The 144,179-nt window shown below is 43.4% G+C and overlaps 2 protein-coding genes and 1 pseudogene across 7 annotated transcripts; 2 read left to right on the top strand and 1 right to left on the bottom strand.

Moving 5' to 3' along the window:
- Positions 1-26,409: 26,409 nt before the first annotated feature.
- On the top strand, positions 26,410-26,681 carry LOC114696254 (annotated as a pseudogene).
- A 30,887-nt stretch (positions 26,682-57,568) lies between these two features.
- Positions 57,569-113,205, bottom strand: Fbxo15 (F-box protein 15). 6 transcript variants are annotated; one of them, XM_037197232.1, is made up of 11 exons: positions 112,808-113,205; positions 105,458-105,568; positions 100,648-100,752; positions 97,924-98,166; positions 97,085-97,294; positions 93,924-94,050; positions 90,043-90,125; positions 89,008-89,150; positions 88,695-88,715; positions 63,087-63,211; positions 57,569-57,930 (listed from the first exon to the last, which is right to left on the bottom strand). In XM_037197232.1, the coding sequence occupies exons 1-11, from the start codon at positions 112,981-112,983 to the stop codon at positions 57,661-57,663; spliced, it is 1,614 nt and encodes a 537-aa protein (XP_037053127.1). In that variant the 5' UTR covers positions 112,984-113,205; the 3' UTR covers positions 57,569-57,660. The 6 variants fall into 6 exon arrangements, with proteins under 6 accessions (XP_037053127.1, XP_037053129.1, XP_037053130.1 ...); XM_037197234.1 differs by lacking the exon at positions 112,808-113,205 and adding an exon at positions 112,658-112,800; XM_037197235.1 differs by lacking the exon at positions 112,808-113,205 and adding an exon at positions 111,155-112,638.
- Positions 113,206-113,446: 241 nt separating this feature from the next.
- Positions 113,447-121,030, top strand: Timm21 (translocase of inner mitochondrial membrane 21). The gene is made up of 6 exons (XM_028873869.2): positions 113,447-113,994; positions 116,342-116,404; positions 116,494-116,591; positions 118,544-118,617; positions 118,700-118,805; positions 120,026-121,030. The coding sequence occupies exons 1-6, from the start codon at positions 113,700-113,702 to the stop codon at positions 120,122-120,124; spliced, it is 735 nt and encodes a 244-aa protein (XP_028729702.1). The 5' UTR covers positions 113,447-113,699; the 3' UTR covers positions 120,125-121,030.
- Positions 121,031-144,179: the final 23,149 nt, after the last annotated feature.

Raw genomic sequence — 144,179 nt, 5'->3', positions numbered from 1 at the left:
GTTTCTGGAAGAGCCACGACAACATGCACCATCCCTGTTTCGCACACAGTCTTATCCAAAACGCTGCTTTCCAAAAATACGGCTTAAGACTTTGAGCATGACCACTCCATCTTGACCTTGAGTCTCCAAACTGTCAGCCTAATAAGCTCTTATTGATTTAAAAGTATGGGCATTTTGTTAACAGAGCTGACCGTGTCTTCTCCAGACTACACTGTCACATTCTGTACTCACACCTGGCTGATGGTCACCATCCTCTACCGCCATCCCACTATGCCGTCTCTACGTTCTCTCTCTCATTACCACGTTGTTTCCCACCTCCCACAACCTCTATGGGATTTTCTCCTTCCACAAGCTGACCACTTCTTCTCATCTCCACTGCTATAGCCCAACTCTTCCTGTCATCGTCTTCCTGCACAGAGTCCATGCCCTGTGCAGCAACGGTCACTTTAGTATGACTCGATTGGCTCAGGCAGGACTCGGGAGATGGCTCCAGAGCCGCTAAAACCACGCGGCACGCAAGCTTGACCACCGGAGTTTGACCCTGGGAACTCCTATGAAAGCCAGATATGGTGGTTTACATCTGTATTCTCAACACTCCTGCAGGAAGATGAGAGACACAGACAGGAGAATCAGCTGGAAGCTCGTGGGCCAGCTAGCCCAGAGCACACAGCACAGCAGTAGAAACAGAAAGACCCTGCCTCCGAAACAAAGTGGAAGGAGAGAGCTCACTCCCAGAAAGTTGCCCTCTGATGGCCACGTATTTGCTATGGCATGTGCATGCCAGACTCAAAAGCACAGCAAAACTAATTAATTTTAATAAAGACATAATTGGCTTGGAACCTGCTCTCGTAGTGCTTCCCTTCCAAGCACAGTAACATCTAAACCCACAATGGTTTCCACCACAGAGTAAAAACAATAAATACCTATTGCTGGAATTTGTCAGTGTGAAGAGTTTCAATCCATCCATTAGCTTCTGTCTCCTCCTTACTGATTCTCCCATCAGTTAGCCCTTCATTCTTTCTGCTTCTTTCTCTAGTAGAGTCTTTTCTGCTTGGACATTTTGGTTGGGATATTTTCCCACGGGCTAAGTCCGTTTTTCTCACCCTTCAGGTCTCGGTTCCAGTACTGTGCATTTGGAAAAGGCCCCTGTGACCCCCTAAACCTTTCTTCATTACTGTCCAGTTGATTATTTGATGTGTCCAGCAGCCCTGTATCCCAAACACTGTGAGGAAAGGACCATTCTCTCCCTGTCCACCACTAACTAGATTGTTAGATGTGAACTAAGTCCGACCAACACCTCCCTGAACTCATGAGGGGCCCTCCTCAAATAAAGGGGCAGAGAATGGCAGACTTGGGGGTTGGGCATGAGTATCGGCCTATCCCCCGAAAACTCACCTGTGCTACTTCTGTACTAGAGTCTCAGCTGCACTTTGTCCTCATTCATAACCAAGGCTTCCATGTGATTCTATAATCCTATTCATTTGCTCCAGAATTCTTTACCTGTTTAAATTAGTCAAAATTCCAATCTATATAGTTTGCTACTAAGAACTCTGACCAGCTCATACTCTTCAATGTCTTAAATTTTCGTAGCTATGTATTGTTTTACTAGTTATCTACTAGTTATCTACTAGTTACCTTCTGGGTTCTTATGGGAAGAAAATTTGTCTTACCATTTTACACCAGCAAATAGCAGTTTCTCAATAAAGTGATGGTTTAAGTGACTGATGGAAACAGCTAAGAAACATATTTTATGTACTTCCTGAGAGCCCCTAAGACACCCATGAGGATTTTTTAAGACACTAGCTTATATTTAAATTCTGGAAAAAGCAAGATAACTTTTGAAAGGATCCTTAGGTGGTAAGAAAACCAACGCCAAGACCAAAGCTATATGTCTCTGATTCATCTGTTTGAATTGAGGCCAGAAGTATCTAAAGTGAACTCTAAATCTGGAATCTGGAAGTTATCTAACATTTTTCAAGTACAAACCACTCAACATTTATCTCCCTGTACTGCACTCTGTAAGGAGTCCAGTTGAAGCTGCTTAAAAAGTCCACAGTTGGAGCAGAAAGTTCCATGGTGGCCAAGATCCCACTGATTCATGCTCTCAAGTGAACTCCCTAGTGAAAGATATCAGGGTTGGATCCCAGGAGAGTGGGGCACCCACATGATTATTTAAGAGCACCCTGTATGCACACACCGGACCCCTTTCTCCATCTACCCAGCACAGTATATAACAGTAGCCACCCAGACAACCAGAGGTGGGAAGTAACTGTGCCCTTTCCTGGTAGGTGAAATAACACCTGCTACCTCGAGGAGAGTAGGATCCGAAACTAGCAGACACCAGTGAGGGTCTCCAGTATCCCTTCTGTGATATCACACAGCTCTGTTACAGAAACTACAAGAACCAATCAGCTTTCCACAAGGCCAGACACATGATCAGTACCTAGTAAGAAAGCTCCCTGATTGCAGGACTGAACTGAGCAGGGTGTGTTCAGGTTGTCCTACTTGGGACAGCCTACAGGTAACAGAGTGAGGGACACAGTGTGTGCTGTGGGCGTTTTTCCTCCGAACAGCTCACATCTGAAAACATTCACGAGTGTTTCACAAGCAGTGAATGCTGACCCACTAACACCGGAAGCAAATTTCTGTATTCCTTGGAAATCCTTAGAGCCAGTTTAAGGTCTGGATGTAAAACACACTGCAAGACCTTGAAGGAGGAAGCAGCAGAGGACTGTAGGCATGAAGCAAACTTGTTTGCTCCTGGTTATCACCCTGCCTGAGTCTAGTGAGAGAGAAGACCCCCACACCCCGGGGACATGAAACAAGTTCATTGCTTACAGATGGGCCACAGCAAGGCACAGCAGAAACCTTGCCAGCCAGTCCCCTGAGGTTTAGGAGAGCGTTCCAGAGTAGATGGACTTCACTCTGTATATGTCCCACAATTACTACAGCTGATGGATCTTCAAAGCGGTGACCTCTAGATTTCATGTCCCAGATAGCATGAGCACAAAACTAAAGCATCAGAGGCCATTCTATTTCTATAAAACACTAGAATACAGACCAGCTCGCTGGCCAGCCCCTCCTTAGCCAAGGATGTGACGGCCCCACAGCATTCTCCGGTTATTCCTGGGAAGTATAAGCAAACAGGCAGGGAGAGCCAGGTCAGTTCAAGGTCTCTAAGAGGGACTCTCCTTCAAAGGTAAAGGAAGTGGCATGACAAGAATCTGAGTGGCCCATGTGTTAAGAAGTGTTGTCTCTGACCCATGATCTTTCAGGTACATCCAGTGTGACCTGGCAGGAAACAATTCACCTGGCTCCTGTCTACACCTCATCTTTGGTCCATCCAAAAAAAAAAAAAATGGTAGTGAGAATGAGTGACTCCAAGATCTCATCCAACTCTGAAAGCCAATGACACTCTGTAGTCCTCATTGAAAGTTTCCTCTGTCAAGTCTTCCTCAAGCTGACAAAGTTCTCGAGGAACAGAAGAAAAAATATAAAATAAAACTGCCGGTAAAGTCTCTTACCCTTTTAGGAAGAAAAAAATAACATTTCCAAAAATAAGGTGCTACCTTAAATAGCTATCTGGCTGTCTTATGCATGGCTGGAATTGTCACTTGAGAATAAATGTAAGAGTCAATCAAGGGGCTTCATAAATATTCTGAGCTCCTGCCTCCCACCACCTGGGTAAGGCATTCATTATATGAACAGAAAGCATTACCGTCTCTCCGCCTCTGTGGGAAGATAATTGTAGAGTGCCCGGTTGTGTTAGTTGGAATTAAGGGATGTCGACAACTTAACAACAAATTCTGGCCAAAAAGGATTCTGAGTCTCTTTAGAAGCCATAGTCCAGCTGCAAGGGGAAGTACACTGTCCCAGAGAAGAAGGTACACGCATATACCAGGAGACTGAAGTTGTGGTGCTCTCTGGGTAGCTATTAGCAAGCCAGCCTCCTTGCCCAGTGCATCTGAAGCTTTGTAAGACTTCTCAGGTATGTACTTGAGGAAGCAGAGAACTGAGACTATCATCCTGACTCTACAAAAACCCACTTCGTCAGGTCCTTCCATATACTCCTGCCATGCTGGATTTTACTTACAGGCTCTAAACCCAGAGGAAGATCCAATAATTTCGTCTCAAAGAAGCTTGAGTTACAAGTCAAAGCACTTCCTTTCCCTTCCTCCCCCCCACACCCGCACCCTACCCCCCTGCTATAAAGGCTGCACTAAGCCTGTTTGTTTTTTCCTTCTGATTACTGCCTCAGTTCCTCGAAAGGGCCCAATGGCTCAGCTGTCCATAAGACAATCAAGTACTTCAGAGACACCAGGAAATTCCCATTAGAAGATACATCGAGGAAGAGGGGCGGAATGACCGTAGGACCATGGGCAGTGGAAACAATGTCCTCGAGACAAAACAAGGCGACTGCACACGCGGACTAGCAAACATCACCGCAGTCAGTCTGTACCAGCCGGAGCCACGCCGAATCTCAGCACGGAAAGGGGAGGCAGGCATGCGGCTGCGGGCAACCGACGGGGCTGCCGGGAGAGGGAAAGTCAGCTTCCTTTAAGAATGCTGCCCTCGGTAACCCAGCCATCCCCCGGTGCAAGGCCACACATCCACAAACACAAGGAGCACAACCTGGACGGAACAGACGGAAAATTGTAAAATGCGCTGAAGCTGGGTAGATGGGGAAAGGGGTGGGGCTAGGGTGAGTTGGGGGAAGGGCAAATATGATCAAAACACATAATGTAAAATTCTCAAAGAATCAATAAATAAGTCAATAATTAACGAAAAGTTTAGTAGAAGCATAGATTTCATGTTGTGTCTTAATTGCAATGTAATTTTTTTAAAGTAGAAATAGCTGATCCAGGGGTAATTATCGTAAGTAAAAACAGTGGTCACGGAGCTCAGCCACGGTCCCGGCAGCTGATTTTCCGCCCCGCCGTTCTGAGCTGTGGACACAGCAGAGGCTCCGGGGCCCAAGACAAAGCTCTGGGCGCACTCGCGTAGCCCGTGCTGGGGAAGCCCCGGCTGGGACGTGCGGGACCCTGGCTCCTTCCAGTCTGTGACCTTGTTCTGACGGGGGCAGTACTCAGAGGACAGGGGCAGTACTCAGAGGACAGGGGCAGTACTCAGGACAGGGGCAGTACTCAGAGGACAGGGGCAGTACTCAGGACAGGGGCAGTACTCAGAGGACAGGGACAGTACTCAGAGGACAGGGACAGTACTCAGAGGACAGGGGCAGTACTCAGAGGACAGGGGCAGTACTCAGAGGACAGGGACAGTACTCAGAGGACAGGGGCAGTACTCAGAGGACAGGGGCAGTACTCAGAGGACAGGGACAGTACTCAGAGGACGGGGGCAGTACTCAGAGGACAGGAAGAGTACTCAGAGGACAGGAAGAGTACTCAGAGGACAGGCACAGTACTCAGAGGACAGGGGCAGTACTCAGAGAACAAGGAGAGTACTCAGAGGACAGAAAGAGTACTCAGAGGACAGAAAGAGTACTCAGAGGACAGGGGCAGTACTCAGAGGACAGGGGCAGTACTCAGAGGACAGGGGCAGTACTCAATAATGAAGCTATGATTCAAAAAGAAAGAGAGACAGAGACAGAGACAGAGAGAATGAACAGGTAGGGAATGGTGAGACGAAACTGAGGATCACTAAAATGAGTAGAGGGTGGGGTGGGTGTCATCAGGACTGATGCTTGGCCCCCACCTCTAGAACCATTTGCACCAGGACCCCCACAGCTGCCTGAGTCCGCCTGTAAGATTTGCTTAAGAACCCCAAAGAAATGCCTGCTCCTCTCCGGCAACCTCCACCTCTCAGAATACAACCTGCCACAGCGCCAAGACTTAGAAGTGTGAACTCATGCTATGTCCATTCACACTCTTGGCAAAATGACTGAGCAGTCTAGTTGTGTTGTGCCTGCAGGATTGTGCTAATTCTGCTCCTCATGATACACACAGTCTCCCAAGTGGACCAATGCTGATTGTTAATTGGACCCATCTCTACCCTCCTTTATTACAGCCTGAACTTAACTCAGAAGGGGTTTGACAACTAATGAACTCAGGAACAGTCTTGCCGCTAACAGCTGATGTGGCCCACACAGGGACATGTATGCACTAACGGTGATCACACATCAAGGAAAAGCAGGGCTTTTATGCTTCCTGTCAGAGCTCCAGGACCAGGGTGGGGCTCCCCAGCACTCTGCTACACCCTGCAAAGCATGCCTCTGCAGCAGACAAGGGCTCACCCCATGAACCTCTGTGCTGCTCACATAAAATCCCACTTCCACTGTTTCCGTGACAGGGATTTAACCCAAACGGCAATGATTGAACTTCTTAAGTGTGCAAATCAGTTAGTCAGTGATATTTATTAACCACCCACTCTCAGAAGAAACTATCAGGCACAGTGTTTGCCAAGTAGATGGAACCCACCCAGATGTGAAGATGTACCGTGATATGTTCTGACGAGAACATGTACCATACAACATAAAGCAGCTAAATAACATATTTATCTTTCTTCCATGAGCAATTAAAAGGAAGCCAAGCATGCTGGAAAATGGAGGTCTTAAAATTGGAGGTAATTTATTCAGACTTCCTACTCTCTAAGGATAATAAAAGGTAGTAAATCCTAACTAAGCAGAGTCGGCAGCAGGGAGCCTTTCAGAATTTATTTTGTTCTAGATTAGCAATGATTAAATCATGCAGTGATTCACTTTAAAATACCATGGTTTTCTGCACTGCAGAAACTATGTTTAAAACATTAGTTCTCTCTTTCAGCTTAAAACAAAGCTGTATAATGCTGTCATTTTTTCCCACAATAGTCCTTAGATGTTTCTTCCCTTCCACAGCTGAGAAAGAGATTTCTTGTCCAAAACTCAATTTCCACATCCATAAAAAAGTAAATTTATTCTCTGTTTTAGATGAGAATTTACGTGACTTACCACATTAGGGTATTTGCATAAATTAACCTGGGTCTTGTCCAAGAGTCACCTGCATACATAGCTAGAGCTTTCATTATTAAACCTAGCACAAAAAAGATGGTTGGTATAGCCTTCCTTTCCTGCCCTCCTCCTTATTCTCCTTTTGTCTTTATTTCTCAGAGTTACCATTGTGGTGTCATCCCCCATTTGATGGTCTAAAAGAGTAGACAAAAAGAACAACCAAGCTTGTGGTCAGCTTAGCTCCCCTGAAAGGACTCCAGCCCTGGGTCAAGGTCTGTGAGGGGATGTTTTCTCAATTCTCCCTAGAGGAGTTCATTTTATGTCTGATGCTACTACTCAAAGATCATTTTACAGCAAGCAAGATTTCAAATACAGTCTCTTGATGAATGGTAATGGAATTAAATTTGTTTCAACTTGATAAACATGATGATAAGCAAGTTCAATGCTATAAACTGAAACAATGTCCAAATATGAAACACAGTCCGTATTGTGCATGTGCATTAGACACGAGATGTATTTCTATATGATGCTATCCACACACATTTGAAATCCTTGGCTCTGGCACACACAAGCCTTGGCTGCCACTCATTTTCTCCTCTGGTCCTGTGAGATCTGGCACATGTCTCCCTCCCTCTAAAACTAAATTCAGTTATTTGCCCACTCATGTAACTTCCTCTAACTTATGGCATTAGGAGAGTGACATTCTACTTCCTTGGGAATGGTGAGTTATTTTCATTCACTAGAGTGAGGCAAAAAGACTGAAGCTACAAGCCTATGGCCAGCTCCTCTATGATGGGAGCCTGACACAGTCTCTGTAGTCTCCTTCAGGACAGCCAGGCATCAAGTAGAAGCCTCGCTGCCTTCTGCTTTTTCAGATGCTCTTTTCTGTCTCTTTGCCATTGTTTTCTCTGCTTGATAAATTGGGCCTAAATGAGTGGGAACGGAGGATCCATTTCTCTATCATCCCTTTGTCCTCTCCATCATCCTTCATGCTCACAGGAAGTATGGCTTTCTCTTGCTGTCCCACGGAAAGGTCGTTCATCATGACATTCTTCCTCCTGACCCACGGTCTTTTCTGTCACAAGCAGTTTCAGGCTTCCTTTTCAGCTCCTCACCTCAGCACTGAGGGAGGGAGGGAAGCGGAAGAGCAGAGAACCACAGCCAGGCATATCAACATGTCCTTCCATCTATTTCTCTGTCTTGTTCTGCTGGAAAAAGCCTAAGGATGAAGGGAAAAAGCCTATAGGCAGTAGGTATTTAAATACATCTAGATAGACCCTGTAAACACACATGCACACACACACAGCAACAACAGGCATGAAAGTGTTGCCCTTATTATCCATGTTCAGGTCATCTGCTACCATTTGTGTCACCTCCTTTTTCTTTAGGGTGGGGTCAGTATGACATTCATAGCCCAGTGCAGACACCTATCGGTGTACACTCAATACTACAGTACACAGATTCTGCCTTCCAATATGGCGCCATCACTATTTCCTCGGGAATGATTAATTCTTTTCATTCACTAGAACAAGGATGAAGACTGAAGACACAAGACTCTGGTAGCCCCTCTGTGACAGGAAGCACCTGCCACAGTCTCTGCAGGAGGACATTGTTTAAATTTTTTCAAGATGATCTTGTGACTTAGAGATTGTCTCTAGGGAATGTTTCTTGATAGGACACAGATCTTCATGCAGTCAATGAAAGTATCTCTGAGACCGGAGTCAAGATGTTCCTCTTTCCATCAGCAGAAACCAACAGAATCTGCATAGTAGTGAAGGGGTCAGACTGCGACAAGAGAACACCATTCCACCCCCTTAATTAATATTCTCGTGACATCCTTAATGAAAAGAACGCAAATGTGTATGTCAGAAGCCCATAGAAATACAAAGAGTGTTTTTAAGCTATGCTTTAATTGGGCTGGCAAGAACTCAGTAGCTGAAGGAGCTTGCTACCAGGCCAGATAACCTGAGTTCAGTCTGAGGACCCTGAATGGTAGAAGGAGAATCAACCCCCACAAGTTGTCCTTTGGTCTCTTGTATGTGCACAGAAGATAACAAGAAGAAGAAGAAGAAGAAGAAGAAGAAGAAGAAGAAGAAGAAGAAGAAGAAGAAGAAGAAGAAGAAGAAGAAGAAGAAGAAGAATTAAAATGCAAAACTGTATTTAAATTAATATTCAATAAAGGGTAATTATTTCTTAATTTAGATTATGACTTTTATCACTCTCAAAAAAATTTTGTGGCCTTTTATTATAAAGTCAATGTTGCCAATAGTCAGGCACATGAATTGGCACACTTCAGTCCAACAATGGCAGCTAAGACTCCAGGTCTCCAGTGCAAGTACAGTGGGTATGTGGTAAGGCTGACTCAGCAGAGTCATTGTCCTTGTGCACATCATTGGGACTATCCTGCTGAGGACCAGCTCTGTGCAGAAGAATGAGGTAGGAAGTTTGCAGACCATATGTTAGTCCTCACATTATCTTAAACATATCCTATGTGCAAAGCACACAATGAGAAGAGAATGTTATGAGTCTTGTTCAACCCCGGTGTTTATTAGAAGCCTTTCCAATATCATGCTCCTGATAGTCCTTAGATGTTTCTTTTCATCCAAAATTATCGGTTCAGGACACTAGTCACCATTATAGGCCATCCTGGACTGGGAATTTTATAAAAAAAATAAGTAATGTGTTAGCAGTCCTAGCCTATGATAAGTATAATTTGAGGTCATTTTCATGGAAATTTTTAATAGTAACTCATTATAAAGCCATAATAGCACTCATCCTTTCTGGAAAATGTCATCATTTGGAAACAACCTCTTGTGGTAGGAGAAAAAAATTGCCCTTTGAGACCTAAAGGAATTGAAGCATGGATGGGACTATATTTCCCTCAGGCCAACCTGCAGGTCATTGGCAATGCTTAAACAAGCCACTGCACCCCTCCCCCATTCATCAGATGATGCTGCCCCTTCCCCATCCATCAGATGATGTTGCCCCTTCCCCATCCATCAGAGGATGCTGCCCCTTCCCCATCCATCAGAGGATGCTGCCCCTTCCCCATCCATCAGATGATGCTGCCCCTTCCCCATACATCAGATGATGCTGCCCCTTCCCCATACATCAGATGATGCTGCCCCTTCCCCATACATCAGATGATGCTGCCCCTTCCCCATCCATCAGAGGATGATGCCCCTTCCCCATACATCAGATGATGCTGCCCCTTCCCCATACATCAGAGGATGCTGCCCCTTCCCCATACATCAGAGGATGCTGCCCCTTCCCCGTGTCAGCCTACAGCTCTCTCTCAAAAGAAATGGAGCTTTTACCTACTTCATCTAGTCTTCTTGACAGCGTAGACCTGTAGAATCAATGTTTTAGGGGATAAAGAAGCTTTATAAATTACATCTTAAATAAATTCCAGAATTAAGCAGTGAAAATAGCATTCCTAAAACCACACACTGTTTAACGACGGACCTCAAGTAAAAGCTGGTCCTCTGAGTCCCAGATCAGGGTTCCTTCACACAACAACCCGAATAACTCAAACTGTGTCTTGATCAGCTCAGCTTTATGCAATTACAACTTTTTCTTCCTCTTTAAGTTAGCTCATTAAGTTTCCTCTAAGTGCTCAGACCATCTTGAGCGATGCGAAAAAACTGAATTTTAGATATAGCCTGTCATACTCATAAATGTTGCTAGCCCTGGCTCACTGTTGGCTAAAATGAGGTAGAAAAAAATGATTCCAACTCTTAAAGATCTGGGTGTACCTCAGCAGTAGAGTATGTTCATCTGACTTCTGTCCTGTAGTAGCAACAATACCTATTTCATGGGACTCAAAAACAGTTGTTTCTAAAGCAAAATGCTGTTTCTAAAGTGCTTACCTTAACTATAGATGTGTTCATTCAGTTTGCAAAGGATGTACAGGCTCGCATGTGGGGGTGGGAAAAAATTTGAAAAATAAATAAAAAGAAAGAAATATCTGTAGGAGAAAACCTGGTTCCCTGACTCGGTCTGCATAGACTTAAACACACAGTACTCAGTGTAAGGGGCAAAGCCTTCCTTTCCAGTAAAGATTAATATACAACCAAAGACATTTTTTATCTTTGTGAGCAAAGAAATCTAAGGAAGTTGGGCTACTGAGAGAATAGCATAAGTAAAGTGCCACGCAGTATTACAAAGGTCCAAATAATAACGATTGCACTAGGCGATGCCAACTGTGTATCGAAGCTCTGAGGAAGGATGTCATCCAAGAAAAACCAAGTCGTATTTGGTGAACACTGCTGTGTGGTAGTAGCATTCATCGCCTTATAGACCTGGACTCTATGCCATCTTCAGCTACCAATGGATGATCTGGCAAGTCCTTCCTTTTCCCCGGAGAAATTTACCTGCCTTGTAAGAAATATAACTGCACCAAGCCACTTGTTGATGGGAAACCTCAGCTAGCCACATGAGGAGATTTTGTGGGAACTACAGCTCTGGATCTGGAAGTGAGATCTTAGGACAGATGGTGGCTCCGTCCATCCACCTGCTGAACACTCTCCTAAGAAAAACCCCAGCCAAATCCCACAGGAGTGAGCTGCTTCTTCTGTAACTACCAAAAGGCCAATTTACAAAAATGTAAGGAACAATAAACTGGTTTATGAGCTGTGCTGTGCAAGCATGAAGACCTGAGTTTGGATGCCCAGAGTCTATATAAAAAGCCAAACACGGTGGTGCACGTCTGTTCGCTCATAGCTGGAGTGAAGAGACAGGAAGTTACCTAAAACTTGTTAGTGAGCCTCACCACAACTGTGAGCTACAGGATCAGTGAGAGACCCTCTCATGATGATGATGGTGTGGAAAGCAACTGACAAGGATGCCCAATAACAGCCTCTGGCTTCCACATATGTGGTGCACACAAGCACAAGCACACCTGCATTCATACACACGCACCATGAAAAACAAGTAAAAATAAATAAATACATTGATTTGCTTCATTGCATCAGATTAGGTTTTAGATTTGTTTTAGTTAGGGTTTCTATTGCTGTGATGAAACACTTTGACCAAAAAATAAGTTGGGGAGGAAAGGCTTTATTTGGCTTACACTTTCATGCTATATAGGCCATCACTGAAGGAAGTCAGGACAGGAACTCAAAACAGGGCAGGATCCCAGAAGCAGAAGCTGATGCAGAGGCCATGGGCATGCTGCTTACTGGTTTGCTTCCCCTGGATTGCTCAGCCTGCTTTCTTTCTTTCTTTCTTCCTTCCTTTCTTTCTTTCTTTCTTTTTTTTTTTTACAATACAATTCAGTTCTACATATCAGCCATGGATTCCCTTGTTCTCCCCCCTCCTGCCCCCTCCCCTTCCCCCCAGCCTACCCCCCATTCCCACCTCCTCCAGGGCAAAGCCTCCCCCGAGGACTGAGATCAACCTGGTATACTCAGTCCAGGCAGGTTCAGCCCCCCACTCCCAGGCCGAACCTACTGCATAAGCCCCACAGCCTGCTTTCTTATAGAATCCAGAACCACCAGCCCAAGGATGGCCCCACCCACAGTAGGCTTGAACCTCCCCCATCAATCACTAATTAAGGAAATGTCCTACATCTGGATCTTATGGAGGCGTTTCCTCTCAACTGATGTTCCCTCCTTTCAGACAACTCTAGCTTGTGGGACAAGTTAACGTAAGACTAGCCAAGACTAGATTCCAGGATTTTTCCACTTACTTGAGAGTGTGCTTAAAGGCACTTTAGAAAGCATTTTGTACTCTGCTGTTTTTTGTTCTTGTTTTTGTTTTTACTTAGAAGCACTCTTCATTTTCATTAAATAGTTACATTCTCCTGCAATGTGATTTTTAAGTGGTCAGAGGGTATTTTATCTGGGGTCACCATAATTTATACAGTGATCCCCCATTGCATCCATGTTCTCTGTCACCCATGACACCTATAAGGAACACACCTGTACACATTATGGGTGAAATTATTATGGCCACTCCACATAGTTAAAAGGAACATTTATTTAGTGGGTAACTTACAAAAAAGGGAAAGGTAGGTTGTGGGGTCTGGAGAAGGTGTATTGAAGTCCAGCAATGTTGTCTGGAGCTCTGCTCGGTCAACCTCCACCATCAAGGGTCCAGGAACAGACAGTGCTGGCCCATCCAGGTCTCCGGTCTCCCGGTGCCTCCCTTCACCCAGCCTTGTAGGCGTGACAGTTGCCAAAGCCTCAATGGGGGTTGGAATTTCCAGATCAAAGCTGGAATGGCTACCCACTACAACACATATTTAAGGACTCCACTGGATGAATTCTGAACATGCCATTATCAAGCATTAAATAATTTTGACCAAATCATTCTCAGCAAAAATTGTTCCTATTACCCCCGTATCACCTGCCAATGGGAACTCTATTCTCTACACATAATTAGACAGGATCATGGTTTTTTGGTTTTTTGTTTGTTTGTTTTTTAACTCTCTTCCAATTTTCAAGATGAAAAATGGTTTCTCATCTTGCTTTAATATTTCTCTCATGAATGAACATTAAACCTTTCCTGGGTTGGGAGATACCCAGGCTCCTACCTCACTGAGCTCTGTGGTCTCAGCTGACAAGGTATTCTGGAATACTACCTGACAGTCTGGGCTAAAAGGACGAGGCTGCTACAAAAACTACACAATGGAAAGTGTAATTTTAATATATGGACAACAGGAATGATCTTTATAGTAGAGCCTGAAGAGTCACAATCAATTTTTCTGACAGAAGAATCTCACAATTCATTGACCTAAAGGCACAGGATGGATGCTGGCATTTCCAGAGTGGCCATATCTGCCTCTCACAATTGTTACAAGTATACACAGTAAAGTCTCACCCACTCCTTGAGCAAACCACTAGTGATAAAAATAAATTTCACACTGATAATCGCTAGAGCCATTGTTTTATATTGTAAGCCTTTAGTGACAGCAATATAGGCTCAGATTTCTCTCCTACATTAGTTAATTTTTATCCTCTTAAATTTTATTTATTTTTTGAGTATGTATTGGGGGATGCATGAGCCACAGCATATGTGGGTCCTCGGGTTGCCAGGCTTGAGAACGATCACCTCCACACAGTGAGCAACCCAGCCAGTCAGAACTCTTTAAAACTCCATTAAGGTATCTCTTTATTTTAGTCATTTGAAATATAATAGAGTAGGGCAAATGAAAATTGCTTAAAGTATATTACTACTCAAATTTCCCCTCAAAGTTATTATTTAGGAGAATATTACAAATGTAAGTTTAGAATTAAGTAGCACTTTCCAAATTTCTATTAAGAAGAAAAGCATCGAACCTTGGGCCAAACATCCTCCCATGTTTTTATTTCATTGCCTGAACACTCCCTACATGCTCATTAATATTTTCTCTGGATTTGAACCTCTTCTTTCTGCTAGTTTTTATTTGTGTGCTCAGGACTAGACAATGGGCTAAGCCTTTGAAGACCTGTAATAACCATAGTAGCCCGAGCCAAGTGTTATTGGCCCCACCGGACCCAAGTGAGAATAGAGAGTCAGAGAGGCCAAGGAACATCCCAAGTCATAAGAGACTCTCCTCCAGCCTGGGAACCAAACTCACTCACTCCAGCCAGTTCAAGCAGGCAATGCAGGAAGGTCCCAGGTCTGTATCTTTTTAGTCCCACATCCTTCCTGTGCTCCAGACCCGTGTATCAGCTGACCTCCCCTTAGCCACCTGCCACCCGGTTTCCTGCTCATGGCTAATGGCTGTCAGGATGAAACGTAGGCAGTGTGCACATGCTGCATGCCAGCCCAGGTCCTAAGACCCAACTCTGAACAAGGATCTTAAAATACAGAGATTGTGTCTCCTAGGATTGTCAGAAGTTACACCTATAAAGATTCACCAGCACAGCTGCCCAAACATGAGCTGAACAAGGACAACATTACACATGCCAAAGTGGATGGAGGAAAGCCCACAAGGCCTCAACCCTACCCAAAATACTACAGGCAGCTAAGGAATGCTAAGAGTGGGAGAAACAGTCTTCCCCAGGGAAGAGCACACAGATTGGTTATCCAATACCAAATGTTCAGCCCTGAAAACACACATACAAGTAACACTATACAGACTGAGCAGGCTATATTTATATATTTAGGGATATATACATATGCATATACATGCCATATATGTATGGAACCACAATTAATAAAAAAGGAGATTATGAATTTGAAAGGGAGCAAGAAGGGCTATCTGGGAAGGTTTGGAGGAAACAAAGGGAAGGGGGAGATAAACATAATTGTATAATAATCTCAAAAATAAAGGATATAATTTTGAAACAAGGGAAAAATAGACACAGACTGCATTGTGAGCTTGCATTCTACTGGGGGAGAAAGAAAAACAAGTCCACAAATGCCATCTTTGACAAAAGGGTAAACGGGTATGAAGTGCTAGAGAAGATCGCTGTAAGGTCTCAACTGAAATGTGAAGCTTGATAGAAAATTGGTACCAGTAGGTAGGGCAGCATGCTCCAGGATGATGAAGAAGATAAAGTATGACCAGGGAGACCTTGAGCAAAGGAAAAGCAAGAAGAGAAATGTGGAGTAGAGGTTAGAGAGAGACAGAAATCAGATTAAACTGTCTGGATTCTTCCTCTAAACATCTCCCAAACTATCTCCTCCTGTCCAGCGGGGTTGGGGACACCATGAGAACATGATCCACACGACCAACCAACCTGGGTTCACAGGGCCTGACAGAGACTGAACTGACTATCAGGGAGCCTGTAGGAGTCCGACCTAGGTCCTCTACACATATGTTATGGTTGTATAGCTTGGTGTTCCTCTGAGACTCCTACCCGTTGGAGTGGAAACTGTCTTTGCCTCTTTTGTCTGCTCTTGGGCCCCCTTTCCTCCAACTGGGTTGCCTAGTCCAGCCTAGTACTGTAATTTGTTATGCCAGGTTCAGTTGATATCCCTGAGAGGCCTGTCATTTTCTGAAGGAAAACAGAGAAGTGGATCTGGGAGAGAGGGGAAGTCCCAGGAGGGGAGGAGGTTGAGGGAGGGGGACAGCTGGGCAGAGTGAAGGGAAGGGAAACTGTGGTCAGGATGTAATGTATGAAAGAATAAACTCTCGTGTGTGTGCGTGTGTGTGTGTGTGTGTGTGTGTGTGTGTGTGTGTGTGTGTGTGTGTGTATGCGTGCATGAGCGTGTGCGTGCGTTTGTGCGTGTGTGCGTGCGCGTGTGTGCGTGTGCGTGTGTGCGTGTGCATGTGTGTGTGTGTGTGTGTGTGTGTGTGTGTGTGTGTGTGTGTGTGATGCTGGCAATAGTTTGCCAACTGGCTTCTCTTCCTTGTTCTCATTCTTTCTCCTTCTCCTCACCTTGTCCACTGCTGTTGACCTTTTCTCACACAAATCTGCTCACTTTGCATTCCTGTTAGCAGCTCTTATCTCTAAATTGCTGCTGCTCAAGGCAGGCTAGCTCTTCTGAGCATCCCTCTGGACCTCTGCTCAGAGGGATGTCTTCCCTCAGCACTGAGCTTGTGTGAGGTTTCCCTTTCTCTTTTCCACACAGTTTACCACATCGTCTGCACAGACTTCCCTTCCTCTTCACTCTAAGACTCAAGTCCTTCAGGCAGGTGAGTCATTTTGGCATTCATCACTTCAGGAAAGAAAATGCCTAGAAATTCAGTTCTCAGAAAAGTTGGAGGCGTTGATATGCCAAAGCCACCTTCTTTAGACCAGTGACTCAGAGTTGAGAAGCCCAGTGTCTGTGAGACTGAAGATCAGGCAGAATGATATGAACCTTGGCCTCATCTCTCTAGTGAGCGGAGGTGGTTCCATCCTGTGGAGAAAGTGCCTCAGCTTGACTAAGCCTGGTTGGGCAAAGGGACCTGGACATAATCACTTGATTAATAACCATGGTGGGAAAACATTATTCATAACAATCAGCTTTTTGGTGAATGAGAAGGTTTTTCTATTCCCTTCTGGGTATGTATATATGTTGTTAACCAGTCTAGACACTTCTGTGCTAACTTTATATAACCACACACAGTGGGTTTGCATCCTGGCAGACAAAGCCAAAACAAATACAGCCAAGAGAAGGGGAAAGAATCAACATATTACCTGCAGTACACACATAAAACACAGAAGTTCCTTCCCAATGCTCTCCCTGGACAAAGAAAACACAGATATTTTAGAGAGTTTAGAAACTGTCATAGAAGAAAGTAATTTAGGGGCAGTGAGGGAGCACATCTCTGAGCATGCTCAGTCTAAGAACATAAGGGAAAATGGTAGATACATCTGAGGCATGCTCAATTCGGTTGTGATTGTTTTGACTGCCAATGTGACTGACATAATCAAGAAAAACTCAGAGAGTCTCAAGGAAGTATTGTTAAGACCAGGTTAGCCCGTGGGCATGTGTATGAGGGATTGTCTTGCTTCTATTAATTGATATGAGAATACCCAGTCTGGAAGTACACAACACTATTGCTGGTTTGGGTCTTGAATGTGTAAGAGCAGATAAAATGGGCTAGAGGGAAGCATGTGTGTGTTCTCCCTCTGCTCCTGGGTCTTGTGATGTGACTAGCTGCTTCAAGCTCCTGCCTTGACTTCTCCGCAGTGATGGACTATAAAACCTAGACTTGTAAGCCAAGCAAACCCTTTCCTAAGTTGCTTTATGTCAGGGAATTTGTTACAGCAACAGAAATGGAACTTGACAAGAACCTCATGGAGCACGTTTGAAAGGTTAAGATGGTGGACACAAGAACACTCTGGGCATGTCCAGTTAGTGTGGTAAAGATGAGCTGGCATGCTTGGCTTTTTCCAACATGTTTTGGCTAAGAAAAGGGAAAAATTATTTGAAGGTGTGCCTTACTTGTTGGCCAATACAGGACCACAGCTAGCCATGTCACAAGGCAATCAGCTCAGCTGAATTTCCCTGAGAAATTCTAGATTTACCCTGTGCTCTCCTTGTGAACTCTTCCAATTCAGGCCCCAACTTTCTTAGAGAGTGCAGGTTGCATAAGGCAGGATCAAGTAGCACATTGTAAATGCCCCTCATGATGGTCCAGGAGCATGCAGAGAGCATCCTTTGGTTCCCACACTCAAGATAAGTGGCTTTCCTTCACATGCTCACATGAGGATGCTGTGCTTGACCCCTGCCAGGGGCCTCCACAGTGGCTCCTGCCTATGCCCAGGCTGCTGCAGGACCTGTGCCCAGGCTGCTGCAGGACCTGTGCCCAGGCTGCTGCAGGACTGGGCTGCTTCGGGCACTGGGCCTGATACAATACACTGATGACTTCTCTTCTACTTTCTCTAAGTGCTAGAGTCGGGTTAGCCAAAAGGACAGTGCTGCATTTCAAAGCTGCACAGTCATTCCCCGAAGCAAACTCTTACAAAAACTTTCTTTAAAAGATAAAGGGGCAGTTTTCACTCCCATATAATTTAAAACAGATTGGAGAGAAAAACAGGAAGACGCACATTTTCCAAAGGATGAACATGTCAGAGAAAACAGTGAATCTCATGCCTAGACAGCAGCCTACCCCAGTGCAGTTTCTAATTGTTCTAATAACTCATTTTTACTGGGAGATCAAATCACCATCAAAGGAAATGATATCCTCTTAATGTCTTATTAATAACAGCTATAGTCCTCAGAAATTGATAACGAAGGCAGAATTCAATTGGGTCAGATATATCTTCAACTGTATCATTGGGTGGAAGTGAGCTGCTCACAGAATGTCCATAATTACTGCAATTCGGCTTCTTGTTAAAGTCTGAAATTACATGGCTGACATCCCTTTTGTGACAAAAACACTTTTAAAGGCCAGAAAGTTTTAGACTCTCTGGTGAGAATGCTTTTGATTGGAAGTTTCTTGGACGCAGCTGCAGCAGTTTCGAGGGAAGCTGTGCCTGTGCGTTTTCCTTCTGCCCAGAACATTTCAGGATCTGTTGTTTTGATTGCAACATTGTCCAGCAGGCCAGACTGATGATTAATTTGTGCTATTAAGCTGACTAAATGCTCCTTTCAGATGGTCCTTGAAAATCTACCCTAGGCACAGCCTTGAAAGTGACTTGATTGCAGATCTTGGGTGGCACAGAAGAGCTACGTGGTCCTTCCATTTAAGCAGTATGCACTGATGTCCTGTAAACTACCATGGCTCCTTGAGAACCCAGAAGGAGTTGGGAAAAAAAGCCACACCTGCTGTGTTCCCAGGGGCCATATGAACATGATGAATGGTGGGAAGTCAGTCACTAACCAGGTAAGTAGCAGTCTTGTAAAACAGACTCTGGCATGGCTGATGAGGACAAACACCTTCTTTACCAACACTCCGGCATGGTAAGCTAAGAGGTCAGCTGACCAGCAGTGTGCCAGAGTGGACATGTGACCCAATGTTCTAGTTAGCTTTCTGTTGTTATGATAAACACTGACCAAAACCAACATAGGAGAGGAAAGAGTACAATTTCTCTTACAGGTTACAGTCCATCACCGAGGAAAAACCAAGGACAGGAGCTCAAGACAGGAACCACAGCAGAGACAATGGAGGAACACTGACCACTGCTCCCAAGCTCCTGTTCAACTACCGTCCTATAAGGTCCAGGCCCAATACTGCCTAAGACAAGTACTTCCCACTACGGTCTGGGCCCTCCTACATACAACAGCAATCTAGAAAATGTCCCACGACACAACTAATAAGGGCAATTCGTCAGCTGAGGCTTTCTCCAGGAGACTATGGAAACTTGTTTTCCAGTAACTGCAGCAAATGCTTTTTTTTTTTCCAACACAACCCCTGGCATCTCTAGCACAGAGTGAGCACTGTGAAGAAATGACTGCCTTTCAGATTGCCTTTGTGACTGTTGGGAGGAAGAACAGGGCATAATATCTTGAAATCCCTATAAGGATTATCTGTTTCTCCATCCCAGTTCCTAAACCCATTTTTACTGGTGAAATTCTATGCAAACTAGCATCTGAGTATTTCTAATCTCTCCTTTCTTATGTTTTTAAATAAAGTATCAGTGTTCTTACTGAATTTTTTCTGTTTAGAAAATTATATAACATATTTTGATTATGTTTTCCCCTCTTCCTACTTCTCCCAGATCTGCCCCACCTCCCTACCCACCTAAATTTATGTATGTCTGTCTATCTATCTATCTATCTATCTATCTATCTATCTATCTCAAAATAAAACAGAAAAATTAAAATCAAAACAAAACAAAAAACCAACAAGACAAATATTGCCAAAACAAATCAGAAAGCCCACAAACAACAACACAGAGTTGATTTTGTGTTACCCTGAGCATGGGGCCTGCCCTAAAGTGCAGTTGATATACCCAATTACTCACCCGAAATCTAAGTTTCTTGCTTGTGAGGTGCTGTTCTTGTATTGGGGGTGAACCATTTAGGTGAGGTCTCTGAGCTTCCATTCTAATGGGTGGGGTGAGACTTCAAACGAGTAATCCCATAAACAAACAAATGAATACTCATGAATGCTGGGTACCGGGAAGAAGGGACTGCACCATCCTTATAACCCCTGGCTGTTCTGTGCTTTCCCAGTGTCCTCTGGGCTCCCTTTTCATTTATCTACCTCAAGATGGGGCTTTAAGCAAACTCAGGATTCATTCAAATTAATTTTGCTAAAATGTAAATTTGATCATTTTAAATTATTCTCTTACTTAAAAAATTGGGTTGGGTTCCCATTTTGCATAAAGTGATGCCCAAATAACTTGTTGTTGCTGATGGCCCTACAGAAATTGGCCAGACCCTTTCCATCTCCATCTCCAGTACATCTACCCATTCACTCCCTACACCACCCAATTCCTTTTCAGATTCCACTCCCTAAATTCAGTTTCCCCCTAAATCAACACTCTGGCTCCACTTGATCTTGGCTAATTTGAAAGTCATTGCTAGGGATTGGGCAGATGGCTCAGCAGTTAAGGGCATTGGCTGCTCTTCCAGAGGTCATGAGTTCAATTCCCAGCACCTACATGGTGGCTTGCAACCATCTGTAATGAGATCTGGTGCCCTCTTCTGGCCTGCAGGCATATATGCAGGCAGAATACTGTATACATAAATAAATAATAATAAGTAACTCTTTAAAAATAAATAATAAAATAAACATCTTTGCTTTGGGGGGTTGCAAAGCTAAGGAGAATGCTGCTGGCTTCCCTCTGCTTTGCTGTAGATGATGCCTCAGATTAAAGCCACCTAACTGTTCTGCAAGGTTTCATTTCACTAGCTTGTCCCTGACAATTGCCTTTCAGTTACCTCCCTCTGTCCTCCAAGGTCTTTATCTCTGTCTCTCTTGGTCCTCTGGGAGAGGTAGGCTTTGCCATCTTCTGTTTTCCCAAGAAAAGATAGCTTGGTTACCCTAATAACTACACTAGTAACTACAAATGGGGAAAGGATCCAATAAGACATTAGTCATGCAGCTTTCTCAACAGTACCTTCTTTTTAGATACACAGGACCCACAATATCCAGTGGCGCACAGAATACAGTAGCCCATGTGTCAGAGCAGCAAGCCCCCATGTTTACAATTGTCTTTGAAAAGCCTATCTGCTGTGCCTCCCACAGTTCTGTGCATCAGCCTTGTACTTGCTCCCCTAGGTCCTTGATGGTGACAGACTTCCTACTCATTAGTTTTCTAGTTTTTCAAGTAAATACTTCCCATTGCTCCAACAATTTATTCTCAAGTAATTGTTCCTTCCTTGGATTTCCAGTTACATAATCTTAATATGAGCCCATCACCATAGGGTCTACCTCCCAAGACTGGGTTGGCATGGGTACTGAGTCTTTGGTCAATGTTATCACTCAGTAAACATGAGCTTCTCTTTCCTGGCTGGAAGAACACATTTCTGATAACATGTCTCCCAAAACTCCTTATGGTATTCTTGTGTCTCTGACTCAGGTTATTGTTTTTCAGAATTAAGCCCCATCTTTCCATCTAGATTAGTATTCAGGAGGAAACACTGGTTTGTTCAACTATGTTTTCCCCACAGTCCAGCACAAAAGGATGATCAGTAAATGTTTGCTGAATAGATGAGTTAACAAACAAATGTCTCAGCAAGTAAAGAATAAAGAAAGCCAAAGGTCTTCATGTTCTGTATCTACCACTAATGTCATATTTATCCTAAGTCTTGGGTGAATACATCTATCAGTCCTTGTGGAATCTGATAATGAACCATCACAGAAATGTTTAGAAAGTAAGAGTAAAGCTGGGCAGTGGTAGCTCATGCCTTTAATCCCAACACTTGGGAGGCAGAGCCAAGCGGATCTCTGTGAGTTCCAGGCCACCGTGGTCTACAGAGTGAGATCCAGGACAGGCACCAAAACTACACAGGGAAACTGTGTCTCAAAAAACAAAAAAGAAGAAGAAGAAGAAGGAAGAAAGAAAGAAAGTAAGGGTAATTGCTTCTGATGAGTGATAATTTTGCTCATTCTTAGTAAAACTGTGTGTTGGTTATAATTATGAGCTATAATTATAATTATGAGCTATTTTCTAACAAGAAGTATAGCAGTAATTTTAAAGTTTTCTTCTACTAAAGATTCTGAACATGACTGGTGGTTATCCTACATTATAACCATGGCTATTCTAGCAACAGGGACCCAAGGCTCTCAGTAACACAGGGTTTAAGCATCTGGCCAAGTTTGAGCATAGGAAGCTGGTTAAGTCTTAGGGTATAGAGAAGATATAAGAATGAGGACCACTATCTGCAGCAAATATTTTAAACAGTTCTTTGGTCGTTTAGCTTATGGTAGAGATAGGAACTTGAGATCATATGCACTTGTACCTTCTTAATGAGATTTTTCCATTACATAAGAGTACATGCCACAATTCACATAAAATCAAATGTGAAAGGTCTTAAATCACATATAAAACTAGTATCTTCTAAGTTGCATCAAGAATACAGTTTCTTCCTTTTCCCAGAAATGTCATTCAGATATAGTATAGAATGTGTAGATTATACACACTTCTCTTTGTGGCCAACCTGACGGCTGCTATACAACTGAACTTCACATTGTAGTAAAGGAAATCAAACATAAACCCAGCTAACATGTCATTAATCAGCACTATTCCTTTGTTGATATTTTTATTTGAATTATGTTTATGCACATGTGTAGACAGAATTTTCTCTGTCCTGCCTTGACCAGCAGTCCGGACAAATCTCTCCCACCTGCAGTCCTACAGCTGCTTATAAAATAATCACTCAGAGGCGTATATTAATTACAAACTGTATGGCCTGTGGCTTCAGCTTCTTGCTAGCTAGCTCTTTCATCTTAAATTAACTCATTTCTATAAATCTGTGTGTTGCCATGTGGCTGTGGCGTTACCGGTCTGCTGGCATCCTGTTGCTCCTTCTGTGGCAGGCTGGCGTCTCTTCAACTCCGCCCTTCTTCCCTCTGTATCTCTGCTTGGGCTTCCTGTCTGGCTATAAGTTTTCTTGCCATAGACCAAAAGAGCTTTCTTTATTATCCAATGGGAGCCTCACATATTCATGAGGCACTGACTATATACAGGAGTCATCAGAGTGTCTAGGACAAAGCAAAATTCAGACCCTTCTCACAGGAAGCTTATGATGGAATGAAGAGGCACATTAGTCTCACTAATTACCACTGACACAGGCAGGCCACACAGAGGCACTAGAGAAGTGAGATGATCTATGGGCACAGACAGAGAGGGCACCTGATACCTAAGGACAGCAACAGTGGCTGTGATCCCAAGAGGATGATCAGCGTGTCGGAGGCAAAAGAGCTCCATGAGAAGTAAAATGAGGCAAGCTTCCCACAAGGGCCTGCTCTAAGCATGCACAGGAAGTAGACATGGGGAAAGCCGTGAAATGAAAATTAGAACATTCCCTACCATCTGACAAGGGAAGGCTCTCTACTCTGTGGGAACTCAGGAAGAACAAGCTGGATTGGCACCAGTCACAGCCTCTGGAGGCAGCATCTACAGGATTTTGGCCACTGGTAGCCGAGGCATAAGACCAGGCAGAGACCAGGACAAGCAATCAGAAATAATAATGGAACAAACCAGAAGTATGTATTATGTTGACAGTTGGCAGTATCTGAATGATGATCGTGGTCTCTGATGTCAGAATGAATGGCTCACTTTAAATCACCAGGAGAGTCTTCCCTGTGAGTAGCAGGATTTAGGGGCCTGGCACAGCTGCTCTCTCCTATAATACCGGCACTTGAGAGGCTGAGGCAAGAAGACTTCAGTGAGTTCAAAGCTCACCTGAGCGACCTACTGAGTGCTAGGTCAGCCTAGGCTACAGGGTGAGACTCCGTCTCAAATGACAAACAGAAGACCTCAAATAGGACTCAGCACCATCTGAACTGCCCTTGTCCCTGTGCTGGAAACTGTCTTGACTGACCTCCAGTGATCACGTCTCCAAAGAGTCAGTGCTTCCTGCTCCCCTGCAGAAGCCCAGGGCTGGAGGAGCTCCCAGCACAGCAGCCGTTAACTCACGATGCCGACACCATCGCACAACCAGTTCTGACAAGTAAAGACTGCTCTGTAAGTTGGGGAGAACCCACAACGAACATGATGGCACCGGCCATTAAAAACAGCATCAAGGGCGTTGTTTAAAGAGTAGCATTGGGAGCACAGAGACCAGCCAAAGACCAGGAATGCTACCCAGACAGGATAAAGTGGCTGAGTGGTGTTCAGATATGAGCACCAAGAGGCATTTGTTATTGCTATAAATCTAGAGGCTCAGGCAAACTCATCCAAGAAGAATCGCTGACACCATTGTCAAATCAAATCAGGCCATCGGCACCACATCTGTAAAAGGTCGCTGGGAACAATACGAAGATCAAAAGAGATCTTGCCATGAATGGCCAGATGGCTCAGTGGTTGAGGAAACTGGTTGCCCTTCCAGAGGACCTGAGTTTGATTCCTAGAACCCACATGGTCTCTCAAAAGTTTCTGTAATATCAGCCCCCACGGGATCCCATGCACTCTTCTGGCCTCCACAGGCACTGTCCCATATGGTACATAGACATATATGCTGTCAAAAGACCCACATTTATAAACTAAAAATAAAGGTTAACTTAAAAAGAGAGAAAGAGAGATAACCAATAATAAATTACACAATTCTGATAGGCATGTCAGGGTTTGGTATGAAATTCCCTCAACATTTCTATAAGTTTGGGCCTTTATATGATTTTTTAAAAGTTAAGAAAATGTCTCTAGAATTCTACAGGAATGATTTTTACATTCCTGTCAAGAGGTCAGTCAGCATTAAGTGCTGGGTCCTCCCATGGTCTCATGCCAGATGCCACAGAGACTAAAGAGCAAGGCCTAGAAGCTGAAAACAAAGATTGTTTGGGTGCTAAGGACTACATGTCCCACACTCCACCTGGTCATCCCATTCTGCCAGGCTCCCTGTGTCCCATAAGGTTTTGTTTTCTCCATCCCTCTTCCCCCTCATCAGTGGTTTGGCTGTTAGAATGATGGCATCTGGCTGAGGAAAACACAGCTACGGTGAGCTAAGGATTTGAAGGCTCTGGTTCTGAGCCCTTGGCTGGAGACATGAAGGTCCTCTTCTGTGTTATGAAGTGGTTCTGGCAAAGGCTCTTTCCAGCAAAAGAATATTGGTGACCCCACAGTCAGGTGTTGGTGGTGGGTGGCACATTCCATGTCTGTTACCTTCTGTCTCTAACATACTCATAGTTCTAGGTGGGTGGCACCATTAAAATGTGTAGGCCTGAATATTTTTTGCAAGAGTTCATCCGTAGTGTACCCCACTGTCCCATTTGAAGGCACAAACTCTTATGAGCTATCTTTGTAAAGCAGAAATTGATGTATACTATATACTATAACTAGTCTTTAAGACATAAATTACTTAATAATTTGACAAATTTTAGTTTTGTTTTTAGTTTAGTTAGATACATTTTATTGAAACTCTCAAAGACATGGAAGTCTGCAGTACAGGAAGTAGATGAAACTACACAGGTGGGTAGGAAGGCAACTGGACAGGACACTAACTGGCTTCTCTCATCACCACACAATTGAAAACCAGTAACACTAGGACTTTTGGATTGAATTACATCCACCCCTGTTAAGGTTGTAATCGGAAGGGTTGCTAAGGGCTCATGTTCTGAACACTACTTCTCTTGCTAGGGATGATATTTCAGGAGACTGTGGAACCTTTAGGATGCGGGACTTGACTGACAAAGTAGAACACTAGGGGTGGACCTTTGCAAGTTCTACCTGGCCTCTAGTTCCAGATTTATTCTCTGCTTTCTGGTCAACCTCCCCCACTGCATCATGCCAATGAACTCAGCTGCTCAGCTGTGCCTTTCCGCCATGACAGACCACAACTGTAAGCCTGAAGCTGCTCCTTGCAAGTATTGTTGCCACAACAAAGCAAAGCTAACTAATACAATCAACAAAATATGTTCAATTCTTAACTCCCAAAACCTTCTTTAGAAATAGCGTCTTTGGGAAGAAGCAGTGAGAACGACCCCTGGATGGACCAAACCCGTGCACCATACTGCTGCATCCCCGTGTTCAGCGCCCATGTCCCCCGCCGCCATGCCCAAAAGAAAGGCTGAACAGGATACTAAAGGAGATAAGGCCAAGGTGAAGGACGAGATACAGAGAAGATCTGCAAGGTTGTCTGCTAAACCTGCTCTTCCAAAGCCAGAACCCAAGCCTAAAAAAGCCCCTGCAAGGAAGGGGGAGAAGTCCCCAAGGGGAAGAAGGGGAAGGCCGATGCCGGGAAGGATGCGAATAATCCTGCAGAAAATGGAGACGCCATAACAGACCAGGCACAGAAAGCTGACAGTGCTGGAGATGCCAAGTGAAACGTGCATTTTTGTGTACTTCTGGTGACTGCACAGTTTGAAATACTATTTTTTACCAAGTTTTACAGAAATGCAGAATTTTGTTTTACTTTTTTTTTTGGTAAGCTATGTTGTTAGGACACAGAACACTTCATTGTTTTTTAGGGGAAGGAACCTGTGTCACAAACAAAATGTCTCCCAAGCTGGACTGATGGTGGCTGATGTGGGAAAACATCTTTCCATGATAATTTTGAAAGACTCCTCTTGGCTCTCAGGAGAGACGTCCTGCTTTTGACATACGTGACCACCATGGCACAAAATGCCTTGTGTGTGGAGAAACTCTAAATTCATTTTCATACCCTCCTCCCCTGCACCAACAACATAGACATAACTCCTTTAAACCCAGAGACCTGTTGGAACCTGACCCCCAAAACTGGTTTTGCCGGTCTATCAGGCAATCTGGACTTTGCAGTGGAATTGTTGTGTCCCCAAAAGAGCAGCGGTTCCTTTTATAAAAGATGGTGGATCTCCATGATGATCCTGCCGTGTTCACTTCATTTCCTGAAAGTCAGGGTCGGCTTGTGAAAAGTCGTTAAACAACATCCTCAGTGTGAACTGACAGCCCTCACTCTAAGCTCTCCCCCTTTTCAAAGCATCGAATGAAGACTCATTGGGTTTTATAGTGGCTTTCTGATTTTGGCAGTCTATACAAGAAGGGAGTTTGGAAGTTCTTGTATACGGTTAATGACTGTCTGCCCATGTCCTGCCTGAGAAACCATGATTGTTTATGGAAAGTATCTTTAATAAAGCTGGGTATAGTTTGGCTTATGATAAAAAGAAAAAGAAATAGGGTCTTTGGCACTAGGAATATAGCTCATTGGTAGAGTGCTTCTTTGGCATGCTCAGACCCTAAATCCAATCCTCAACACTAAAAAGGAAAGGAGGTAAGAAAGGAAGGAAAGGAGGAGGGAAAGAGGGGAGGGATGGGAGAAAAAGAAATGGAGTCTTCATAGGCCATCAGGTTAGAGTGAAACCACATTAGAATAGGGTGGACTCTAATTCAACATGGCCATGTCTTTAAGAAAAGGGAAACATTGGATACAGACACAGAGATTACCAACTGAAGATGACAGCAGAGAACGAAGTATGCTTCTACACCCCAGGGAATGCCAAAGATTGTTAGCAACCATCCGGAGCTGAAGGGAGGCCTGGAGCCATGTCATCTTAGCAGCCTCCCAGGGAGTCCATCTTTTGCACACCAGGACCTTGGATTTCTGATCTTCAGAACTGTGACAGAACAAATGTCTGTTGTTCTAATCTCCTCAGCCAGGGAGCTCTTTGTCACAGCAGCTGGGAGAAACTCAGACAGGAAGATCACGCTTTGTTTTCTTGCAGGCTGTGATAAAACAAAACAAAAACAAACAAACACAGAACAACTGATGTCCTTATAAGAAGGGGGTTAATCTGGACCCAAATGGAGAGAACATATATGAAAACACAGGCAGAGGCTGGAATGACAGATCCACAGAGAGGCCACAGGCTGCTGGGAACTGCCAGAAAAGGTGGGAGGTGTAGCAGGAATCTTAAAGAGTTTTATTAATAAAATCAAACCCGAGGCCAGTTATTGGGGTGAATGCTGGAAGATCAGAGAAGCAGAACAAGCCACAGCTATCTCACCTTGCCAGTTCCTTAGCTGGTCCTGTTTCCTCAGGTTGGAAGCCTCTGAGTCCTCATCCAGAATGAATCTCAGCTGAACTGTGTTGCTCCAAAGTCTGAAAGCTTAACCAGTCAAATGCTTAATCAGGCCAAAATGCTTAACCAGCCAAATGCTTCTAGTTTCTGGTCCTCACGCCTTATATACCTTTCTGCTTTCTACCATCACTCCCTAGGATTAAAGGCTTGCTTCCTGGGATTAAAGGCATGAGTCACCATGCCTGGCTGTTTCCAATGTGGCCTTGAACTCACAGAAATCCCAGATGGATTTCTGCCTCTAGAATGCTAGGATTAAAGGTGTGTGCTATCACTGCCTAACTAGTGGCTTTTCTGTTCTCTGACCCCAGATAAGTTTATTAAGGTACACAATATTTTGGGGAACACAATACCACCACATTTCCTCTCTTTTTGTCTAAAATTAAAGAAAGCTTATAACTAATACAAGAAAAACTATCCAATAAGTATATACAATATATACAGCCAAAAATGACATTAATGATGTCTAGTCCATTAACATTTGACAGATTCAGATAAAAACTCCATTTTATATATATAAGCAATGTCCAGTCCAGTAACATCTGATAAACTCAGACCAAAAAATTTTCATTACTTATCTTATTTAAAACAAGTAGTTCCTTTTTAAAAGTAGATTCCATAATCTCCCTTTTTATCTTATCATATCCATATTCTCTCTTTTTTCTTTTCATAATATTCAGTAGTCTACCTTTTGTCATTTTTATATCTTCCCTTTTTTCTTCAGTGTAGATTCAATGATCTACCTACTTATCCTATTATTTCTTTATCATTTTTCTCAGAGTAGATTCAATGATCTATCTCATATCTATAGGGAGGAGCCATCCTGAGAGCTGTCAATGGGAGCACAGCCTTGCTGACACGGTGATTTTAGACTCCTGACCTTAATGCTCCTCTGGCAACCTGGCACCTACAACTCCATTACTGAATCCCTAGAAAATGTGACTCCCCTGGAGCAAAGTGCCGGCAACCAAAATTCAGAAATATCTTTAAATGATTATAAAATTTGATTAAGTTCTACTTTCCCCCAAATGCAAGGTTGGTTTAACATCCAAAAAAAATCAAATACTTTAATAGATTACATTGATATAATAATATTCCAAAGAAAAATTACCTGAGAGATACAAAAACAGCATTTGACAGAATCCCAAATTCATTTATGTTTTTTTTTTGGGGGGGGGGTGTTTCGAGACAGGGTTTCTCTGTGTAGCTTTGGAGCCTGTCCTGGAGCTCGATCTGTAGCCCTCAAACTCTGGCCTTAAACTCACAGAGATCCACCTGCCTCTGTCTCCCCAGTGTTGGAATTAAAGCATGTGCCACCGCCACCGCCCAGCTTCATTCATAATTTCTAAGAAAAAGAAATTATCAAATAGGAAATAGGAATAGAAATAGGAAACCAGCATGGTGTGACACATCTGTAATCCCAGCATTTGGAAGACAGAGGTGGAATGATCAGTTCAAATCTGAGGTATCCTGGTCTACATAGCAAGTTCCAGGCAAGTCTGGGTTATATGGCAACACTACATCTCAAAACAACAACAACAACAAAAAAAAAAAAAAAAACAGAAGGGAATGCCCTCAACCTGACAAAGGACATCTATAAAAATCCAGTAACATAATAACAAAACAGCAAATGCTTCGTTCCCTCCCAGTGGGAAGACCAGAAATGTCTGTTCAATATTGAGGTGAATGGCCCTAGCCAGTGCAATAGGAGATGCACGAAACTAAGGATGAGGAGAAGCAGGAAACAGGAGAAAGGGAGAGTGGGAAACAAAAGAGGACTAGACAGAAGAATCATCCAGCTCGGAAACAACGTGAACTATGTTATGATATCAGGTGTCCTGCGTGAATAAGTCTATAAAAGTCATGGAGCACACAATCAGCACACAAATTATATGTTTTAGTAACAATTTAAAAAAAAAAAACTCCATTCACAAAGCACCCAAAATGAAATAAAGTTAGCAAAATATTATTCTGAAGCTATTTTAAAATTCCCAACAGAAATTAAAATAGCATAAATAAATGAAGGCACTTCATGTTCAAAGATTGAAATATCTAATATTGTCAGGATGGTATTGTCCCTATACTAATAAGTAAATTAACCCTAAACCATACTGAAACGCCAAAATAAATTTTGGGGGGGTGGGAGGGGATGGGGGGGGGAAATCTGCAAACTAGTACTCAAGTTCTTATAAAAGTACAAAAGAGTAGCAAAAAGCAATTTTGACCCAGAATAAAGTCAGAGGACTTACACTTTCTGATTTCAGTGTTCACTATAAAACTGCATTAATCAAGAGAGTGGCATTGGCACAGGATAGGCATATAAATCAGTGGAATAGAATTAAGGGTCCAGAAATAAACTCTTATGTAACAATCAGCTTAATTTTGACAAAGGTGCCAAGATAATTAATAGAGATGAAAAAGAGTCCTCTCAACAATCGGGGCTGAGGTAATCAGATACAAATATGCAAAACAGTGGCAAGAAAGATCTTAGACCCTCACTACACACCACACCCCATAGTTAATGCAAATAGTTCATAGAGCTAAATGGAAGAGATTAATCCATGAAGACTCTAGAAGGAAACACTGGAAAATATCTTCTGACCTTGAGGTGAGCAACGAATTCTTGGCAACTGTACCAAAAGCCTGACCCAAAGAGTAGTCGCAGCTTTTTAAACACAAGGATGAAAGGAGAAAGCTTTGAAGAGATCATTTAATGAAAGGAAACCTAAGTGGGGGGAACAGCCTAAAGACACAAGGGCAGAGTCAATGACACAGATAAGAAGACTAGAAAGCATCATCCCAACCCAAACCTGTTTACTTACAAAAGAAGAGAAAAACATCCAGAACAATTGGTGGTTTTTGTTTTTGTTTTTGTTTTTCAAAAATTAGAAGCTAAAAATGAGAAGAAAAATAGACTAGAAGGGCAGGATTGTGTGTGTGTGCATGTGTGTGTGTGTGTGTGTGTGTGTGTGTGTGTGTGTGCATGTGTGTGTGTGCATGTATGTGTGTGTGTGTGTGTGTGTGTGTGTGTGTGTGTGCATGTATGTGAAGAACACCAGGGTCTGAAAAGGGAGATATAACAACAGATATCAAAGAAATGCAAAGAATTATGAGGACATACTTTAAAAACCTTTACTCCATGTTGAAACAGAAATACAAAACCAAAGTGACTCGCTGAGTGTCTGGAAAAACACTTTGTGTGAGTGCAGGAGCTCCTCCCTCACCAGCCAACAGCTCCAGCCCTCTTCTGTGTCAATATATCAACCTGCAGGTCCTAAATGCAGAACAGACTCACCCATCAAGGTGTGTAGAGCAGCCAAGGTGTCTGCACTGTGGAGCAGGAAGATACAGCTGTTCATGGATGAGATTCCAGTGCGGAAGATATCCCAGGGAAGACACTGACTATGAAGACTGTGTATGCCTGTCTTGCCAACAGCTGCATATGGCTAATAGTTACCAGTGTGGCTCAGTCAGCCCTGCCCTGACTTCCACCTGTCTCCTTACACATGCACACACACAATGAGTTATGCACTCAGTGAAGGTATTCTTATAGGCATGTGTCTATGTGCTGCTTTGAACCCACAATTCAAATGGGATTGGTTGACTTGAAACTTCACATCATGTTCACTTTTAACCTTAAACATCTATGCAATCATGTTGAGGGAAGGTCCTAATGTTACTTCAGTACCACAAAGTTTATTTCTATACTTGAGTTCTTAAGTACCAAAAGTGGGGATGGTTTAAATGGTGTAGTACACATATATGTGCATATCATTTTATAGCCTTGGAAAACTGACTAGAGACCTTGTGAAGAAATGTACATGTTATATATTTCTGCTACCTGAATTCTCCTGGGTAATTTGATGGAATATTTTAAGTTTCAGTAAATCAAACAGTAAACAGACTTCCTCTCAAAACATACACACACACACACACACACACACACACACACACACACACACACTTTACTGAATTGGAAAATACAAAAGAAATGGATAGTTTTTTCGATACATATCACTTAGCAAAGTTAAGCCAATATGAGATAGCAATATAAACAGACCTATGACCTCTAATGAAATAAAAGCAGTAATTGTAAGTGCCCCCCCCCACAAAAGGCCAGGGCCAGATGGTTGTAATAATGAATTCTACCAGACTTTCAAAAAAGAGTTAATGCCAATACTCCTCAAATTATTCCACAAAATTGAAGCAGAAGGAACATGCCCAGTTCATTTTATGAAGCCATTGTTATCCTGATACCCAAACCACATAAAGACCCAACAAAGAAAGAGAATTTCAGACAAATTTTCCTTATGAATATAGACGCCAAAATTCTCAGTAAAATGCTTGCAAACCAAATCCAAGAACATATCAAAAGAATCATCCACTGTATGGCAGGAATGAGACATCTACAAGCGGCACATTACAGTGCTGCTGTGTGGTGGATTTAGCCTTTACTAGTATAAAAAAAAAAAAAAAAAGAGGTTTCTGGGCTACACTCTGCTTAGATAAAATCATAGACCCACAATGGCTCCCAGAGCTGGTGGTAAATGTACCACCGCCATGTTGGGAAGCTGAGGTGGGTAGCTGAGGTGGGTAGAGCCAGCAGCCACAGCGCCATTTCAGTCTTACAAATGCTGCAGTTCAAAGCAATAGATTCACAATAAGACAGATTCAGATGTAATAGTTTACAATGTGCATAAAACATACAGAGGCTTGAAAGAGACAAAAAAGGTGATATATACAGTTATATAAACAAATACATGGTTTTAAAAAATAAAGTCTTTAAAGAGACAGTAAAATTAATGTAAAAAAATAAGCCACATAAAGATGAATATTACACAGAGAATCTGGATTGTGTTGTCTTTGGGATTTTTAATTGCAGAAAAACATTTGATGGTAAAAGATACTGAGTTAAACCAATATGTATATTTTAAAGGTACCTTGACTTCAAAATTTGGATGTAAGGATATGTTGCTTTGGAAAAGAGGCTCTGCTTTTGTTTCCACAGAAAGCAAGAGGCCATGAATTTGTTGCAGATTAAGATACATCAGGTTTGACCAGCCAAGACCCCCTGAAAGGTCTCTGATGACACCATGGCCCAGATGATCCAACATCCAGAACCGTTTCAAGGCAACTGGGCTCAGACAATACACCCTTACGGACTACTCCACAATCCTAAAATTTTCTTTGTGTCCCCATAAGATACAGCACCCTCCTCCAACAGGAAGTAGTAAGAGAAGCTACGCCCAAAATCCCAAATGTACCAAGCTGGCTTTGGAGATGTGTAAAAGTTAAAACCTTCCTTTAAAAAAAAAAAGAAAGAAAGAAAAGGGGAAGTGCTGTGGGATGGTCTGTATGTCAAATGTGTTGCTCTGATTGGTCAATAAATAAAACACTGATTGGCCAGTATCCAGGCAGGAAGTATAGGTGGGACTAACAGAGAGGAGAATTGAGGGAACAGGAAGGCAGAGGGGAGACTGCAGCTGCCTCCAGGACAAGGAAGATTTAAGGTACCAGTAAGACAGGAGCAACATGGCAAAGTATAGATTAATAGAAATGGGCTGAATATAAGAGTAAGAGCTCGACAATGATAGGCCTGAGCTAACGGCCAAGCAGTTTAAATAATATAAGCATCTGTATGTTTATTTTATAAGTGGGCTAAGGGACTGCAGGGGCTTGGTGGGACCCAGAGAGAAAATTCTCATGCTACAATCCTCAGAGAAGCTTCCTCCTGCAGCAGATGGGAACAAATACAGAGACCCACAGCCGTATATGATGTAGAGAATGAGAAGCCTTGGAACACTCAGCCCTAAATGGGCTGTCTCCATCAAATCCCTCCCCTCGGGGCTCAGTAAACCCTATGAAAAAGGAGAAAGGAAGATTGTAAGAGCCAGAGGGCATGGAAGACACCAAGAAAACAAAGCCCTCTGAATCAACAGAATCATTGTACATATGAACTCAAAGAGACTGAGGCAGCAGGCACTGGGCCTGCAAGGGTCTGTACCAGACAGAGTCCTGGAGCTGAAAGGAGAAGTGGACACATGTCCCCATCCAAGAAGGAAGCTATCTCCACTTGATAACCACTTGCAAATGGAGATTTTGCTTTCACCAAGAGAGCTTTCACTGGGACAGCACACTGCTCTTAAAGGCAGTCCGCTTGCCCAGTAGGAAACAAGCTAAAGGGTGTCTCTGGAGGTTCCCCATCTTATAATGGCAGGGCTTCTTTCCCTGCATTTTTAAAAAACTTTATCTTATATTTTTACATTGCTTTTATTTGATTATTTATTTCCCTCCTTTTCCCTTTTATGTCCTTTGCATACATATTATGGCTTCCACTTTAGTGTTTTTATGGGATTTCTGAGGGTGTGAATGAGTGGGTCTCTGGTCCCTTATATTTATCTGTTTTGACCTATCCCAATGTGTCAATTCTTGTTTTATCTTAGTTTAATTTAATTTTATTATCATTTCTTATAAGCCTGTTTGAGAGAGAGAAAGGTGGTAGATCAGGATGGGAAGGGAGGTGGGGAGGAACTGGAGGAGTAGAGGGAGGAGGAACCACAATCAGGATATATTACATGAGAAAAAATCTGTTTTCAATAAAAGGGGAAAAAAGAACACCAGTGTCAATTTTGTGCTAATAAATGTAATAGCTGAGAAAATCGATGGGTCACTGTAGAAATATAAAATGCCAGGACAGGTCATGATAAGGAGAAGAGGCCAGCATATGTGCTTGGAGTTTCCTGAAACCTGGCATGGCAGGGACATAGTAGCTTTGATGACTACTTCAACTTTTGTTTTCTTGCCATTGAAATTTTGTTTTAGTTTATGGTTTTTGTGGCAGGTTATTTTGTGATCCCAAAATAACCCAATAATTCAATATTATCCCAATCAACATTCCAGAGGGTTTTTGAAGGATTCCTCAGCCTCATATACTCAGAATGAAAAGCTCCCACCGTGTAGCCAAATACTTAACATTTAAAAATTAAGATCAAACAGAGCTACCTCACTTTCCAGATCTAAGGCCACCTACAGAGCTGCAGAGCAAGGCAACTCCAGTGCAGAGACACACACGTTCCCAAGAGACAGTGGAAAGAGGTCACAAATCTGCCTGTTATTTTACAAGGAAAACACACAATAAAACAGACTTTTAAAAATAAACTATTGATAGGAAAACTCAATATATTCATAGTTGGATTCATATTTTATACCCCATGAAAATGAATGACCTAGCACATAAACAGTGAAACTTGACGGCTAATGGAAGTGAATTATGCACATCCTGTCATGGGGCTGGAAAGAGGGCTCAGTGGGTAGAGAGGCTTGTCGTGCAAAAGCAACTAAATTCAATCCCAATCCTACATAAAGGAGGAAAGGCGAGAACTGACTCCAAAGTCATTCTTTGACCTCCCAATGTGTGCCAAGGCTCAGTGAAGACCCACAGTGACCCTAACAATACTCTTTTCAAAAATCCTCTTATGGTCTAAATAAAGAGGAGGGAAATTTGAGTTTTAAAAACATAAACCATTGGGGAAAGCTGACAGATGAGAGTTAGCAGAACAGTATCCAGAACACAGCAAGAGCTCCTAAAAAAGAGGATACACCAAGGGTATGCAGTGAAAAACAGACTCCAAATGTGTAAATGGGTGTACAGTTCATCTGTCACAAGTAACCAAAATAAATGCATCACCTGACAACTATCAAAAGTACAAGTGCATGTCATCCATTGATGGGAAAGTAGGAAGGGTAGCCATGGAGTATGGAATGCAAGCCAATACAAGTCAGTGAACGGCTTTCTAGCCCTAAGACTTCTCTGACTCTGTGTTTCAGTGGAATGGAGTTCCTTCTGCCCTATGTACCAGGCTCACATAGAGCCTCTCTGCCCATCTTTAGCAAGCATCCTTTACCTTGACCTCCATGGTGGACACAGCATCTGCAGCCATCCTGCCTTCCAGCAAGGCAGCAGGCCCTCCCTGCCCTCAGCAGTCTCCCCAATCTGAGGTCTTCTCACATCACACCAAGACCACATCCCTGTAGGTCTGCAGGTTCAGGTCTGAATCTCTGCCCCATTGTATGTGTTTCTTCCTCTTTCCCAAGCCTGCTGGCCGGTACCCAGGGCTGTGCACTCCTCCAAAGCTCAGGAAGGGTTCGTCAAAACACCCAAATGAACTGAGAAAACAAAAGCAAACAAATCTTTTCATGGTGACTTATTTAAAGTCAGAGGATGGAGGCTGTCAGGAGAGTTTTTATGTGTGTTATAGTAGAACGTTTAGGTTTAAAGAGCAGGTTTCTCTTCTGTGTGCTATCCCCAGTCTCCCAAGGGCATGATTCAGCTGGGTACAGAGACAAACAAATAAGGAAACAGAAACACGACAATTCTTATAGCACCTTCTTTCCAGGCCTCTGCACCCACATTCCTAGGTCCACTCTGCCTTTCACATGTCAGCCTTACTATAAATAATAATACACCAACGTGTTGGTGATAAACATAGTACAATAATAACCGAATTTGCTTGTCATTTGTCATGGGCAGGTGCCACTTTTTTGATACAGTAATCTTGTGAGGGATCTACTGTCACTCTACAGATGACATTTTTCAAATGAGAAAAGTGAGGGCCTGAGAATTACATCCCACATGCAAGATGACTCAATTAATGGGTGGCAGAGCACGGGATGGATATGGAGTTGGTCCCATGCCAAAAGTCAATGCTCTTACCTGTGGTACCAAGCCTGCCCCATGATGAAGGTCAGAAGCAAAGAAATGGACACCAGATCTGAAAGATGATCTCAAAAGGAGACAAGAAGTGCTCACCCATTTAAAGAACCGGGTATCTATCATGACTTTTTTCTTTATTGTATTTTATTTGCATTGCTACGCTAAAACCTCAAAATAAAGTTACTGTTAAAATAGTAAATTTTCTAAAAAATGTAGGAAGAAGGTATCTTGGTTGTGACACTGAGCTACCTTTCCTGATCCAACAACGTGCATTTTTCTCTCACTCTTGGCACCCACAGAACTGTCTTCCCAACTCTCTATTTTCATTCTCTTGTCTCCTGAAAAGAAACAGGAAGTCTTAAAGAAATGGGAAATCTTAAAGAAACAGGAAGTCTTGCATCAAATTATGACGGTCAGGACACTCTAAACACAGGCACATAAATAGCAGTTGCAAAGTATGTATATTTTAGGAAATGTCTCTTGAAAACATGCCCCTATATTTCTAGAATGCCAACTACACCGCACAGTGACAGAGGCAGTTAGAGCACTCTACAGGATCAGTTGTCTGTTCTTTACCTGCCCCTTGTAAATCCTGTGCCCATCTTTCTGTCTGTACCCCAAGACATAAGTGGCTGGTGGGCCATTTCCAATTTACATAACCAGGACAATGTGTAGAAAAATGCAGAACACAAAATACAAGCCCATGGCACTATTGCTGCCTTCTAATACAGCTGAGGAAATGGAGTAAACATGCAGGTATGTGTTCTCACTGTGCTCCACCGCAGAAGCACAGACATGCATCCGAACAGACTCACAGCCAGCAGCCAGCAAGTCACAAGTCCTCCTAGATCCCTTTGGCACACCGACCTGGCCTCAAATTCATTCTGATGTATTAAGTTCCACCCAGAAGACAGGAACACACAGATGGTAGGTGTCACCCATGCTCAGGCACATGCCCCTCAGCTGGCCATACAATAGTCAGGCAGGTACCGTCTTCACTCTGTAAGTGAAGAATTAGGGGGTGGGAGGAGCAAGGAGGTGGGGTCTGTGGGTGGTATGTAGAGTGAATAGGAAATTTCTTAATAAAAAAATGAAAAAAAAAAAAAAGAATTGGGGGTTAGAGAAATCAAATGTCCTGAGTTACATTCTAGCAGATGACCTGGCCACGATTAGAACTTGAACTCATCTAGCCTCAAAAGGTCTGTTTTCTGTTTAATCCTGCCATCCCAACGCTTTATAAAGGGCAGTGCCTAAGACATTCTGTCTCAAAACAACTCCTTCAATCTGTCCAGTGGACAGATCACACAGAGGTCAAAGGTAAAGGACAGTTTCCACTGGGTGTTAAGCTCTTCAGTTAGTGTCGATTTCGTCAGAATTCTACCCGGCCATGATTTCTACCTCACACCTATGCCTGGCCAGATCCCGAGGAACTGGCTCTTCTCGTGCTCACTATCTTGCAGGGCCCGGAAAACAGAAACAAATGGTAGCAATCCTTCTTCTGTTATCAGTACAAATGCAATAAGGGACTCGGGCTGTAAGGCCAAATCCTTCATTTACAAAACGTTTGTATTGTCTCCAAGGCACTTAGCCATGGGAGACAGCATTTTATTTATTCCTTGCAGGTTCTTTAGGCTTTCTGATTCACGATGATTAGAACTCCAAGGATGAATCAAAAGAATAAAATGCAGACACAGGACAGCAAGGCTGCAAACCAAGAGCCGCAGTACCATCCTTCACTCTCTAAGACATCTGTTTGCTTTTCAGATATTAAATACCAATTACCTCCTTGACCTACATAAAGCAGAAGAATGCTAAGGAGTTTCCCAGGCACAGTAAACTAGGCTGTGGTACATTCATAAATAAAGTCATTAACAGGGCTGTTAATGAGCAGAGCGATTAAGAACTCGTAGTGCTCATACAGAGAACCCAAGTTCAAATTCCAGGGCCCACATCAGACAACTTGCAACTGCCTGTAACTCCAGCTACCGAGGATCTGACGCCTTCTTCTGGCTTCTGTGGGCACTGTACTTGTGCACAAATCTACAGTCTCTTCCTCCTCTGTCCCTCTCCCCTCTCACACACACACACATCATTTTTTAATATATTTCAAATAAAACATGTTAAAATTATTGTTAAAAATTGTTAAAACAAGTCACACTAAACAAACTTGGGTTGTAGTAGCATACCAAAGACAGATTTCCACAGTTTTTTGTCACTAAGTAAATAACATTTTAATAGGTATATACCACAGTTTGTCAGTGCTCCAGAAGGAAGTGGGAAACCCACAGGGCTGCTCTGCCCCAATGAATCAGCAGCTGCTGGAATAGAAAGTGCTAGAAACTAGTTGGTGTTTCTAACTCTGCAGCCGTACGAACTCATAATTCTCTTTTCTCCATTGCCTGGAACATATCCAGAGGATCTAAGTCAGTGTCTCAGTCAGGGTTTCTATTGCTGCAATAAAACACAACCAAAAAGCAAGTTGGGGAAGAAAATATTTATTCTGTTTACACTTCCGCATTGCTGTTCATCACTGAAGGAAGTCAGGACAGGAACTCAAACAGGGCAGGATCCTGGAGGCAGGAACTGAGGCAGAGGCCATGGAGGGGAGCTGCTTACTGGCTTGCTCCCCATGGCTTGTTCAGCCTACTTTCTTATAGAACCCAGGACCACCAGCCCAGGGATGGCACCTCCCACTATGGGCTGGGCCCTCCCCTTTGATCACTAAATGAGAAAATGCCTTACAGCTGGATCTCATGAAGGCATTTCCTCAACTGAGGCTCCTTCCTCTCTGATGACTCTAGCTTGTGTCAAGTTGACACAAAACCAGCCAGCACAGTCAGCATATACTACATATATCCCATTTCACCATAACGTTTTCATACATGTACACAAGGTAAATATGATTTCTTACCTCATATTACCCACACTTTTTCTCCCACTAATTCCCACTGGTCTCTGTTCCATTTACTAATGACTAGGACCATTTCTATGTCCTCTTTTATGTTTCATAAATGAGATCAATTGACATTTGTCTTTTTCATCCCAGATTATTTCACTTAACACAGTGATTCTAGTTCCATTTATTTTTCTTCAAGTGGCATAGTTTTGGTCTTCTTCCTGACTGACTAGTACTCCTATCATTGTGCATACATACTACATTCACCTGATGGTAGATATTATGAGAAATTTGAGTTTAGAACTGGATAACCTATTGGTGGGGGAGGCACTTGTCACTGGAGAAAACTGATAACCCCTCTTCTTACAGAGAATTTACCAGAGATGACCACTCAGACACAGTTCGTCTAAAAGAGCCACAGAGGATACGCAGAATGCAAATTTGAGCACGTAGCTTGACTTCAAGAGATGCTGACCCTGGAGGAATTTGAATTTCTACCCAGTAGCTTCTTTACACTTTTTTTTTTTTTTAAAGACAGAGTCTCACTCTGTAGCCCTAGCTATCCTGGAACTAGCTCTGTAGTCCAGGTTGGCCTCAAACCCGGAGAGCTACCTGCCTCCTCATCCTGAGTGCTGGGATTAAAGGCTTGCACCACTACCCTGAAAAACTGAAGTTCTGTGTCACTTAACCCTTTGGTGGAAGAGTGCTTTTCTTCTGTTTTCCACGATGCCTGGGCTGATTTCACATCATGAGTCTTATGAATGGGGCTCTGCATAGCGCGGCAGTGGATACGGACAGGCGGGGGGCAGGCAGTGTACTGACTTAGATCCTTTTGGTGTATTTGCAGGATCGGTAGATCTCAAGCATTTGGTCGTTCTGCTTTTCGCCTCTGAGAACTTCCCTGTTGATTTTCACAGGACTGCACAGCTGAGGTTCCCACCCGCAATGTGTTCTGGCTTTTTCCCCTAGCATCCTCACTGGCATTTGAAACGTTTTCCTAATGATGTCCTTTCCGGCAGTAGTGAGGAGTTTTTATTTTCATTTTCCTGATGGCTGAGGATATCGAGCCTTTTCTTATGTCTCTATCGGCATAAACAGTTCATCTTCTGTGAAGTAGCGGCTCGTTCCACTTGCTCTGGCTTTCTGAAACTTAGTTCCCACTCCTATTAGCTTGCCGCTACGCCTCCCCGTGTCTGGAGCTCTGACTGGTTAGCTTCCTTGATATATGCCCCTGAAAGAACTGACCCACACTTTATAACATCTGTCATTACTTTCCCATCACGTGAAACTGAGTGTCTGACTTGGTCTTCCACTACTTAGCTAACATCATTGAAAGAAACAGCTCTTACCTCCAAGGGATAGAAGGCATGGTTTATTATGGAACATATATGAGTGGCCAGGGCCTGGGATCATAAATTTAGGTCTCCCTAAATACAATGTTCTAGAATTTTTGAAAGCTGTTTCATGAAATGTTATAGTTTTACATAACAAAGAAAGTCATAATTACGTCAAATTTAAAATACTTTTGGTGAGAATATCAGAGACTGTTTGGGAATCTGAGGACGCTTTTCAGTCAGACGCTAGCTGATGATATTCTTAGCTTTGGGGTTGGTAAAAGTTAGTGGTCCACTAAGGAAATACACTTCAAAGGGTTTTTATCTATTCGTCACAGGATATTAGTCCCGATACTCCTGGGCAAGGAATGGCTGGCTGTTCAGGAGGCTAAAGTGAGCCTGAGATAAGGTAAATAGCCTCTGGACCTGTAACATCCCAGCCTCTCCACATCACTGAAGCTCTATCAGCCAGTCATTCTCGGCAGACACAGCTGCTTTCCAGGAATTGGTTGTTGCTTTACCTTCCTTATGTGGCTGTGCTTTCGATTACTGTCAGCCAACTGCTCAGGCGGTAGCCCGGGGAACTCTGTTCCCCCAGACAACGGCTCTGCTGCTGCCACTAAAGGTAGTTCTAACTACATCTCTATCGTTCTAGTAAAACTCGAGATTCGAAGGCTAGGGTGAAAACCTGGGAGCCCAGAGAGTTAGAGCAGCACCTGGCTGACTTTCTGTTTGTGCTGGCGTCCCAGGAAGCCCCGTCCTTCCACACCTCCCCAACTAAAATCAGACGAAGCTCCTCCCAGTTACTTCCTGTCAACCAGCTGCTAACCCCGCCTCTCCGAGCCCACGTTAATTTTATTTAATTAACACAAATGCAACACATCTTTATATAGTTAACAAATGCAGCATGAACAAATGTAACACATATTTGCCTGGTTAAACAAACATTTGGTCTGCACACTAACCAGTTCTCCAAGCCTGCACTCCAGAATCAGACGTGAGGCAAGGATGTTGACTGCTAATCCATAGAGTCGGACAGAAGTCAAGATGGTTTCCTACCTCTGTACCACAGCCAGCGCTGGGAACAAGAGGGAACTCTGCCAGGGAGACAGTGGGCATCTCAGCCCTCAGCACCTGTGCTGCTTTAAAGCCAGTGTTTAGTTTTCTTGGTCTTCCTTTCTACCTTCCCTCTCTCCCTCCCTCCCTTTCCTTCCATCTCAGCCTCTACTCTGCCACACTGTGTCTGTACATGCTCTATTTTGGAGCATGTTCTATCCCTCCACTCTCCACTGTGTGAATTCCCCTTATGGGTTTTGTTCTTTTCTAAGTACCATCTTTTCGCTACTGAAACTACAGTCTGTGCTTTGGGAGACTTACCTTCTGTGTGTCCTCAGCCCCTGCCCCTGCTTTCTACATCTACAAACTATACCAATCTCCCACTGTTCTCTCTCCAAACTCTCCTATAGATGTATGCATATGAGCCCTTCTGTTTGCTACTGAAATGTGTCTTCTTGCTGTTATCCACTTAGGAAATTAGGAGTTCTCCAGCTACTTCTGTTCCATCCCCCAGAGACACGCATGATAGATGGGTATACCATGTCTACCAACTACACCACAGAACAAACAAATATTTTATAAACATTATTGTCTCTCTTTGTGTCCATCTACATAAGAATTTCACTGGCCCATACTTACTGTGATTCTTAGTTTTTTGTCAACTTGATACAAGCTAAGGTCATCTTGGGAGAGGGAACTTTAATTGAGAAAATGCCTCCATCAGGCAGGCACATAGGCAAGAGATTAATGACTGATATGGAAGAGCCAGCCCACTGTAGTCCTGGGTTGCATAAAAAGGTAAAATGAGCAAGCCATGAGGAGCAAGCCGGTAAGCAGCACCCCTCTGCGGCTGCTGCTTTGGTTCTGGCCTCCAGGTTCCTGCCTTGGCATCCATCAGTGGACAGTGACCAGGATATGTAAGCCAAATAAGCCCTTTCCTTTCCAAGTTGTTGCATTTGGTCAGTGTGCTTTATCATGGCAAGGGAAAACAAAGGAGAATGCTTTCAAATGGTGTTGCCAAACTGCACATTTCATACATTTTCAAATTTGTTAGAAAATGTAAAAAATGTTTTGTAAGGTGGATGTACCAATGTGTACTCAGATGGTTGCAGCAGCTGATGAGCAACACATCCCAATTGGCACTTGGAATCCTCAGGATTTCACATTTTTTTTTTCCAACTGGAGAATGCAGAACTGACTTGCCCTGGTTTCATGTGAACTTCCTTGAAGACCCGTGAGTGATGGTTGTCTTCGTGTTTCTGTCCACTCATGCTTCTTTCCCTGTAACTTGTTGTTCATATATTTTCTCATATTCCTACATTTCTGGTCTTTGGCTTATAGGTTTGAAGGATTTTGTGCTTTGAAAATATATTCTGAGTAACAAGCGTTTACCAACTGCATGCCTTTTAGTTACCTCCCAACATTTGTTTAGGCAGGCACCTTTTTGCATGAAAATGCTCATTTTGGTCTACAGGTTTCCCCATGGCTTGTTTTATTTTCCTGTTTGTTCTGGTTGTTTTTCTACCTTGAAAATCCCTATATTTAAATGAGACATTTTCCAGTATCTTGTTCCCATGTTTGTAGGCTTCCTTGTGTGTCAGTCTATGGAATTGTACATTTTTTTCCCTCTCATGCAAAGTAGGAACTACAATGTTAATATTTTACTTATGGAGATCCAGAAGCATTAATGGAATGAGCCATCATTTCCCATCCATTTGATGATGTCATTCTGCCATAGTTGTTTTTGTTATGCATGCTTTTGATTTCAGGCTCTCTAGATTAGAATGAAAAGCATGTCTTTACCCCATGTGCTCACTTGCTTAGTATTCTGAAGACCAGATGCTGCACTGTTTTGGTCACCGCTGGATCCTAGGAACATCTAGTATCTGCAACAAAAATTTTGACAACATACTTAGGAAGATAACTTTTCCCAATGGAGACATGTGGATTAAGCTGTTTTCACCACACCCTAATATTCTATAATAGATTGTAGATATGAAATATATAAGGAAAATAAAATGATTTCATTTTCTTTTAAGCAGGAGTCATTTATCAATATGTGACTTTATATTTGTCATGCCACTTAGCTGCATCCCAGTTTCATTTTAAATGATGACATGGTCTCAATTTATCATCATCCTGCATTTTAAACTGTACATCACATACAAATAAAAACCGTCATGCTCACAAGTCAGTATGTGACTACCACTTTCTCTTTTCACTTCTCACAAGACACATATATTATCCAAGTATTTATCTCTCCTTCCCCATTTCACTTGGCTGTTGGGAGGCGAACGAAATTGTAATTCTACAAATGATAGACATGGTGATTGATCATTTATGAGATTCACAGATGGACAGAAGAGGGCCAGTGTTTGTTAGTGGACTCCTTTCCCGTTACACAGATGCGCCCAGCCTCTGGCTGAGGAATTAGCTAAAGCTTCAGCCACAGAATGAAACTGTTAACAGCTCTGGACATACACAGCTGTAAAGAGTTCTATGGGTGGAGACATGGGCACACTTCTAGTTTTCATTTGCCTCTAAAAATAACTTGCCTAATCACATACACAAAGACTTTTCTAATGGATATTCACTGCTTAATTATTTGAGTCAAGTTAGGAAATGATGTATAATTGCATTCACTTCAACAAATGCAGTCAGCTAGACATTTGTTGACGTTCTGGTATGTAGAAGATGACATCAGTTTATTACCATAACTTCTTTCCCTGAGCAAGCTTTAATGAAGTATGAAGATTTATCAATTCAATGTGTCTTCTTGGTGGGCTTTATTTAGCATGCCAATATAGTCAGCACGATTATCTTCTTCCACATGACATCTATAAAGGTCATTCTGGAGTGAACTACAAAGTTAGATGCAAGATAAAACCTCTCTCTCTCTCTCTCTCTCTCTCTCTCTCTCTCTCTCTCTCTCTCTCTTTCTCTCTCTGTATGTCTGTATGTATGTATGTCTCTCTCTCTCTCTCTCTCTCTCTCACACACACACACACACACACACACACACACAACTTCAAGCTCAGAGAGCTGTAGCAAACATTACCCTCTCTGCAGCCATGATAATCCTAACTTTATGAAATTTAGTATTTTCAGCTATGTCCTCATCTACACATCTTCCTCATCTACACATCTAAAGCCTTCTTTCAACACTCTCTAGCTGCTGAGGAGGAAGAGCGACATCATAGCCATCTGCAGCTGCTTACTGATTTTATATATATTTATAAAGTTACTGATTTTATGTATGTGTGTGTGTATATGCATATATCATATTTCCAATCCCCAGACAGACATAAGTAATATCCTTTCACATGCAATACAGCAAGTGAAGAAAAAAGTTAGGACCCTCTCTTTTATTCATGAGAGGTATCTATTTCCTCCTTAAAAGTTGTCCAGTAACTTTAATTGGGGGGTCTAAACTCTTAAGAAACTTCCTTGAGTTTTCCATATGGGTGGTGGAAATGGGGAACCTGCTACTCAATTTGGATAGGCACTCTCGTGGAGTGTGCTAGAGTAGATGATATCCTGAGGCAGATCCCAATTTCTACCTACTGACTACTCAGTAAATGTTTGCTAAATTGTCTGGGAACATGACAAGGAGTCTGAGTGTAAATATCTCTCTTCACAGACAGTTTCAGTTTCTCCTGCACTTCTGTCCCCTGTCCTCTAGTGGCCATCTGAAGGACATCCACCAGCTTCAGCAGAGATTTCTACTCCCCTTACTGAGGGATTTCTCATACTGTACACTGCACCCACGGGACTGTACGAACACAGTGATCTACCTCAGGGAGAGTTCCTGGTGATCTTTATGACTCAGAATGACTCAGAACTCTCATGGGCTACTTTCCCAGGACATTAACCCTGCTGCTGTTTCTGAAGGAAGGAAAGGGAGCAGGTGTACCAGAGTACAGCACATCTTGATGCATTCAGAGTATCATGATGTGTTTGTCATCCCAAGGGGCCAAAGCCACACTCCCATAACCTCCATGCAGATGTTCTGCAGCGGCAGCCTCGTCCTGAGCAGTAGTGCTGGTACAGACAGGCACTTGGATGTCGTCACTCCTGCATCTCCCAGAGGAGCTACATATGGTGTGAGGGTCCCCATTACATTCAGGGGTACCTGGTCACCTTTTCAGATAGCATTCTTCACTGGTCAGCATCAAAGCGCAGGACAGACATCACTCTTGTTGTCACGAATTGTGGAGGAACCTGTCCCCACTTTTTCCCCAGGGTACTCTTGCAGAGAGAAGGATAAGAGATATTAGGTAGACAGATAGAGGGGAGAGAAATCAATATCCTCCAAGCCTCTCCTGTCTCTTCTAAATGGCCTTTTATAAGAAGGCCAATGGGTGGAGCAAAAGACCTCCCTCTAGCACAGCTAAGTGCAGAGGTTCCAATCACCTGGTAACCACACACATGCTCAAGCAGTCCTCTAATGCAGTCCTGCTGGGTAAAGCAAGCTCAGATCTTACCAGGAAACCTTTGTGGACCTCCACAATGAATTATCATTTCTGTACACAGCAGCCAAGCACGTTCCATTTTCCCAATTGTGAAGCAGTATAGTTCCTGCCAAGCACTAAAAGATACATTGGCTGCTCAGGTCTGCCCATGCAGAGATCTCATCATCTCTGACTGGGCTGTATATGTCTTGAACACAGGGAGGGCTCAGAACATTGTCAATACATACACATAATGCCATGTGCCAGAGCTTTGTGAGTGAATGAGTGAGTGAATGAGTGAGTGAGTGAGTGCGAACCTCTTTGGCAGATTTAGCAACACAGCTCTTTCTGCTAGCTGAACTTCTCAGTGGGGTTGGATAAACATCATCCGGTAGATCCAAGGCAGACACAGGAAGGAAGTCTCTCTGCCTCAAGAGTAGTTATCACTGCCTTCTAGTCTGACATGTAAAGCTGACATTCAGGGGGATATCATGTACGCAATCAATGGGCACCTCCTGAGTACATCTCATGAGCAAAAAGAACCATGCTGTGCTTTGGAAAAAGCCTTCTGATGGAAACGAATGCTTGGCTGCCTCTCATACACCTTTTGGGCCTCACCACTCATCCAGGCTCTCAGCATGTACTGCCAATGCTCTCATGTCTTCAGGTAAATGACTAAACTATTCTGCTTGGAATAAGTCAAGAACACAGCCAGCTCCTGCCTCCTCTACCTAGGTCCTGTCTGCCAGACAGTATCTTCACTCAACAAAGGATAGTACCACACTGTGGACTTTGGCTATGCCAGTGGCTGGGGCTCCTGGGAGTACGACACAGGTATAACAGGACTTCAGTGCTCTGGTTCCAAATGTTTGGGGCCATGGAGTGGCCTTCCTCAAGAGGAGTCCTGTTTTATCTTGCTTGTTTATGACTTAGCTGCTAAATATTCTCCCTCTCTCTCTCTCTTGCTGTGGGATGGTCTGTATGTCAAATGCTCTGACTGGTCAATAAATAAAACACTGATTGGCCAGTGGCCAGGCAGGAAGTATAGGCGGGACTAACAGAGAGGAGAATTGAGAAAACAGAAAGGCAGGGGGAGACACTGCCAGCTGCCGCCATGACAAACAGCATGTGAAGATGCCGGTAAGCCACGAGCCACGTGGCAAGGTATAGATTTATAGAAATGGATTAATTTAAGATATAAGAACAGTTAGCAAGAAGCCTGCCACGGCCATACAGTTTGTAAGCAATATAAGTTTTTGTGTTTACTTGGTTGGGTCTGAGCGGCTGTGGGACTGGCGGGTGACAGACATTTGTCCTGACTATGGGCCAGGCAGGAAAACTCTAGTTACAATTTCTCTCTCTCTCTCTCTCTCTCTCTCTCTCTCTCTCTCTCTCTCTCTCTCTCTCTCTCTCTCTCTCTCTCTTAGTCTTCTATTCTGGTTCCTATTCTTGGGAGTTGAACAAAATGATAAACCATCTCCCCAGAGATGCCTAAGTAGCCATTCTGCATCAGCCCATAAGCCTCCCCTGAGTTTTCTCAGGAAGCAGTCTCAGGAGCAGACAAAACGGAACTGCCCACCTGAGTGGGGGGTAGGAGCTGAGGGTTACTTGAACTTCTTGCCTGCAGTTGCAAAGAGTGAGCCAGAGCAAGGAACAGTGTGGGCTGTGAGGCAGGTGTGGCCTTTTGCTGTCCAACTTTTGCTCTGAAACCCAGGCTACTTTCTGGACCCCCCAGCCCCCAAATGCACTCACTCATGGGGGCCACTTCAAACTGTCCTCAAAGGTTTAAGGAACAATCATTATCACTCCCAAACCAAGGATAGTGGTATCTGGCTCTCGTTTTAAGGGTGGTAATTTCTACAGCCCCCCCCCAACACCTATCCAGTCTGTGTCCCAGGTGAACTTTTGGCAGGTTCAGTGGTTGCTCATAAGATCAGGAGCTAGACATGTGGGAAGCCATTATTCCTCCCACGATCCCACTAGGCAAGCACTTCTGTAACCCCTAAGATAGTAATAAACTGGGACATGGAAAAGCTAAGTCACCCTCTTAAGGACACAGGGCCAATGAACGGCAGAGCCTGGCTTGCCCAGACCAACAGCATCGGCATTTAAGCTCAAAGCCAGGCTTTAAGACACAAAACCTAATGGCCAAGCCTTAGCTCAGAAGACGAAACCTTTGGCATCTGTCCAAAAACATGTTCTGTCCCATTCTTACAGGCCTGAACAACATGAAGTTTACATGTCTGAGGTCATGTTAAAGGCAGAAATGTTATGCCTTGAGGCATTTCACATGCGAGCTCAAACCAATGCTGCTGTGAACTTTAGAGGGAAAAAAGGCATGGTGAACTACAAAAATTCAATCTCTGAACATGATTTCTCCAAATTATGACCCTGGACTGCTGCAGAGAAAATACCAGCTTTTTGTACAGAAATCGCCAGTGGGCCTTCGCTGCTGGCAACTCTGAACAAGTGTTTATGGCAACCATGGAAATGTCCTATTTAAACACTGCTATTAGATGGTGTGGACCATGTGAGACATGCATTCATTAAGGGTGTGAAGTACCAAAGACCATCAAAAAACAACAAAATAATTTCACAAACATATCAAAAGTATCTAAGTGAATAACACCACCACAAGGCTGTTAGAATAGCTGGATCCATTTGAGCAAAGAAAAGGAAGACTCAGGGCCCTGGAGGGTCCAGCCTGCACCACATTCACAGTTTTACCTGCCCACTCACCAACTCTGACACTTCCCTGATCTCTTCCCATCTCTACCCCATAGACCCCATCTCTCTTTGTTTCTGTGATTCTCACCTCCTCTTTCTGCATCTCTCTGTTACATCTCTTTCTCTCCCATTGGCATCTCTAACATTGTCTCCCATGCTCTAGAACTCACTCATGCTCTGACATAAACTGTTGAGCTCAGTCACCTAGTCTAGTGAACACTGAAAGAGATGATTTTGCCCATGTTCTTCCAATTGTCCTCCTTCTGCTTTTCTTCCTACTTAGACAAGCTCAATTAAAAATAACACCCATATCCCAAGACTCCTTTAAGGTATGCACTCACACACCTCACCAGCTTACACATACCACCCCTAGTCTGCTGCACAAGGTGTATTCGGTTTCACTTTCAGGGCCATTGGCTCCTTTAGAAAAGATCAGTTTCCTTCCTGTGGTTCTGAGCGAGCACTGTGATACATAAGCAAGAACTTGTCCTTCAGACATAGGTTATCAGCTGCAACCCTAGGGGAAGGTAAGTGCCAGTGCCCAGAGCTGGTGCTGAATTCAGTGACAAAGGGAACGTGTCCATCTACACAATGATTTCACCCTTTGCCAGGGCAGCCAGGGCAATGCTAAGTATGTGTTCAAGAAGACAGATTCCACTCCTAATAAAGAACCCAATGTTGAGTCCTCACAGAAAATAATGAGTGAATTTCACACCCACAGACAGGTGGAGAAATTCTGCCTATGCCTAGAAAAACTCTCTCTCTCTCCTCTCTCTCTCCCTCCTCCCTCCCTCCCTCCCTTTCCCCCTCTGTGTGTGTGTATTCCATAAGTTATGTTCCTCTAGAGAACCCTGACTCACACCCCCTAATTTATAGAACCCATAAAGAATAACCACAAAGGCAAATACTCACATAAACCCAGGGACTGCATAGGTCACCTGCTCCAATAGTGGGGCTGTTCATGGACTTCTAATGCCACTGTGGAAGGTTTTTTACCTTGACCCTGCATGAAATATGTTTCCGTATCCAGGGACTTCTGCCTACAAAAGAGCTTTGAGGAAAATGTTCCTGCAGTTGTCGCTGTGCTCTCTTGAGCTCTTTGGGAAGAGCAAACACTGCTCCTGGCAGGTCAGCATTGCAAGGGTCATGACTGCAGGAGGTGGAGGAAGCAGCAAACAGAGCCCTTAGTTAGTGCAGCCGCTCTGGAGCCTCCTCAGACCCCAGTTCTCCTGAATGGCCATCCACCACTTAAGGAGAACCAGTAACAGGGGAAATCAGCAACTAAATGGCGGGATGGTGGCCAACAGAGTGCCATTACAGAAAGGCAGTGTCTTGTTACAGGAAAACAGGGAGGTGTGGTTTGTAGATGGATATACAGATTATCACCGGAGACCTTACTCCATGACAACCATAATTCTTGCCTAAATGCAGAAAGATCTGCTTGTCCCAGAAAAGCACAAGAGCCAGGGAACTAAGGACTCCTGGAATTTGTGTTCTATGTGAACAAATCCAACAGTTCTTACTGTAGGCCCCACAGTCCAATCATAGCAGAATTTAGCTATCAAGTTAATACAGCCATGAACTAAATGTCTGGTTTTAAATATTTTATCACATTATAGTCCATTAATAGAATTACAAGTAAAAGACATTCATAATTGTATGACATAACAAATCCAATTGCATTTATTTGGTTATTATTCTGTCTAGCCTGTTATTGAAAAATATGCAATTTTTATTTAGCTTAAAGCATACTACACTTAAGAAGTACTTGGCATTTGAAATAAACAGAAGGGTTCAGTAATTCTTAACCCTGCCATTTCAATCCTGAGAATGTTTAGACTATTTATCAATAAAACATCTTTCTCAGAATCATAGCAACATTAAATACCATTAAACCAACAAAATTCTTTGACCTGGTTCCTAGACCATACAAGTAAATAGCTTGTAATATAATATACATAAGATGTGTATCATATATAAAATATACATATATGTAATATGTATTACAATTATACATATAAAATGTAAATTTTTTAATACATATTTGGTTAATTTATTTGATCTCTATCCATTTCACCAATTAATATTTTGCACTGAGCATGTTCTTAAGGAACCATTATTTTTCCAGGTCTCATATTCCTATATGAAGTTTTACTTACTCAGTGGCTAAATGTCACTAAAGAGGACCACAGAAAACATTGTGGGGGATAGGAGAGGCAAATTGCTCTGCTGTTTTCACAGGCTATGGCTTTCCTTCACTGCGGGGTTCTGAAGGGGATGCACAGAGTTGAACAGCTGCTTCGTGGTGCCTGGGAACCTGCCTCAGGTTCCCCTTTGCAAGCTGAGGCGGTACCAGGTGGAATTAGAAATCTTTATACATCTGCAGTGGGGAAATGTGACTGCTGATTCATGGTTTCTGAAAGTTCCTGAGAGGCAGATGTTAGTTCTAAGTTGGCCCAATGTGAAGAGAAATATTCCAGCAAGAGCCGTCGGAAGAGCTGTTCTGCGTGTGTACTTATCAAGCACTTATCCACGGAGCCATCTCCCTAGCCCTCCCACACATAAAAACATGGGTGTTCACTTTTCTCAGGAAACCTATCTGGCAGCTCTTGGGATCTTCCTGGCCAACCAGGAAGCTTCCAGTTCAGTGGAGATCTTGTCTGAAAAATAAAGTCAGAAGGCAACAGGAGAGGATATGCAACATCATCCTCTGGCCTCTGCGTGTGCACAGGCACACAGACCTGCACATTCTCATGCACTTTGTAAATATACAATGCACAGAGAGAGACAGAGACAGAAAGCGAAAGAGACAGAGAGAGGAGAGAGGAGGGAGGGAGGGAGGGAGGGAGGGAGGGAGGGAGGGAGGGAGGGAGGGAGGGGAGAGAGAGAGGAGGGAAAGAGGAGGGAAAGAGGAGGGAAAGAGGAGGGAAGGAGACGGAGTTGGGGTGGGGGGAATGCTGAGTGTGTCCTCTCAGAGAATCTGGTACATAAGAATATTGTCCTGCTATCTTCTTTCCTTTGAACACTTGAAATGGGATCTGTCTTCAAATCTGTGAGTAGAGAAGTTGTTATACTAACAGACCTCTAGGACTTATTCATCTTGCATAATTGAAACTTTATACTCTTGAATAGCAAGTTCCCACCTCTGCCTCCATGCAGCTCTAGGCAATCATCATTCTAATGTTTCTATGAGTTCTTTTATATTTCACAAGTAAAATAATACAGTAGAGAACTTGTCCATCTATGTCTTATCACTTAGCATAATGTCTTCTAGGTTCATCCATGTATTTTTCAAGGCTCAAAAATATTTCACCGCGCACATGCACGTGTATGTGTGTGTGTGTGTGTGTGTGTGTGTGTGTGTGTGTGTGTGTGTGTATCTTAATCCAGGACCAGGAAGGCTAATTTCATATCGTAGCTAAGAATTGTGCTGCAGTGAACGTTGAGTGTGACGTCCCTTCAATATCCTGGTTTCAATTCCTCTGAATAAGTAGTTGAAAAAAGGACTGCTGTAATATGTTAGTTTTGTTTCTAAAAAATCTTAGAAATTTCAATGCTGTTTTTCCTAGTGGCTGCATAATTTCATATTCCTACTGATAGCATTCTAACTCCTGCACATCCCTACCAACACTTGTATCTTGTTCTTTTGATGGTATCCACCCTAGAAGTCCAGGGGCTACTTTGCTGTGTTTTGGATTTACATTTCCTAGCCATCAAGCCCAAAGGATCCCCATCTCTGCCCCTCCCCCAGCTCTGGAGCTATGGGCTTACACCATGACACTCAACAGCTTTTACATGGACGCCATGACTTCTACAACGGCTCTAGAGTCTGAGCTCAGGTTTTCACGTTTGGGCAGCAAGCACTTGACCAGGAGCTTTGATCATCTTTTATTCAGGCCACTTGTTCTTTCACTGCAGAGATGGAGGCTGGCCACACTGTCATCTTCTTACTTTGCTTTACACACTTGGGTCTATAACAGACCTGGAACGTGCCCTTGGGCATGGCATGAAGCAGGTGTTTTAAAGCCATGAATCTATCTGTTTAAAAAGTATCAGGGAAATTTATTAAGGTAAATTGAGGAAATACACTCACGAATACAGAATGGAGTAGACAGCTGAAGACATCCTCTGGTCCGACCTGGAGCGATTCCACTCACAGGCAAGAACAGGGAGAAGAGGCATGCGAACCTTCTCCCTAGGCAGAGCAAAGACCACTGGAGTGTTTCTCCTTCCAGATATTGCCACAACTAACTGTTTGGGCGGGAGCTCCACCTCAGTCCCTGACACCCTGGCAGTATATGCCCAAAGAGTCTGGAGTGTTCTGGTGGAAGATCCCCCTAACTCCCCTCGCCATCTCTTTCCCCAAACCCGCCCCTTCAAAGCCCGCCAAACACAGCTCCTCCCCCAGAGAGGCTCAAGACCACTCCCACAGGGTATTTAAGCTGCATCCCAGAAAACAGACACATGGTTTTCTGGTCTCTCATCCAGTCTCCTCTCTGGGGGGTCTGGAGAATCATCCGGGAATGCTTTACCCATTAAACCTGGGCTTTTTCTAATTCGGTCTGATTTGGATTGCTGCGTAGGCAGAGGGGCTCATCAGGGTGCGAAAAAACATCACTAATCCCATGCCATCTATTTAAAAGTAACTCACCTTTGCCACAAGCGTCTGTGTCCTTTCTGAGTTCAGCTGTTTGCACTTCTCTTACCTAAAGGGAAACGTGGAATTCAGAAAGTCCCTCCTCCACCCTCCCCCAAGCTGTTACCTGGTACTTATTCATAGACTTGGGTGTTCTCAGTTCTGTGTTAGTGGACATCAGTTTTACTTGGGTGTTCTCAGTTCTGTTAGTGGACATCAGTTTTACTTGGGTATTCTCAGTTCTGTTAGTGGACATCAGTTTTACTTGGTTGTTCTCAGTTCTGTGTTAGTGGACATCAGTTTTACTTGGGTGTTCTCAGTTCTGTGTTAGTGGACATCAGTTTTACTTGGGTATTCTCAGTTCTGTGTTAGTGGACATCAGTTTTACTTGGGTATTCTCAGTTCTGTTAGTGGACATCAGTTTTGTACAACACAATTCTTTTGACAAGTTTAGTACTGAACTAGCTTTATGACACTTTCAGCACTCTGCCACATCCCTATGTACTCAGGGTTCCTTGCATGGTCCATGTTCATGATAGATCTTTGGTCCCCAGCACCAGAGCAGACAGGAAGTATGGTTTAGTGATCAGACCTAGGCTTCAGGACCAGGGAGATCCCAGCTCTCACCAGATGTGCTCTTCTCCTCTGGTTATTTAAGTTTCCAGCTCAGCAACTTGTGGTGAAATATCATTACTATGCCATCTACCCGTAAGGTTTAGGGAGAGCTTTAAAGCTGTAATTCTACTCCATAGTGCCTGGCACTCAATAAGCTCTCAATTATTAAAACAGAAAGCTACTATTATTCCATGGTGAAATTTTCACTTCCTCCCAGCCAGTCTTGTCAGTGAGAAATCACCTGTGTTTTATCTTACTTCTGAGAGCACTTTTCATAATTAGATTCAGAGATGAGTGTATCTCATTTCACTATGGCAAGCACATATGTCAATGAGTAAACACACGCTGGCCTTTGGGAAAATTCAGAGTCCTTTTCATAATCAGCTAGAAACCAGAAGGTAAAGCAAACAGTGAGCAAGGCCCTGGATGGATGGGCCAAGGACCTGACCTCACCATGCAACGCTCTAGGCTGACCCCACAGGCATCTCTCCAGCATCTGCACATCCCCTGCCCGTGCACTCTCCTCTACCCGTGACTTCCAGAAAGGAAGGGGCGCTGTGCTGCCCAGCTGCAATCTGGGCCTGAGACCAATTGCTGACTGACCCAGGGCCTGCTCATTTGCAGCCTGCCTTCAGCCTGTTTTGCCCCTGACCAGCCTAGTCTTGGCTCTGTGCTTCAGCTATTGTGGACACATGGGGTCCACTACTCAGGGCTCTGCTGTTACATTCTTCTGGACAGCTCATTTCCTAGGTACCCTACTGCTTGCCCTTCTGGCCTCTGGCCTGACCCTTCTAGTATCCTGCTGGGTAGTGCCTATGGCCTCTGCAGCTCACACCTATCCAACAGCAATCTCAGTCATGTCTACTACAGCTAAAAAGTCCAAGTGATATTCCTCAAAGTCATGGGAAACCCAAGAAGGCTCTCCAGGCTGAAGACCAAATAATGTTTCCCAATACCCAAATGCACTGTTGTCTCCAGACCAGCTTGTTGAAGGAACAATTCCTTTACAGGCATCAGGGAAATACTTTGTAGACTTCTCCATTTAAGCACTTTGCTTCTTGAGCATTTGTAATTATCAGGTTTATAAGCAGACCTTATTAAAAATAAGAGACAACTATCAGGTTGCTTATATAAATCTCTTGGCAAAAGGTCATCAGACCTTTGACCGGATTTTAAGTCGGACAATATTTTGCAACTGAGCACACTTTAAACACCTTTTATCCCCCACTAGGGATAGATATACTATTCTGGTGTGTAACTCAAAGTTGTTTTCTTTGCCAACTGAATAATTAAGAGTTTGCACCTGTTTCTTTTCTTGAATTGATTCAACTTAATGAGCCCTGCTTTGTGGAGCTGTTTTCCGAGATGCCCCACCGTAATCAATCCTATTGCTTTGCAAACAAAGGGCTTTCTTCCTGACAAAGGAGTATGATTATGAAATGCCTTTTTCCGTGTACATGAAAACTTAATTTCAATACATATAATAATCACATGGTGTCTTAGCACATTTGTCGCTATAACAAAATACCCAAGACTGGGTAATATATAAGAAAAGACTAATTTGCTCAGAGGTTCTAGTCAGCATGGAGATGGTCCCACACCATATCCTGACATCAAAGAGGGCATCATATGATAAGACCAAGCAAGTGTGCCAGAGAGCTCATTGGCTAAATAGAGGCAGAAAGAATACTAGAGGAAAAACATACTCTTTTATTATATTCCTATGAATATATTCACATGTAATAGTCATATGTAAAAACAAATATATCCCATATACAATGTAGCAAACAAAGCAAAATGCCCAAGGGTTAAGTTGGGTCTGTCTGAACATGCTGATCCCTTCCCAGCCCAGGGAGACCAGGTTTGGGTTTCTCTCTCCCCAGACAGTAGCCACAGCAAACGTTGGATGATCTCTGGACCCTGAGTCCAGGGCTGTGCACGACAATGTCTCATGAAGGGAGTGTCTCCAATACTCGGTAATGCTCAGCTGACACCCAGGCAGGGCACTGCCCCAGTGCCATGGTGTGGCAAGCTGATCGTAGCTGTTTCCTCAGCATAGCGCTGGTCAGCCACTAACAGCAAAGAGCAAAGCTCTAGTGAGGAAACCATGGTCAAGGCGAGCAGCCAGAGTGAACCCAAGTCACTAAGACAGAGGACAGGAGAGAGAGACAGGAGGCAGAGTGCAAGTGTTAGCTTTTATTGTTAACTTTTCTTTTTTTTTTTTTTTGGATCTGAGGATCGAACCCAGGGCCTTGCGCTTGCCTAGCAAGCACTTTACCACTGAGCTAAATCCCCAAGCATGTTGTTCACTTTTCATCTTGGAATAATCACATATGTTTTTAAGTTGCAAAAGTATGGCAGAGATTCCCTATTTGCCCTTCACTCAGCTCCTCTAGATGCTGCTTCATGGAATTTGGTACCGGAACCAGGAAGTGGTACTGGTAACACTATGTCTAGTCTACAGTCCCTCTTCCACTCCCACAGCTGCCCCTTAGGCATCGCCTAGCCTGAGCCCCAATCTGAGGTCACACTTGCTCTTTCCTGTTATTGCACACACTTACACAAACCACACAACCATATGTTTAGGAAGACTTCCAAGTATTCTGTTTCTTCTTGTCTTACATGAATCTTTACCTGGGGCATGTGCTATTGAAATTTTAATCTTCCAAACACTAACTTTACTCACAAACCATAGTTTCTAATGGAAAATAAGAAGGCACTAGACAGCCTGTCACGGATACAATTTAACTTTTAATAAGAACAAAGTTGTAAAAAAAACAAACAGCTTACTAGTAACAAGACTTTCCCACCTACTGCTAAACCTCAGTATTTTGTCCCAAACCAGTGGTTTATTTTTGCTACGCTGAGGTACAGGGCCAGGCTGATGAGAAAGTACTCTTCCGTCTCTTCGATCCACACCAGCTCTGCATGCACTCCTCCTTCAGTGTCCATGTAGTCCACACAGTAAGTGTGCCCCAGGAAGTTGGGACCGTCAGAGGGGTAGGCGGCAGATCTCATGCACACTGGAGAACTCACACACCAAAAGGGCTTCCTGTGCTCATCCAGAAGGGTCACATCCACTACAGAGCACCTCTGTAATTAAGATTAACAAGTGTCAGGATAAAATGCTCATTTTCACAGGAATTGTGACTCTGTAAAACCGACTGGAAATGCTGCTTGTGGCATCCAACTCCAAAGTCCTCTCATACACACCACGGGACCTACTTTTTATCTAAAACCCAGCTAGTGCTTACTAGCCTTCCTCAGCAGACGACCTCATCCATGTGTGTGCACAAAGCTGTCAGTGTGGGCAAGTTAGTGCCGGAGCCTGTCTAAAGGCAATGGTCTGCAGAAAATGAGAGGCCTGTGCCACTGCTTCCAAGAGGATGGCACCCTGCCCTGGACAGCAGCTTCTCAATGCTCCAGCAGACTGTTGCCTTCCGCTCTCCTGACCTGTTTCCTTGAGGCTCTGAACATCGGCCTCAGGTTTCTTTTCTTCATTGTCCACCATCTTCTGTTCACACCGTGACTGGTACTAGGCTCCCCATCCACCCGTGTCTCCCTCTCATTCTCTCTTTCAAGTCTCACCATCTCCTCAGAGACCCCCACTGCTAGTGGACCAAGGACAGCCTCCTAGGATCCACTCCTCACCTCAGTTACTCATCCCCACACTCTGACTCCAGACACTGCGCCTCCCGTGAGTGCGGCACTTCCAGAACCAGCACTTGTCTCTTCACCCTCCTACTTACTCAGCTACTCCTGGTTCCCAGCCCGTCACCAGATGACAGGTTCACCAGAATTTTGTCACTGTGATGCACTACTAGTGCATCCTGAATTACACGCTGTGAGGCACAACTATGTGTTAAAAGAAATTACACACAGCACTATCTTAGTAAATTCTGTGTAGGTAACATACACGTAACATATAACACATGTGTGTTTGTGTGTGAGAAAAGGTTTGGGAAGAATCATGGCCCATGACCCCTAACCTACCAGTTCTCTAACTCTCCTTGGGCCTCCTCACCTCAATCACGTCCATTTCACTGTTCTTCACTGGATGATCTCTTCCTCAATGCTTTATCTCATCTGGCTCCAGATCGACTAAAACCCAGCTGTGCCTGAGTCAAAGTGTCTCATGTGTGTCTGGATCTGATTGCCCAGCACAGCAGCAGAGCCACAGATGGGTATCCCCAGGTAGCCATGGTCACACTCAGAATTCTGTCTTTTGAGTCTACTATGCATTACACAGCCTTTCTTCTCCCAGAACTGGCATACTGCACCCTCTCCTCTGAACCTCTGTACCCTACTCACAGGGTGCCCCTGCACATCATGTCCTCTTGCCAGAGAGATGTGAGAAGAGCACCTTCCTATCTTACACACAACTATGTCCACATCACCTCCTTATGCACATCTGTGTTCAGTGTGCTTTTAGCAGTGGTTGGGATGGTCCACCAACAAGGAGGTAGCCTCTTGACACAAGTGAGCACTATCTCTCTTTCATCAGCTTTTAACGTTCAGACATGTTCAAATGACCCTGGGAAGAGGGGACCAGGAGGAGGGAGGAGGGAAGAGGACAAATGGACAGACACACAGAGAGAAACAAAACTCCCAGAGCCTTGGCGCCCCTTGCTCTCTCTCTCTTTGCAGACAAATCTATCTTCCCTCTGTCCAAAGCCTTACCTCCTGCTCACACTTCAACCCACTCTGACCCACCTCCTCCTAAGGTCTCCAAACACAGTGAACATCTGTTCAGTCTCCACCTGGGCAGGCTGAGCACTGCTTATCATTCTTGGTTTCAAATACCACCTTCCCAGCACTTCCAGAACCACCCATGGCTTCCCCAGGCCTACTACTAGAGGTCCCCACGGCTTGACGAAGCACTGGTTTTATTATATATAATCACTCTCTCTCTAGATGGAATCGGTCTACATCCACAACTCACAATAATCAAGGTGTCCATGGTTTCCAAAGTCTACCTCCAAGCTGAACCTCTTTCAGATTCAAGAATTAAATATACAAGTTTTTGCTCAACAACTTGGATGGCCCAAAGGTCAATCAAGTTTGGTGTAATTTATTCAAACCCATGATCATCCCAGTAAAACTGCACCTAGCTTGGGTGCTGTGGTGGCATCACTGGCCATCAGCTGTCTGGTTTGGTGCCACCCGACTTTCTCTTGCCCTGACCATCCACCTGCAACCCACCACTAACCCTGCCTGGTCTCGATTAAATGCAAACTGATGCCAAGCTTTACTACAGAATTCTAAGCCTGGGCTCTGTCTGGAAGAAAAAAAAAAAAAGATAATTTGTAGTCACATATACCTATTAAAAATAGAAATAAAAGAAACTTTTTTGCTTGCGAATTGTAGACACAGCCTTCTAATGTATAAAACACCCCCTGGGTAAATGCTGATGAAGTGTCACCTAAATCTGGTTCTGTTAAAAGAACAAAACAATGATTTGTTATGCTGCTTTCTTTGAAGTGACATGTGAGCTTGACAGAGGTCTCTGATGGTCTGGGCTTCATGGCTCCCCTGAGAAAGTACTGGTTTACTAGAGCTCAGGAATGCAGGGAGCTAACACTTGCTGGCTTGGTGACGATGCAGTGGGGAGCATCCCGAGCCAGGTCAGGAGCTCACACATCTCTGTGTCGGATGTTCAACTTGTAGGTCGTAGATCAGTTTTCCTCTTTATAAGAAGATGGTGGTAGAAACAAGTTACAGATGAGTGCAGTGACTAAATGTCATGTGACCCGCACAAGACCATGCACTGTGCTTCCTGTGCAGTGTGTGCACAACCAGGTCTGTGTCGAGTTGCCTGAGGGGTTCAGTATCATTCTCGGTGACATACTCCCTAATCTGTCTGTCTCTATTCCTGTCAGAATCTCTCATTTATAGATTTCTTTTGACAATCCTTTCCTTATGTCTTCTTTTGGTTTTTCCTTTATGCCTTGTCATCTTATACATTAGAAAGTTATATCTACAATTCCCAGGCCGAAGAGATTATCTTTTATTTCTATTTTTTTTTTTTTTTTTTTGGTTTTTTTGAGACAGGGTTTCTCTGTGTAGCTTTGCGCCTTTCCTGGAGCTCACTTGGTAGTCCAGGCTGGCCTCGAACTCACAGAGATCTGCCTGCCTCTGCCTCCCAAGTGCTGGGATTAAAGGTGTGCACCACCACGCCCGGCTCTTATTTCTATTTTTAATAGTCGTATGTGACTAAGAATTACCTTATTTTTCAGGCAGAGCCTTCCTCTGTAGCCCAGGCTAGCCTGTACTGGCTGTTACACCCACCTTAGTCCTCCAGTGTGAGGTAAAGGCGTGAACAAGCACACCCAGCCAAAGCCTTTTTGTCCTTTACATCCTTCCTTTAAACAAACACAACAAGGAAATCAAATCCCCTAAAGTCAACTTCTTAAACTGCATTTTTACTGTTCACTGTGCTTAGCGTGGTCAGATTCCTGGAGGGAAATCCCTGAGCTATACAGCACACACGGAACACGGTGTCCCTCACTTGGATACTGTCTTTGGGAACTCCAAGGATAAATTAGCCATAACACATAATACTGGCTCCAAACATAAGTGGTATATCTACATCCACCCAACCTCCAACTCAGGAGACAACAAACTCTTCCCTGTGAGAAAAGGTATCATTGGAGAAACTGTCCAGGGCCATCCACCACTACTTCAAAGACTCAGAATCCCGCCTCTAGGAACAGTGCCCTGAGCTTGCTGGAGGGCCAGGTTCTGCAGCTGTTAGTGCAGCCTCTGTGAGGAATGCTGTGGGAGTCCCCAGCAGACTTGCTGTTAGAGGACTCTTAGGGTTGAGTCTTCCTTACATGCAGTTCCAGGGGAGGCTTTGGTTTCAATCCCAGAGCTAGGATAAAGCTGTCTCAGTAGAATGACCATACTTCCCTTTTTAACCCCGGAGAACTAAACACCTGCTTTAATCTTGTTGTGAAGAGAAAATGGAATTAAATAACTTTAAAATTACTCTGACCCTTTAAGCTTGCCATATTTATATTCTGCCTTTCTTGGTCCTCAAGATCTATTTTTAACATTAATATATTATTTTAATGTGTTTTTACGTCATGGCCATTTCAGTCTTTCACAGAAAAACAAAAGGTCACATCTGTACTCAAATACATGAAACAATAATCTTTTATATGTGACACACACACAATTTATACCAAGGTTTAACATGTGCTCACAGATAAACAGGATAAATAACAAATCCCAGATGGTCTTGGTCAGTGTCATTACCGTTCTGCCCAGATGTCTACCAAAGTGCAAAATGAGTGCAGTGCAGAGGCTGTCTGCAGTCACAGCCAACCTGTGACTCCCAGATTCCACTCACACCATTCAGTAAAGAGAACCAGGAGGAACCATGGGCACACAGTCACACAAGAGAATGGAACCATGGGAGATCTCTAATTTCTTCCCCCTCTTCCTGACAATCCCCAACACTAACCCAACTCTCCCCACCATTTGGTTACTTTTATTTAGCTGCTCAAGATCCTGGAAACTAGCACAGGAACTCGAAACTGCATAGCCTTCAAAAGGGTGAAAATGTTTCCAGCAACTGCTACTTGCCCGGCCAACCTTCAGCTCCTTCTTCTCTCCACTGGACAGACTGACTGAGTGTGTAGGGAATAGAGGGTACAGTCAAAGCTATTCAAACACAGCTACAGTCCACCTACCCATTCTACTCCTATACACTCCATGGACAGCAAAGATATTTGTGGTGGTTAGAATGAGAATGGCCCCCAGAGGCTCCTATGTTTGAAAGTTTGGTCCCCAGTTAATAGAACTGGTTGGGAAGGATTAGGAGGTGTGGCCTTGTTGGAGGAGACATGAACTGGGGGTAGGCATTAAGGTTTCAAAAGCCTACACCAGACCTAGTGTCTCTGTCTGTCTCTCTCCGCCTGTGGATCAGGATGTAAGCTCTCAGCTACTGTACCAGTGCCACGCCTGTCTGCTTCCCACCACGATGATCATGAACCAACCCTCTAAAACCAGACAAGCCCCCCGTCAAATGCTTCTGAGCTGCCTTGGTCATGGTGTCTCTTCACAGCAATAGAACAGTAACTAATACAAAACATTAAATAAATACTTGATGACGATCTCATCCTGCTAAAAGAATTCACAAATCTATAGAAACAAGAATACTTTTAAGGGAGGTTTATATATACATAACAACAGACTTTTTTATTACACATAAGTTACTTGAAGAAAAAAATAACTTTTGTTTTTACCTCAATAAAGCCATCAAAAACATTAGTTCTCCATGCAAGGCCAACTTTTCCAATAAGGGGTAGGTGTTCTCTGTTGTTTTTTAAACTTATCGCCATGAACTTCACATATCCATTCTCAATGCATCCTGAAATGATTTAAGGTTAGTTTAATTGCTGCATTTCAATGTGAGGCAAAAAAAAAAAAAAAAAAAGTCTTTAGGCTGGCTACTCCTGAGGTATGCCTTGTTCTGTGACGTTCTACTCACTAAGGACATGTGCACTGGAGAACAGCTCACTCTATCATGAGGCCTGAGCAGTAAACCTAGAGCTCAGAGACTGGAGACACAGCTCACTCTATCATGAGGCCTGAGCAGTAAACCTAGAGAGCTCAGAGACTGGAGAAGAGATGTGGGTTCTAAGGAAACGGCCAAAGGTGAGTCAGAAGATGGCTGAGGAAATACACGCATGGTCACTGACGAGAAGACAAAGGCTCAGCCTCACTGTGTCAGCTGGCTTTCCATCACAGAAGACACTTACAAGGAAGGACGGCTTACTATGACTCAGTTTTGAATGTTTCTGTCTATGCAGGCTGACCCCAATGCTTTTGGATGTGTAATAAATGTACATTATAGAGTACATGTAGAGTAAGCTGAGGTCCCTCTAGACCCTTTAAGGGCATGCCCCCAATGATCTGAAGTCCCCCCCAAACAGGAACCACTTCTGATAGGGTCCACTACCTCTCAATAATGCCAAGCTGAAAACCATGACTTTTAAAACACATGGGCCCTTGGAAGAAGGGTCATAACAGATCAAGGCCACATTACTTGGTCATGCCATCAGTCATGGAAATGGAAAAGGACAAACACTAACAAGCTTAAGGAAAGAGATTCAAATTATGTCAAAGAAAGAAAATCAAATGGGATCAAGAAATGAGGAAGGACTAAAGAGCAGGTGAACAAGGAGGGAAAGGAAGAAACCCATTGCAGAAACCTATCTTTGCATATGCTCTTAAGCAAGCAAAGTCCTGCACACGTTTACCAAAATCTGAGCCCAGTCTCTACATTATACACCCCTCTTCTACCTGGCTCACAGGGCATACTAGCAACTTTGTCACCACCATGAAGGAGTGCATGTGTTCAGCTTCTTGTGACAACCAGTGCCTGCAACACTGCCCTGCTCCTATGAACACACATCTCGAGTTATTTAACACACCATGAAGTGACATCAAGCACAGTAATACTACAGTATCCTCACTTGTACATGATGACTTCAGAGATAGACATGTGCATAAAGCGGAGGTGTGACTCACTGGGCAAAGCAGAAGGAAAACATGGAAGGTTGCACTTAGGTTATCTCATGGTGACGCAGTTCATAGAAGACAGTGTAATACCGTGAGACCCCTTGGTTCTGAGTTATGTACGTATGCACACACACTCCGATCACTAAGCTTGGCAGTCTAGTTGTTTGCCATGTACATACTCTGCACACATCCCCCTCTCTAAACAATGTACCTAGTAACCTCAGAACACCCTCAGCATGGCTACCCATACTCCCATCTCTGAATCACCCTGTATTTCCCCACCCCTGGTAACAATCACATTTTAGACAGTTTCTTTTCAAGTGTATTCCCGATGTATCCAAGAATAAAGACTAAAAAGACCAATCCAGCCTGAACTGCTTTTTAGATTCAGGTACAATACGAAAAATTTATGTCCTTTGTCCTTCTAGGCTGAACTCCCTACTTATTGTATGGGAAAATGAATACATGACCTATCAACAAAATAGAGAACTATCTTCACCACCCCCCTTGTCTTAGATGGGGTTTCTATTGCTGTGAAGAGACACTATGACCACAGAAACTCTTAAAAAGGAAAACATTCCATTGGGGCTGGCTTACAGATTCAGAGGTTTAGTCCATTATCATGATGGCCGGAAACATGGCAGCACACAGGCAGACATGATGCTGGAGGAGCCGAGAGCGCTACATCTGGATCATCAGGCAGCAGGAAGAGAGACACTGGGTCTGGCATGAGCTTCTGAGACCTCAAAGCCCACCCTAGTGACACACTTCCTCCAGCAAGGCCACACCTACTCCAACAAGGCCACACCTCCCGATAGTCCACTCCCTGGTAGCCAAGCATTCAAATCTATGAGCTTATGTGGGCCAGTCCTATTCAAACCACCCACCACACCCCTTAATAGCCAAACTCTTCCTCCTCTTGGAAACCATTGAAGGAACCTTCAAACAGTTACTAATCAATACACAAGAACAAACTACTGACATCTACAACTGTGTGGATAAAGCCTGAGTCCTATACTGAGCAGAAGAATCAGAGTACAGGGAAAGTCCAGAAGCACAGAGACAAACTGTGATACTATTTATGTGATGTACTAAATGTGAAACCAATCTGTGGTGGGAAAAACGGACCATCCCTATGAGAGTCTGCGACAGAAAGACAAAGCACAAACAAAAGTCCACTGTTGGCATCTGTGTCCACCTCGCCCTGGGGCCTTCTGCCACGTATTAGCCACACTTCCCACACGGCTGTGACTCTGGTGGGCCCCAACAATTTAGTCCTTCAGAACTTCAACATTAGTCTGTATGGATGTCAGCAATCTACCCTCACCTTTCCTCTTCTAGACCTCTACTGCACTCTGCCATTTCATTACATGCAATGGTTTATGCATGCTGAGATCTGTTTTATCAAAAACAATACTCTGGAAATAAAAGGCCATGTCCTTCTGTGGCCTATTAACAACATACTGATGACACCATTTTCAGCTATGATCAGGGTTCATTTCTATTTCAGAAATAAATGTAACATAGAAAAGGTGGAATGTAAAGAACATGGGGAGGATAGGTTGATTGGTAATTGATTTTTCTAATGCACAAGGAAGAGGGAAAGGGATAAAGAAGATTAGAACGGACTGAGACAGGAATCACCAGAGTCACCTAAAGAGATAAGCCCAGTAAAGGGAACCGGACTCAAGATTCCACTGGGGCAGGAATGGTCTCTCCTGGTCCTCCCTGTTCCCCAGGCCAAACTGACACAGGTGAGGCTCTACTAGGGAGGTAAGAAGAGCACAACCTCTACTCTCTCCATCTGGTTGGCATGGTGACAACAGTGTCAGCAAAACCTACTGAAGTCTTGAGTCATCAGGTGGTCTCTACATAAAAGGATGCATACACAAGCAGCAGGACTGTTCCTGACCCTGGTTAAAGAGAATAACAGATGTTCTTAGACTCTGAAACTTTACCATGGGCTAACTGGGCAGTCTGGAGCTTGCTCTTTTAAATTACTATGTTTTCAGGTCCAGCAGGCACTTCCCTAAGTCTCAGTTCTATCTTCCACAGCTTTGCACCAATCAGTTCAGTCCACCCGAGTATAGTTTACTTTCTAGACAAGTTGGAAGAAAATACAGGGATCCTTTTGGAGGAGGTTTCTCTACAGCCTGCTCTGTTCTTGCTTAGGATACTCTTACATTCCCTACAGCAACAAGACAAGATGGCGGGGCACTGGGTAAGAGAAGAGACACCTCGCTGTCAAGTATCCTCTTCATGTGGCTTCACACTGACTCGGGTGAGTTCATGGCACAGCCAACCCCAAGAAGATACAATGAGACTCTCAGAAGTGAAAAAGGACCTCAGACTCAAGACCCAACGGTCAGGGAGGAGAGCTAACTAAGAAGGGAGCTGACCTCGAAGAATTAAAACAGGCCAAGCGATGGGCTGTCATGGCACACGCTGTCTAGACATGTCCTGTCCCACGCTGGACATCAAGGGCCACATCAAGTCAAAGCACCTGGAACTAAGATGTACCTCTGAACTCTTCAACACTATGAAGTGGATTGTTAGGCTGTGGTAGGTTCTGACTTTTAGAGCATTGAATAGAAATTTAAAAATAAAAAAATGATCTGACACAGAATTCGGGTTTTTTTTTTCTTCTAAAATAATTTTTGACATGGAAAGCACAGACGAATTTGTAAATAGAAGAGGAGTTGATAGGGAAGCATATTTGAGATGATGAAAGAGACAAGAGACAAACGGCTAAATAAAGGTCTCGAGCAGGCAGGAGTGGATATATTTAGAAACTGTAAAGTCCATTTTGGAAAGAAGTGGGACAGCTTTCCCTCTGAACTAGGAAAAAGCAGGACTGAAAAGAGCTGTGACGAGTGAAGAGGTGACAGCCGGGAGCACAGGGAGCAGGGCAGGAGGGCCTGGGAGTCAGGGATGCAAGGTGTGGGTCGTTATGAAAAGCTACAAAGCACAGGGGCCATTAAGTAACTGCCTGGAAGACCTCTAAGTAGCAAGAAGGGACAACTGAAGTGTGACCATCCTGCGTAAGAGGCTGACTCCAAGTCAGAGCCACAAAGGTGGTCAATGCTGCAGAGGGAAGCACGGACGGCGAGGAAGGAAAGGGTCTCTGCATGCCACACAGAGTGAAGATGGGAAGGGTGTCACTGGACTGCGTACTCAAGAAAAGTAAGCCAGAAAAGACCAAAGAGCCAGAAAGAGAGGAGACCCGGATAATTTATTAGGAGTACAGAAAGAGGGACCACGGACAGTTAAGACACTTACAATCCAAGAAGAGGCCCTAAACTCGATATCCTAGAGATCGAAGATCTCAGGGTGCGCAAGTAAACTCACACCAAGGGAAAATTAGAAAACTTATCATTTACATTTGTTGCACTTATGTTCCCCAAATTACTTGGTTTATATAAGAGATTCTATTTCCATAATTCCCTTACAAAATATCTTACTATCTAAGACATCTTACTTAAACAAATCTCCTTGACAACAAATATACTTCAAAGAATTCAAATCACCAGCAAAGGTGAATGAAGAGCTGAGGTTAAATCTGGAGCAGCAGCCAGAGCAGCTGAAACAGGCCTCATCAAGGACAGCTCATCTCCCGCCTCACCTGTGCGCCATGAGGACTTCATGGAGTGCGGCCTGTGTAGTCCCAAAGGCCTGGGCTTCTAATGCCCTGCTGTGACCATTGGTGATTTTTCACCAGGCCCCACAAACTACACAGCTGTACTCCACAGTTAGGTAAGCTCTGATACAAGCAGCGGTCGCTTGCAATGCTTACTTCTCAGTCACTAGAGTACAGAACACGAAAAATGTAGTACATACTCCTAATGAAGATGCCACAGTGCAGTATCTGCTCTAAGTCTCTAAATAATCACCACCCAGAAAGGACAACACTGCTCCTTCCCATGACTCACGTGTCATGATAAATGCTTACAGAGTACAACCTGACCTAGAAACACAGCAAGCAATTAATATCAGGGACAGAGGGAATGAAAAAGCCACCTATTTTTAGAATCACAGCCACAAAAATAAGATAAAACAATATATGCACAAGATCTAGAAAGGACAACACTTCAAAAGAACTCACTTTCAGCTGTTGTAGACTGTAATCTTGGCACAAGGAAAAAAGAGAATCTGTAACTTGATAACCTCTGAATTCTCTGAAGTTGTCTGCAGTGTCTTACAGATTAAGCCCAAATACTCAGCGCAGTCAAGATCTGAACAGGAAGCATGGCACAAAAACATGCAGGTGCAGGACCAACATAACAAGTAGAAAAGGGAAACATTACCCCAAGGAGCTTAGTCATGCCAGCAACAGGAAGCAAAGCATTCCTGGGGAGGGAAAGCACAGCATCAACATAAAAAAATGTTCTCTGCTAAAGTGGTGCCAACCTGACTGCATCTGGAATGAAGTAAATGCATATAAAGAAGCGGGCACTCCTGTGGAGGGTCAGCTTATCTGAAGCAGGATGACCCACCCCAAAACCAGATAAAAGGACAAGGAAAAGGAAACTGCTTTTGGCCTGCTCGCCCTCACTTCTGCAGACAAGAGAACCACTATTCCAGTGGCTCTCAACCGTGGAAGTCCAATGACCCTTTCACAGAAGTCACCTAAGGTCTGTTGAAAAACAGATATTTACATTACCATTCATAACAGTAGCAAAATTACAGTTATGAAGTAGCAACAAAAATAATTTTATGGTTAGGAGGTCACCACAAGATGAGGATTAAAGGGCCACAGCATTAGGAAGGTTGAAAACCACTGATCTATTCTGTTGCTATGGCATTACTTTACCCATATGGGAACCAATTTCTCCAGGACTCCAACGCAGACTGAGGACCAACAGCTCCCCCAGGAAACTTCCAGGCCTTCTGCTCCAGCAATTGCTGAAACACTCAGCTTTCTGGTCTGAACTATGGATTCTTGGCCTCTCCAGTGTGAAACAGCCACTGCTGGAGTACCTGGACTGCGTCTGTAAACTAATCTAACGAACCCCTTTTGATGTGTTTATCTATGTATTCTACCCATTCTGATCCTTTTGAGAACCCTAACACATTGTACAGCAAAATCTAAATAAACAAAGAAATGGGCCAAAACTCTAAATAAAAATCAAGTATATCTGAGCTGGGAATATACATACTGTTCCACTCAGTAGTGCAATGCTTGCCTTGTATGACCAAGGTCCCGGATTCAATCTTAATAAAACCTTAATTCCTTCTAGATTAATGCACAAATTCAACAGGACTCTGATAAAATCCCATAAGATATTTGGTACTCTAGCCAAGTGAATACATGTAAAATAAATATTTATATAAATATAAAAAGCATAAATAGGTAACAATAAATCACTAGTTTCTTAAACTAGGGTAGAAGACATTCATTTTCATAGCAAAATAAGTAAGTCTGAACTATCTGCTTCCCTACTGGAGGCAATCACCCTGAGAGAAAAGGGTAAGAACTGAAGAGAAGTAATTAACCTATAGGAAATAAGGTGAGTGTATGTCTGATTTCAGAAAGTAGGATGTTCTATATAAAACAATTTTAGAAGAAATGTTTTAAAACCACATCTAATTGAAAAGTTTTGAGATATCTATATGTACAAAATTAAAACGTAAAAGACAAAATGGAAGAACTATCTGGAACAAGTAGACAAAATGGAAGAACTATTTGGAACCAGTATATGCACACAAATCATAACATTTAAAATAACGGAACTACACATAGAAGTGAATACCACTGGGACAGAAACATGAAAATAAATCACATAATAGCACCTCCTTCTAGCCCTTGCAATGACTGTCTTCTCGTGGGCTCTGCTGTCCACGTGTGCACAGTGGTAAACTGTTGACATGAACAGTAAGAAGTGGTGGTGAAGCTGGATCTCAAGAGGGTAAGAGGGCACCTACCCCTCAAAGAGTGCAGTGTGGTCACTGTGGTGACCACGAACCTCTGGTTAAACTGACACACCATTGTTATCTCTGGAATGATTAGAGATTTTTCAAAATAACACTGGTGACAACCATGCTCCAATGATGAGAAATGAAGGCCTAAACGCCCAATTGGGAGACTGGGCCAATAAATCAGGATAAACCTAACAGTGGAATTTCATACAACCTTTCAAAGTCAAATTTTTCTAAAACTAGAAAATGCTCACGATGCAGTGTCAAGGAAAAACAGAGAACAATATTTTCCAAATAATTTCTACAAAGAAAGTAATATGAATTTGAAAAATGGACCTAATTATGAACAATAGTTGTCTTTGGGGATTTTATTTATTTTTTTTGTAAATATCTACAGATTTTGAAATCTTGTAATAAAAAGACCTTCTGGTTTCTAGTTTAGCATGAGTATTGAAAGACACCATTCTGCCCTAAGAACAAGTAAGTCTGAACAAACTAAAAAATAACTATTGCTAGATGAACAGGGAAAATGGACTCACAGAGCAAAACCACTGTCCCTACAACTTGACAACAAACAGGAGAACTCAGGAAGGTCCAAGCTCTTAATCCTGCTCAGAAACCTGAGCAGTAACAAACCTAAGTCCACTCCAAAGGACTCTATCACGGGCAAGTACAGATTGTAATCTGTAGGAGCCAACAACAAAAACTATCTCCCAGCAAGAAAACAACCAACGTTTTAACATAGCCCAATCTGTCCAGGGAGTGGGAAAATTCAACTACAGCCTCCTCTAGCAGCCTAAGTAGTTCAGAGAAGAACTAAGAAGCGCCGACGACGAAATACACAGTATAGAGTCACAGCCCACTAAAGGACTGGAGAAACACACATAAACATACCGATCCCATTACTAAGGGCCCATTTTCTACAGTTCCTTTGATCCAATGGACTCTGGCCGGTTAGGTGGGAGGGGCGTTAATGGAGGAGGTATTAGGTATTGATAAAGATGCAGCAGTCCTCAGTGTGTAATTACTGAACACAACAGCACAAACTCTGTAAGCAAGCAGAACTGCACGGAGGGATATCTACTGATGGAAATGGAGACTTCTCCACCTTTCCATCAGAAGTCGACAGACGTAGACAGCAGACAATCAGTAAGGACATAGTTAAACACAAAATTAGCATTAACTGCCTAAGTATAATGGGCATCTGCAGTCTGCCTTATCTAACAACTGTGGAGTACATATTTTTCTCAAGTTCACATAGAACACTCATCAAGAAATATTGCACTATTGACCATAAAATCATAAAACAAAGGACTCCAAATGATATGGTATCTTCCTCTAAATTACAAAGGACTTTAGGGAAAAAAAGGGACAATAAAGTCAGCTGGAAATTTTCAACATGTCATTGTGATTAAACAAACTTCTATTTATTTAACACAAAGATCCCATAATACATAGAGATTTTAAAATATTTTAAATTAAATGATATAAATATATTTACTTTTCTCAATGTCCTGACAAAATACCTAACAGAAACAAGCTATAAAAGAAGAAAGATTCATTTTGGCTCCTGATTTAATGATTTTAATGAATTTAAGGATTTCCGTGATCAACATGAAAGGTCGGTACAAAGTGGATAAGGACAGTTCACAGCACAGCAAGGAAGCCGAGGAAGGGCACCGCCTGCCTGCACCATGCTGGCCTCCTCCTCCTCCTCCCCTTCATCCTACCCAGGCCTCCAGCATGTGATAGTGTCACCCACACAGTTCTCTGGAAAAGCCCTTAAAGACAGACCTAAAGACAGGCCTCACGTCCATGGTGATTCTGAATACCGCCAGGCCGACAATGAAGATCAATCCTCACAACAACTGACCAAAGTGTGTGAGATGAGATCAAAGTAGTGCTTTGAGTAGAATTTACAGCACTAGACATACATACTAGAAAAGCAAGAACTACCTGGAGACAATTTCAGTTTCTACAAACTAGAAAGCCACGAAAGACTGAATTAATTCTAAAATAAGCAGCAGAAAAGAAATAATAAAAATTAGAATAAAAATCAGTGAAATCACTAGAGGAAAATCAAAGAAACCAAAGGAAGTTCTTAAAAAATAAAATCAATATATCTAGCCAAACTAAGAAAATAAGAGTGATATAAATTACATAATTGTCAGAAATAAAAAAATGGGACATCAGTAAAAATTTGAAGAAACATGAAAGAGCAGTAAAGGAATACAATGAACAAATTTGATAACCTAGGTTTCAATTCCATGAAAAACATCATCTGCCACCGTTTAGATGAGAAGATAATCTGACCAGGCCTATCACTATCCAAGGAACTGAGCCCATTATTAACAATCTTCCAAAAAGGAAAACATAGGATCAAGTTATTTCACTGGAAAATATGTAAGAAATGATACCAATTTCCTAAACTCTCTTCCAGAAGATATAAGCAGAGTGAAAACTTCTAATGTGTTCTATGAACAAATAAAAACACATAATACCACCTGTTCAGGACTAAAGAAAAACCCTGAATAAACTATGACAAGAAAGGAACTTCTTAACTGATAAAGAAGAGGTATTTTAAAAGTTACAGTTAACAACACAGTCATAGGGAAAACTCAAGCTTCCCCACCTAGATCTGAGAAAGGGAAGGATGTCTCTTCTCATTGCTGCCCGGCAGGACTGTGCTGGAAGTCTCGGATAACGCAATAAGACAAGGACTGGAAATATAAAATGACTGGTCTTCTATCAGTACACCTACCAACGAATATCTGAAACAATGAATTTGTAAAGAAAATGGGTTTATTTTGACTATCATTTTGAAGGTTTCAGTTCATCATCAGTCAGCCCTCTGCTTTAGTGCCATGGAAAGGAAGCTCATCGGAACAGCAGCACACAGTACAGCAAGAACACTCACTCACCTCATGACCAGAAGTGACAAGGAGACAGGCTACCACCCTACAACACCAGGGCATACCTACAGTGAACGCAAGACCCCCATTGGGCCCCCTCCTAAAGTTTACAGCGTTTCTCTACAGCAACAGCCAAATCAAGTTCTTAACACATGGGGACTACAGGAAACATTCCTGATCCAAACTGCAGTAAAGGGTACCCTAACTGCAAAGAAAAAAAGTAAGAAGTTTGTTCACAGATGGTATGATTATCAATGTAGAAGATGCAAAACACTCAGAACTGACAACCTTCCAGCATGAAGGAAGCTTCTGGCTCAGTTCCAGCTTGATCTCTCTACTTCTTGCAATCAAGATGCTTTATCTACTTCTGGTGGGCAATTAAGAGGAGTCACTTAAGTCTGTTTTTTCTTTTTTTGGGGGGTGAGGCTGGGCCCTACCTAAAATTTGGCAATTTCCTTAAAAAGTAAACATATTCTTAACACATGACCTAGTTATTATGTTTCTTACTGTTAACTCAAATACGTTGAGTTAAAAATATGCCTATACAGAACCCTGCATACACATATTTATAATAATTTTAATCAAAATTCACCAAACTTAAAAATAGACATGATGTCCTTCAGTAGATTAATGAAAAAGCTAGCACATCTAAACAGTACTAATGAAGGATGAGCTATCACACTAAGACCCAAGCGACAGGAAACCCATAGCCATTTTGTAAGACAATAGAGCCATTTCTTTCATTTTTATTGATAACTCTTGTTCTCTGACAACTCCATACACGTATATAGTGGATTGTTTGTTCTCACCACCACCCTTCCTGTGTCTCCCTCTCCAATCCTGTCTCTTCCTTCTCCTTATAGGGTCCTTTCCCATACCCCCATCTTTTTGTTTTGTGACCCACTGAGTTTAACCAGGACCAGACATGTCACTAGATTTGTATATATCCATTAGAGCCTGCTGAGCTCAGCAATGGATAGACAACTGGAACAATGACTATCCTCATCCAGAATCCATCAGTAGCCAGCAGTTCAGCATGGAAGGGTAGGGCCTCATAAGCTCCTCACCAAAGTCCACAACTGTCTGTTAACCAACAGTGTAGTACAGGTCCAGTACAAGCAACCACAGCTGCTCTCAGACATTTATAGTAGCTGTCACATCCCAAAGGTAGTACCTCTCAGGGCTTCTCTTTATCTTCCGGCTCAATGTCAGCCTCAGAGACAAAGTATAAAAGTCCTCTTTAGGGTAGTCAACTGTCACTTGTTCTAAGCACCCTGAGCAGGTACAAACCTCTGCACTCACCACTGTTCACTACTAAGAGAAGCTTTTCTGATGAAAGGTAACAGTAGTAATTATCTGAGTATAAACACAGATACTTAGAACGTAGTTTAGTGCTATATCAATTTATCTAAACAAGAGCCTATGATCTCCGTAGGCATGTGTCTTTGACTACAGGGTTCATAGTACCAGGTATGTATTTCCTCCTATGGAACGGACCTCAAATACAATAAAGAGCTGTTGGCTACCCACATAAGTCATGCCATTATTGCATGAGTAGGCACATCTTGCCTTGCATGTTGGCGTTACAGCTTACAGGATCACTGATGCCTTATATGTGCCAGCAGCCTGAGCGGAACCTTCCAGCACGGGAGGAAGCTTCCAGCTCAGTTCTAGCTTGATTTCTCTACTTCTTGCAACCAAGATGTCTGATCTAGTTCTGGAGGCCAATTAAGAGGAATCACTTAAATCTGTTTTTGGTTTTGTTTGTTTGTTTGTTTGTTTTATGGGTGGGGGAAGACTGGGGCCTACCTAAAATTTGGCAATTTCCTTTAAAAGTAAACATACTCTTAACACATGACCTAGTAACTGTTCTCCTTACTGTCTACTCAAATATGCTGAGTTGAAAATATGTCTATATAGAACCATGCATGCATATATTATAGTAATTTTAATCAAAATTCACCAAACTTAAAAATAGACATGATGTTCTTCAGTAAATTAATGAAAAAGATAGCACATCTAAACAGTACTAATAAAGGATGAGCTATCAAACTAAGAAAAATAGAAAAAAAAAACCTTGCATGTTACTAACTAGAAGTCAATCTGAAGAATATGCATTTCATGTTTCCATCTGTGTGACATTCTGTGTGAAATCTGTGAAGAAAACACAAACTATGGAGACAGTACAAAGATGAGTGATTGCCAGACATTGAGGAAAGGTGAGGAGCAAAAGGCAGAACACAGAAGACTTTTAAGGTAATAAAACAACTCTGTACAACACTGAACAGCAGATACACACCATTAAAATTTGCCCAAACCCATAAAACACATAACAAAAGTGACTCTCCTGTAAACTATGGTCTTTAGACTATAACAGCATGTTGCCATGTGGTCATCAGGTGTAACTAATGTTCTTCTCTAGCGAGGCATATTAAAGGGGGAGGCAGAGGTATCAGTATGGGATAGTTTTGTATCACCTTCCTCTCGGTTTTGCTATGAACCTAAAAGCGCTCTATAAAGTAAAGCATACTTCCTTAAAAGTCAAAGGCTAGGAGCATCAACTTTGCTATTAAAATCACTTCTCTGCTTCATTCTAACTACTCCTCTCAATACTGAAAAAAGACTACAATATACCATGCTGGGCAAAACCTTTTTCTTTCTGCTTCTGAAAATGGGTAATAATTAGCTTGATACTAAGATCAAATAAGTATACATTCCTTTATCGTCTGCATTGCTGATCAGGCCCTTTGGCAAGCTCAATTTACACTTCAAAGACACAACTGGACTATTTCCTCTGTTCACCAGGCTGTACCATAACCTAATCAAAATGTTAATGGATAGTTGTACAGAAAAGAACTAATACAGCATGCTGGAGTCCAGCTATTCATCACAAGGTCTGTTCACAGGGACAGCCTTTGAAAATTTAGGAATACGGAATTCAAGAGAATTCCTCCACCTAGCTGATAAGACTGCTCACTGTGCCTAATGCCCATGCTGCATGGTTTATACTGAGCATCTCTTTGCTTGTAGAAACCTGGAAATAGGGTAGACCTAGACAGTAGCACCCTTAAAAAACTGAATCTCTGGTGAGATCATATCAGCTCTCAACAGTCCTAGAGCAATGAGGTGGACCCACGTGAGAACAGTGAAAACGCTAGGCACTGGGTGGTTCCCAATGAATTTCACTCAACATACCTTTCCTCTTTGTCGATTTTATCTACTAAAACATCAATATCCTAAGTACTGTGAATTGTCGCAGTGAGTCAATGAGCTTAGAACTAGCCCTAACTGATGTCAGTCTATCTGCCTTTAGAAAGGAAGGAAGGTAGAAAGGAAGGAAGGGAGGAAGGAAGGAAGGAAGGAAGGAAGGAAGGAAGGAAGGAAGGAAGGAAGGAAGGAAGGAAGGAAAAGAAAGAAAGGAAGGAAGGAAGGAAGGAAGGAAGGAAGGAAGGAAGGAAGGAAGGAAGGAAGGAAGGAAGGAAGGAAGGAAGAAAGAAAGAAAGAAACAAAGAAAGAAAGAAACAAAGAAAGAAAGAAACAAAGAAAGAAAGAAACAAAGAAAGAAAGAAAGATTGCACAAAGGAAAACCCATAAGGCACTTTTACAAAACTCACCTCTAATATTAACTGACATATCATTCTGAAGCGTTTCCTGTGCTATTATCCCTCTTTCTCTCTTACCCTCTCATAAATCGAATTCAGACAGCAAAATACAACCTCATTTAATATTCCCTTGTACTTTATTTTAATGGGAACACACAAAAAAACAGTCATCAATTATGTGGCGTTCTAGGGATCATAAATTTTTCTTTGAAAAGAGATTATATAAATCCCCTTTTAAGAAAACTTCAATATAGCTATGACTTGTCAAAGTGGCAAGTCTCAAAAGAAGTGTGCTGGGGAATCAAAAGAAGAGTGCTCAATACAATCTCAAAGAAAGAGTGCTGGGCAGATAGCTCAGTGGGTAGCGTTTGCTGTAGAAACATGAGGACCTTACACTAGCTCCCCAGCACCCATCTTTAAAAATCACTGCCAACAGGAGCATCACGCGTCTGTAATGCCACTATGGGAGATGGAGAAAGGACTCCCACGGGTTTTCTGGCCAGGCAGTCTGGTCAATTATGGAGTCCCAGGTTCAATGAGACCCTGTCTCAAAAGTAAGGTAGAGAGCAATGGAGAAAACACCCAGCATTGACCACTGCCCTCCACAAGCACACACAGAAAGAAGTGCACATACACACTTTCATAACCCCAAAGAAAGACAACTTTCCAGTTCCTTAGATGAGTATGAGTAAGCTCCATAGAAAGTAGTCAAACAAGCCAAGGAGGAAGAAGAAATTACCAATCAAGTCGAGCTGACAGGTAGAAAAACCTATCCAAACAGTGCCTTGCTATGGACAGTACCGCCTAGAAGCCTGGGCACACGAGGTCAGACCTTGCAGAGTAGAACACACACGCATCTAAAGGGGCAGAAAGAGGGCAGCAAAGCAGGCCTGGGTGCTCATGGCTGGGCGCTGGATCCACAAGAGACAGGAAGGAAAAGCCCAGCAGCATCTGCGACAGTTTGAAGTGGGTGACGACGGCAAAGCTAGACATGGACAATCTACAGGCTGCTCCATGAGAAGTGAGGCCATGCCCACCCCAGAGCGGTCATCAATGAGCCAACTTCAGTTATCCTCACCCAATGGGATGCAAGAGTCTAACCCAGGCATCAGGAGCCATGATTGAAAAACAAAAATCTTCAAAGAACCTTTACAAAGTACATGAAATGAGTTACAAAGAGAAAATATTGTGACCAAGAGGTAGCCTGCATCAGACTCGCTGAAGTGGATACATAATAAACTCTCTGAGGATTTGCATTCCCTATATATTCAACTCTAGAGACCCTTTTTGCAAGTTAGGCAAATTGTTCTACACAACTCATTCTACACCAACACTTTCAAGAAATAATACACTCTACAGGATGACGACATACCCAGATATAAAGATATATCATGTTATACCTAGTTAACATATGTGATAATTATTCTTCTGTAAATAAATGTTTGTCAGATCTAACTAAATGGTTTAAAATAATCTGACATCTTTGAACTGTAAAGGCAGCAGTGGTGTTCTGCCCCTCCCATCTGGGCTTCTATCTCTTCAGTGACGCCATACTTCTTTAATGACAGGAGTGTAGTGGCTAATGTTTGCCAAGCAGATCCCATCTCACTACTCATTTTCAAAAACAAATAAGGATCTGTTTGGTGTTATCAGTTCAAATACAAAGGGGTTTAATTTTAAAAAGGAAAAGATAGGGGACAATTAGCTCAGTGCAGAATGGTGGCTCCCTCTTGCAGAGGGAGAAGCAGATGGCAGCAGCAAAGACCACACCAGGGCCTCAGATGTCATGGCAACAGTCTATTTCTTAAATTTTGTCCTGGTTCCCTGATTATAATCTTATTGCAGTCGAAAGCCTGGACCTACGGCTTGCATAGAAAAGATTCCAATAGCTCACCGTTAAAATTTTAAACACAAGTTTTGCAGCCATCCCCCTATTCATTTTTCCAAAAGGACTTCCTCATCTGTCTACCTACTTACCTACCTACCACCCACATAACTGTCCATCCGTGTTGCTGGAAATACAGCCTGTTGTCTTATACTAGAGCAAGTGCTCTATCACTGAGCTATATCCTAACCCCTCCAGATGTATTTCAGAATCAATTCTGCAAGTTTTACAATTCTCATTGAGATTTTTAAATAAACAATTGCCATCAATTTATAGATGAAATTGGTACACACGTACACACACACACACACACACACACACACACACACACACACACACACACGATCATTACTCGAAGACAGTATGCTACAAATGGTCCCCCCAAATAACCACGCTCAGGCTCTATTTGTGTTGGCCTTCCCCTGCTACAGTAATCTAGATACTGAACCCTGCTAGTCTAGACACCCAAGACTAACTGCCTCATGTTTCTCCCTTGCCCCGCCCCCAACACTCCAGTGCCTCTGCTCAGCGCCTACAGGAGTTCCTGGTGTCGCCCTCTCAGTGGGTAGTGTGTAGAAGCACCTGGCTCGGCAAGCTCTCTGCCTCGCTGCTCAAAGCAGGGGTTTTGTCTGTTCCCGTGCCTGGTTCACCCTTGACTCTGTGACCCTACGGTGTTCCACTGAGGCTGTCTCATTAGCGGCAGGCCAAGTTTCTCACTAAGGACGAATGGAGCATAGAGCAACCTAAATTCTAGGGACATGATGATAAAACATTTCATCCTTGATAGGGACAAAGTGTTTAAAAAAAAAAAAAAAAAGCAGGGATAAAGCTCTGTCATCCTGAACTACAATGGCACAGCTGAAATTTACTAAATATACCACAGGGCACCAAGAGAGTTTCTCAAAAACAGTAAAGGACGATCCATTTGTGCTTTCAAAAGACACTGCAAACTCTGATGGCAACAGCACCCTCTGCTGGCTCTTAGTGGGATCACGTGAAGAGGGAGGAACGCACTGAACACACGTAGGAAAGTCCTCTCGCCTACTAAAGCCCTAAGAGTGGGGAGGGGCGGTGCTCGCACGCAGTCTAGAAACGGCCATGACTGAATTTCACATTCCCTCACTGACTCCCACTCTTGCACGTTCCAACAAGTACCTTATTCCTGACAGGCGCGTCCCCTGTGTGGGGCTGGACTGGACGGTACTGCAGCACAGGAGACCCTGCTCTGACCACGGCCGGGAAACCAAGGGCTTTGGAAAGACAGTTACAGACAGATGCGCGCGCTAGCTCTCTCTCTCTCTCACACACACACACACAGGGAGAGAGGGAGACCGACCAATGGCTACGTATCCAGGTGTTTGCTCTGGAGTGAGGTGGGCCAGGTGCAGATGGGAACCACATCACGGCAGCCTCATGGAATCAGGTGACCAGCTGTTAGCCGCAAATCCCGCGTCACCAACACAGGAGAAGAGGTTCTACGTCACAGTTTCACAGTGCACCATCATCAGGTCACTAGTGCTCACAGTGCACCATCAGGTCACTAGTGCTCACAGTGCATCATCATCAGGTCACTAGTGCTCACAGTGCATCAGGTCACTAGTGCTCACAGTGCACCATCAGGTCACTAGTGCTCACAGTGCATCATCATCAGGTCACTAGTGCTCACAGTGCATCAGGTCACTAGTGCTCACAGTGCACCATCAGGTCACTAGTGCTCACAGTGCATCATCATCAGGTCACTAGTGCTCACAGTGCATCATCAGGTCACTAGTGCTCACAGTGCACCACCATCAGGTCACTAGTGCTCACAGTGCACCATCAGGTCACTAGTGCTCACAGTGCACCATCAGGTCACTAGTGCTCACAGTGCATCATCATCAGGTCACTAGTGCTCACAGTGCATCATCAGGTCACTAGTGCTCACAGTGCATCATCATCAGGTCACTAGTGCTCACAGTGCATCATCATCAGGTCACTAGTGCTCACAGTGCACCATCAGGTCACTAGTGCTCACAGTGCATCATCAGGTCACTAGTGCTCACAGTATCAGGTCACTAGTGCTCACAGTGCATCATCATCAGGTCACTAGTGCTCACAGTGCACCATCAGGTCACTAGTGCTCACAGTGCACCATCAGGTCACTAGTGCTCACAGTGCACCATCAGGTCACTAGTGCTCACAGTGCACCATCAGGTCACTAGCCATTCCAGCGCAGACAGTCAGCAGTAGCCAGGCTAACTCTGCATACATAAACATACATGTATATGGACACATAACGAAGGAGACAAGGATAACACAAATAAGGAAAAGGATTATAAGTTGGTAGATTCTGCAAACCGACAACACTGAAGCTCTGTGTTTATACAATGTGAAACTACTTCACATTTTTAAAGCAGTAAAAACTGAAAAATGCAATTAGTGCTTTAGAAACAAATTTGACAGAATGGTTGGTAATTTGTACAAACCATGTCCAGTCAGAAATAGAAAACATGCCTGGTGCTTTTCTTGCAGTGAGATGAAATAGATACATAGGAGCTACGTTCAGATTTTTTTTACAAAGAAATGTTACCTCTAGTGAAGCTCCTATACTCGGTATACACAGAACGTCGGGGCTCCTGATGATCTGTGGGGCTTCCTCTAGTGTGAATAGTTAGGGGCTTACCTTTTGTGTGTGTTGTAGAGAGAAGGAAAGGAGAAAGCCAGGGCAAAACCACAGTGGCTCCTCTGGACCTGTGAGGTGGCCTGAGAAGCAGGTTGATTGGCATCGGGGCCTGTCTGGACTCGGAGAGGCAGGCAGCAAGGTTTTCCTCGTGGCATGCTTCTCAGCCCTTGCCTTCCTCGTGCCGTGGCCACCCTCTGCAGCAGCAAGCCATCCCTCTGCCTCCTAAAAGAAGCACAAGAGCTTCCTCCAGAGACGCCGCCCAATGGACCCGCGCCTCTGTGGTGAAGAAGCACAGAGAGGTTTGGTACAGGCCGTGATTCCTCACACAGCCCTTCAGCAGTGTGGCCCTCAGGAGCGGTCAGCACTAGCCGGCCGAACTCCACATCTATTGAGTATACAAACACATACACAGAAGGAGATGAGGACAACATGAACAAGGAAGGGTATAAATCACTGGAGAACACGCATGTGCACACCTCTGGAACACTCAGACTGACACTCTGGAGACAGCCAGGAACACACTGACAAGTACAGCATCAAGGCGATCTTCTAAAATACAATTAACTGGTGAGCCTGAACAGCGTGACGTAAGAGCTATGGGAGGCCTGAGACTCCAGAGGTGGCACGGCAAGGAGTCTCACTGCACACCGACGGTGAGCCAAGCCTGAGAGTGGCCATGCGGAGATGTGTGGGGACACCGCAGGCGTGAGGCAGGCCATGACCACGGGAAGCACTGGCCTGACACATACAGCCCAGGAACCTGGCCCTGCGGTAGCAGGCTGAGCAGAGCAGGGCAGAAGCCAGGTGGGGTGAGACCATCGAGGGCACAGTGACAGTACTGGGACCGGGCAGGAAAGAGTTTGGACTCCACAGACCATAATAATGGTCCCAAGGTTCAAGTGGAAGGAGACCTCTGGGGAGCAGCTGCAACAGGGACGACCCGACTCCCTTATCCCCTCACGAGGCACTACTCTCCGTCCCTCGTCATCAAAGCCCGGTTCTCACCACAGCAAGGCCTGGGCAGTGGGAGAGGAGAACTGGTCGGGGGGGTGGGGGCAGGACACCCTGACAGTTGGCACCACGACACAACAGGCTAAGTTCTCTGCCAACACTATCACCACCAAGGGCAGAGACATTGGCCAAGTGTGGATTAGGGTATGGTGGTACAGACCTGGATTCCAATGAAGAGATTGCTTTTCTGCAGAGCCTCTGTGACAGAACAAAGGTAAATACTGAAGTACACAGACAGCATCTGAGGCCCAGGAAAAGGCAGAATTTTCCAACTCTGCAGAGAGCAGCTGCTCTGGAGCAGAACCATGACCATGGGCTGGCAGTGCCTGAAAACAGCCGCCCAGGGCAGAGGCTCACAGCAGTTCCATGCCCAGATTATCAAAATGGACTCAAAAACATAAATCACATGATCATGATCATACCAGTAGATACAAACAGCCCTTGGAAAAAAATCGAACAGCCTTTCATGATACGGGATGAAAAGAAGCTATGAATGGACACAGCACACATCAACATGATAAAGGCTACGTACCACAGACCTGTAACCAATTATCACGCTAAATGAGAAGACTAGTGTGTCCACTCTCTATGCCAGTTCAATACAGAGCTCAAAGTTTCAGCTACAGTAGTAAGACAAGAGAAGGAAATAAAAGGGATACAAATAGAAAACAAGGGGGAAAGAGTCCCTATACCTCCCTTTGCAGATGATATGATTTTATACTAGACTACCCAAGAACTCTTAGAACTGGCACACTTTCAGCAAAGCAGCAGGTGAGAAAATCAGAACATGAAAATCAATGGCCTTCCTATATACCAATGGCAAACATACGGACAAATCAGATAAGAAATGCCATTCACAATAGCCACCTGTGTTGGCTAGTTTTGTTTTGGGGAGGTGTTGTGAAATATCAGCTGAATGTGTTACATTTATTTATACTGTGGAATATTTGTTTAATGATGCAAAGATGTGTTGCATTCTTTTATGTTGCATTTGTTTAACTCTGTGAGGCTGTGTTACTTTGCCTGGTAAAACCTTGATTGGTCTAATAAGGAGCTGACTGTCCAATAGCTAGAGACAAGAGGGACAGGCAAGGCTGCCAGGCAGAGAGAATAAACAGAAGAAGGGGGTGAGCAAAGGAGGAGGACGCCAGGTGCCAGTCACCCAGCCAAACGCCAACCACACAATATGAAGGAAAGAAAAGTTATACTATATGGAAATAAAAAAAAAAGGTAAAGCCCAGAGGCAAAAGGTAGATGGGATAATTTAAGAATAGCTGACTAGAAATAAGCCAAGCTAAGGCCAGGCATTCAGAAGAAAGAGTAAGTCTCCATGTGTTTATTATTTGGGAGCTGGATGGCAGGACCTCAAAGAATAAAAAGAAAAAACTACAGGGAAGGGAGGTGTTTGTTTTGTTAACTAAACATGAGAGGAGGGAACCTCAATTGAGAAAACACCCCCATCAGACTGGCCTGTAGGCAAGCCTGTGGGGTCATGTTCTTGATCCATGACTGATAACTGATGTAGAAGGAGCTTGGAAGACAGGAATGATAAAAGAGACAGAAGCATGGGATGCAAAATCTCCATCAGGACCACTGGTACAATATTTTGACTTAAGAATCTGTGACTCTGGTCAGAGAGACTAAAGAATTAGCTATGATAAATAAAGGATCAGTATCACTGAAGAGAAACATCTGTTTTAGCGGGACAACTGTATCGACTAGCCAAGGCTGAGAAATCAGATGTGATTAAGAAGAGACCAGCATCACTGAGGCAAAATCTTCCAAGAGTACTTCTTCAAGGTCAGCACAGAGACACTGTGTCCAGGGTGGCCAAGCCGGCATCTCATGCTAATAGCAAAAACTTGGCAATGTGTAGAATCCTTCAGGTAGTACTGGTTTGAAGGCATGAATGGGGTCTTGGAGAGCAGCTGAGGCTTGGCAATACATGGCAGGGTTGGAGCCCCTGAAAAGAGGGTGGAAAGGGCAACTGATGAAGACAGCCTCTGTTGCAGCAAAGACCCCAGTATATTGGAAATATCAGCATCATGGGGAGACTGCCAAGGACAGCAGCAGCTGTGGAACAGAACTAACCTGAACTTATGAGACAAGTTATGTGAGCTATGGGTTTCAGTGCCCAAGAGGTGGAGTCGCTCAAGTGCCTTGTAGCCCAGATAATCATATGTGGGTCCCAGACATCAAGCACTGAAATTTTTACATTGTTGATGTTGGTTTTGCTTTGATTCATGATTGTTCCCTAGTTCCTGCCTCTTGGAGTAACAAACTACATAACATTTATTATTATTATTATTATTATTATTATTATTATTATTATTATTATTATTAGAGCCCACAGTTGAAAAACTTTGGACTTTTGAAGAAACATTGGATTTTTAAAGAAAACTTAGACTTTTAAGACTGTGGGACTTTTAAAGATAGAAAAACAATCTTAAAATACATATGAGAGCAGAAAAGACCATGAGTAGCCTAAGCAACCCTAAACAACAGAGTATGTTGCGAGTTACCACTATACATAATTTCAAGTTGTACTACAGAGCCACAGTAATAAAAACAGTATAGTACTGGCACAAAAACAGGTGCATAAACCAGGGGAATAGAAGAGGGGAACCAGAGTCAAGTCACTGCAACTATAGCCACATGACTTTTAACAATGATGTAAAAATACTCATTAGAGAGGAAAATGGTATCTTCAACAAATGGTGTTGGTCAAAATGGATATCAACATGTAAAAGAAAGAAACTAGATTCTTAGCTCTCATCCTGAATAAAATTCAGCTCCGTATGGATCAAGGACTCAACTGAAGACCAGATATTCTGAAACTGCTAGAGGAAAAAATAGTAAGTAAGCTTCGGCATATAAATATGGAAGGGTAAGGATTTTTCTGATAGCACTCCAATAGCATAGGAAACAAGACCAGCAATTGATAAATGGATCTCATAAAACTAAAAAGCTTCTGTACAGAAATGGAAACTGTCAATCAATGAAAAAGGCAGCCCAAGAATAGGATAAAATCTCTGCCAGCTACACATGTGACAAAGGATTGGTATCTAGAAAACACAGGGAATTAAAAAAAAAAAAAAAAAAAAAAAAACTAACCATCAAGAGAACAAATACCACAATTTAAAAACAGCCTATGGAACTAAATAAAGAGTACTCAAAAGAAGAAATACGAACAGCTCGTAAACAGTTTTAAAAATGATCAACATCTTTAGTTGTGGTAATATTTTGTTGTACTCTAGTAAAATTTGCCTGAAGATCAGAGGACAGAACAAGCCACTAGGTTAAACATAGAAGCCAGACACTTTTAATCCTAATACTCAGGAGGCAGAGATCTGTCTGGATCTCTGTGAATTCAAAGCCACCCTGGACTACATGATATTGATCCAGTCTAGGGGAGAAACAGAGCCAGGCAGTGGTGGCACAGGCCTTTAATCCCAGTACTTGGGAATCACACGCCTTCAATCCCAGCACTAGGAAGGAAATAATATGGCTGGGCGGAAAAACGTATATAAGGTGTGAAGGGACAGGAACTAAAGCCTTTTCAGCTGGACCCCTTTTAGCTAAGGAAGCCTTTTGGCTGAGGACTCAGAGGCATTAAGTCAGAGGATTCCTGTAAGTCAGAGGATTCATGGAGTAGGTGAGGTGAGACGTGGCAGTGGCTTGTTCCTTTGTCTCTCTGATCTTTCAGCACTTAGCCCAATATCTGGCTCCGGGTTTTGTTTTGTTTTGTTGTTGTTGTTGTTTTTATTAAAAGACCATTTAGCAATTCCAGCAACATTTAGTCACCAGAAAATAAGGATTAAAACTACTTTAAGATTGTATCATAAATGGCCATCATCAAGGCTATAAGTCTCAACAACTAGCTGCATGGGGAAAGCAGAACCTTATACAGTGTTGGTGGAAATGTGAACTTCAGAAATCAGTCTGGAGGTTTCTCAAAAAACTAAAAATAAGAGTTATCATATGACCCAGCTATACCACTGGGTATATTTATACCCAAGGATACTTGGACAACTATCTTCATTGCTGCTCTAGTCAAAATAGCTAGGAAATGGAATTAGCCTAGATGTCCATGAACTAACTGATGAAAGAATAATAAAAATGTGGTACATAAACTCAACAGAATTCTACTCAGCCGTAAAGAAAAATTGTTATAAAATTTGCAAGTAAATGGACAGAACTAGAAATAATACTGAGTAAGGTAACTCAGGCCCAGAAAGACGGATGCTACAATGTTTACAATTCTCACATGTAGATTCTCAGTCCAGCTCTTCAGTTGTGTGTGTTTGACTTGGAGTACCTGTAGATTCTACAGTGTGGAAGCTGGGCAACTACAAAGGGAATATGGGAGGTGGTGGGGTGCCTACGGAAGTGCAGAGAGTCAAACACCGCTGAAACAGGAGAGAGAGAGAGGGTGGGCACACGAGGACGGCTGAAACACAAAAGGCAGAGGGGCGAGCGAGAGAAGTGGGCAGGGAGGGAGGAGTAACCAAATGAAAAGCGTATCAAACAGTTATGCAGACACCTACCATCGTGTAAGGCAACTAGAAATATTTTTAAAAAGTTAAAAGGGAAACAGCTGACATGGGTAGACAGTGCTGTTCCTAGAATCAGTGGGTCAATAAACAAACTCCCACTGCCAGCTGTGGGATACTTCTGTATGAAATGTTGGTCACAGAGGTCCCACTGGCTTCAGAGCCAATATGAGCTCCTGTCAGTCCTCTTGAGTGCCCTCCAGAACCAAATAAAAAGGATCTACCTGCTGCTGGAAATATGACACACCTTGGTAACAAGATACAGACAAAACAGGACCTACACTGAGTCTTCAAAAGACCGGACTGTCAACAGTCAGTCACGGATGAGGGAGAGGCTCAGAAGCCCCTACCTTCCCTGCTGACTTTTGGTGAGGGACCGTAATCTCCCTCATTTGTGTATCCAATGGTGAGTCCACTGAGTTCCCAAGGATAGTTTCAAACCCGTGATCACACAGACAGCCCTATTAAACTCGGTAGGTCACAGAACAAAAGGAAAAGACATGAAGGCAGGAAAGAAATCTGTAGAGAAGAGGGGTGGACAAGGATCAGAGGGGAGGTGGGGGAGCAGTCACAATACACTATATCCATGTGTAAGATAGGGAAAGAACAAATTTAATTAATAAAAAGTGAATGCCAACAAGCACAAGAACCTCCCTGAGCCCAAAAGGCAAGGGTGGCTTTCAGACTAATGCACAGGTATGAGAGGCACAGACCACCAGACTAATGCATGGGTGTGAGAGGCACAGACCACCAGACTAATGCATGGGTAAGAAAGGCACAGACCACCAGACTAATGCATGGGTAAGAAAGGCACAGACCACCAGACTAATGCACGGGTGTGAAAGGCACAGACCACCAGACTAATGCACGGGTGTGAGAGGCACAGACCACCAGACTAATGCACGGGTGTGAGAGGCACAGACCACCAGACTAATGCACGAGTAAGAAAGGCACAGACCACCAGACTAATGCACGGGTGTGAGAGGCACAGACCACCAGACTAATGCATGGATATGAAAGGCACAGACCACCATGATACAGATTCCTGATGATAATTTTAGCTTCAAACGGAAGACTGGCTATAGCTAGTTATAGGACATTAAGTAAATAAAAATTCAAAAGTCCAATGTCACACTAAACATGAATAGTTTTAGTCTACCATAAAGGGTATTTCTTAATTGACCAGCAGTAGCTGAAGGGAAAGAACTGGGTGCTTACTTGCTTCTGTGGCTCACAGTGGTAAGAGAACATGCTTTACAGAAAAGTTCGGCCTACAAATCTAAAACCAACGCCATAACTTTTTAAAGTCAACATTTTTCTAACTCAAACAGAAAAATCTGATTTGGACAAGGGTCATTAGGTGGATGGCAGTTCACCAGGTGGAAGAGGATTAGGGTAATTATGTTTGAAAAAGAATGCCTTCCCAGTGAGGAAACACAATAGTCCTCTTAACCAAATGATGAAATCCAGCATTACTGATAGGGCAGCCTGACATAGCATGCCTTATAATATGACACATAATGAAGTTCCATTTTCCTCTATAAAATATACTCACCAAAAATATTCAACTTGAACCCAAGCAGATCTACACTAGACTTCAAGAGTTCACAAGCAACCCCAAAAGGGGACAGGCAGTGCATCAGAATAGGGTATGCATTCTGAGCCTGAGTTTCCTCCGGCCCTTCCCTTAGTTTCGGAAAGTGTGGCAAACGGCAAACCCCGAGACAGTGCACATATGAGAAAAACCGGCTTCTCTGTGGTCTCACTCTGTACGGCCGTGGCACTCACCCTGTGACATTTTCCAAATTCCTGGGAGAGGGAAGATTTGGAAGTAAGAAAGACAGTCTGGAATGTGGTCAGAAAAGAGGAGGCAAGCCTCCTCTAGAGGTGAGAGAACGGTGGAGACAGAGCCAGGGTCAGAGCAGCTGTGCTGGCTGCAGCACTTCCCAATCCCGTCTAGGCAGAGAGAGAGCCGGGGAACACAGGCGCTGACAGAAGATAAAGGACAGCTAGGAGGGGACTCCTAACTTGTTCACAGAGTTCGCAGTTTCTCTTCTCTACAACCCACCAATTTCAGAAACAAACGTTAACTCAATTTCACCTTTCCTGGAGAAGAGGTTGCGAAATGTACTACACAGGTAGAAAATCCCCCCGCCATGCATGTCAATGTGAAGCTGATAGCCTTGCAGTCCATACTCGGGGCTGTCATCCACAAAGGGGCTATGAGGAGGCAGCACATAGGGGCTGAAAAGCAATCAAAACAGACAAATCTGTCAACATCACAGACTAAATACTTGGTTGGAAAATACTCCTAAAAATTATTATCTATTCAATTCACTACCTCCCACCAATGACACACTATATAGGAGCCCTAATAATCTTCATACTGTGAACTCAAAAGAACTGTTCTTCGTTGTTCTCACCAACTTCTACAAAAATCAGCACCAATATAGAGTTCCACAGGCAGCATTCTGACCACCACAGGGACCGTGACTGAGATCCACCCTACAATAGTAGTTCTCAATGGCCAAAGACAGAGGCACCCAGCAGAAGGTTCACCAACACAGACTACAGGTCAGGGAATCAGGCAAACACTCAAGCTAAAACCAACCAATTATTTCAGTAAGAAAAACCTCACCATGGAAGGGAACATACTTAAAAGCATTCAAGAGCTTTACAGATATTTAAAAAGTGAGTAAGGGAGAGACCCAGGGGAAAGCTGCAGGGAGACAGAAAAAAATCCTCCCCACCTAACAATAAGCTGAAATATTAGAAGACACCCACAAAAGCAGAACAGAGTCAACCAGAGGGTCAAAGGTCTGTACATTTTCAAAGTCCCAAACTTCACATTAAGAGAACTTGAGGGAGAATGATAGCATGCTATCAAAACAAAGTACTCCTGCCTCTGTAAGTAATACTCTACCAGGTATAAAGTCCTTAAACTAGAATAAATCAAGCAGACACATATTCATAAATAATACAATTATGCTAGCAATAGCTAAGAGGTCAGTCATGTCTGCTGTCTTGTGTCTACTGGCTATGGAATACTTTTATAGCTATTGTTAGACTATTAAGACAGACCCGACTTCTATCCTGACCACACATAAATCCAATTCACCCACATACAGATACATACATAGTGGCTGAGCCTAATGTGCTTCTCTCCACAAGACGATGAAAATGAAGATTTGCCATGACAAAAGCCAGTCCGTCCTCCTTCTGAAAAGTTAATTTAAAAGAACATAGTGTTCAATAGAAGTATTTTAATTTTCACAAGTTCATTGTGAAAATCACAGCTTATCATCTTGAAGATACATGCATTATTATTGCTAGTAAAGTGCTACCATAAGACTTGTATACAATAATGAGAGCTGGATCATGATTCACTCAATATGCAGGACATGTAGTCCCAAAAGAATTAATGTCCTGCATTCTTGAAATGGCAAAATGCTCTATTCTATACAACAATTTCCATGTTATTTACATGTATACATAAATAATATATAATATGCATATATCCATATACATGTATACATATACGAGTATGTGTGTATGTGAGAGAGAGAGACAGAGACAGAGAGAAAGAAAGAGAGACAGAGAGAGAGAGAGATGATTTCAGGCTATTTCAAACTCTTTTCAAAGTTAAAGACAATCTGATAAGACCCTGCAGATGTCTGGAAAATTTTATAAACACTGAGCATTACTGGATAATGCTTCTCCTAGTTAGCTTCAGCTGTCAACTTGATACATCCCAGAATCATCCAAGAGTCCCAACTGAGAGACTGCTTGGACCTGACTGGCCTGTGCACCTGTCTGTGGGGCATTTTCTTAATTGCTAATTGATATAGGAGGGCTCAGCACCCCTAGGCATGAGGCTCTGCACTACCTACGACAGCTGCTGAACAGAGGCTGGAGAGCAAGCAAGCAGCCTTCCTCTACAGTTCCCACCACCTAGTACCTCACTTGACTTCCTGCCCTGATTTCCCTCAGTGATGGGCTGGGACCTGGTAATGGAAGATAAAATAAACCCTTTCCTCACCCAAGCTGCTCTTGGTTGTGTTGCTTCTCACTGCAACAGAGATCAAGCTAGAATGATGTTTCTTTTGCAAATAACTGTTTTGTTTAGCAAATGCAGTAGAAATGACTAATTTTACTTCTTCACTTGCCCACTGGGTTAAATGGCAGAAAATGTGGTTATAGGGGAACTGATGTTCACTGCTACAGTATATACACCTGAAAATGCCACTCTATAACCAGATCAAACAGACCAAAAAGGACCCATAAGTTTAAGTCATAAAATGCACAATACACCTCTTTCTGCTTGTCCTCAAATCACACAGAGGGAGTAAAAAGGACAGAAACAATGACTACAACAGTCAGCTGATAAGAAGGACAAGAGGATGATGCTTTAGAAAGCTGAAAACTTGATTCTGTCCCGTCACTGTACAGAGATACACTGCTACTCTCAACCAATCTGTGAAATGCTCTCATAAAAGAGCCAAGAGCCAGAGCCACAAAACTAAACAAATGTGGCAACACAGAGGTGCACCACACTACCCTGCAATCCACCAAGTGACTGTAGAATATAACCCACGAGAACTCTTCTTTTGAATTGTTGGTCAGGGTAGTATAAGTGACTCCCAAAAGAATGTAGACTATTGCTGCTGCCTTAGCTGCCCCCAGAGGTTGGAGGTAACCCCTGTTGCTGAAGATACTGCACACTTGGGACACAGGCTTTAGACTGACTCAGGTGGTTCACGCTGGGCCTGACCTGAAAGCCTCTTTCCTGTGGTCTAACTTCTGCAGCACCAGAAAATACTATGCAAGCTCCCAAGGGAGAGACAGTAATTGTCCTACCCAGCTGCAAACACCCATAAACCACAACAATGGCCAGCTCGGTAAAGGGGCACATACGTGGACTACCTGTAAGTGGCACCCAACAGCTGCTCACTGAACTTAAGGCCACTCCACAGGAGGGAAATCCTGCTTAGCACTAGAATCCTAGCCAACTTCCTAGGGCTAGTGAGGTCATGGGCCTCAGAAAAGAATCTACTGTGGCCACTGTGCTAGACCTATGCAATTCCCTACTACATTCTAAATCCTATCCTGATAACCCTGAGTAATCACAGCTACCACCCCTTATCAAAGGTGCTTCTCTGTACAGCAAAGGGAGAGAGACCATTACAGAAATCCACAACTGGACGCAGTACAGAGATCCACAGGTAGTTTGGAGCTCAGTCCCAAAGGAAACATTTACATCATACCTCCCGCATCTGTGGCTCAGGGAACATTGCAGAGAGGATACAAAAAGACTGTAAGAGTCAGAACATGAGTAAGTTTGCTCTCAGACAGTCTGTCTGAGAAATGACTGCATAAACAAGACCCAAACAATAGCATAACCAATAGACAGGCTAACACAGATAAGGGAAATTGTCACACGGTCCCACACCTAGACATAGATCTACAGGCAACAAATGAGTGCTGAGACAGAGAATTATATCCTTTCCTAGGGTTGAGCCCCCAATTGGTTATCCAATAGTAAGCCCTAAAACTATATACACATAAGCAACGAAAATGAACTCAGCAGGTTGTATTTGTATATGTCTGCACACATATAGACATATGTGTATGTAACAATAATGATAGAAAGGCTATCAATTTGAGAGTGGGATGTAGTGGTATTTGCTCCGCCCATGACCTTGGGGTATAGGCCCAAAGGAGGCGGTGCTTCCTGCCTGTATGTGACCTCTTATAAGGAGCTGGAGAAGGGTCACCTGCCCCTGCTCACTGCTCCTGCCTGTGAAGTGGATTCACTCCTGATCAGACCAAAGGATGTCTACTCCATTCTGTATTCATGAGTATATTTCCTCAATTTATATCTTAATAAATTCTGTCACACATTTAATAGATTTGCGTGAATTGATAGTCATAGTGGGAAGAGGCATGAAGGGTTGGAAGGAGACCTGTGAATGGCTGGAAGGGAAGGGCAAACGGGGAAGTGATAATTCCATTTGAATTAAAGTTAAAACATATCCCGAAGGTCAGAACTCAGCCTGGCCTAGTGAAACAGAAACACACAGATCAAAGGAGTAACTTCTTAGACACGACACTGAAGGGCAGAGTATGTCCCATGTCACATCCACAAATCAGAAAGATTCTTAGAGACCTCCATGTTGGGCATGTACTATCAGAAAGTTCGGCCAAGAAAGACTTGAAAGGAGAGTGGACACAGACTTACTGGGAGAAGTGGGGAAGTGCCCTGACATGGAAGAACTAACTGTCAGTAGACACAGGAAGGCAGAGAGCGCCGTCATCCAGATCAGCACGGATGCTTCCGAGTCTACACTCAGTCTCATACATAACAGTGTGCAAACACGGACTGTGGAGGGAAGGACACGGTCCGTGTGTGAACTCCATCTTACACACATAACAGTGTGCAAACACGGACTGTGGGGGGGACGACAGTCTGTGTGTGAACTCCATCTTACATGCATAACTGTGTGCAAACACGGACTGTGGAGGGAAGGACACAGTCCGTGTGTGAACTCCATCTTACATACATAACAGTGTGCAAACACGGACTGTGGAGGGAAGGACGACAGTCCGTGTGTGAACTCCATCTTACATACATAACAGTGTGCAAACACGGACTGTGGAGGGAAGGACACGGTCCATGCGTGAACTCCATCTTACATACATAACAGTGTGCAAACACGGACTGTGGGGGGGACGACAGTCTGTGTGTGAACTCCATCTTACATACATAACAGTGTGCAAACACGGACTGTGGAGGGAAGGACACGGTCCGTGTGTGAACTCCATCTTACATACATAACTGTGTGCAAACACGGACTGTGGAGGGAAGGACACGGTCCGTGTGTGAACTCCATCTTACATACGTAACAGTGTGCAAACACGGACTGTGGAGGGAAGGACACGGTCCGTGTGTGAACTCCATCTTACATACATAGCAGTGTGCAAACACGGACGACAGTTTGTGTGTGAATTCCATCTTACCTGCCACAGCCCCACCAGGAGGCCAGGATTTAGACAGAATATCCGGACAAGTCTGTCACAGCCAACCATGGTAGACTTGCTTAAATGACTCAGATCATACTTCGCAATTAACGACAGCCATCGTGGTCTTGGAATACCATGCCAAGAGAGAAGAGAGAGATGTGAACTTTCCAACACGCCTTGTTGTCAATCTCATTGGTGCAACTAAAAATGCTTTTGAAGAGCAATTTATACACACTAACATGCTCAAACCAAGTGACAGGACTATGGAGCCTTGTACAACTAAGAGGCAAATGCACCAAGTTTCTTACCCTACTATGTTTTTCTTCCCCACCCCCCTCTCGCTCTTCCTCTGAGAGCAGATGTGCCTTTTTTCCAAAGTTTTTGTAAGGCAGGGCTGAGAAACAGTGAAAACTGAAATATTAGAAAATGAATTTAAGCTGGAATCATGACTGTTTTCATGAGAGAGCCACACAGAACCCTCAGTCTTAGTGCTCAAGAGTAAATACTCAGACGTACAGGAGATGCCTTCACTATGTCCCCATGACGAGGGAATGCAATCATCGACAAGTACAGTGCATAGCGACAACAACATACAGCTCAGGAAATCAGAAGGAGCTGGGATCTCAATGGCTGATGAGCAGAGCCAGAGCACTAGGAAAAGGCCCCACTATCCTGGGACACTGCATCTGGAATTTATTTGCAGGAACTAGTACTCAAGACAACCAGTGATAAACATGCAGATACTGAGTAAGACAAAGCAGGGTCACCTGTGGCACTGTTTCAAAGCAGAGGAGGGCTGTAGGGCAACAGAACCAATCTGCAGCTCTCATGTGGCAGGATTCTAGCACTGTGTTCCTAAGGGATGTTTATGCTGAGAACAATAACTAGATAGCGGAGCTGGATGGTGAGAGTTGTGACATATTAACTAAAAGCAGACACATGAAGAACATGCCTGGAGGATGAGGAAGGCAGGACCAGTGACTTCAATATAAACTCAAGAAAACTCAAGGGGAAACCTTAGCTCCAGCTGACAATGACTTTACAACATCACAGACTGGGTCCCAACATGCGAGACACCTGCTCAGAGGGAAGGCCAGAAAATCCAAAGACAAAGTACCATGAGAGCACAGCACATCTAACAGATGCGCAACAGCTGGCAACTGCTGCTATCGTGACAGGACAGAAAGAGGCAGCGAGGTGGAGACAGCAGAAAGCCTCTTCTTCCCTTCATCTTCAATATACCACAGCTTGGAAACACACTCAAGTATGGCTGTGGAAATATTAAATAGACTCTGGGGACAAACTAAGTCCTTATTCACCTTAGCTTTACAAACCACGGCCATGGCCACTGAGGCCTCTGAAAACATTATGCAATCATTCTCACAAACTCGGAGGGCACAGGACTACATGAACCGAGAAGAGAACTCTAGCAAGAATGACAGCTGAGAGTCCACCAAGAAAAGTCTAAGCTGCAGGGAAATTATTTGCAAATAACCCCACAAGCACTTTTGATATTCCCAGAAAAATTTCATAGAAGAAACAAATACAAGCATAAGTAAAGGCACAGAGTCCCTCCTGTATCACAAAGATACAGACAAGGATCATCCCTCGTGATGAAAGCACAGGCCTACAAACTGTAGAGAGGCCCATCAAAACAAATTCTTGAAACACACTTTCAGCTCTGCTCACCACTGTCGATCAAGGGCTGGAAATCAGTTACATTAGATTAACGTCCCCCAATGAATTCCAGCAGTCATTACCATGTAGTAACTAGTACCTGATCTTGGTGGCAATTTCTGGGAACATACATACTTTTAAGTGAGTTCTACAATTCATCATGACCTGAACTCTAAACCCATAGTCTTACAAGATTGTTTTAATTAATGTTAACTAACTTGTACCAGTATCTATAAACAATAATCCTTGATACACCAAGTAACACATCATCCTATCAAAACAGTGCATTTTGTGTATTCCTACCCCAAATATAATTTCAGAATGTATACAACTTACCTACTATATCAGAAAAACTTGGAAGTTCATCATACAAATTTCAGATTTATGCAAATAAAAATATCACTTAAAAAAGTAACTGTGTTGTCAAAATATATCTAGTAATCTGTTGGGGAAAATAATCCACGTTTTTACACTGATAATGTTCTCAGAACACAGCAAGCATGGGCAGCAGTGAGAGGCCTGAGTATAACCACTAAGCAGCCAAAGAGCTGGCATACAGAGGAGCCAACAGCAAGCCCATGCCAGGGAAACCATGAAATAACAGCATCTCTCCACAGGGACGGAAGCGAGACGGAGGCGAGAGGGACCCATGACAACTGCAGTCAGCAGCAGGGACGGTAGGAAAATCCATGTGGAAATGCTGCTACAAAGTCAAAGACACCAACGCGGGAGAGGCAGGACAGACAGCAGCACTACAATCACAGAGAAGGCGGACACTGTACAGCGCAACAGTTTGCTATAAAACCGTTAGCCTACTTGGGACATAAGGATCTACACCTGCCACAGTCCAGCTTTTCCAAGACAGTGGTCACTGACGAATGCGGGATTTGCTGGGAGAAGCAGCTGTGAGCACTTTAGTGTGTATGGACTCGGGGAAAGCCATCTAGCGGGAGGATGAGTGTTCGGGGAACACGCATCTGACCTAGATTCACAAATGAGTCTCGTGATCTTCACCCTAACGCCATCAGCATCATACCAATTTACAGGTGTGGAGATGGAGGCAGAGTCAGGTGCACATGGCCACACATCTAGTAAATTCAAGAGAAAATCACACAGAATGAGTGATAATTGTACTTATAAAGTGTTTAAACTAAAATCAGTATATAATTACTGAAGAATATGCACATTTATATCATTTGTTAAAACAGTTAAAAGTAAGAATGTAGAAAAGCCACACATCATCTAATAAACTTTTAAAACTGGACTCATTTTTTACTGTTGTAAGATTCAAACAATTTATATTTAGACCTAAATGTGACAAGCCCAATATCTTCTGTTTCACAGCAATGCAGAATGACAGGAAGGTCTTTGAGATACAATCAAATTAAAATACACTGGTGGTATTTTTGAATTACAAAGGAATGCCAATTAATATTCAGGTCCAGAAGTCTTTGCCAATGTGCTACTGAATTAGTACTTACCCATTTGGGTCAGGAGTTTTATACCGGTCCATAAAAACTGGCGTCACACCACACAAATCCAGGGTGGACAACATGGCTAGACATGGCCAATTTTTGCCATACCACACAACAGTGACAGACGTATCGTTTAAGGAAAGATCAACATGTTGCACGATGTGTTCCTTTCCACTTTTTTCTCTTAATATAATTGCCCAACCTAGGCCAGACAGTCTAGAGAAAGAAAAGCAAGCTCAAAATGCTTTCAAAGAAAGAACTCTAGATCAACACACACACTTCGCATGCCATTTCCACAATACCTACTCCTCTAAAAGACAAAATTCAACACCCTTGGCACACTCCTGACATATTTTCCTTTCACCTACAGCACCTTCTGAACCTTTTTCCTCCTAGCAAATACTCCCTGAGTATCTATGAGGGTCCATGACTGGCAGTTCAGACAATGGAAGGACACCTTCAACACTCTAGCTCTACTCCATATCATGAGGCTGTTTCTGCTCTTTATAAAAACGTGAACCAACATCAAAATATTGTACATTTTACAGACACAAAAACACACACAAGAGAAAACTATCAGAGATAGTCCCATCTAATACAAACTGCTCATGGGACCCATTTCCCTAGCCTATGTAAGATCCAAGTCTAGGAGTGTAGCTCATGGGACCCATTTCCCTAGCATATCTAAGACCCTAGTTTCCATCCTTAGGCCTGAAACTAAGTAAAAAGCCTGCACATCCCCGGTACATCTAAAACCCTTGGAAATGACAACATCGGGTTAGAAACAGCAAGGTTCCATGGTTCTGTCCAGGAGCCACTGGAGTGTCCAAGAGTAGCCTACACACCTGAGGGCCTCTTTGGTTTTCACCGGAAGACCTGTGTAGGGGTTGACAGGTTTGAGAATGTGGGCTAGTGCTGCTTTCACAGATGAGATCTGCTTTGTAATATATTCTTTCTTCCAGTACCCAACTTCTTTATCCTCAACTGACAGTACACTCACAGACGTGGCTGTCTCCTCCACTGTTTTAACTTTCCAATGTGATCTTTTTGATGAAAATGCAGCTGAGTAGATCTTGATCCAAATAAAACTTGAAGAAAGGGATAAAATAAGCAATTAGGAAGCACTGTAAAGTACTCATAACAGCAATATATTACATTAGAGATACATAATAATTTTTAATTTTCAAATAGGCTAATTCCATCAATAATTTACATGTCTTCATGTGTACAGTGGACCACAGTCTGAAATGAAATGTTTTAAATGCACTATCCCCAAAAGCACATAAAAAAAGAGAAAAACCTATTTCCAGAGTCAGGTTTAAATTTTAGAATTCCATGTTATTTGGGATCATCCAAATACTGTCTTTCTGCAAGGTAACTGAGTAGGAGTTCAATCATACAAAAATCAACACTGTACACAAATACAAAATGAGCAAATACCATTACACATTTGTGGTGACATTTTGTGTTCTAACAAATAAAACTCATCTGGGGATCAGAGAACAGAACAGCCACTAGATTAGACATAGAGGCCAGACAGTGGTGGCACACACCCTTAATCCTATCACTTAGGAGGTAGAGGTCCATCTGGATCTCTGTGAGTTCAAGGCCACACTGGAAACAGAGCCATGCAGTGGTAGCACACACCTTTAATCCCAGGACTTAAGATCTCATGTCTTTGCTTGGGAAGGACACAGGCCTTTAATCCCAAGAAGTAATGGCACAAAGCAGAAAGGTATATCAGGCTTGAGGACCAGGAACTGGAGGCTTTTAGCAGCAGTTCAAATGAGACCCTCAGGGGGAAGGACTCATGAGGCTTTCAGTCTGATAATTCATGGACACAGGATCAGCTGAGGAGTTGGCGAGGTTGGCTGTGGCTTGTTCTATTCCTCTGATCTCTCAGTTTTCAACCCAGTATCTGGCTCCAGGCTTTTTATTAATAAGACCATTTAGCAATTCATGTTACATACATTCATTTTGCTTCCTATCTTTAAATTTTTAACAATGCACATGCCCTTATTTCAAAAAGGTAAAATAGTGAAAGTCATTAAACTATAGCAGCAACAGTTAAGTTTTCCTGAGCACACATGTCAACTGTTATTTAAGCAAGTCACACACACTAACTCATTTAGTCCTCCCAATAAACACATGAGGTAGCTACTGTTTTTATCCCCATTGTACAGATGATATCATTGCAGCCTAGACTGGTGCAATCAAATGTGCATACACACATGAAAAATGATCTATATTCATTCCAGAATTATTGCCAAATGCTATCCACTAGTTGATGTAGATAAAACTAAGAATTTCTTACACCTTTTAAAGTTAAGAGACAAGAACCTCCCTTCCCAATTAAAGCATGTTCCCTTTCGAGTGTGAAAACAGCTTTAATGAGATCAGAGGATTTACTACGGGTTCCTCACTTAAAGGGCAAACACAAGAACATCAAAGATATATTGGACCAGTCATTTTAGAACTAGATTATTCATTACTATGACCTGAAGAAACTGTAAAAATATGGATTCCAGACACCAAATTACAATCTTGCAAAGCATTAAATTATAATCTTTACAAATGCAGAATAGGAATCCAAAGTTTTGCATTTTCCCAGCTGACTGTGAAACTGTCTTTCATGGACTAGCATCTGAGAACCACTATAGAGAATGTTCCCTTCTACCATGCTCCAAGAATACAAAATACTGCAGCCTATCTGTCATTCTCCACACCCTTAATCAAACCAACCTGCATTCTTTTTTTTTTTTTTTTTTTTTTGGTTTTGGTTTTTCGAGACAGGGTTTCTCTGTGTAGCTTTGCCCAACCTGCATTCTTTATCTTGATGTTTTTCCTAACTACCGGCAGGTTCTACATAGAAATCAATATTAGCATAGTCTTTGATATTGATTAAGAGAGAACCCTAAAAAGCCAGTAAGTGGGCACAAAATGCTCAGTAGATATTAGAAGGACTCTAACTCTCTCCACACAAGGTGAAATTGTAGGTGCTGGCCAAGCTCACAAAGAAAAATAGAAGCAATGGCTTCTCTTTATTCACAGATGCCTGAGAGCCTAACTGAGGGGCCTCTCTGATTCCCACAGTAAGGCCTTCACATGTTGGGTCTCTCTCCTCCCTAATCTCACTCTTCCCATATATCAAGTATATTGGCAGACTTGAGAGGACGAGCTAAGTCAATTTAACAGGGCACCCTCCCACTGTTTTCTCTATGATCTGCATGACCACCAGTGGAGAGTACACCATCTGCCCAGGACCAGGTAAAAGGCTCTGTGAATGAATGAGTCTATCACACTCAGGACCCCTAATCACAGATCAAAATTTTATTATACAGATCCAATAGTAATAGGCTTTATCTTCAGTATATGCAAAGAATATTCTGTATCTTACAGTCACAAATGCAAATGTTTGAAAGTACATGACCACATATAGCATTAGATACATCACTGTCTATTAAGTAATAAAACTAATTCTCTTAACTTTTAGGAAACAGCTAAAATGCCTACTAATTTTCACAATTTCTATTATCACATATAACAGATGGACACAGTATTCTCCTTACTTGTCACTGGCCAAATGATAAAAGCGTCTGCTCACACATCCAGTGCACAGCAAGCTCACAGCATCCAAGTAGGAAAATATATTCAGCAAGATTTCAGAGGGCATTCTGAGAAAGGAGGGAGAAAATTAAAACAAGTTAACCAATACTGAATCCACAAATTACCCAGAATACGACTGGCTATGCATCTCTAAAGAGAGGGCTACAAACACATTCATCTCTTTAATAAGCAAACTGTTCTCTCACCCTCGATTAATTTCTTGATTGTAATTTTCTAGTTATTACCATTCTCATGGCATAGACCAATTTAGAGATTATAAGACACAGAGAACTGACTTTTTCAGCATGTCAACCCTATCTGCACACCCAAATCAACAGGTAGTATTTCAATGAGTCCATCATGGATGTATATTATTCTCTGCTGCAAAGCAGGAACTGGAGGATGGGAACACATTCTCACCATGAATAATGCCACTAGAAATGGAAACATGAACTGTGTTCATACCTAACCTGCATTTTGGGTTCCCATTCGCCAGCCTGCTAAATGTCCTCAAGAGGGACACTGACTGCTTCTTCTCTAGTTCAAGAAAACGTCAGGCCTCACAGTGTCTTCTGACGGGCTTCATGTCTAAATGAATCATGTTATAATGTATTATCAAGATTCCTTCTACTTCCTAGTTGCAGAATTCTACACACAACACAAGAATCAGGCAGCATGAGAAATCAGGAATGGGCCTTCAAGCACCTGTATCAGCATTTGGCTGAAGGGCAAATGAACACAGAGCTTTGAAGATTGTTGCAAGAGATGGGAGAAAGAAAATACAGGGATAAAGGACTAAAGAAAACAGTTTGGGGCCAACTTAAAATGGCTTGGCAGTCTCTAGTTGTGATTTTAGTAATTGAAATAATTTTATTTATTAATAGAATTCAATGATCAAACATTCATAGGAAATTTTAGTCCTAAGACTCTGAAAATACTAAGACAAAATCATGTGGATCCTTAGAGAAAGGCAGCTAGTTCCACACGTATTTGATACATGCCACCATGTGAGTGTACCCACTGCTCAAGGCTTCTGCAAGAACAGGCAACCTCACCTCAGTTAAATCGTCCCTGCCCTCCCCCTTGAAATCTCTTCTATTCAGAATCAGTACGTTAGACACCTTCCGTGAGAAAAGAGACAACAAAACTGAGGGGAAGTTTGGACACTGTGCTGGCTGGTTTTATGTCTACTTGACACAAGCGAGTCATCCGAGAGGAGGGAACCTGAGCTGAGAAGATGCTTCAATAAGAAGCTGTAGGCAGGCCTCTAAGGCACTTTCTTAATTGTGGTGATGGGCTGAGACCTCAACCGTGGGTGGTGCCATCCCTAGACCTGTGGTTCTGGGCTCTACAAGAAAGCAAGGTGAGCAGCCAAGGGAGCAACCTAGGAAGCAGCACCACCAGCCCCACCCCCCCACACACACTCCCATCCCCCACATCCCCATCATCCTGCACCCCCCATGGCTTCTGCAGCAGTTTCTGTCTCAGGTTCCAGCCCAGTCTGAGTTCCTGCCTTGACTTCCCGCAATGGACTAAGATTCCAGACATGTACGCCAAATCAACCCTCTCCTCAAGTTCCTTTTGGTCATGGTGTTTCACCACAGCAATAGAGAAGTAACTAAGACAGTCACTGTTAGGACAATCCACTGCATGTCCTTTCATATGTTAATTGTTTTATAAAAGTCTGTCCCTATTTTTTAAAATTATTGTAATTCAAACAAATTTAGTGTTGATCATAAAGACATCTCAGAAAGGTATGGAGTAACTAAGAATTTATGTGAACAAAATCCCATTCAAGTGAGGCATTAAATAAGTTCCACCTTCTTATCTGCCAGAATTGAACATGGGGGAGATGTGTATCTTATATCTATATATATCTTGATCCCATCTACCTGTCACTGTTCCAAGTCCTCTGAATAAGTGACTGTAAGTGCTCAACCATTACTGAGACATATCTATGTAAGCAGCTCCCCCACCTCGCAAGGCTCAGGGAACATGCTGGAATGGAGGAAAGAGTGTAAGAACAAGAGGACGCAGAGGACTTCTGTGAAATGCTGTCATGTAGACATGGCATGGCTGTTGCTCAAACTCACAGTAGCCCTGGTTACCTACACAAGACCCATATAATACAGTCATACTTACTACTTAACGAATTTGTTTCCCAGCTGGAACAACCAATGTTTACACCCACACTGGGTTACTTTCTATTGGATTCTAATTACTTCACATAAGTCACTGGAATGGAGATAAGGAATGATGAAGAAAGAAAGGGAATGAGTAAGTGAGAGACAGGGCAGAACCAAATATGTAACAAGAAACTCTACTTCAAGCGAGTGGTCTTCGCTAAGAAACTCAGCTGATTTGCATATGTTCATTTTCAATACTGTGGTGATAGCAGTGGTTTGAATGAGGATTGTACCCACAGTCTTAGGCATTTGAACACTCAGTCCAATCCAGTTGGTATCAACATTTGGAAAGGCTTAAGAGGTGTGATCTTGCTCGAGGAAGTGTGTCACAAGCAGCAGGCTTTGAGAGGCGTTGCCCTACATCCAGTTCCCTCTCTCTACTTTGTACTTTCAAGATGTGAGCTCTCAGAATTCTGCTCCATGGCCTCTAACTCTCTGGAGCCATAAACAAAATCAACTATTTTATAAGTTGCCTTAGTCATGGTGTTTTATCGGAAGAACAGAGAAGTAACTAATACAGAGACTAAGCTACAAACATGTCTTTGTCCCTGCTGTACACAATGACTCCGTTCTAATACTCTTACACACATCATCCCACCCTTACACCCAGCCCATTTCTTCAGAGAACTCTCACTTCCTTCTACCCAACCGCTGTTACCCTGGATCCCCACTCTTGTCCTCAAAGCCTCAGTCCCTCTTCATCCATCCAGGCCTCCGTCTTCTCCGTCATCACATCAGCCTTTGAACTGTGACCAAAATGATCTTCATCATCAAAGTCATCTTCATATTTATCTGCTGATCTAACCCCACCTTTCCCCTTCTCGAGCTGCAACACAACCTCTGCAATACACCTGGCTGCAGAGCTTCTAGGAAAGAAAAACAACAAAAGAAAATACCCCAACTTGTCTCTACTTACTGCCTCTAAGCGCACGCCTCCTCTTTTCTGTTTCTTATGCTATAACTATAAAATCAAAACAACACAAGAGGCAGTGGTTGGCCCTCTCCTTCTATAACACTCTTCTAGACCCTCCCCTCTCACAGGTCCTCCCTGGATCTGTGGTTGCTTCTCAATTCCCAGTACCTCTGGGTTTCCCCCTTAGACAAGTGTCTTTGTTCTTGCCCCAAATCCCCCAGCGATCCAGGACAGCAGCACTGGACCTGTGGGGTCTCTGCAAGCTCCTTGGTCACCAGCAGGACTCTCCTCTGAACTCCCCACTTCACCGGAATTCTTCCACATCCCTAGCAGTGGGACCTCCACTCACACATCTGCCGGAGCCAACAGTTTGGGGTCCCCACCTAATGTCTGTTGACCCCTCAATGACATCTATTTTATATATGAATGATGTCAGTTACACCTCCAAATGTCCAAACTTGCCTGTCTCACTATCTCCCTCCTCCTAGAACAGAGAGACAAAGTATATAAACAAGATACTTTACAAGTCCAGCTACTACCAGGGGCCTGGCAGCCCCAAATCGTGGGAGCCTGTGCCTATCCCATCACACTAGCTACCTGGTGCCTCTCCTACAGAAAGCCCGCCCACCTCTGCACTTCTGGGTTCCCACTCTGGTACATTCTTCACCAAGCTCTTTAATCTCAACTTTCACTTTCCACCTTCAAAGTCACCTCCCCAAGAAAGCCTTTCCTACCACCCGATTTTATTATTCTGGGGTATGAAATTCACTCATTTTCTTGACCGCATGTACCCCAATTTATAATTTTTCACTTAAAAAATCTCTCTCTCAGTAGGCCATCAGCTTATAGAAAATACATGTAAAGGCTCACCATGTGTCCCTCAGCATCAAGTACAGCATCAGATTATTATGTAACAGATCCTATTCCCAGACTAAAGGGTTTTAAACATAACTAATGTCCTTAATTATCTCTTTTGACTTCTAGATGTAAAAAATATACTAAAATTAGTACATTGAAATGTGCATATAAAATATGGTACTATTGGAGGAACTAATTATGATACAGTATTAAACGTCCAATTGTGAATTAGTTTTGCAATACACAGGGTCTTCAGGATTTGCATCCTGGGGTAAAATGTCTCTCCATGAAAATACCAACATGGCAGGGCTCCAAGGGATGCTAATTACGTCAATGTATCCCATAATGGTATTATAACACACATCTATAGGCATCTTAAACATCAGTTCACAAATTTTTTAAAGATTGAATGGATTTTGGTTCCAATGGTCACAGTACAGATCTCACAGTGACAGAGAATTCCAAATATCTGATCTAAAAAACCCCATAGGTTCATACAACTTTAGGAAAAAACGTGATCTTTTGGCTTTCCATGGGTCTTTATCTACTGAGAAGTGAATAATTAGGAAGAACAATTTAATAGAAGGAAAATTCAATGTACCTGTCACCTTTAGAAGTTGAGTTTCATAAAACTAGTCTAACAGGGGTAATGGTGACAGGCTCATGACTCATGTCAAACTCCGTGGTGTACATTCTTCCTACATAACCCTATTCTTAGAAAGCTCAAAATAGCAACTTGGTATATGCTGCACTACAATTTTCTCTAAAAAATCCCATGCCTAAAGCCCACCACCCCATGAGAAGCAGGCTACGTACCTGTCCAGGGATATAAAACAGACAGAGGAGGACTTCTCGTTGGGCTGGTCACGCCTGGTAAACTGCCTCAAGACAGATGAGCCTCTGGCAAGTCTAACCCCAGAACCCTTTCTGAAAGCACAAGTGAGAAATTCAAGTTATATAATTACCAAATGAGGTGAATTTCCTGTTCCCCTCTACAAAATTCTGAAGGATCAACAAACTCCAAAGATTATTCCATGTGAAAATTCATCTCTGGACGTAAAGACAGAAGGAGGGGGGGGGTCAAATCAAGTGTGTGGTAGGTAAACAAACCCAAAGTCTGCGCGTACAGTGCAGTACTGGTGCTCATTACAGACTGCCGGCCTGTCGAAGGGGCATTCCAAAATGTACATGAGGAAGACAAAAGGGAAACGATAAACATGTTGCTCTAGTTTCATGTTGTTGCTGAAACAGCATGTTCTAACCAAAACCAATTTAGAGAGAGGGCTTATTACAGGCTGTAGCTCATCAATGAAAACAGAAACCTAAGGAGGAGCGTGAGAAGCAGAATCATGGAGCGATGCAGCCTGCTGGCTCACCACAGGCTCAGGCTGAGCTAGGCTCTACGGCCCAGGACCACATGCCCAGGGAATGGTGATGCCCATGGTGGGCTGGGCCCCCCTCCATGAGTTAACAGTCAAGACAATCACTCACAACCATGCCAGAGGCCAATCTGATCTGGGCAATCCCCAACTGAGATTCCCTTCTCAGATGGTTTTTAGGCTGTGTCAAGCTAACAAGTAAATCTAGTTACTAGTAAATCTAGTAAAACAGACATATTGAGCGGCCAGTTTCATTAATATAACAGAAACCTAATGAAGGTAGAATCCATACATTTTTAATAACTTCGTATCTGTGAGCTAGATCTGTCAACACAACCTACAACTTTGTTGATCTTTGAAAAATTTTCAAAAGATAGCACTAACTATCCTTTAAAGGTTTAACTATCCTTTAGTTAGGCACAGAAGTACCTATATCCAAAGGTTTCCTACATTTTAATACCAGCTGTCTTTTTAGAGATGCATAAAATAATGCATCTTATAATTTACAGGTTTTTAGTATTGATGAAATAAACATACTCAAAGTTTCTAAAGCAAGTTTGTATTAAGGTCAGTCCTGAAAACAAGTGAGGCTCACTGGCAGACTGGAGGAGGGCTGAAGGAACAGGCCGCCACAGTCCACAGACCCCGGTTTTAGGAAGCAGCCCCGTGAGCTCTCCTAGTGGACTCTATTGCTCTTGGGAATGCCTAGAAGATACTTCTTTGAGCAATGTACAACACACATCCATCAGCTACTGATACAACTCTACACCCTCATGCTATTTAAGGTGCAATATAGAGTACGTATTACCCATTTCTCATTCACCAATGTTTAACCACCCTCAGGATCAACCTGGTATTTGGAATAACACCAAAAAAAAAAAAAAAGGACTTGATTAGAAGCAAAAACAGGCTGTCCTAAGAATTTCAATGAAAGCTAATTAACTCTCTGGAAGCTGAGAGATGGGCCATAAAAGATGCCAATTCTCAGCTCCAAGCACATCCTACCATTAGAAGCACAAGCAACACAGGGTCCTTGACCAAAGCCTCAGTTGACTGAGCAGCCATGTAGCCTGTTAGCTTCTGCCAAGACAGTGAGTGCACACAACACGTATCTCAGTACTCGTCAGATCCTCCAAGCCCCCAGCTGCCTTGCTCAACGAGCGGCAATCATTCCTCTAGACTTCTGAGCAGCAGCAGAATGATTTTTCTCCCCTGGTTAACAACAAGCAGAGTGGCCTGCACATGAGAAGCTCCCCATAAATATTAGCTGTGGGCTGCACCCTGGCAGCCTGGCATGACAGGGTGGATAAACTCTCCCAGAGCCTGGAGGGTAACAACACACACAGTAGAACCACAGACAGCACATACTTCTGCACTCAGCCTTGAGCAAATGTAGCCCAGTGTGCATCCCGTCTCATCTGACTCTCCAGACTGACCTAGGCCAGACAGCGGGTCTCAGTCTGACTCTGGAGAGCAGAAAGTCTGAGAATATCACCCCAGGCTGTCTAGTCAGAAAACCCTAACTCTACCATATACTTGTATACTTCTGTTGAAATTCTGTGTTTAACAAAGACTTCTACAGCAGAAAAGCTTCAAGCCCATTTACCTGGCCCTCACACAAAAATCAGAAGCAAAGAATGATGCCTAAATAATACTAGCTTCCTAGGACTGGTCTAACCACGAACCACAAAATGGAGCGTTTCCAATAACAAAATGTATTAAGAAGGGAAGGTACCAGTCAACACAGTAAATCGCTTTTCTAAAGAATACATCCTAAAGTGATTGAAAATTACTTGTGATTATTCTTATAGTCTATATTGACTTACATATACCATCTATGTGGAGGCTTCATCCAAGAAGTCCAAGGTTTCATATACACACTAAGCACTGAATGAAAACTAAGCACTTTCTCTCACTAACACACACCATTCTTCCCAATATAAACAAACACGTTGTGGTAAGTCAAGTATAAACTTACCTAAAAAGCATTATGATATTGGTAACAGTGTTTTGCCACAGTGTAGTTTTTCCATCAAGAGATGCTGGATGGCTGCTGCGATGGCTCAGGGTTCATGAGTGGGTGCTGCACTCACACGGGACTCGAGTTTGGTTCCTACACCTACACCAGGCAGCACCAGGCAGCTCACACCTGCCTGCATTTCAGTTCCAGGAGAACCTAAGGCCCCTGGCATCTACCAGCGCCTGCACTTAGGTGCAGGAAACCTCACACAAACACACACACACCTACACATACAAATAATAAAAGATTTTTTTAAAGCTAGAAAAACAAAAAGTATTACCTTAGGCCTACCTAAAAGAACAAAGAAAAATAGTATGGTACATAAACTTCAACCTAGCAAAAACCAAACGTGTTAAGGACTCTTGTTCACCATGTTACAGAGAAGCTGGCTATCTCGCTGGTGCAAGGACAGACAGAGCAGTGAGGGTCTTACGCAGCCAAGTCTAGTAGTGTGAACTGAGATCCTTAAAAACCATGCACCAGGATTCCATTTCTAGAAATAAGCCTTAACTCAAGAAAATGTGCCCTGATCATTCTCAATAAATGTCCACCTCAAAGCTATTTGTCTTGGAGAAGAAAAACAGTAGACACAGCCTAGGGATAGGAACTGGTAAAGTTGCACTCTATCCATGACGTTAACAACAGCCAATGGAGAGGCAATGTCTACACAGCTGTTTCAAATATAAACAGGCCCAGCTGTCTTCCAGCTATCTGCGAAGCGTGCTACTCACCTACTGTAAGCACTTACTCCAACAACATGACCTCATCCAGAGGTCCTTGGAAGCCATCTCAGACTCTAATCCAGCTCCTGAGGACGGGCCCTTTAAGCTCTTCCCCTATGTGTCACCATCCAACACTGAACTTGACTGTCTTCTCTACTATCACTAAGCAGCTTTCACCCCACACTCCTCTTCAGCACCCACAACATACACAGCATTTAAGCAGTATTCAACACTTTGCAAATAAATACACCAGTTGAAATACCGGGCCATAGTTTAATAGCAAATGTATTTTTTAATTTCTCTAAAAGAAAAAGGCACGTGTATACACGTACACACACACACACACACACACACACACACACACACGCATGTGCAAATGTCCGGAAGAAAAGCCAACACATTGAAGCTAAGATATAGTCATGAGAACAATGTTTGGTGGTAGCAATGTACAGTAGGCAGGCCTCTGTACAATTTCTATGTTCTCTTAATATTTTATGTCCTATGAAGACTTCTATTTAAATTATTTACTATTTACCCCCAAAGTCTTTGTGTCAGTTTTACACATCAGAAAGAGGACCTCTGTGGCCCTGCCCACATGTGAGGGCTATGCCTCTGAGAAGCACATTACTACTCAGCTTTCAAGAAACATGAGAACACAGGCCTAATCCAGGCAGCTCGCTCCCTTGCTGAAAGACAAGATCATCTCGTTTCTAAGTATGTGTACAAGAACTGTAGGTTAACGTGTGTAGCAGGAATCTTAAAAGGTCTTATTAATAAAATCAGACCTGGAGCCAGGTATTGGGGTGAACGCAGGAAGATCAGAGAAGCAGAACAAGCCACAGCTTCCTCACCTCACCAATTCCTCAGGTGATCCTATTTCCTCAGACTGAATGACTCTCAGCTGAACTGTGCTGCTCAAAAGCCTAAAAGCTTAACCAGCCTCTAGTTCCTGGTCCTCACGCCTTAAATAACTTTCTGCTTTCTGCCATCACTTCTTGGAATTAAAGGTGTGAGTCACCATGCCTGGCTGTTTCCAGTGTGGCCTTGAACTCACAGAGATCCAGACAGATTTCCGCCTCTGGAATGTTAGGATTAAAGGCGTGTGCTACCACTGCCTAACCTCCATGTTTAATATTGTGGCTGTTCTGTTCTCTGACCCCAGATAAGTTTATTAGAGTGCACAATATTTTGGGGAACACAATACCACCACAAACGTGCACTATGACATCTTCAACATCAAGCTGTTTACTCTCCCTACACAGTTAAGTAATGACTGGGCAGGTAGGTACTTTCTGGGTCAGTTACTTAGAAAAGAAAAAGGTACCAAAGGCTTTTCCCTAACCTGATACCAAACAGATATGTGTATCTTTGACGAAAGCATTTACTACAGCTTATTTACCAGGTTATTCTTCAAATACATCTTAATGGCACATTCTGCACAAGGGAATGCTTCACAACTTACTGCATTCTACATTTATAAGAAAAGCAAGGGTATTTTACTTTTAATACTTTTTAATACATTTTTAATACTAAAAATGGCATGGCTACTTTTTGTGGGTGGTTTGTTGTTGTTGTTGTTGTTTGCCTTTAAAAGAGACTCCCTCCCCTTGTTTCACAGAATAGATAACTAAGTCTCTAACTAGATAATTTAAAAGATATTATGGTCCCAAGCGAGAAGAGGAGCATCCCCAAGATTCTTCTGACAACCCTTTTGGAGCTCTTTTTACCATTTCAAATATCTGTCAATTTAATTTTGGCATGATTAAAAAGCCCATCTCCATTTCTTCCTAAAACTGACTTCACACTGTAAATGGACCACTCCACCAAATAACCAGTGAGCTGAACACATATCTTCAAACAGCTCTATGTCAAATCCACTGTTTAGTTTGGAAACATTTTTCAAGTACCACAAAGAAAACATCAAGACAGAAGGACAATGGATTAGCAGTAAATGCATCTTGAGTCAACATTTTGCCTAATAGCTTAGAATAAGCTCAAGACATTTATAAAAATAACTTTAAATTGTATTTGCTAGGATGAAATAAATCAAATTAGACTAGGTATAAATTAACCAAACCTGATATGCATTCTGCTGTATTTCTTACAGAACATAATGTTTATAAATGTTCATATTTTGTGTTAAATGAGGAACTAGTGATTCCTAATTGACACACAATTTTCTCATGTAGCCCTGGCTGTCCTGGAACTTGATCTGTAGACCAGGCTGGCCTTGAACTCGGAGATCTGCCTGCTTTTGCCTCCTGAGTGCTGGGATTAAAGGCATGCAGCACCACAGCACAGCTACTAACTGCCTTCTTAAAGCGTAGTCAACCATTCTATTCTTAACAGCTGACTTTTCTTTACCAGAAGAATCTATGCAAGTCAAACTCACAGGCTGAAGCAGGTTCCCACACCATCATGGCAGGTACTTTATTTAAATCGATCTATCAGAAAGATCACCCAACTGAAAAAGAAATAAAAGACTCAGATGAGGTTCATCCTGCTCTGCCACACAGAGCATTATCTAAAGAATAACTTTAGGAATAGAAGAAAATTTAAGTTCAAGTTTCCAGGTTAAAGGCCAGTCTTCCACTTCTTATTGCCAACAACGTCACCATTCTGTCACAAGTCTTATGACGTGTCCATGAGAACTCAGTCAACAACTATTATAATGATGCCATCTTTCTTAAACAGGGTAAGAATGAGGACCTAGGAAGGACATCGGGCAGGGCCCTGGAGTTGGGAAGGGAGTGAGATACCTTAGGTAGTTGACATAACCTATTAACAGGTTATTTTTATGCCTACACAAAGATACTTGGATGCTTAAAAGGCATGTACACAACTGTTGCATGTATAAATCAAGCAAGCCTTGGAAATAAAATGAAAATCCTCAAGAATTTACATTCTTGTTTGGCGTGAGAGCGATGGCCTTTAATCCCAGCACTTGGGAGGCGGAGGCAGGAGGATCTCAGTGAGTTCTAGGTAGGCCAGATTGGTCTATATAGTGAGTTCCAGGACAGGACAGCCAGGACTACAGAGAGACCCTGTATGAAAAGGAAAAAATAAAAAGTAAATTCTTAGCATTTTCCCTCCACCTAAGCGATCTAACTGGAGTGCTACAAGAAAACAGCTCACAAGTTTAGTAAGGTACTTATTTGGGTGAATACAGATTCTTCAGAGAGGTCCTTTTCCTATGCCCTAAAATCGTTTTCTCTCACTGTGAGAGAGGAATATCCTTTGGCTTAAAGGCACTCCTTGAAAGAAACAGAAAAGTTAACCTTGAGGACGGAACAGTGGTCTTGCAGGCCCTGACACTTAACAGGACACTGCAAACTAGAACAGAGTTGCATAACAAGACGGTCCAGAAAACAACTTGGCGTGGTGGGAGAGGTACACAAAACGTCGAGGAGTACAAGCCTCGAGGCCATCCTGGTGGCTAGAAGCACCTGTTTAGCACTGGGTTTCGATGGAGAAATTCTACTCCACGTTACAAGGCCATTAAGACAGGCTAAGGGGTGATTCTCGTGCTAAAATCTCTAAAATACAACAAGAAAGGTACTCGAGAGCCTTGTGCCCCGTGCAAGCAAACAGTCTTCACCTGTCTTCACAAGTGCGCCGCCGCGGGCTCCCAGCTGTGGGAAGTCTCCTGAGAGCCTCGCCCCGGGGCGCACCCATGAGTGGGTGGAACGCTCGGGAACACGTCCCTTCCAAAGTACCTCTCCTGGTGTCCTGACTTGAGGTACCCCGGGTTCCCAGGATGGAGAGGTTTCCCTCCGCCGTTCTTAAAGAAGCAGGAGTCACATGCCAGAGTGGGACCAATGGAAGTACTCCAGAAAGAGCGGGCAGTGGGGAGGGACACCGAAAGGAGACCCCCCCCCCGCGAGCCCCGAGTCACCTGAGCCCGGAGCGTCCCGCGGCCGCGGCCGCCGCCGCCGCCCCCGCGCCAGCGCCGTCCCCGCGAAGGGACCCGCGCAGCGCCTGAAGGCCAGAGCATCCTGGCCACAGCACCCGACCGCGTCCGGTCGCCATGGAGACCCAAAGGTACCTTCGAGCGGCGGCGCGACAGTGCAGGCGCGCGGCGCGGCCCCTCGCGCGTGCGCAGAGCCGCCTCCAGGCTCGCGCGGACGCGGGCCGCGCCGCCCGGTGGACGCCTCCGCTTTTGCGGCGGGGACGGCGTCCTGGGCACTTCCGGGCCCGGCTTCTGTCCCGTGCCCCGGTCATTCTGCGGCCAGTTCACGGCTGCGAGCGGAGGTCGGGCGGCCTGTGGTGGCCCGGCTCATCTACGTGTGTTAGCAGCAACGGGAACGCTGAGACTGTCACGTTCTCGTGTTTGTGGCACACGCACGGCATGAACTCCCCGGTGGACAGCCCTCTAAAAAAAGGCCGTGAGAACACGCGATTTTGCAACTAATTCGATGTGGCAAGTCCCGTTCACACCACGCGGCCATGGAGGAGCCGGGGGATGCCTCATTAACACCCCCGCCTCATCCTGCCGTAAGGGCACTCGGCGCACGCGCAGAGGCCGGCGCAGAGGCGTCTGGGAATTCAGGCTGGGCTTGCGGCTTTCTGGCTGCTTGGCATTGTGGGAGATGTAGTCCATCCTGCCTTCCCTTTGCTGCGGTTCCGCAGTAAAAAGTGAAGTCCTTAAACTGCCATTCCCAGGATGTGTGGGGTTTCCCAGGCTGCTTTGCGAAAGCATGGCGGGCAAGATGTGAATGTCAATAGTAAGGTACATTTTAAATTTAAAAGGACATTTTAATTCAAGAGGAGAAAAAGGACGACAAGGTGTGCGTAACCTCTCTTGTAGATTTTTCATCTTGACATTCACCTAACACACTGTGTAATGTAAATGAGTTGATTTCATGTTTCGTCCGCTTGAGTGTGTGAATTACTAAGCTTTAGAAGTTGCCATCCCGAAGCCTCATAGACTTGTGAACATGATTTGTGCTTTTCTACGAGTTGTGCAGCATGTGGAGAAGCTGCCCGCGTCCTGGGGCAGGCAGTTGTTGCCACACTCTATGCTCACCAAAGCTTCCTTGAAGACTCAGCCTTTGAGGTGGGGGCTGCTAGAGCAGAAGAAAACAGTGCGTCCTAGAACTGTGTGGGGGTTCACCCAGAAAACCTTCTGGACACAAGGACCGGACCCCCAGAAAGCAAAGGAGGACAGCAGCAAGCAAGTCTCTGTTAGCAGAAATCAGAGAGGGGAAACGAGCGTCTCGACGTCTCAGAAAGGTAACATACATAGCAGTACTTCGTTAAAGACCAGTCCCCCCAGCCAACGTGACAAAATCTGCCCAATACCATTTTATGCCGAGTTCAAGTCTAAAGATGGGGTCGGGGAATTATAAAGATTAAAAGAATGAACAGAACTGTTAAATATATAGTTTACAACCAAATACTGACGATCCACAGTTTTCACAACTTTATAATTGTTTTGGAATTTAATCTCGAATTTGGTGTAACTATTACATTGCGAATAATAGTTGTATGGATAAATAGGAAGAGATATTATCAGCCTATAGAGAAAGTGTTATGTTGTTCAATAACAGAGAGGCAGAGGACTGCAGAAACACAAGGAATGGGGGTCTTGTATGAGACTGTTGGGTCAAACAAGTCAGAAGGATGAAGAGAGCTACACTGTAATACTTAACGGGAATTTTTTAAACTTAACAAGTGTTGTAATATTCACAGCTTTACAGTAGACATTACGGGAGCTATTGGTTCTTGAATTAGAAAATTCCTATCAGGACTGAGTGTTTGAAGGAACAGGATTTTGGGGTGCCCAGGTCAATGACCTGATGTGGAAAGCAGAAACAAATACGGTTATGTCTTAATCTAATTGTTACTGCGCTCTCAATTTCAGGCCCCACACAGTGTCTGTTGACGTGTAGTTTATGATATATGGATAATGGAATAGAGATTGTCATTGTAGGCCTCAGCCTCTGAGCCTAGTAAAGAGATTGGATTTATGAAGCAATTACTGTTTAGATCAATCCCATAAATTATACAAATTTTGGTAGATGCAATATTTCTATTTTCTTTTTTAAAAATTTCCTTTCATTTTGTGTGTGTGTGTGTATACATGAGTGTAGTGGAGGTCAGAAAAGGTTGTCAGATCCTCTGTAGCTGGAGTTACAGGCAATCGTGAGCCACCAGACATCTGTTCTGGGAACTGAACTCCAGTTCTGCAAGAGCAGCAAGTACTCTTAACCACTGAGCCAGCTCTCTAGCCCCCTGAACACATTTCAAGTTAGCAACCTGTACTAAAACCCAAAAGTATGTTATTTTTAAATAAGTGGTTTTATTTATAATATTTTACTGTACATATGAAAAAAGGTAGGGGGAAAATACCACCTGTTAATTTTTGATTTTCTGGAAAAACAACATTTTAAGGATTGAAGTTAGAGAAATCTGGGTTCCTAGTGTGACTGTACTAACCTATAAGTGTACCAAAGAGATAAATGTTCTCAGCATCTGTGAAAAAATACACTGTGATGATATAGCTTTGTACACATAGCATGCACTTATGTAAATAATGTGTATAAATACCTACTCCCCCATAATAATATCTTGATTGATTACCTTAGTTCCCAGACTTCTCTTTAATCCATATGTTCATATACTTATTTAGTGCAGAAAAGTAAGAACAACCTCGGTAGGTTTATTTGATTCATAGATCGTCCTGGCCACCTACTGTCCAAGTTCAGTTTGAGGACTTGATGCACCAGTCAGTGGGGACCTGTGGGGTGGTATGTTGCTGGAGGGCTTCTCTCCTTGTTCCCCAAGCCCCGCAGTCCCACAATCCATTTATAAAATAATCACTCAGACGCTTATATCACTTATAAACTGTATGGCCGTGGCAGGCTTCTTGCTAACTGTTCTTTTATCTTACATTAACCCATTTTTATAAATCTATACCTTGCCACGTGGCTGGTGGCTTACCAGAGTCTTTACATGCTGCTTGTCCTGGCGGTGGCTGCAGTGTCTCTCTCCTCAGCCTTCCACTTCCCAGAATTCTCCTCTCTCCTTGTCCCACCTACTTCCTGCCTGGCCACTTACTTCCTGCCTGGTCACTGGCCATCAGTGTTTTATTTATATAAAACGATATCCACAGCAGTGGTACTGGTAAGAGTTGCTACCATTTGTTTGGGTCCCTTTGTTCCCTTGTCTTTGGGTTGACTGAGTTGGCATTCTTGATCTGGACAGGGTAAACCTGTGTCCATGTTGCTCATCTGTGGCTGTTCTCTGAGAGACTGATAAGGGTTTTCTGCCATTAGGAAGGAAGCAGTATCAGCATTATGACCTTCAGTGAAAGTACAGAGATTGCTAGGCCCTGTATACAGCCATACCACACCGAACAGCCTATTCTCTTCTGCTCTTGGAAGCTAAGTGAGGCTAGGCCTGGTTAGCACTAAGATGAGGGAATTTTTTTTGAAACTCTGAAGCTCAGGAGCATTGAGATCAGCTGCTGAGACTGAACCTTGACCCCCACATGCCACCTGCTGGAAACACGCAAAGCCTCCAGGGGCCAGGGTACTGTGGACGTTCTTGTAACCTATCAACATTTTTTTCTTTGCAGTGAAAGAAGCTGGAAGAGACTTCACCTACTTGGTAGTGGTGCTCTTCGGAGTCAGCATTACAGGTTAGAGAACCCAGCAAGTGTCAATTCGAATACCTTTCCACAGCCTCTCACCCCATGGCTTTGCCTCATCTTTCTCTCTGCCTTTTCAGGTGGCTTGTTCTACACGATTTTCAAAGAGCTGTTTTCTTCATCCAGTCCTAATATCATATATGGGAAAGCCTTAGAAAAATGCAGAACACATCCCGAGGTTAGTTCTCTGATGAGATGTTGGGAAGCAGGAATGCACCGCTTCTGACGCAGTGACACCCTACAGTGTTGAGCTGCTTGGGTTGCTTTTGTTATTAGGTCTTTGTTCGCTGACTCACTTTGATCCTGGTGTAGACGGACTTTTCTTTCCTGCCCACCAGTTCCCAAACAACCAACACAGAGACTTGATGTGAATTTTAAATGCTTGGCCAATAGCTCAGGCTTGTTACTAGCTAACTCTTACAACTTAACCCATTTATATTAATCTACTTTCTGCCACATGGCATTACCTCTCTTTTATCTTGCACCTCCTATGTCCTTACTGTGTCTTGCTGGTGACTCCTCTGACTCTGCCCTTCTTCTTCCCAGTTTCCTTAGTCTGGTTTTCCCACCTAACCTTATCCTGTCCAGCTATTGGCCAGTCAGCTTCTTTAGTAAAACAATCACAGTGTAATTTACACAGTGTACAGGATTATTACACAGCATCCTGGCACTCAGAGATCACTATGTATGTTTCATTTTACCAGTTCTTTGTGGTTGTTAAATGAATCTGAGTCAGGGTGGATACTTCAGATGCTGGTGGTCTCTGGCATTTTTCCTTTTGTGTCCACATACAGAGGGGAGACTGAGAAGTATAGCTTAGAGGGTTGATTTTGGCAGAGACCACACTTAGGACACCCCACTATAATCGTTTGGAATTCAGGGAGTTCTGTGTGGCCTCTGGTAGGTGCCTAGCCTGTATTATAATGCACTGGTAATCACAGACTGAGACAAATAGAACCACACAGAATATAGGAAAGAGTGGGTGTTGTTGGGGTCATAGCTTCCTAGATGGTCCTTAAACTTAAGCAGATCTGTTTTATCGGCACTGGTTAGGTCCCACTTTTGCCAGGCTGCGTGCCCCCTTACAGTAGATAATCCTAATCTGACACTGCTGGGCTTAACCTATTAACTCTGTCAGTTAGTGCCTCTTTCAGCTCTTGGGTCTTTGGTGTCTCTTGACTGACAGTCTTCCTTTTCATGCACGCTTGCAGTAATAAGGACACTCAGCAAAGAGACAAACTATGGTAATTTTAGTTTGGTATTCAATTTGTGTTCTTTCGAGAGGATTCCAACGTATTTGCTTTGAAAATTCAGTGCAAATTGTTTCTATATCAAGTGAATTTTCTCATTAGGAAGAAAAGACTTGCACCTGGTTTATTTTAACAGCATCATCATTACTTGATTTTTTTTCCTCGCTGTGCTTAGGGCTTTAGAATTTCATTTTTACCTCTCAGCTTTTAATACTGAACACCTAATAATTTCATGTCAAATGCCTGTCTTCCAATATGAGTGCGACTAGAGAAATATTTCACTTCTTTGGTTTATTTTGTTTCCTTTAAGGAGAGGAGACAGATTCACCTCAGGCTGTATCATTTTTTTTTTTTTTTTTTTTTTTTTGGCATATTTATGCATGTTTGTTTATTTTTTTATTAAGAAATTTTTTTTATTCATTTTACATACCAATCATAGATCCCCCTCTTCCCTCCTCCTGACCCTCCTGTCTCCCCCACCCCGCCCCAACCCAGCCCCCAACCCCCTCCTACAAGAAGGTAAGGTCTCCCATGGGGAGTCAGCAGAGCCTGGTACACTCAGTAGAGGCAGGTCCAAGCCCCTCCCCCGCCTCAACAGCCTGTGTCATTCTAGAGCTACAAGTGACACTACAGAGTGAATCATTTCTGCCCCTGTGCATGAGATACTAAGTTACTTACGGTATGATTTCTACATAATGCCCTTTTATTTCTAGTTTTCTTCTTTGAGTCACTGTTTTTGTTAAGGGCCCTCACCATACTGATTTTTTTTTTCTTAAAATCACTTGGAATGTGCAAACAAATAATGTATCACTTGATTGTCAGAAAATATACAGGAGCCATGAAAAGAGTCACACTGAAATAATCATGGTCTCTTCTGCAGGTGATCAGTGTGTTTGGGGAGCCTGTTAAAGGCTACGGGGAAATGTCGAGACGTGGGCGGAGACAGCATGTCAGGTAATACGGTGTCCTTGGGAGAATTCTAGCATAACTTTTAAATAAAAGGAACCTGGATGTCATCTTTGTATTTTCCTCACAGTTTTATTGAATATGCAAAAAATGGGCTAAAGCGCATCCGTGTGAAATTCTACATTGAGGGCTCTGAACCAGGAAAGCACGGAACAGTGCATGCTGAAGTGGAAGAGGTATGCCTGCCTTGGGTCACGGGGTCAGAAGGGGTCATGGGGTCCGCTGATTTTGAGCATAGTGTTGCTTAAGCTCCCGAGAGTTCGACAGCCAGGGCCAGCTCCCAGAGCTGCTACCCAGGGTTACTCAGAGAAAGATTTCTCAAGAGCAGAGATAGAAAGACTTCTTATCTATAATAATTCACACACGATCTGAGGGTAATTCTCTTTTATTATTCTTCAATATCCTCTAATTCTTTTGTTCTAATTCTATAGTTCTAAACCTTAAGTTCCAGTTCTCGCTATTCTAAATCTGTAGTTCCAATTCTCTCTCACACTACATCTTCTATCCCTCACACTTCTTCATCTCTCACACTTTTCTCTCTGCCCAGGCAGCTGCATCCCTCACTCAGCACACACACACAGTCTCACCTCTGCCCAGCTCTTACACAGCAGCCTCCACACGGCTCTGCACAGCCCCCTCTCACAGCCAAACTCAGGACAATTATATGTTACATTTTTCAGGGTCCAACCCATTCTCATAACACATGGTAAGTCACACCGTTTCTCTCAGGCTAGGAAGGTCATGCTGGCCAGCCAGTGAGTAACTTTGGCCGTGCATGAAGCTCTTTTCCAGACAGAAAGTGACATTGAAATTCAGGACTTAACAGTAACAGTTAGTTGGCTGAACCCTGAGTCTTGTAACACAAACTGAGGCTGGGAGGACATGCAGAAAGTCAATTACTGCAGAGGGTTATGTCTACCAAAGGTGCTTCAGCAATAAACACCTGGGAATTTGTCTTTGTGTATTCTCTGCAGGAGCAGCCAGTCTTTTCTGAATTTGTTCTGAAGTCCAAAATTAGCTGTCCTTGTGACTGAGAATACTGTTACTTTTCTGTGTCAGTTTTGAAAAATATTCTAGTATTATCAGAATTGTACAGCTTAATCAGAAATCATCTTCCTAACCTTCCACAGCTATATGTGTGCCCAGAGATGTAAAACACTACCAGTAAGCTGTGGGGAAAACCCACAGCTGTTCTTTTTAGGGAGGTAAGTGGTGGCACATGAGAACGTTACAGGCAGAAATCAACCGGTTTCCACGGCCAGTGACCCACGGACTTGCCTAGTGGGCTCCTCAACAGTTAATCATCTGGCAGGTCGACCTCTTGAACACTAGTTGTCACCTGCTGTGTGCCACGGCCCTCGGCAGGAGAGGGTAACAACTTCTTCATGTTTTTCAGAACCCACAGAGTGGCCGGTTTGAATTTCGATACGTATTTGTGGAAGTGGCTCCGACTAGATCTATTGTTGTTGAAGATAATCGTTCCCAAGAGAGTTAAGAGAATCAAGCCAGCCTGCTGCTTCCCACAGGGAATAAAGGGATTCACCGCCACTGTGATCTTACAACTCTTTCAGAATCTGTTCAGAAAAACAAGAATAAAAAGTATGTCCCAAAGAAAGTGAGTGTAATGTGAGAGATCATGAGTTTGAACAAACCAAACTGAGTTCTTCTTGTGAAAATCATGAAATGTAGCAAATTTTACAGTACCATGTGGAGTTGTCAATCATGACAGTATTTCAGCTCTATGTTCATGATCAATTTTTGTTACTGAAATTTATATACCACATAAATAAAAGTTTCAGTATTTTATGCTTTTTAATAGTATGTGGTTTTTCTATAGCCTACAAAATAAAGATAAAACTAACACAAAGATGTCAAATTTTCACTAACTTTGGAATCTGATTTGAGATAAATGTGAAAATATTTAAGAACAGTAGTAAGCCAGATAATAAATACATTGTGGGAAGGTTACATGAGCTCATGACCTTGGGAGTCAGTCTGTGTACCCCTCCTGATCTGTGGGCACTGCACACAGGGAGAGCGCACAGTCCATAAGCAGGGGATGGCTCACTCCACCCCCACTGGTGGATGATGGGCCGTGTGTCAGACCTCCCCTCTGGTTAGCGTGACTGAGCGAGAGTTACAGGACACATCCCAGAACTGTTGATGTGCCATGGATGCTCCAGCCCTTTCAGAATATAACACTGGTACTTTACACTTCAACTCTGAAGGAAACTGAGTAAATGTATGGGAGGGTCACCTAAGTGTTTCGACGTGTTCGGACAAAACTCCAATTTTTCAAATTTGCGTATTTTGCAAGAACATTTCATAAGAAAAATCTCTCATTTGGCTTGTCCAAATATATCAAAACATACAAAAAAATAAATAGCTTGTTCTATCTGAAGTATTTTCTGGGTGTTTGTTAAAAGCGGTCTCCTGCAAAGCTACACAGAGAAACCCTGTTTCGGGGGGGGGGGGGGGGGGATAAAAAAGCGGTCTTCCCTTGGAAGTCTTGATCATATAAACAAGTGTGCTGTGCACTGGACAGGTCTAAAAACCTCTTTATCCTCAGGAGGATTTCCTGGCTGCTGTTTCTTCCATCTTTGGAAATGGGTGGCAAGGGGTTCTGGATGTGTTCTTGAGATGGTAGCTTATTCAGGAGAGGAAATATCCCTGTCTGTCTGTCTAACATAGTTTATCTCCAGTTACTTGATTTTTCTTTTTTTTTTTTACTTTAACTACTTTGTTTCAACTATTTTTAAACTTTTTTTCTTTAAGATGGTGTCTTGCCAGCTAGGGAGCCTGCATGGGACCGACCTAGGCCCCCTGCAGGTGTGTGACAGTTGTGTAGCATGGTCTGTTTGTCAGTCTCCCAGCAGTGGAATCAGGACCTGTCCGTGGCACGTAGCTGGCTTTTGGGAACCTGTTCCCCATGCTGGTTGCCTTGCCCAGCCTTGGTGGGGGAGAGGAGCTTGGTCCTGCCTCAACTTGGTGTGCCATACTTTGTTGACGCTCATGGGAGGCCTGCCCCTTTCTGAACAGAGATGGAGAAGTGGATTGGGTGGAGGGGGTAGATGGGATGGGAGGCTGGAGGAGGGGAGAGGGGGAAAACTGCTCAGTATGTAAAATAAATGAAAAAAAATGATAATTTTAAAAAAAAAGATGGTGTCTTGCTAAATAGACCTGGCTAGCCTTACACTCTTGACCTGCCTGCCTGCCTCACGTCTCTCAATACTGCCGGTACTGTGATTACAAGCATGAACAACCACTCCAAGTTTAAGTGATTTTTACCAGAAAACTTCCTCATTTAAGGAAAATTGTTGTGGAATATTATTTTAAGGTGTGTTAAATTTGTTTATGCTGTGGAACATTTGTTTAATGATGTAAAGATGTGTTGCACTTGTTTAACTCGGTGAAGCTGTGTTGCTTTGCATGTCTAAAACACCTGATGGTCTAATAAAGCTGAACGGCCAATAGCAAAGCAGGAGAGAGGATAGGTGGGGCTGGCAGGCAGAGAGAATAAACAGAAGGAGAAATCTCTGAGGTAAAGGAGAAAGAGAGAACAAGGATCGAGAAAAGAAGGCACCAGCCACCAAGCCACACAACCAGCCATGGAGTAAGAGTGAAAGTAAGATAAACAAGTAAGAAAAGAAAGAAGCCCAGAGGCAAAAGGTAGATGGGATAATTTAAGAAAAGCTAGCTAGAAATAAGCCAAGCTAAATCCAGGCATTCATAAGTAAGAATAAACCTCCATGTATGATTTATTTTGGAGCTGGTGGAGGGTCCCCCAAAGGAGCGAAGAGTAAAGCCAACAACAGAATACATTACAGCGAGCTCCTGTGTCCTGGTATCACAGTGACGAGGCAAGCTCTTGATTCGGGCTTCCTCTCCTAACCAGTTTTCCTTGGCCTTCTCAGGAGAACACTCAGTGTCAGTGTTGTCACCAACCTTTACTGAGACAAACAACAAGCTGGGAGGTTCTGTTGTCATCTTAAACAAAACAAACACAAACAGAAAACGAGCCAAAAAGCAGCCCTGCTCTTGCTGGAGCCTCTTCCGCCTTCCTGGATAATGAAAGCTGACGTCTGCCCCATGGAACCTGTGCACTGCAGTCTGGTTTAAAACCATCTGCTTTCTGTATACTTCTGAACTTTCTTCCCACTTTATGCCCATGTCCTTCAAGTTCTGGGCTGATCAAGTTGCTTTTATATACAAAAATAAAGCAATTTTTTTTCAAAAACAGAAAAAATCTACTTATGATTCTTATATATAGCCACAGGAAAATATAACATGTAATTTTTCACTTGTCTTTTTTATATCTTGAATATCACATGTTCTTTTGTGTGTGTTGCTTTTTGTTTGGTTTTTGTGAGACTGGTTCTTGCTGTGTAACCCAGGCTGGCCTCACAGTGAATTCTGTCTATACCTTACATATCTCATGACCACAAGCATGTGTCACTATGATCGTTATTCTTGGTTGTCAGCTTGACTACATCTGGAATGAACTACAATCCAGAAATGGAGGGCACACTTGTGATCCAGATTTTGAGGCAGGAAGACAGCATGACTTTTAATCTGGGCCACACCTGCCGGAAGCCTGTGTAAGACAATGGAAGAAGAAAGGTTTGCTCGGCCTTCACCTGCTTGCCCTCCGCTTGTCAGTAAATCCATTCCTTCACTGGCGCTGGAGCCCGCTTCTTCGGGATTCCAGCATCTACAGAGGACCAGCTGAGACACCTCATCTCTAGGGACTGAGCAACTACTAGATTCTTGGACTTTCCATTCACAGCTAGCCATTGTTAGACTGCAGCCTGTAAGTCATTCCAATAAATTCCATAGATATAGATATAGATATATAGAGAGGGAGGAAAGAAGGGTGGGAGGGAGGGAGGGGGAGGGAGGAAGGGAGAGATTCATATAAGTTCTATAACTCTAGAGAACCCTGAATAGTATAGTCACCATGCCCAGAATAATTTGTTTGTAAAAACAGCTTTTTAAATCCATGTTGATTCCAGCATCTGTTTAAAGGCTTATTTCCTTCATTTTTTATATCAGATAAGCTCAAAAAAAAAATCTAGAGGATGCATTGATTGGCCAGTGTCTCCATCTGCCATTTTTATGAGTTTACAAATAGTGTGATCATTTTCATTAAGATTTTTGTCATTTTGTCATGTCCAACCAGTGAAACTCTTCTCAGTTAAGTGTAGAACATGAATCCATGAGATAAAACTGACGATTCAGACATAAAATCCATGCAACTACAAACACCTGATTTTTGACAGTGATGCCAAAAATAGGAATCAGATAGAAGATGTCTTCAGCAGATGGTGCTGTGAATGCTGAGTATCCAAATGCAGAAGACTAAGCCTGGATCCTTGTCTCTCATCCTGCACAAAACTCAGTTCCAAGTGGATCAGGACCGTGACTTAAGACCTAATACCCTGAATCTGATAGAGGAGAAGGAAGAGAATGCTTCACCTGAAGGCCTCGAGGAAATTCTGAACAGGACCCCAGCAGCACAGGGAGTGATCCTAACAACTGACAGACAGTCTCTGTACCCAAAGGAAAGCAACTGAGTGAAGAATAGAATCGTATCTATCCACGCGTCTAACAGGAGACTAGTACCTAGAATACAAAGATGTCGTGATTTGAAAAGAACTGTATTTTACAGCACTGGAAGTGGTGTGGCTATGCAGCTGAGAAGCTACAACTGAATTATACACATAAAAGCAAAAACCCGGGCGACAGGCAAGTAAATCTCTGTAAATTTGAAGCCAGCTGATCAAAATAGTGAGTTTCAGGACGGTTGGGACTACAGAGAGAGATGCTGTCTCAAAAAAATAAAAATAAAAACAACTGGGCTGTATATATCAAGTCAGTGCATCTACAGTTAATCTCCTTGCGGACTGTCTTGGGTATCATCATGGACCCACTTTGCTTCTCATGGTGTGGTATACGATTGTGGTGGTTTGAATGAAAATGGCCCCAATAGGCTCAGGGAGTGGAACTATTAGGAGGTATTGCATATCCCAAGCATTCAATAAGAGAAAGACAAAAGTACAGGTCTCACTGCCCCATGATAACAAAAGGACATGTCCTTCTGCTCTGTGATGGGCAGAAACAAAAGTACGGAGGACTAAGGAGCAAAGCAGAAGAAAATTCCAAGAATGGACAAGTCAAGTTCTGCAAATGCAAAGAAGAAAGAGTTATAACCACTAGGGTAAGACTGGGGAGGAGCTTCCCAGGAGAGGAACACTGCTCCATCCCTGGACTAGGCAGAAGGACACGGAGAGAACAGGCTGCAGATGGCCTGCAAGCTCCGGGCCTGCCCACCAGCACACTCTCCTACCAAAAGCACAGCGGGGTGCACAGCACTGCTCCACAGCCCCCACTGCCATAGTCTGCACTTGCTGTGACCTCCCACCCAGGTCCTCATCCACTCATCCTTAATCTAGGCCTTCCAATGGCCCTCATTACATATCCTCCACCTAATGACGGGATCTTATCTTGGCAAACCCACTGTGCATTGAAAATATTATAGGTCAAAGCTCATTAAGTACACACAATCCAATAGCCAGCCTGGCTGATAATGTAGTGTGATGCAGAGCATGGGCTGTTCACCCTCCCGATCAGGACGGCCCGGGATCTTGAGATCCTGAGATACATGGGTTTAGCTCAGGAAGATCTAAATTCAAAATTTGAAGTGTGGCTTGCATGAAACACAGATCACTTTTGGAGCATGGTGTGGCAGCTAGTTTTATGTCAGCTTGACACAAGCTAGTGTTATCTGAAAAGCGAGATGCTCAATTGAGAAAATGCCTCTGCAAGACTGGGCCATAGGCAAGCCTGTGGGGCATTTTCCTAATTAGTGATTGGTGTAGGGGGACAGCCCATTGTGGGTGGTGCCATCCCTGGGCTGGTGGTGCTGGGTTCTATAAGAAAGCAGACTGAACAAGCCATGGGGAGCAAGTCAGTAAGCAACACCCCTCTGTGGCCTCTGCCTCAGCTCCTGCCTCCGGGTTCCTGCCCTGTTTGAGTTCCTATCCTGACTTCCTTTGATGACGAACAGTGATATGGAAGTGTAAGCAGAATAAACCCTTTCCTCCTCGAGTTGCTTTGGTCATGGTGTTTCGTCACAGCAATAGAAACCCTAGGACACATGGTAAAGCTGGAAAGCTTTTAATGGAGCCACCGTGAGTCTGTATTCTACTCCTTTCTGCAGCCATCTTTGGTTCTAGCCTCTGGTGGGTGCTTTCCTTCCTCTTTGCACCCCAGCTTTGAGGTTCCAGTGATGAGCTTCAGAACAACCACCCTCTTTTCCTTACCCACAACGTTGCTGTGAAGTCTGTCATAGCAGAATCCAACTTCCTGTGGACAACTCTTGAGCAAAAATAATGGAGGCTTCGGGTTTTGAAAAGCAGTCCATCTTTGGCTGAGGAGTTGGATTTCCTTTCTCTGTGTGGTGGATAACCGGTAGCAGTTTTTATGGGGGGAAAGTGCCTCATGATGGAGAAGATGATTCTGTCATTCAAGCAAAGTCTAAAGTAAAGAGTTCTGCTCAGGGATGATGCAGTAGTCCTGGGAGGAGCTAAAGAAATGGGTGGACTTTTAAGGAATAAAGTTTATGAAGCTTGGAAAATGACATTTAGCCAAAGATGGTTCTATGGTGATGTTTTCCAAATTTTGTTTTATGGACTTTATTAGATTCTGATTTCTTAAAAAGAATTTTATGGTTAAATAATCTTTTAAAATGTTAGATAATCTTTTAACTCTTAAGTTATGATGGATTCTCAATGGCAGGGTTCCTAAGTATCCTTTTACAGCAATTTATATAACTGTCAGGATCTGGGGGATTTGGAAGGAAAATTATCTCAAATTTATTGGATCATATATCTCCCTTCACCACAACTCATACCCAGAGTGGGGGGATACATACATATATATATATATTTTCCTCCCTCAAGAAATAATCACTAGCAAGACACTTTGGGACGTGCTTCCTCAATGTGTCCAACTTGACATCTGAACAGACAAATGGGGTCAGATGACTCCAAAGTCGGTAACGGAAAAAGAGCAGGGTTAGGTATCAAACTGTAAGCCTCATTTTGGAAACTGGGATGCTACCACTACCAAAACTCCCAGCATTCACCAGCAAATTCTGTACTTAGAAGTGTTAGCAATAGAGGCACAGACTTGGGACCCTTTACCATAGGGCTGTGTCGTGGGGTATTTGGGCACTGTGTGAAAGTACATTTGCCATGATTGGTGTAATAAAAAGCTGAGTGGCCAATAGCTAGGCAGGAGGTATAAGCAGGATTTCCAGGGAGAAAAAGGAAGAAGAGGAGATAATTGAGGCATAAGGAGACGCCATGGAGACTCAGAGCAAGTTGGACATACAGAATGGGAGAAAGGTAAAAGTCACATGGTTAAACATAAATGAATAAAACCTATGGATTAATTTGAGTTGTAAGAGCTAGTGGGAACAGCCTAAGCTAAGCCCAAACTTCCATAATTAATAAGTCTCTGTGTCATTAGTTATGAGCTGCGGCCCAAAGGAAAGTCCGACTACAGGACTGATATTCTAAATACAAAACCTCAGGAACCTGGAGAACAGCCAAAAATGTAGGGGGGGGGGAACTACTTGAAGACACTGTGGCCACAAAGAATTTCAAATTTGGTGAAAGGCGTTAAGCCACAAATCCAGGGAACAAAGAAAAAGCAAAGAAACCCCAATGTGACGAGGTCACACTCGAGCTGATGAAAACGAGAAGTGGAGAAATGATAAAACAACCAGAGGATGCTGCTGTAGGGGACAGTGGGGCTATGTGTGGGGACAGCGGACATGGTGCTGTCTGCTCTGGCACTGGAGGAGTGACTGGGAGGACATGGGGGGGAGCCGAGGGCAGGGAGCATGCATGAGCACAGAAACAGTCAAGATGTAAGGCATGCTCTTCAAACCTTCCTGTTCCCTGACTAATGCTCCAGCTTCAACCAGAAAATGGTGGCGGGGGAGGGATGGGCGGGATTAAGAGGTGGGTGGTCTGGGCAGAGCCTGGAGACCAGGGACAGTTCTGAGAGTTTTAGAAGCTCCCCCTGGGTGACAAGCAGATCCCTAAAACAGATTATCAGGTCTCTTCTCTGGCCTTCCTGCCATTAAGGTTGCTTGCCGGGCTGGGCGGTGGTGGCGCACGCCTTTAATCCCAGCACTCGGGAGGCAGAGGCAGGTGGATCTCTGTGAGTTCGAGGCTAGCCTGAGCTACCAAGTGAGTTCCAGGAAAGGCGCAAAGCTACACAGAGAAACCCTGTCTCGGAAAACCAAAAAAAAAAAAAAAAAAAAAGACTGCTTGCCAAGGTCACCTCTACAGGGACTCTGGAGGAGAACCCTGGACATCCATATTCCTCTAGACTTCAGGTTCCTTGGAATGCATCAGGTTTCACAAACCTCGGGACCAGACCATTTACTCAGTCTCCCAACCTGCTTGCCCATCAGAATCACTTAAAACCTCCTTAAACTGGGCTTTAGGAGGCCTGGGGTTGCATCCATACTTATCCTCAGCAGCTGCCAAAATAACAACAGAGAGGTAATATCCCACATTCTGGAGACCGGGGGCAAGGCCAAAGTGTCTGTCTGTATCTGCAGGGCAACACTCCCGCAGAAGGTCCTTGGGAGGAATCCTCCCTGCCTCCACTAAACTCAGCCTCCTTGTCTAGGCCCGTCTGTCCTTGGTGTCCCGTCTCTCCCCTTGTAATAACACCTGCCTTTGGATTTAGGGTCCACACATATGAAACATGATGACCCCCCAATCTTAAACCTTTAGTTACATTGAGAAGATGCTTCACACAGTGCAGATATGAGAGTGCAGCCATGTGTTTTGGAAAGGGCAAACTCTCCCATCCTTGATATTACAGGAGAATCTATATTCTACCATGGAATTTTCAAATGGATGATGGGGGCGGGGCGCACAGAGCAAAAGAATGCTTTCACAGACAGTTCAGCACCCATTGTTTCCATATTCTTTCCTGCTGTTTGTTTCTCCCTGAAAATGGGCTGTGCTCTGATGGGGGGTGGGGTGGGGGAGACAACACAACTAGCTGGTGAGAGCCATGTCTGAACTCTGCGGCTGAAGGCTGCACCAAAGAGCCTTCTGTAAAATCGTGCACGTGCATGCAACGCCCTTCTCAGCGCCACAGCTCCGAGGTCCACCGCCACCTGTGGACCCGCCACACACCTGCAGTAATTTAATAAAAACTGACACATTTCACCTGCCGAAGAGACAAACTATTTGACTCTCCTTGGTGAGAGCTAAGAAAGATGTCCGTAATAGAGCTTTCACTAGGCTCCTTGGAGGACCAAAGGGAGATAGAAAGATGAAGCCCAGGACTTCACACTCACCTTCCCCCAGCTGAGCGGTTCTGTGCTCCAGGCCAAAACACCGAGAGTGTTCTCAGTGCTGAAATGGAGAGAGAATGTGTATTAGCTGCTTTTCTGGAAACTGAGGGAATACCTGTCAAAGCAACTTACTAGAGAAAGAAATCATTTTGGCTGATGGTTTAAGGAGACATATGTGCTTCATAGCAGGGAACGCGTGGAAGCAGATGGCCCCAAAGCAGCAGGAGCATGCGGCTGGGATGCCTCACCTTTGCACAATTTGGAAGGACAGGAAGAAAGGGCAGGAAAAGAGAAAGCACATGTGTTCGTGCCTGGGAGAGAACAAGAGAAAGGGGAAGGAGTGAGGTAAGCGAAGGAGAGGAAGGGAAAGGGAGAGGATAACGGGAGACTGAAGATATGCCCCAAAGTGGCCCTCTTCTTCCGGTCAAGCCCCGCCTCCTGTGAGTTCCACAACCTCTCCACCAGCAGCTGGAACAAAAGTTCAAGCAGACACATGGGGGGGGGGGTTGGGGGTTACATCGAAACCATCAGAATGAGTTCTGATGGAGTACGACCCCCCAGAAAACCTTCGCAAAAGGGTAATCACTTTCTAAAATGTGTAACTGGAAAACTTAGGAAGGCACCACCCAAATCTTGACACTCATGGTACGGCTCATTTTCTGCCATAAAACCGGGGATGATAATACTCCTGGAATATTGTGCACTACAGGATGGCATGGCTGAACAGACACAGCCTGGGTTAGAAGCCAGCAAATCAGCACAAAACAGCCCAGCTGCCTGGCTGCTGAAGTTCAAGTGCACCAGGTTTCCTATTTGAAAACATAATTGGGGTCTCTCTTCACCTCAGTGCTTTGACAGGCATGGCGATGAAGTGTTTTTGACACCAGGGCCAGAGGAAAACCTCAGATGTGATTTTTCAGCCTACCTGAAATGGATTTTGGAAATACCCTTTGATTCTTTATGGAAATTACAGCATGATGAAGAAGCATTCATAGAAACTAACTGTTCATTACAATTCACAGGAGACCAGTCTTCAAATTTAGGCAAACTTTCAGAACAAGAAGGAAGATGGAATTGTTTAATGTGCTTAAAGGATTTAGCTTAATTAGATTCTGTCTTTTGGTTGAAATAATTTAGATAGCAAAAAGGAAATAGATCCTTGGCTCTGAAGCATTTTAATATGCCATCCGAATGCCTTGTTCAGATTCTATGGAGCAGAACTGCTTTGCAGGGTGTTAAATCTGCATTGCGTGCCTTTTAAAGCTGTGCCGCAGAGTTACACTGTGTTTTAAAGGTTGTGTTCTGAATTTGCCACTGCAGAGGAGAAATGCCTTTGTATTGCCCCGTCTTTTCTCATCCACTGTGCTCTGCAGGTAGGTTTTTTTTTTTTCTGTTATGATTATTTCCCTGTTCCCACTGCCCTTGTTTATCACTAGGATTTTTCTCAAGGCACGTCTGTTCTGGCTCTGTGATTATGGACCCATGTGCGAGGACATAAGTACTTAGCCTCCAATGGATAGCATTGCAGGTCAGACGGCTGCTGGACCAAGAGGAGAGGGCGGTGTGACCTACGCTTTTCACCTGTGCACAGCAGCCTGACCATCAAAGGGCTGATGGCGGGGCTGAGGAGACGGCTCAGCAGTTAAGAGCATGCGCTGTTTAGTGGAGAACCCGAGTTTGATTCCCATAACCCACATGGTGTGGCTTCCACAAGCACTCAAGCACTCTTGGCATTTACACACACACACACACACACACACACACACACACACACACACTAAATAATACACTAAATAAAACTAAATCTTGAAAATAAGACTCACTTATTAAGTAACCTACATTTTTCTTCAGGAAGAGAAGTCTTCTGAGAAATTTTTTTTCCCCTTTTAAATTATTTACTTTTTTATTCTTCCACAATTTTATACATGTATATTATGTATCTAGGTCATTTCCCTCCTCATATTCCCCCAGTCCCTTCCACTCCCACTGGACCCCTTCACTCTTCCGTGAATTCTTGATCACCTTGAACAGCAAGAGTCTTAGAACACTGCATTGGTTGGGTTTTTAATCACAAACAAGTCACTTTCAGCAGAGTCAGGCCTGGCAGACTACCATCTCCAGCAGCTTCAGAGAAGATCTCAGTAATGAGACAAATTGACCATGACAGAACCTAGTGCCACATTTGTGACATGCTTGCCGATGACACATGCTAGCACACAACCCCTGATGGAGAAACAGTCTGTGTAATAATTGGCCTGTGATCAGAAGCATCAAGGTCCTAATAAGTCCAAGGAAAATGAGACTGAGAAAGTATTCCAACAGAAAGAGGTGGTAGAGATGTGACTACCAAATGTACATTCTGAGTGGGGTTGTTTTATTTTGACATATAATGTAGGAACCACCAAAGAAACTGGAGGGAGTCAGTTTCAGTTCTCCAATTCTGGTGACTGGCATGTCATCATGTAGGTGTATTTTGTAGTTTGCCAGGGCTGCTATAATAGAATAGCATAGACTATGTGGCTGATGCATTAGAGGCTTGAAGAGGAGAGTCAGATCAAGGTGTTGATAGGGTCGATTCCATCGAAGGCTTCTCTCCCTGGCTTGTACACAGCCAAGTGCTCACCATGTCCTCCCATGACTATGCTTCTGTATGTACTCAAATGCCTTTTTCATGGGGGGCCATCAATCATACTGGATTAAAACCCACAGTAATTGTCTTGTTTTATGTTAACTGCCTTTGAAGGCATAGTCTCCACATACTGCACCACTTGACTTTGGTGGCATGAAGGAGTCATGACTTCTCTGCTAAAGCAGGGAGCATCCTAGTGTGTAGGAGATGCACATTGACAGCTGAGATGGTGTCGTGGATTATAAGAGAGCACATTTCCAGATGTTACTAGAGAAAGAACTCGCTCATGGTTCTTGCAACTTTTCCTATAAGGAGCTGTTACAGAAAGGCAGCCATTCAAGGGATGTCTACAATTCTCTTCACCAGAGATTGCTACACTAAGTTAAATGTTGCAGCTTCCATTTGAAGTCTCTGCTCTGAACTGACTCAGATCCTATCATCTTCGTCCAAGGTAAACGGTTCACTACACAAAGTATTATTTGGATGGTCTATTGTGAAATATTGGCATGAATTCTTAATATTATGAAAGAAAATGATCCTGGAAAGCATAAAATATTTAGAGCCTGCTGTCAGCTCTGCCTCACTGGAGGAAGGCTCCCCACTTGCACATGAATGTTCTCTGGCTTTGGGGGACAGATGGTGAAGAGTGATAAAAAAAATACCAAAGAATTGGAAGGCAGGGACTGAACATGATGCATCATTCCTATGCAGAGCAACTGTCTCTCTCAGACAAAGAAAGCAAACTCATGCTGTGGTCTCAGTCTATCAGCTTCCATCCATCACTGCTCTTCAATTCACATAGACCTCCTCCCTTCCTCCACCCACTGCCCAAGAGAAAGCCTCATGGAACACTCATCATGTCATGGGGCCACAGGACAGGGGTAAGGTGTTACCTCCTGTGAACTTCCTCTCTGGGAAGGGACTCCATCTCCATGCCCTACCTCCTTAGGCTGCTCTATTTAGAAATGGCCGCAGACCACCTGCGCCCTGGATGGCTTTTCCATCATAGAATTTGTCAAGAGATCCCACCCTTGCTCAAATACCCAAGGATGAGACTTCACTGAGCCACTCACCTGACAAGGCCTCATAGCAGGGTGAGGCAGTTCACTTAGCCGCCAGGGACCCTCTTTTGCATTGAGCTGGTCAGTCCACCCTAGTTGCTACCTAGCAAGCCCCTAACAATTCCCTTGTTATGGTCAAACACATCCTGCAACTGGAAGCAGTGTGTCATTTTAGTCTGGATTGGTTTAGCTTTGGGAGACAGCAAGTCCAACTGTGTCCTGTGAGTGAACTTTCAGGGGTAAATTCCTATTGGCCATCTATACTTAGGCGTGATTGGGCACACATGCGATTAAAATCAGACACAGCACGGGAAGTGACATGTGCAGTGAACAAGGGTTTCCGGAACCCAGGCCTTTCAATCACAGCAGTAAACCACCCACACCTCGCCCCTAGCAACCAACACTGCCTCTTCCTGGACCCTCCAAGAGCCTTGAAAGGGAACCTGGGGCTCTTCAGCAAATCCTGCTCTGGCTGGTTTCTCCCTTGCAATGTATTCACTCTGTGCTTGTGTGTGTGTGTTAATGAATGTATACACATTTATGTGTGTGTACACATGTGTCTGAAGGTCAGAGGTCAATCCGGACACCTCCCTCTATCACTCTCCACCTTGTTTTTTGAAACAGACTCTTACTGAACTCAGATCTCACCCATTTGTCGAGACTGGCAGGGCGGCAAGCTCCAGTGGCCGCCTGTCTGCACCTCCTAAGCACTGGTATCACGGGCACAGCTACCACGCCCAGATTTTTGCCTGAGGGCTGGAGATCCGCACTCAGCTCCTCAAGCTTGCACAGCAAACACCGCAGTTACATCATCTTGCCCTACCCTGCCCTGTTCTCCGTCTTCACTGTTGGTAAAACCCCTGCTGCTTGGCCATTCCTGTGCACTTCTTCAATTCTTTGAACAAGATACAAGATCATGGAAACGCCAGGTCCACACAGCAACTACAGAGGCTGGGGCACTGTCCAAACCCAAGCCTGCCAGCAGAGGCACACCTTCTGTTCCTTGTCACAAGCCTGCATAAGCAAGCCCTAGTGTATTTAGGGGATAATCCAGGGACCATCAGTAAAGATGGAGTCTTGGGGTGGAAAAGAGGAAGACCAAGCCTGTCTACCTCTTGAATGGTCCCTGGAAGAAACTGCAGACCATACCCAATGCTCTTGGTCCTAAGAGGAGGGCATGGGCATGTGTCCTCCACTGTCCCTGTCACAGCTCCCAGCAAAGGCTGATGTCCATAAGAAGCAGAGACACTCTATGATCCTTTGCAACATCGAGGTCCCTGTTGGCCTGAGGCAGTCACTTTTTCTGATTAAACTAGAGGAAATATTTTAAATTCATTAAAATTAATTGCAATAAAGTTGATTTAAATAAGTTTCTATTGCAATTACAACAACTTAAACTAGCTTAAATAATTTAATTTTTAAATTTTCTGTTATTTCCTCCAGAGCGTTTTTCATTTTGAAATATGTCCTCAAAGCTATGATTATATTTCTCATTCTTCTAATAAGCTCCACGTTCCTTATCATCACCATTGTGTAAGAAGTCCAGGGTATTTGTTTGAAGTATCAGAATCTTCAACCAAAGAATTAAAGTTTAGGCTATGGTTATTAGGCACAAGACCCTGGCTGGCAGAGGACTCTGGGGTAGGAAGGACAGGCACTTCCCAGTTTCCCAAGTCATTCAACCTGGACCTCTCTCCCTGCTCTTCCCACCTCAGGCAGCTCCAGAGTCTCCCTGCCCTGCAAAGTGTGGTTTGTTTATCCAGTTGGGAGAAAACTAATTTTCCCTTTGCGAGCAGTTGTCAGCTAGAGATAGCGTCTGGGCTAGGGACGGAGCTTGCACGGTCTTTTTCAGCTGCTGCGTCACTCTTTAACGCCTACCTTGAAGCAAATGAGCCTTGATTTTTAGAAGAGCAGAGGAAATCCCGGTGTTGGGATATGGACAGCAGGTGGGCTTGGATAGGACAATTTGTTTTATCTTCTTTACCATTTTTCTTACTGTTCTTCTCTGAAGAAATGCAAAAGTGTGGATAGTAATTAACAGCTCGGAAGGATTCCACTTCATCAGAGATCTCATCTTGGGTTCTCCTAGAAAGCGAGACCCTTTCTAAGCTGAATTATAATTTATACAGCCCTAAATGATATAACTAAGCACACACAGGTGTAACATCAATTAAGAGACCTAGCGACACTAAAGGTGGACTGCCTAGACCCTGCCTTTTTTCCTTCCAGACATGTTTGTGTTGGTACATCGAGAGGTGACTGGCATCAAGAGGTGACTGGCTTTTCCGGGGTATGTGAAACAACTCCAGGAGGACCTGGGGGGTGGAGTGGGGATGGGGGGCTGCGACTCACAGACTACTTCAGGTTCATGAGAACTTAGGTGTGACAGGCACCGGGGGAGATGTGTGCTTTCCTTCAGTGGGATAACTAAATGGCTGTAACGTGCACTTTCTGAAGTTTGGGGAGGTCATTTAAAACTGTAGGAATAAAGAGTATTGCTCTGATGATGCTGAGATGGTAGTAGATGGGAGGGTTCTTAGTTGGGTGTAGCTGAAGTTTTCTCCAGTCCTGCGTGGCCCACAGTCAGGACAAATCTCTCTCACCCGCCAGTCCCGCAGCTGCTCAGACCCAACTGAGTAAACACACAGAGACTATATTGCTTACGAACTGTATGGCCATGGCAGGCTTCTTGTTATCTAGTTCTTCTATCTTAAATTAACCCATTTCTGTTCATCTATATGTCGCCATGTGTTATGTGGCTTTACCTGCTGCCTTTACATGCTGCTCCCTGGACTGCAGGCTGGCGTCTCCTCCCGGCTTCCACCTCCCCGCCTCTCTTCTCTGTTTGTCCCGTCTATCCTATACTTCCTGCCTGGCTACTGGCCAATCCGTGTTTTATTTACCAATAAATCATAGCAACATATATTCACAACATACAGGACATCCCACAGCAGTTGGGTGGATGGTAGGTCATTTGCTTTAATTTGTAAAAGACCAATCCAAGGACTGGTCAGGCTGACAGAGCTTATGATTTTGTTATTGATGAATTCTCACGCTGTAGAAATAAAAAATTAAGACTGGGTGGTCTAACCTTCCCTAAAGTGTTAACATATTGGTTCAAACTTGTCTGAAGAGGTTTAAAGCTTAGTTTAAACTCAGTTTAACAGAATCTGAAAGAGTGCAGGCTTCACACAAGCTTCTCAGCTAACTGGCCCCCTGAGAGATGAGCCCTCCAAGCTGAGAAAGCGCCTGCCCATGCTAGCACATCTCTGGGTAAATGTGATGTTCCACAGGAAGCACCTGGTGAGGATTTCCTCTCCTCGACTGACATCATGGGATGTGAACTTCTGCCTGGAGCATTCCTTGTGACTGATAATACCTGGCAATGGCATATCATAATAACCTGCAAGACAAAAATCACACATGAATAAGCTAGATCTATTACAAGGCACTAACTATTATAACCATTTGCTGTTTTGGAATTTTTATTAGGATCATATCCAAGTGCTGTAAAAATTTAGATGCTTCTTGCCTGTTTTTATAATATAATACCTCTCTCTGAGGTAAACTATTTCCTGAATATAAAAAAAAAAAAGCCTTGGGAAACGAAGCTGATGAAAAGAAAAACTCTTGGAGATAAATGGGGTGTCAGAGAAAGGGGAGGACTTCAGAGTGTGGTTTCCACGCTGCTGGTGCAGAAACAGTTCTCGCCTCGAAGGGAGTAAGAGGTGGTTTATTCTAGAGCTAAGAGGGGCCATGACCCGGGAACACAGACCCAGGTCGTCTCAAAAGCCATCTTCTGATGTGGTCACAGTTTCTTGACATTTTTATTGTTACAGAAAAAAAGTCATAAATCAAGACACCTTTCAAATCTGCTGCTGGGCCATCAGTCAGGCAGGTGGCAGCAACGCAGGGAGATCTCTGAGGCAAGTTTCCGATGTCATCGGATGACACTCTTAGCTGTGGGGTTGGTGCGAGCTAGTGGTCTTTTAAGTTAATACACCCTAAAAGGTTTCACACTGTAGTCACAAGGACATTAGTTAGACAAAGATGAGCAAGCTATTGGAATAGGGTGTAAAATAGCCCAAGATGATTTGATTCCGGATCTGCAGCAATCGAGTTCTAATCAAGGGAGCAGCCTCCCAGATTCTTTTGTTTTTTTCCCCCCCCACAGGCAATTTATTTTGTTCTATTCATTCACAGTTAATACAGAAAATACTTGGAAACATTTCCATATAATGTTTGACACAGAAATCATCAAATAGAAGTATACAATGTTGACAGGAGGCAGTACATTTATAATTTATAACCCCAAATGTATTTATAAATTAGAAATGGAAAGATCTGCAAATGAAATTATGAAGGTTCACCAAAGTCATTTAATCTGTCAGTTTCTCATTCATTTTTATGTCTTAATAACATTCTATTGTATGAATAAGCCACATTTTATTTCTCTCCAGTATAGCTATTTGAGTTGTTTTAACTTTTTTACTATTAGCAACACACTGCTGTAAACCTCCATGTACATGTTTCATAGGTGCACATTTTCAGTAGTTTGAGGATATATTCCTAAGGGTAGAATTGTTGAGTGACAGAGTAACAATGTTTTGCATTTTGACCAACCACCAAACTGTTTTGCCAAAGTGGCACACCATTTTACAATCTCACCAAATCCTTGTTTTTAAGGCTCTGATTTTTGTACAAAAGCATTCAATCATTCTGTCAGACCAAACCAGGAAAAGTAAGCTATAGTTCAGAGCTGTTCTATTCCATTTACTATGCAAAGCCATTCTTGGTGTTTGCAACTCTCAGCCCTTTTGAGTATTCTTGCAGTGTTCACCTTTTCCTCCACCACTTTTTTTTCTTCTTTTTTTCTGGTTTATTTCTATCTATTACAAATGTATAAAAAATCCTCCATCAATGCTGCTGATAGCAGCAGAACCTTGAGAAATATACCTTTGGTTTGCCTCAGAAAAGGAACACATATTGCACTGTAAAGTTTATAAAATTGGCGCAAAACATTGTGATAATGTTGCAATACCAGTTTTAAGAGTTCAGTGACTAATGGGGAGCCGATGGGATACATGCAGAACTGTGGAAGCGATCTCACTTAGCCAGCTGTACACGTAGACTGTAAATCTACATTCAGATCATTTCTGAACTAAGACTATCGTCTCAGTTTATCTGTTGAGGTCAACCAAGAAACCCTAGAATATACCTTGATTTTTGCAAAAAACAAAATAGGGGGAGGGGTTTCTTCAGCATTTCAGTCCACGAGTAACAGTATCCTAACAGGCAAAGTGTTCTCTCACTGTCAACATAGAATGAACTGCTGCTGGAGGTCAATTTGGGCTTTAATTTGCATTAGCACTTACATGCATAGTAGTCCAAGTTGTTGACCTCATGACTTTAAAAAGTAACTCTAAAAAAGTAAAATGGCCCTTCTTGGAAGACTAAAGAAAGACATCCAGCCACAGTTGTAAAAAGTCTCATCAAAACAATATACCCTTTTATGAATTACGCCTCAATTAAAAAAAAAAAGTAGCCCCAAATAAGAAGCAGCTCTGAAAAAGAAAATATAACTTAAGATATTTGAAAAAAACAAGGTGAATACAGGTTCAAAAATAATTAAGATACATTTTCTTAAGGCTACCTAGAATTAGGCTTTAAAGAATTCTACCATTTCAAGTTTACCACTAGTTACTAGATACCTATTTACAAACAAAATGTTCACCTTTTTGTTCCTTTATCAAGAGAAAAATCTACCTTCAGACTATGAGGGTGGTGATGGGGAGGGACTAGAAAACAAGATTCAAACAATCCCATGCAAATATCACATTTTTCAAATGGAAGAACTCCAAACTGCACTAGAAGTTCCAATCACTAAGACACTTTCCATTGAAATGATTTAAGTACAACTACATGGCACCAAGGTTTAGGCCTAATATAGGCCTGACAACCAAGTCCTTGTTTTCTGGAAGAAAGGCCTCAAAAGTCCCACTCAATTCCACATAACAATACTTCAAAGATCAATTAGGGTTTCCTTTCCTTAATATTTTTGTTTTTGACTTCTAATCTTAAAGACTAGATTAAAACTTAGCTCATTTCCCAGGAGGCTTTGCTTCCCTTTGCTCTATGAAAGAGTCCACCAAGACCTCTTCCTCAAAACCATCTAGCCCCCAGCCTCCAGCCTGTGCTTGTGATGCATCTTTCTCAACATCCTGAAAAGGTAATGTAGGTAAAATACGCTCATAAACATTAAAACTAGTTGTTAGAAAGACGTAACTAGCTTTATAATTTAAGTTTTAAAACATAAATACTTGCAGCTTCATCTGCACTGACAATGATTGTCGAAGCCTAGAATTCAACATTTACAAATTCTCATTCGAACACACAAAACACACTATTATCACACAACTTGTGTCTTGAGAGAATCTTCTGCTTTTTAAATCTTTGGTCTCCCAGTCAATCCCAAGTTCAACCAACTTTTCCGAGTTCTGGTAGTTACCTGGACCACTGAGGCATTGCCACAAGACTTCTTCTCTTTTGAAACATCCTTTTTCTCTAGATATTAGGATAGCTACACCAGCTTGCTGCCCATCCACCTCTGCGAACTACCACCAGGCCTGTATGTCTCTGCCGGTTGCCGCTGGGCCTGTATGTCCCTGTCGGCCGCTGCCACTGGGCCCATCCACCTCCACGAGTCGCCGACCTGCGTCCGCCTGTCTCCGCCGCATGGCCTGTCTACTTCTGTGGGCCGCCGCCGCTGGGCCTGAATGTCTCTGTAGACCGCCGCCGGTCCGTCCACCTCCGTCTGCTTATCTCTGCCGCAGGGCCTGTCCACCTCTGTGGGCCAGCGCTGGGCCTGAATGTCTCCGCCAGCTGCCGCCGGGCCTAAATGTCCCTGTCCGCGGGCCGCTGCCACAGGCCTACCTGCGTCTGCTTGTCCCCGCCATCTTGAATCTCGATTCTTTTGTTTTTAATGAGCTGCTTTCTTTTCCCTTGGGAACTTCACCTCATACGAGAACACAGCAGCCATGACACCCATGAACCTCAAGCACACACTCACCACCATCTACTTCCTTGTCCTCTATTATTGACAAATCCTATGACGTATCAGAAAGGGGGTCAAGAACAGCAGTCCCGTAATCAAGCTGCTGCCATTCCCTGAAGACTCTGAGTTCCCAACTGTTGGAGACCAACCTTGGGCAACTGGGCAAACTGTGTCTTGAACTTTGTATAAGTTTTCTCTTGCTCCAGCAGGCCTTGAAAAAGACAAGATGCTCTAGCCATAACCATGAGACGTGCTTTAGATAAACTTCCTGGACGGGTGCTTATCAGCCATCTGCAAGGCCAGGGACCAAAGCGACCTCAAGAATTTTCCATTCTCTTTCCCTCTCTACCCCTGCTCCCCCTCCCTGCCTGAAACCCTTGCTCCCCCTCCCTGCCTGAAGCCCTGCATTTAAGCCTCAAGCCCCAAACAATAAACGAGACCTTGACGCAACTCAGACTGACTCTGTCTTTCTTCACGCGCTTGGTCTCCTTTCCCTCTCGCCCCCATTGATTCTAGGTGTCCCCTCCTCGAGACCCACGAATAACCTGGCCTGCTGGACGGGTCACCCAACTGGTGTGGACATTTTCATCTAGAAGGTGGGGTTACGGCCTGAGCTGTGGGGCCCAGGATAGAGGATCAAAAGGGATCAGGAAGTTAAAGATATGAGGAGTCTCGGGCAAATGCGACACACTTTATTCACTCCGGGGCAGATAAGACCCCTTTGTATCAAGGACATTTGTACAAAATCACACAAAAGCGACGTCTTGCTAGAACTGGTTATATAATGAGTTATGTAATAGTCGCATTTATTGCTAGGTCAGGGTTCCCTGGAAATAAGATGCTAGCAGCTATCTTAACTGACCTATTCTGGATATCTACACCAGCATGGCACTGTCTAAACCTTTATCTTGTCCTTACGGAGTCAAATGTCTGACTTGAACAAATTACATATGGTGTTTTATATTTTATTTGTTATTGCTGGAAAAAAAATAGCCTAACAAATATTTTGCCTTGAAGAAAGACGTTTTACTCTGACATGGATGTCTTGTTTCAATGCTCCAGAACATGCTCTTGGGGCTGAAAGCCCTGGGTTTGAAACAAAATTATTGAGGGGCTATGGTACTGAACAGCTAAGATTTTAATTTGTGTTATCAGAGGTTTGAAAGCTTATATGTTACTGGTAATGTGACTTGTAATGGATCCATAAAAAATTTCAATATTTTTTTTTTAGCTTCTTCTCACAAGGAGCAAAAAAAACCACATACTGACACACAGGGATAGCAAAGGACCGAGTGACAGCTGTTCCTCACATGTGTATCACATGTTCACACCAAGCAGGGTTATTTATGCCAAATTCACGTGCAATTAAAAATGCTCAAAAGTAGAGCTGCTTCAAGAGTGCCCGTTTTCCTGGCAACCATGGACTTCCTCCTGCCCTGGGAGATGTAGAAATGGTACGTGAGAATCTAGAGCAAGAATTCTCAAGTTGGAACTTGAAGACAGGTCAGGGCCAAAGCTCCTGAGCCGCACAAAGTGCACAGCACACGGAGGAAGAAAGGCTGTGTGTAGAGCCAGCTCCTTCTGCAGGCACACCCCGCAGAGCTCTGTACGGTCCTCGACTCTGCAAAGGCCAGCATGTGTGCTTCCTTTCCTAACACCTCTCTTCCCTTGTTTTTCTCTCTTTTTACAGGAAATCGTTCTAGGCCATCCATGGGATTACATCATTCTTGTCACAGCTGCGAAGAGTCCTTTGAGTAGTTCCGAATGTGTCTCTGGCGCTGCAGCTTGGGTCTTGCTGTCCCTGATTCCCGGGGACAGGGGATGAGTAGATGTGGAGGCAGCGACACAGACCCCAGGAGGTGGCAAGTCATCTCGTTTATTAAACAAAGGGCTGGGGTATTTATGTGGGGCTGTTGGCGGGCTTCTGCTTCCAGATGCCGTGGTGTTTTTTTGGTTGGCCCTCAGTTGCACATCATCATTTTTTGGTTTGGAGCTTATGGGTCAGGTTTCCTCAGGCCAGAGTGCTCTCTGCACATGTCACAGCTCATTGTTTGCTTAAGGCATGGCCCAGCACTTCGGCCTTACCCCCTCACACATGTACGACCCTGGTCCATGTTCAAGGTCTTTACTAGCCTTTGGCTGTTCAGACAAAGCTCCGTTGATTGTTCTAGTTTTGTTCCTAGACCCTCTTCTCTTCCCCACCCACCAAGAGATAGCTCTTCCATAGCCTGCCCCTTTAGCACCACTTATCACATCAGCCCTTAATGAAAACTATGAATTCTCAGGAAGAAAGGGGGACAGAGCTGTCCTTCTATTCTGCCCTCATATGGCAGAAAACCAGGGGAGTGTGAAGGCTCTGCCTTCTGGTTGTGTTGAAATCCCCTCCTCTCAAAACACCTCACAAATGTTCTAAGGAGAGAGAAAAAGCAATGAGAGAAAATAATAATGGCCCTCGGAATCAGAAAGATTGATTCCTCAGGTGGGTCTGTCTTTGCTCTTTGCTTCTTCCACCAGAACTAGCAAACAATGCAATCAAATCTGTGTTAACCCCAACTTTTGTCCACCAGTGAGAGACTCTTGGGTTCTGTGTGGCCTGGACACTATTTCATGTGGAGTGAAGTGGAGTGAAGCTTGTGGTTCCTCCTGTAACAGCAGACTAAGGAGGAGTGAAATCACACACACTCACACACACTCCAGGATGAAAGAGAAGGAGACCTCTCTCCTCAAGAGCATCACCAAGACTCACAATACAGCAAGGTTCTGTGAAAGCTGGAAGAATAATAGAGATAGGCCATCTGTGAGTAGACTAAAAGCCGCATTGCAATGATGCACTCACCCTAGGAAAATATTCAGCATCCAATTACAGAGCGGCAAATTTGTTAAAGTTTACTGTAGAGGGACCACAGTGGAACTCAGAAAGTGATGGGTCAAAGACGTGGTGAAAGGGGAGGACAATCAGGTTTATACTAGTGACGTCTCAAAACCTCAGAGTGGGATTTGTGGTCCAAAATGGTCCAAAATGGACCACAAAGTCCCATTTGGGAGTGAGTGTGTGTGTGTGTGTGTGTGTGTGTGTGTGTGTGTGTGTGTGTACCTCTTTGTGCAAGTGAATTGAGGTCCAAGGACAACCTCAGGAATCATTCCTCTGGAACACTGGCCACCTTCGTTCTGAGACAGATCTCTCATTGGCCTATCAGGTGAGGCTGGCTGGCTTTTCCAGTGCTAGCATCACAAGCATAAATCACCATGACCAAGGGTCTTACATGTATTCTGGGTTCTAACTCATGCCTCGGGCACCACTTTACCTACTGAGGCATCTTCCTAGGCCCCGATTTTGAGATTTCTTTTTTTTTTTTTTTTTTTTTTTTTTTGGTTTTTCGAGACAGGGTTTCTCTGTGTAGCTTTGTGCCTTTCCTGGAACTCACTTTGTAGACCAGGCCAGCCTCGAACTCACAGAGATCCGCCTGGCTCTGCCTCCCGAGTGCTGGGATTAAAGGTGTGCGCCACCACCGCCCAACCATTTTGAGATCTTCAAGTGACCCAAAACTACAATCTTCATTCTTACATATTATGAGCACACGGCATGCAATCCTATAAATTTTCACCTTTATAAACTTTGAGAGGAGTTATTTGGAATTATTAAAACCAAGGATCTAGGAAGTAAAGTGAAACATTGCTGAAATACACTGAGTCCTTGTTGCAGAATTCTAATCATAAATCTGTCTTGGCAACTTTTACACAGTACAGGCATAAATTCAAACAATAGAAACCCATGCTTTTACAAAAAAATACTTAGATGTTAATTCATATTTTTATTTTATGAGGACTATTTTAATCTCTTCATTTCTTCCTTCTTGATAATAAAGGAGTTACTTTTCTTTACACTCATCTGTTTAATCTGTCATTATTTGAAATCTTTGCTGTAATGTAGGGTTGCCATATCCCTACACTAGTGTTAGTATATTTTGTTTTTCTTTTATTCAAATGCTAGAATTGAACCCAGGACCTTGTGAATGCCAAACAATTATTTTAATACTGAGTCACACCCTCATTCAATGCAGTTTTAAACAGTAGAATTCTTGATCTATAATTTTCTAATAATGAACCTTTAATAGAGAGCATTGAAGTTCAAATATGGATTACTTATATTCTAATTTCTTTTTTTTTTAAGACAGGGTTTCTCTGTGTAGCTTTGCGCCTTTCCTGGAACTTGATTTGTAGACCAGGCTGACCCCGAACTCACAGAGATTCACCTGCCTCTGCCTCCCGAGTACTGGGATTAAAGGCATGCGACACTACGGCCTGGCTATATTCTAATTTCTTAATGTGTCCATAATGTTCCGCTAGACATGCTTATCTAGTACACCTGCCAGGGAGTTCTCAGTCACTAGGGACTGCTGGTTTCTTCCCACCTTTGGA

Source organism: Peromyscus leucopus, chromosome 19, assembly GCF_004664715.2.
Source record: "Peromyscus leucopus breed LL Stock chromosome 19, UCI_PerLeu_2.1, whole genome shotgun sequence".
Lineage (NCBI taxonomy): Eukaryota > Metazoa > Chordata > Mammalia > Rodentia > Cricetidae > Peromyscus > Peromyscus leucopus.
This window is presented reverse-complemented; position numbering and strand designations above follow the sequence as displayed.

What these genes read in the sequence shown, in the direction of transcription:
- Fbxo15 (XM_037197232.1), bottom strand. Translation starts at nt 112,983, where the DNA reads ATGACCGGGGCACGGGACAGAAGCCGGGCCCGGAAGTGCCCAGGACGC. An exon ending in CAACCTCTTCTCCAGGAAAG is followed by an intron (nt 88,716 to 89,007) that starts GTGAAATTGAGT and finishes TCCCTCTCCCAG; the next exon opens with GAATTTGGAAAATGTCACAG. An exon ending in AATTTGGAAAATGTCACAGG is followed by an intron (nt 63,212 to 88,694) that starts GTGAGTGCCACG and finishes AAATCATTTCAG; the next exon opens with GATGCATTGAGAATGGATAT.
- Timm21 (XM_028873869.2), top strand. Translation starts at nt 113,700, where the DNA reads ATGATTTGTGCTTTTCTACGAGTTGTGCAGCATGTGGAGAAGCTGCCC. An exon ending in AATGCAGAACACATCCCGAG is followed by an intron (nt 116,592 to 118,543) that starts GTTAGTTCTCTG and finishes TCTCTTCTGCAG; the next exon opens with GTGATCAGTGTGTTTGGGGA. An exon ending in GGGCGGAGACAGCATGTCAG is followed by an intron (nt 118,618 to 118,699) that starts GTAATACGGTGT and finishes TTTTCCTCACAG; the next exon opens with TTTTATTGAATATGCAAAAA.